This window comes from Manis javanica, chromosome 1 (assembly GCF_040802235.1).
Source record: "Manis javanica isolate MJ-LG chromosome 1, MJ_LKY, whole genome shotgun sequence".
Classification (NCBI taxonomy): Eukaryota; Metazoa; Chordata; class Mammalia; order Pholidota; family Manidae; genus Manis; species Manis javanica.
In genome coordinates, this window is record NC_133156.1 from 26,568,401 (window position 1) to 26,693,740 (window position 125,340).

Below are 125,340 nucleotides of genomic sequence, written 5' to 3' on the forward strand. Positions count from 1 at the left end.
CTGCCCAAGCTTTAATACATATGGATGGAGAGAAACAGTCATGTTTAGAAAGTCTGTTCATTATATTTTGACATTTCATATACCACAAATCACGAAGGATGCTTAGGGCAGGGGGGTGACCCCATTATATTTTTATAAGCCTCTTTCTTTTTCGGTGCTTTGTTGAGCTTTAACATTTGGCAAAGTTAGACAAATATTTTCTCTTTCCTTCTAACTCTGAAGTGCCAGATCTATCCCAGGATAGATAGGGCATTCCATAAAAAAGGAAAGAGACTAGAAATGGACTGGGTGGAGGAGGCTCCTGCTAAAGGACACGGATGTCCACAGAGGGGTGATCTGTAAGGTGGGCCATGGAATTAAGCAGGGCCACTGTCTCTAGCAGCCTCTGTCTAGTCTCTGCCGACACCAGTGCCCCTGAAAGCAGGCACACAGTTCGCGGCCCTCTCCTGCTTGATGCATGACTTGTGTGCTGGGGTTTCACCTTCCTTTGCCCCTTAGTGTCTTGGCTTTGGATCAAGATAGTAGGTAGACAGTGAGATGCAGCTGACAATCAGTTTGAGGCCTGGGCTTTCAGAGTATCCCCAATGTGGGGCAGGACAGGAATGAATGACCTGGAGCCTAACTCCTCCCTGAAGTACCTTCTCCTAGGGAAATTCCTCCCATTCCCTGTGGCACAATAGCTAATACCTATAGAGGCCAAAAAACGCAGGCCAAGACAAAATGAAGAGTGATGCAGGCAAAAATGCAGTTTGCAGACCAAAAAGGATTTGGCTTTGAATGATAAAGCTGTTTACATCCCTGTTTCAAGGTCAGTGAGTCACTGCCTTCCCTTCTGGCCTGTGTAGACCAGAAAGCTAAACTGTATACTAGCCTTGGATGATATAAGATAGAACCTGCAATTATTTTCTTAAAGAAGCATTGAGGGCTGGGAGCCAAGTAGACAGGAGTTGCATCAAAGGCCATCCCTTTCCATACCACATATGTGTCTAATGGAGGAAAAAAATAGAAGGACTTGAACAACTACCACCAGTTCAAGACTAGAAAGAATGTCAGTCTTGGAACTGCTATTAGCACTTTTCACTAGCACTATATTCCCTTTATTTAAGGGAGAAAACCCTCAGTTCTACAGTGGTGCATGAGTCTTTGTAGAGGCTATTAGCCCCTTAGCACTTTATTCACTTTATTTAAGCGGAAAAAATTTTTTTCACAAAAAAATTAGGTAAGACCTTCTCTCTATTTATTACTGGACTAAATTCAGAATGTCTGAAGTCTAGATGAATCAGACAACAAAGGCCTCCAGCCTCTACCAGGAATAAATACAGGTACTAACTAACTAATGTTCTGAGACATTCTGCCTCCCTCAAAGCAGAATCTGCAGATTTCAAGCTGGGCTCCTCGTATGAGGTGTCTGGAATCTCTCTGAGGCAAAGAAATCACTAGGCCGCTTGCCCAGCCTCTGCAGAGTCCTTGAACTTCTGCCACCATATTCAACTTATCAGCCCACTGGGAGCTGCCACATCTAGCTGACAGAATTCAACAGACAATAAAAACATCTCTTTAAGACACAAGAAATGTCATTGAAATCTTCTCTCAGACTATTCCAAATTTGGTATCCCGAATGAAAACAGATGTGAGGAGATGCATTACAGCAGTGAAAAGAAGAGTCTGAATTTTAGTCCTGTCACAAATATGCTGGGTGACCTTGAACAAATGACTAAGCTTTAGTTTATCTTAAATACACAAGGGGAAGAGTGACATAGGCCATCTCTAATTCCCTCCTCACTCTGTCGTATGTGCTTGAATTGGTGTCTAGGACCAAAAAACCTTAACGTCACTCTGATTCGTGGAACCTCCAGTGGATGTGCACATATGTATCTATATATATGTACACATACATGGACCCACGTAATTCTGGTTGCCTTTCTTCTTTGGAAAACTTGCAGATTTGTTTTTTCTTTTGCTCCACTTTATGAAAGATGAACAGTGGTGGGGAAAGAACATCAGTCATTATAAAGTCAAAGATACCATTATGAATTAGGAATGGAGCCCGCTCACGAAGACAATATCATTAATGTAGAAGGATTAGCAATAAAGTACATGTATTTCCTCATAGAAAATCAAACTAGATGGATCCTTTCAGTCAGTTTTTAGATGGCTCCAAGAAACCGAAGTATACTTTTTTTTTGGTCAGAACAATACTTCCTTAATTTCTTCTTCAGTTTGTGCACAAAGGCTATCATGCCTTCGGGGCTACCCATGCCACGCACTGTGGCAGGGGTAAAACTGATTAGGTGTCATGAATGGCTTACTGGATTTCAAATCCTTTACATGTACAGACCAGTATTTATGCACAGAAGGAGAACTGAACACTGGGGATTTTATCCACCTCCAAAACTGCAACCATTCCTAGGAGCCAAATTTAGATACCAACTTTGCTTAGATATCAATGAAGCAGACAGATAGTAATATCAATAATTTCTCATCTATTTGCAAAAGAATCTCTTTGTTTCAAGAGCAGCCAAAATAAATGGATCAACCAGCTCTGCCGCCCTCTGGTCCTTTCGAGCATTCAAGAGTCTATTCTCGGCTTAGGCTATTGGAAGTGACCAAGGACAGGCATGCATAGAAAGGAAAGGATGTGTGTGTGTATGTAAATTTAGTGTTAATTTTGTTTAAAGTCTAGAAAGATAAAAGTTCACTTGATTGAAACTATTTCTTCTTCTAAGTTGTCAGTAAATAAGGAATGTATCACTCTAAGAGGCTTATCAATATTTTTCACAGGCTATTTTTTTCATACTATAGAGAAAATAAATATGAAAGGAAATGGTTCCTTTCCTTCAAAGTATGCATGTTTATAAGCATTAAAAACAGATGGTGTTTTTTGAGGCCCCATGATATTAGACTGCAAAGTAGATTGGTGCCCCAGCTAAACTGGAACCATCACCAATAAGTTAGTCTTTTGTGAAAATCAGATTCCTTAGTTAATTGCCACACACTGAAATTGGAGGGAGCTGAGGCATCACCATGCCTGCCATAATGCCCCCTTAGTAGAAGCTGGCAAGCAGAGGGCTCATCTGTACCAGCTTTAGGACTCGGGTCGAGATCTGAGATTTGCAGCTATTCCCCAGTCTGACTGGAAGCCCAGCCCAGGGTCTATGAATACTACACTGGAAGGTATAGGATTTATTCAACAAACACCTTTTGTACATGGTACCCACCCTCTATCCCAACTCTGAGGAGGCAGGCAAGATCGGGCTTTGTCTGTGGGCTGTTTCTCAGACTGACTAGAAAGCTTGCTCTCTGAGTGCAGCGCTGTTAAGTGGAGTGGTAAGGAGTGTTGAGAAACGGTGAATGGACCTCCAGTCACTGACATAAGACATTTTTAATACGTGAACCAATCAGAGCAAAATTCTCTAAATAGGCAGGCAGGAAATAGGTTAAAATACAATTCAGCCTTTTTCCCTCCAATAAGCCCCCTCTCAGAAACCAACTCCAGAAATTTGAATTGAGAACCCTCTTATTTTCCCACAGCTCTCTGCAGGCAAACAGGCACTTCTCCTGACCAATGGAAGGAGGGAAGAAATTCGCCATGCTTTGAGAGAGCTGGCTGGCTTTTACTGTCTGTATGGGTGTAAACAGAAAAGCATGTTGGAAAGGCTTTGGGCTCATATCCCGAAATACCAATGGACAGGGAGCACTTCTTGGATAGGTTGAAATTATTGTAGAAATAAAGAACTTTAAAAAATTTTGAAATGCTTCCCTCCCCACCTCCATCCAATGTGAAGAGGGTGAATCCAGTGACATTTTTCTGACTGCCCCAACTGAAGATCTCAGACTATTAAGGACAAGGGTGCTCTGTACAAATTTCTCCCAGGCCTGAGTAATCCAGCTTTCTGAGGGCCCAGACTAGATGACACGTCTACCAAATGACTATCCCGCTGCTTCCTTAAGGATTTCTCAGGCTGTAAAGATAGCAAAGGCAGGGGATAGGTTCGCTCATACGTGGGTGCTATTTCATGCTGTTTGATGGAGCCATGCAGTTACTTAAAGCAGTAATTAAGGTGCTTTATCATTCTCTGGAACAGCAAAATGAGTTACAAAGTTGAAATTACTGTCCAATAATTTTTAGGATCATTAAGCCTTCTCCAGCTAGTACTCAGGTCATTACTTCTCCCTCTTCTGCTCTCCCCTCCTGCCTCCTCCCTGTCAGCATTTCCTCTGTTTCGTCAGTTCGTGCATCTCCTCTGGCAAGACCAAACCCCACCAGGAGCTGGGTGGGGTATGGGAGTAGGCTAGAACACAAGTTAGTGGCTCCCATCTCATTTGTTTTAAGGCTGCAATTTCCATCCCTCCTCTTGCCCATGCATTTTTTAATTTCTGCTCCAGAAAATTTCCTGGAACATTGGTCGAGAAGTCGAGAATGGCGAGGCAAAAATGCACCCTTCAGAGAGCCCAGTGATGAAAACCACATCCTACACGAGGCCATTCACCAGCTAGAGAGCAGGACCAGCGACCTGATGTGGGGATGGAAGACAGTTGCTGGCTGCATATGGATTCCAAGCATAATGACTCTCCCATCCCCACACTTGCCCTGTTCACAGTTCCCTGCAATGCCTTGTTCTTAGCCTGCCTTTGTACAGATTCAACTCTTTCCTTATGCAACTTCAGAAACCCAGGATCCTATTTAAACACACCTGCTTCTGAAGTGGGCACAGGTCAATGGGAAGTGGGTCCTTGTTCTGGCCTGCCTCAGGCTCACCATGGAAACACAGGGAAGCTTTGTCACCCATCCTGTCCTGCTCAGTCCCCTGTAGAAAGAGGGAGTTGAAGATTTTTCAAAGCCAAACTGCAGACACATTGATGCGTGAAAGAAAAATGGGCACACCATATGTTATAAAAGGTGTCACTGTTTCCCCATTTCACTGTCAAGCTTCAAGCACAATGCCAGGCCTTCTGGAAGGCAGGTACAGATAAGTTAACAAAGAGGAGATGTCTTAGCCCTTCAGATTACAATCTTAATTTTTTGGCCATGAACCTCAAGGTATTTCACAGCACTGATGGACTTGCCTCTAGCACTAGCTTCTCACCTGAGAATCCCATCAAACATCAGGACAACATTCCACTCTGGTATTTTAGCATGTATGTCCTGTGAAGGCTGTAACCCATTTCCCATGGCAGGGGTTTGAATTTTCTCTGCCAGAGCCTCTGTAAGAATCAAAGAGAAACACATCAGAGCAGAACATGTGGAAAAAAACCCAGAGAAGTAACTCCAACTCCAAATACCCTACCAGCCTATATCCCCCCACCACACAATTTAATCATAACAAGAAAACTTCCAGCAAGATATAAGAATGTTTTCCTGTTTGTCCCTGCTACTCCAGCTGCAGTCACAGGCAGAAAAAGTGGGACTGCTCCAGACTACTGGGAAGGTTCCCATAAATCCATACCATTAGCTAGCCTATACTAATAAAAAGAAAAAATATCACAGCAGGTGTAGCCAGAGTCGAGCCAGCTCTCTCCACACCCCTCTCCCCAACCTCCAAACAAAACCTCACCCTGGCAATGATGTTTTTGAAGCTGCTTCCACTCTCCTGTAGCTCCAACAAACACTCCTTATTATCAGAAAACACTGCTCCTGTCTTTCCCAACAGGGACATATTTATGCTTTGTATCAATGGAATCTCTTCCGAATGTTTATAGGATAACATTATGACAAATGTTCTTCACTCCACCTTCATCTGGCCCTGGAATTAATGAGAGTATTGCAGATTGAAACTTTTTTCTTGTTCCCAAGGTTAAAAATTAGTAACTTACAGAACAATTTTAGATTTTTCATAGGATAATAAAATAGAAATCATATTGCAAACCACTTCCAACCCTTGCCCCCCATCACCACATAGCCACTTCCTTCTTTGCCCCGAAAGATTAAAATCAGGGATAGTAAAGGCCTCTAGGATGGATAGATGTGTGATCAAATAAATCAGTGAAATGGTAATTGTATAATGCAGGTAGTTAATGTAGAAGCTGTCACTCTAAAATTCTTTCACCTTTTCCCATTTCCTGGGAGCTTCAGTATGCCCATCTGTAAAATAGGTGTACTGAATCAGTTAGGCTTGAAGGGTTTTCCCAGCTATGAAGTGCTTTTGCTGTGTTGTTAAAGCCTCTTCTCCAGCTGTCTTTTAGTTGCAGAAAAAAAAAAAAACAAGGACTTCCCCCCAGACTCTACATGGTTTTAAGGGGTCCCACTCCTCATCCTCTCAGCTCTCCTCTCTAAACCTATTTGTAGTTCTTCCTTAGTGCAGAGGAAAGGTCACTAGTTTGGAGTTAAAAGGCTGACATACGATCATAGGCACATGATCCTGAGGCAAGACCATTCTCTCTCTGAACCTTGGTTTCTTTTTGTATTGAGGGATACCACAGGTCCACTGTCTAGATAAAATGCATAATGAATGTTAATTCCACCCACATAAACTGTAAAACATTCTCATTATCTCAACCTCACTGAAATCCTTACCATTTCTGTTTGCCAGAAGAGGTCATCTAAAAGCTTCCCTACGAACAGAGGCCGGCTCCCAGCAAGCCAAATACAATGACACAGCTGCCAATCCAGGGAAGCCCCAAAGACTTCTTCTCCAGAGAACCACCTCATGCTTGCCTCAGTGTCTGCACGTGCACTGAAAGACCTCTCAGTTCTCATCCTGAATTCCCTTACCACCTCTTTCTCATTTGAGTACTAATAGAAGGCACTACAATCACTCCTCTTAGTTGTCACCACATGTGGATGGACTGACTAGTAACAGATGACGAATGATTGTTGACTATCACAGTATTGCTATTGAGCATCTACTGTCTGACATACACTTTATATACTTTAATTCCCACAATGGACAAATCTTTTTTCTCATTTTATAGGTGAGAAACAGACTCAGAAACAGTCTTTAATTTGTTAGCCCAACTCAAAGCCTTGCCAAAGATTGGACATGATTCCACAGATGACGGGAAGCTGAGTTTTGGCGGTATGACATGTATTTAACTCTTCAGCTTAACTGTTTTTAACCTTCAGTAAATTATTTCACTCTGTGACCTTAGTCACCCACATGTAAAAAGCTCTATCATCCCAAACTAAGTATAAAATCAAGTAAATAATATGGTAGTTTAGTCATTAAAAAGCAGTATATAGATGAGACATTTATTAGATCATGTTAATGTAAATGAATACCACACTGGGGTAAAAATATGGACCCTTTTGCCTAGGTACAGTCCAGTATACACTAAAAGTTAACTTCCTATAATCTGCTAAATGTCAAGGAATATTATCCTGTACTAGACTGGAAATCAAACCTTTTTGTTCAACAACTAAACAAGACATCCTTGGCCACCTACTTCTTGGAACCTGGTAATAAACAATCTAAATCCAGCAGCCCACTGTAAAAGGTTCAGAGCCTACTAATCCAGTTTTTGGTGCATGAAGGATTTGGAGTTGATATGGGGCCATTTTCTGGCTGTAGAATGTGTAAGAGTAAAATGAGTAAACAGGGTAGGGTGGGAATAGGTGGCACTAGGGGGAGAGTGTTTGTGATTCTGCATGAGATCATCATGTGCTAGGAATGGTGTGCATCTGGCCAGAATCAATGGTAAGGACTAGACCTTTTCTGAAAGTCTTCAGTCTAGGATCCCTGTAAAACATTCGTTCAACTAAGAACCTAGTACAAACAGTGCACAAGGAAGAGGAGCCAAAGATAAGCAGCATCCCTAACTACTGAACTGACCGTGTGGTAAGACGTGATATGGTTATGAATAACTAATTCAAGGGAAGGTGTGGTAACAGAACAGGCAAAGGCAAGAGTTCAGTCAAAGGAACAATCCACAGTATCTTGGAGAATGCAGTAATTGAGCTTAGACTCTAAAAAAGGTTATCCATAGCAGTCTAGTATTTGGATTCTAATTATGGTCTCACCCACCTTTCAAAGGGTTAAACACAGGTAACCACTTCCCCCAAGTAGGTGTTCAGGTAAAGAGAAACACCTCTTTATATACCCATTATGACTGACTATTAAACGTGGCAGCCTGATCAATGTTCCAGTAAAGGGCCTTCTAATGGTGCTTTACTACCACACCAGCTCTGGAAATGAAGTGGGAAAATGGAATTACAGGGAAGTACATGGATATACCCCTCCCCCATAAACATTATTTTGTAACTAGAAGCTGCTGCTTGTCTCCAAGTCTTTGGTTCCTGACTTGCAATCGTCTAGATAACTTGTTATATACAAACCAACCAGACCAGTTCATGGGACACAGCCTCTACTTACACTCCGTAGGGCCCACTTGGCCTCATCCAAGAAGCTTGGCCTTCCAGGCCCTGAACTACAGCAGTGATGGCAGGAATGTCTTTGTTACTGCTCTGCCTGCTAGGGCAGTTCCTTCTGTGTATAGTTCTAGATGCTGGTGAGCAAAGTGGCATGCTGAATGGACCCTATTTAGTGGCTTCAAGTGAGATTCAGGGGGTGTCCAGGTGACCGCTATGTAGATGCACTTAACAATTTTTCAAAACATCGCAGTCTGGAGAAAACAGCCTAGCCTTTCAAGGTTCAAGTTGGAAGTAGAGGAGGTCTCAAAAGTTAAGTGTCATAGCCAGGACTAGAATATGCTCTTTCCAGTTTTTTTATCATCTTTGTTTTTAACTTCCACCTACTACTTACTAAATCTACTATATGGCAAGGCAATGTACAATGACAACAGGGCATTAGGAAAAAACACAGCCTCTTTTCTTAAAGGAGGAACAATAGAAGTATTGAAATATTACTAATGTGGAAAGCAAGAAATATGTAATAGAGACAGTGGTGTGGGCAGACAGCATGGGGTGGACAGAAAATAAACCATGGATCATTTCAAGGTTTAAGGGCCATTTGAGCAGTAGTTCTTTGAAGATAGATGAGATTTTGACACATGTGGAAAGAGTATTCCAGCTGAGGGGAAAACATGAGTAAAAACATGGAGGTAAAAAACAAAGGGTATAATACAAGGTACAGTGATTATCCATTTGGCCAAAGCATAATGAATAGTCAGCATGTTTGGATAGATTTGGTATCTATTGTAACCTTAAAAGCGGAATAAGGGGGTCAGAAGTCAGGTATGGCAGTTCTCAAAGACCAACTGATAGGATTTTATTTTGTGAGCAGAGCAGCACATTTCATCTCCTTTCTAAGAGCTGGCACTTCCAGCCTAACTCAAATTTTCCTGTTTTTTGGGGGAACTTATCTTCTCCATGTCAGTATAGGAACTCCTAGAACTTCTGGTCTTCAAGGGCATTAATTCAGCCCAACAAGTATTAAGCAAGTAGCTTATGCTAGGGAGATACTAGAATAGGGATAATAAAAGTAAAGTCATGGTTCTACACTGAGCTTACTATTCTAGTGATTCTGAGGAAGTACTTCTAGTTTTATCTTTTGTCAAATATCAAGCCAATACTTGGTACAATGCAGGTATTTCTGAGAGAACTTGTGATCCAAATACTATTACCTTTTGTGGCTCTGAAGTATCAAATAGAGCTGACCTGCAAGTACTGCCTAGCATGCACTTTTCAATTCTCAGCTCTGCCTAAAAGGGACTTCTCCCAACCTTAGAGAACATCTCTCCATTCAAAGCATGAAATCGTACTGATAAAGTGAAAAAGGGAAAGGGGAGCAGAAGCCAAATATGAATAGGGAAAAGAGGCAAAATGTAACTGGTTTTTAATGAAGTCATTACTAGATGTAAAGAGAAGAGTTTCATTCAGAACAATTTACCTTTCTTAATTGTTTAGAATGTTCTGGAAAAGTGGTATTACTTATCCTAGTAAATCAGATTGCTCCAAATCTTTCTTAAAAAGTGGTAGTAACGTATCAAGTAGTTTACTAAACTCAATTTTTCCTTAGATCTCTACCTCATTTAAAGGTGTACCACGCTCAACATGCCATTTAGCCTGAATAATTGTAAGAGACTAAAAAACTGAATGTTCCTACAGCACATTTCAGGCATTCAAAACTATTTCACATTTTAATGGTTCAGTCTTCCAATATTTAATCCCACCGTATTTTTGACACTAGCAATAGTTAAAATGAGACGAATGAATTAAAACCCAAAGGGATGCATCTTGCTCCTTAAGTATATTGGACATAGATAAAATGCCTACCAAATGTGTTTCATGTATATATGTTACACAAACAACAGTGTAGCTTTCTCAAAGACAGCCCCACAGACACTTTCTACTTTCAAGACAAACACAGCAGTGACGTCAGCCAGACTCCCAATCAGTTTGAAAACCTGGACAGAACGTATCTTCAACTGTTGTAATTAGAATTGAAATGTACAAAGGGAACGACAAAGCAACCAAAACCAAACCCTTAGTACTTTTAAGCTCTGTGTGTCAGATTGCCAAAGGATGTCCATGTCTGTTTGAATCAACATCACAGGTGACCTGTTGGCTAAACTCTTTTATCTAAAACCAAGGCAAACTTCTGCAATGTAAGTAACCAAGTGTCATTTTGGGTTAAGAATGGTTGGTGCATGATTGTGAAGGACACTGACTGGTCACTACTTAAGTGTTCAAACATACTGAAGTGCTTCCAAATCACACATTATTTGGTCCTCTTTCCCACAACAGGCCATTTCCTGAAACCTCATTCTCAAAGTTGACTGGCCCAGGGAACCCATGGGAGACCAAATCTTGCTGCCCTAGCTGTGTGAACACATTGGAGCCATACTTGGAAACTGGCCCATGGAGAACTGAGGGTAACAGTACTATTAGTGATACCCAATTCATATAGCTAGGACAGTGTCAGATTGATTTAAAACATTCCAAATGAATTGTAACATCATATAAAGGCTCAAAGTCAACTACTGGGGAAAAGTGTATTTTAACTATGTAATTTATATTTCATAAATTTTCAATTTTTTTCACTTAAAATTCATCAGCAAAGATGAGCCAGTTTCTACCAATATAACCAGTGTACAATCTCCAGTCTTACCCTTTGCCAAAGCAAATGACTTCAGCTTAACAGGAAGTCACTCCAAAGGACCTGCCCTTCAGGTTTTCCACATTTTAACCATTTAGGTATTTGCACAAGACCTACCCCTTTGTCGTAAAAGATGCAGGATTTGATGTTTAGGCAAAAGAGCAAATCCCACATTAAATTCATTAAATGATTCTACATTCCTTCTTCCAAAAAGGTAGTTCAAAATGTGACATGAGACATGGGCTAAAAAATTTGAACAGCTCCAGATGTTACCTGAAACCTCACAATTTGTTTTATTACAGTTAACTATTCAAATTTTAACCCCAAAGAACAAAGTAGGGCACCATGTCATTCTTAGGTCACAGTGCCAGCAACTGACTGGGAGAGTCTGTTACAGGTCAGCAACTCCAAGTTACGGTTCTGTGATTCCAGTACTTTTGGGACAAAATGTGAAAAATATGCTGGACTGGGCAGTGTGAATTAGTTAAGCTACAAAGTGCTTGAGTACCCATGATGAAAGAGGTTCAAGATGATTCATACTTACTATATGACACCAGAAAAGTCACAAGCCCAGATAGTAACAACTGACAGCCAAAGCAGAAGAGATTTCTAAGTAGCCTGTGGACATCTTAAACAATTGGCCTGGAAAATTGGGTCAGAATTCTCACAAAGCTCCTCATTCTTTCCCAGAAGAAAACGTGTCTTTTGTATGGAAATTTCTTTGTATATATGTATAAACTTGGTAGGCCTTAATGCTGCATTTAAGGATTTGTCTGGCTACTACCTTAAGCAGCGTGTTAAGCAATCGCTTCCTTAATGTTAACATTTTTACTTCTTACTGAACTCTTAAACCTTGAACAACCAATTCCCTTTCAACCCTTACCCTTCTGTTTTCTGCATGAAGTCTTAGAAGTTATGGCAGTTACTTTTTGGCTTGTACAAAAAAAAATCTATTTCTGCAGTTCAAAGATGTACAATTTCAGTGATACTTGTATATAAAATATATTTATTGAACCATCCATATACACATACATGCTTATTCCAATGGAAAAAAATTAAAAGTTTTCTGAAATTTTTTCTGTGGTTAACTCATTTGTGACTATTTAACCAACTTTATATGTAAGAGAGCTTTGGAAGTCTTGCAATCACCCCAGAGGGAATACATATAACCTGGAAAAACATTTCATTTAAGACAAGGCTTTCTGTTGTTCATTCAGTAAGTATTTATTGATAGGTACTATGGGAGATACAAAGATGACTCAAGACACAGAACCTGCCCAGAAGGAGCTTACAATCTAACAGGGGAGACAGAACACATAACATGGAATACACGATCAGAGCTATGTTTCGGTAAGATGAATCTAATATTGTACATAAAGGAGGCTGGGGGTCTAAGAGGTAAAGGAGTCTGAGAGGCCACTGAAATTATCTAGGTGAGGAGGAAGATGTGAGAGACTGCTGAGGTAGAGCTGACAGGACTTACTGGAGACTGTATGTGGAGTAAGAAAAAAGCAGATGACTTGTGGCATGGGTGATGGTATGAACGGAGTAGGTTTGCATTAAGAAAACTAAAATTGACACATAAAATTCTTCTGCATAAAACAAAGTGCTTGGGATAATATACTGGGCACAATCAAAGAAAGGGCTAACTACCCAGACCAGGGACAGAAGTACCTCAAAACATCCAGTGACTTCCTTCTCTGCCCAGCCTTCAAATTTCCCACCCATCTCCTCACTATTAAATGTAATAGCACCTAAAATTTATTAAGTTCTATTTTTAAGCATGCCGTTATTCAACCTAATGAGTCATCCTTAAGGACTCTGACCTTCAAGTCACTGTGCTCCCTGGTGGAATACAGGGGATCAGTCCCATGGTCCTTGTCCTCTAGGAGCTTATGGTCTAATAGGTAGTAAAACAGATAACCTGTCATTCTAACTCTAGGCTGAAGGGGAAGGTTATGAGCTAGGAGAACGGTGTGCTGTAGAACACCTATTTTAAAAAACGAAGGTTGCAACAAACAGGAAGGACAACGTGGATGAGAAGTGGGAAGTAAATGAGAATGAATTTATTCCTCACTTCAAATTTTGGCCAGATCAAACCCAAAAAGGGGTTCCTTACTCTTGCTGCCAATCTTTTTTCTTAGGGGAAGAAAACAGCTCTTCAATTGGGTCTTGGAAAAATAACTTCAATGGCAAGAGAGAGGAGTGGGGAGAGGGAGTGAAGATGCAAGTCTACCTTCAAGGGAGAGAGAAGGCACTTGAAGCCATGGAATCAGCAATGCCTGGCTTATTAGAGGAACCTTAAATAGTTCAGCACAGCTGGAACATCACTTCCGTGAATAATGAAATTACTGCAAAGGAAGATTAGGACCCCGATACATACACGGTACTGCCAGGCACTCAACAGGATACATGCCTAAGACCAAATTGCCGCCCCTTAGGAGCTTACAGTTACAACAATACAAGGTGGAAAAAGCACCACAATGTACAGAATGCAAAATGCTGAAGGATTTAGGAGAAAATTACAGCTGAGTTTCAGCTATTAACACATTAGGATACCCAATAGCTTTCTGACAGCTAGTAGTAAACCCATCCCTGAGGGGAGCACAAGTTAATGTCCTTAGACAAAGGCCCTGGTAGAATTGGGCATGAAGACAGTTCTAAGATAATAGAGAAAACCTGGGTATGGAAACCGTGTTATAGAAGCAACTGGATAAGCATATAAACTGTGGCTCCTTCTCTTTTCTCCCCACATCTGGGACGTTTAACAGCTCTGGTTTCCTACAGCAAAGCTGGGGCAGATTGGTGATCCCTGGAAGGGCCCATTTATTTCGACAAGCCAATCTAGGACTCTGTACTAATCAAGTCTCTGAGCCATCTACCTTGAGAAATGAAGAGGTCGTACAAATCACCTTAGTCCTTTCCAGCTTTAACATTCCACAATTCAAAGAATTCTGGGAGTCTCTCCTGTTTCTTGTGGTAACAATCAGAATGGGAAGAACTTTAAGGAGATATTCTGGTATTTACCTTAAATGAATTTTTTCCAAATAAATCCTATCCCACCAACCAAGTTCCACATCTACCCCACTATTCTTCAAAATCTAACATCTACCTATATGTATTTGCTTTTTAACATGATGTGTTCTATACAATCTACTTAAGTGTGCACTGAATCTTTAAAGAACCAAGTCCTCTTCTTCTCCCATACTTCTTTATGCCAGGTTCTCTGTACAATTCTTCATTTTAAAGGACCAAATCAGTGGTCATACACTCTTCATAAAAACATTTAAGAATTTTTATCAAATCTGAAATCAAACAGATGACATGTAATAAAGCCTGAGGTTTTTGTAATCAAAGTGGTTAATTAGAGCAACAGTTGTAACTGTTTATATCCAGATTAAATGAGATATAATTGTCCCTCTAATCGCTATCAAAAATAAAGGCAAACTTCCCCTAAGTGGCTTTCTGAAAAATAAATACTTGCTTAAGTAATTCAATAGTTAGTATCTGGTAAACTTCCCTTACCTTGCTTTGTTAAAAAACTAAGACACATTGGATAGATGCAAGTCCCTTAGCAATCCATGATACTGGCTACACTTCAAAGTACTGAACACACATGGATTTGTCACAGACCAGGTCACATGGTTCATGGGAGTTGACCGTAGAAATGCTTTCCAATACTATTTTCCTCTCAAAGGGAAAGAAAAAAGCTACCAGGTTCAAGTGGAAACTGGAGGAGGGGAGATTGTCCAAGGCTCTCAAAACAAGTCATATAATGAAAAAGAGAACAACCTTGATTCTAAGCTAATACATAAGCATAATCAAAACCAAAACCAATTAAGGAATTTAAGCCACCTCTGATCAACTTTTATGATTATTATGGCCATTCTGAGAGACTGTTTCAGGAAAGCATTTTAAAGCAAAGCAGTCTAATTTCAGTATTATCTCGAGCTAGATACATATCCACTAAAAAGAATGTAACAAAGTTTTATCTTACATGTGCCATCATGTCTCCTTTAAGTCTAGTAAGAGTTCACAAGCCTGCCTATGGTCCCCAGAACCTGTTATCACAGTAAATACAATTCCCAAAGGTATTACCACCTCAAAACCAGAAACCCAATTATCTAGTACCACATGGCCCTTACTTGTCTAGCAAAGTTAACCTACAGCCTCACCCTAACACAAAACTTTTCTGTTTCTAACACATTCTTTAAGGTTTCTAGAACATGTGTAGAAGACTCCCTCTAAATGCCCATTGTCCATTGTTGATATAATAAGCAGCTAGCTAAAACCTGATTCAAATAAATGTTGAAATTGCTTCTTTTATAAGGTTGAAAATTGCTGAACCCAAAGTTCATCAATTACCTCATTTGTATGTGGTTCCTGCAGAGATTCTAAGTAGCACAAAAATAAAACTTTAATATAAAGGGTATCTTTAGATCAGCAGATTTGACAAATGTAACCATTTACTTAAAGGAAATAAGCCACTCAGCATAAACTATGGTCTACAAATTTAAACCTCATATAAAGATTATTTCCATTTAGATTCTAACAAACTGCTTTCTATAAAGTGCCACATTTTCCACTAAATCATTAAATTCTACAAGGGTTTTCAAGGAGATGAAAGAGTATCAAAGGATGGCAGTTAGAAGCACAACACAAAACCGCTATAAACTCACCTGCATTATGCTATAATAAAAACATTGTTATGTTCCATATCCAAATTTCAACTGTACATGTAGTATTACACAGATGAGAAAATAATCTAAGAACAAGTCATTATTACTGTTACCATGTATTCTGCAAATCAAAGCAAGCCACACAAAATCAGTGTTTACTTGTTGACCCTTAAGGAAATAGAGAACAGTAATGCTAACCTTGGTCTGAATGTTTTAGACTCCAGTCTCTCTATACTGCAGTAATTTGTTATGGTCATGTCCTAGTCCCTTAGTATGTCATTCAAAAGTCAACAGATAAGACATTAATCGTTCTAAAGAAAAAGCATGTTTTGGAGGCCAATCTGCTCCTGGCTACAATGGATCCTTGGAGGCCCTGTCATCTGTTTTATGCCATTTCTTCATCTATTACTTTGGGAAAAACAGCATCTATCAATCCACAGCATAGTTGTGAAAGCTGCTAAAACTAAAGTGCAATTCAACTAACACTGTGGTTATAACCTACTCTTCCAAGGCCAAATAATTATTTTTAGATTATCTACTTCCTGCTCCCCAGCAATTGCTCAAAGATTGAGAACACAAGAATACACAAGTCCAACTTCACCATAAAAGCAAACAAAAGTACTACTGTAAGGCCCAAGACCTTATTTAATTTCAACACAGGTGAAGACTAAACCCCAATGAGCCAATGTAATCCCACTTAGCTAATTTAATACACATGGGCGAAGGTTTTAAGTTCAGTAGAAAAGAACTGTACATTGGGCCATATTTACAGATAAAATTTTATTTTAAAACCTAAAAAAGATTGAATGTGATGAGCTGGGGCTGCCTATGGAAAATCTTGCCCTAACTTATTTTTCTACTTGTGAAAACATGTATCTCTAGGGTGTTTAGTTTATCAACAGTAATGTAAACTACGATAACAGGGTTCTTAATAGTGTTAATACTAAACCCTATTTACAAAGTCCAATGCTATTCAAAACTCCATAATCATCTCATTCTGATGACTTGAAATTACTGAGGCAACGTTTTGTTTTCGGAAAGTATGCAGTAGTTCCCTACAAGTTAAAAGCAGCACCTAATGCTACTGCGTCTCCAATTTTCTTTTTTAAAAAAACCGTACAATTGGTACAAATAAAGTGTCATTACTTCCAGTAGATGTTACTGTAATTCCTGGAAAAGATTTCCAGTTAATAATCAATCTGTTTGTTTATCTGAGGCTGTATTTCAAAGGAATGAGCCTTCACCTTCGTTGTCCTAACCCACTGCCCCACCTCCAATGCACTATAGGAACAGGGACTGTCCACATTCTCAATGGGGTCACTTCACTGTTACTTAACTTTGGCATAGCTGGACCCCACCCACTAAATGCCAGACTCAGCTACCACCCTCCCAAATCTCATACCTTCCCAAAGGTACTCTAGGATATAACAGCCCCAGATTGAGAACCACTATTATTTAGTTAGTGCCATTAAATCTCTGAGTACACAGAACGCCTATTTTGAAATGTGTATTCACTTGCGAAAAGTGACTTCTAAGTTACCCATGATTTATGATCTTACTGTAACTCAAACTTAAAAAACTCAAGCTAAGTTTCTTTCCATCACAAGCTTAATATAAGCTACAAAAGCACAAGCTGAATTTCTTCCCATTACCACTGGTCTGGGTCAAATGGTTACACCAAAGTTACTTAAACTGACCCAAAAATAGCTATGTGACTCAAGTTATTTAAGTTTCTTTTTGTGAAAGAGATGTTGCAAATTCTCAATTATCTGAGGTACTGGGGACCAACTAATAACATTAGACTTCATTTTAGTTTAAGACTTCAGCAAACCTAGTTTTCCAGTAACACCAAAACATTTCCTCTTCTTACTCATAGACTATACTCAAACAGTCCTAAAGATGAACACTGTTAAGAAAATAAGTTAAATTTGACCTCATCACCCTTCAATTAGTAATGACAAGTTATCATATCAAGGGTTGCTTCACAAATGTGTACACAAAACCTTCACCCACCCCACACAGCACTCAAAATACAACATACTATTTAAAACAAACATTAATCTGTATTGCCAGATTAATTTTCTTCCAGAAATTTTAATAAAAATTGGCCATTTCCAAGAAACACCCACTGCATGCCCATCAACAGAAGACAACTTTAACAAAATAGACAATTTACCATGGCTATGATTTAAAGAAAACAAAACTAGCAGACACTCAAGCACATCAGTGAAGTCCAATGTTAAAGTCACATTCCTTCTTATGTATGATTAGGCTTCTGAACAGATACTGAAAAACTACAAATGCTGAGCTATTTAGGTCAAAGGACCTCTTACAGAAGCATCTGTCTTCAAAGGCATTCCAGTTGAGATTCAATTTCAGTATACAAGGTGGAAGAGGGATTTCGTCCCAACATACTCTGAGCCTGGTAAAACAAACCTAGTTTTTTTATTATTTTTTCTTTAAACAATTGCCAAGACTGGAATCAAAGATAAATAGAAGGCACAACAGTTCTGCACTGGTTTTGTGTTATTCAGATTTGGGGTTTTGGTTTTTGGGGATTTTGTTGTTTTTTTCAGCAAATACAAATTAAACATGAAAGAAACTCTACTTCAAAAAAAAAACCTATTAAGTTCATTGCATTCTACACATTTAAAACCTATCTCACAATTTAAATTTCAATGGTAAAAACAATAGGTTTTAAGAGTTGCTTTGTGATCACATAACAAAAGAAAAATTCCACTAACACCATTTATTCAGTTTTTAACTACATCAGTGAGAATCAAAATTTGTCATTTTTTCCAATGGCAATCTCTCCATACCAGAAGTTTGTCATAACTCAAAGAAGAGACAATTTGGGTTTTTCCTGCCTCCAAGATATCAAATCCTGTACTTCACGTCAGTAATAAGCAAGACACATTCCTTTGGGAAAACGGCTGTTAAAAAAAATCCAGTCTGTATATGCAAAAGTAAAGCAAGGAAATTCAGTCTTTTTTTTTTCTTCTTTAAAAATTCATTTTTCCTAAAATATCATTCCACAAAATTGGAAGTGAAGGACTAAAAGGTCAGGAGAGGGAAGGGATAGGGAGGGAGCACACACCGTTAACACAAAAATTGTACAAACTGAAGCAGTTTATAATAGCAGTTTATATAAACCGCTGGAGCTAACGTTTGTACTGCTGCGTATAGATCAGTGAAGAGCAATTCACTGCTTTGGAGCAATTCCCCTTCCCACTCCAAATCCTGGTTTCTGCACCATGCCTCCACGGGGAGGGCCTCTCATTCCACCACCCAGCCCACCTCGTGGGCCTCCAGGTCCCCGCAGGCGGTTTTCTCGACGGTCCCCTTCCCGGGCAGCTCTGGTCTTCTTCTCTTCCACATTCAGGCGAACCTCACCTCTGAACATGATAGGCTGTAACAATTAAGGTGGACAGACTTAGACAAGGTGAGCAGACTATCACAGATAAAACAAAGCTATTATGAAGAACCAGCAGCTTACAAATCAGCTATTTTCTCACAGTTCAGTTTTTGTTTTGAACTCTCAACACATAATTTTCCCATTAACACATACACAGAAAGGAGGGGTTAGGTATGCAGGCTAGTTCAAGGAAGTTAATTTACACAGCACAAGCTCTCACTGCACTTACTAAAACAAATCTAACCTTCCCATTGAATTATGTAAATAGAATATAAAAAATGCCACCTTCTCCATGGATTTGGAGGCTTAGAATAAAACCCCGCCAGCACCTATTAAAGATTGTGCTGCACGTATTTATGCAAACTACATATATATCTTTCAAAAACATCATTAATTTCACCTAAATATAACATTTCAAAATTCTATTTGCTTTAAGAGGATTTTGGAAAATCTTAATATAACCTTAGTGAAGGAAAAAAACGATACACATCCACAACAGGTCTTGGGCCTTCTTTTTGCCCAATAGCACTGAAGGAGAAAACAAAACATTACTCAGGATTCCATGCTTATCACTGGCATTCACTGGCTTTCTATCTGAAATATTTTTTTAAGATGTATCATACTATGAAGTGTTCAATGTATTTCATTTATTATCTTATTCAGTCTTCACAATAACCCTTCTCAGGATTGTAAGGCCTATTTTAGAAACCAACAAACTAAGGGCCAAGTTGGTTAAGGAACTTACTGCATTGGGTTACAGTGCTAATGAGTGAAGAAAAGGAATGTACACGAAGGCATCCTGACTGGGAAGTAAAAGCTCTGAAGCACCACTCTACACTTTGATCACATGTCACACACCATGGTCATCAGTCTTGTTAAGAAGTTTCTGTACCCATAAAAAAATCACTGAAGGGAGTATGGTAGATTTCTACTAGCGCAGTGAAATCAGGGAAAGGCAAGCTACTTTTGAAGTGACCGAAGTATGAGTGATCTGAAAGTACATGAGGAAAACTGCACACAGAAAACACCACAAAATAAAATATACAACAGGCCTCTTTTGAGCTAATTCTGATGTATATTTTAAATTCTGATTAACAAGTTTATATTTATAAATGTTAAATTTAACATAATTATAGTTTTAAAAAAATAAACACACTATATCAATCACTTCACACACATACATCTGAAGCACTGTTCCAGCCAATGTTCTATATACAATGAGAAAAAGAAAACCATTATTAAAGTCTTAAAAATAAAGGGAAAGAGACTGAAACCGAAGGTGTTTTAAAAGGTAGTTATGAAAGACATGTCTGAGGAGTTACCACTAGGGTAGAAGGACTCTGAATGAAGGTAGCAGACATACAGCCCTTACTAAGGAAATGGTAAATGCGTAAATCATTTACGCATAAAGATGTTATGGCTTACCCACATGCATTAAGTAAATGAAAACAACCCTGTCTTGGACAATTAACAAGGAAGCCAGTTATCAGATCTAGCCTCGTTTGACCCACTGGGAATTTAGTCCCTATGAGGAAGTATGAATTCAAGACTGCACCAAAAAAGTTGACCATGGGATCCATTTATTGCTGAATGATGGATTTAAGCACAAATCCTCCTGGACATTTTTGGATTCAGTATTCTGTGATCTTAGCGAAGGAAGCCACTGTTCTCTTTTGTGTTTTGCAGATGCTTCAAAAAAATACTAGTCAAACAGACTGAAAGGCAATACACACTTGCAGAGTAAGGCTCATATAATGTTATGACCACAACATTACACTTCACAGTATACCCATTAATATCTGGGAGACCACCAGAGGTCCTGAAGAACCTATGGGAAATCATGATCTAGGTTTCTATTACAGAAAGTGTAGTTTTCATTTGCAAAGACTGAAAGTAGATTAATGGTTGCCAGGGGCTAAGAAGAGAAGATATGGGGAGGGACTGCTTCCGGTTAAGGGGCTGGCTTTTGATGAAAATGTTTTCTAACTGGGTAGGTGAGAGCTGCAAACACCACTTAATAGTACACTTTAAAATGGTTAAAGCAGGGCTTTAAAAACCCTACATCCATCTCAGTAAATTAACAATATTTGCACTCTTGTTCTACTACTACTACTATTACAGAAAGTAGTTTTACTAATCAAAGATGTGGGGGAAGGTGAGTTCCCTAAGAACTACACAGCAGTTAAGATTCCAATTCTACAAATCCCTCTATTATGAGAAAGTACTTGTATGAACACTGTTGGTAAGGGTGGTTCCAGATAGGATGACTTCAAACCCAACTTAGAGAAGGAGAAACTCCTCAGTTATACCCAGATAATTAAGACTGCTCTAAGCAAACTGGCTCTTAATTTATCTTAGCTAAAAGTAACATTGAATTTCATCTTCTACACCAGAAACTACCACCAAGAAAAGAAATTCACATAGATCTCAGTGCACTGTTAACTATTAGTTATTCAATTTTCATCACTTACTCAAATCCTAAGTTTTTTAGAGAGAAGTTTTTTTCCTGAACTCCCAGACAGGTCTTTTGATAATAATGATGAATGTGATAAACTATATTATACAAACATGTTAGAATAAATTGTACTTTATCAACAAGAAGACACAGTTATAAGGATGAACACACATTCTAAGAGTCAAAATGCACTGTTAGTTTAAAAAATAAATAAAAGTGAAAACCTGCTTACCCTGTTGCTAAGGACCTTCTGAACAGGCTCAGAATCATCAAACACAACAAAACCAAAATTGGGCAATTTCCCACCACTGTTAATGCGCAACTCCACTACATTCCCATAACCTGTAAGAGAAAGACAGATCCTCAAGTAATGTTCTTTTTAGAACATTTCCCTTAAATAATACATGCACACTGTCCAATATGACAGTCACTACTCACAAATGGCTACCAACCACTTGAAACGTGGCTCGTCTGTAGTAAGACATGCCTTATGTTGTGTGATATAGGCACTAGATTTCAAAGACTTAGTGCAAAAAATGAAAAATACCTCATGTATTTTTTTACTTTCTGAAATGATGTTTTAGAATTCTCCAGTTTCTTTTTACTTTTAAAAATGTAACTACTTGAAAACTTAAAATCAGATTTGTGCCAAGCAAAACAGAATGAATGGAAGAGCAATAGACTTATAGGTATTGAGAAGTGACTAGTGGTTACCATGGGGGAGGGGTTAGGGTAGGTGAAGGAGGAGGGTGAGGAGGATAAAGGGACACAAAAAATTCCCAAGCATAATACAAGCTGGTCATGAGGACAGTAGTAAACACAGAGAATACAATGATTCAAGAACATCTTTCTATGTTGACACATAGTAACCACACTAGTGGAGAGTGAGGATTAATATATGTAACTGCTGAACTGCTGTATTATACACTTGAAAACAATATAGATTGTATATCAACAATCCTTCAATAAAAAATAAAAATTGTTTAAACATTTGCGGCCCATCTATTTTTATTGCAAAGCACTGCCTTAGATGAATCTAGTGTTTAAATTCAGTAACCTACTTTGAAAAAAATCTTTAAGCTCTGATTTGTCCACCTCATGAGGCAGGTTGCCAATGAACAGCTGATGACTGTCAGGGTGTCTCACAATTCTGCGGGGTTCATCACCTTGCTCACCAGCCTCACGAACTTAAATTAAGAAGAAATAAAAACAGCAGTGAAAGACAGAAAGACACCTTTCAGTGACTATTCCATTCAGTAATTTTCAAGTCTAAATACAGGTAATTCTATCAACTCCACAAAATAAATTTAAGTACACAAGTATTAATGAAATCCCCCAAAATACGCTCTCACCTCAAAATCCCCCAAACTAGGGAAGTCACCCTTGAGCTCTTACTTGGTCTAGGTCCCCTCTGGGGAGGAATGTTTATTCGTTGTTCTCGTACTCTTTGATCCCTCTGAGGCCTCTGTGGTGGAATCTGAGATTCAGGCTTAGGTTCTGGACGAGGCTGAAAAATGTATGTTAACTTTTGTGTAACAAGCTCACCTTTTTCTTGAAGTTTCTTAGCTAATGTAAGGTTAAACTACAAAATGACATTTTCTCACACACATGCACAAAAATTAAAAACTACCTTGTACTCTTCTCCTCTGCCCTATGTACCAGTTTATATATTCTCTAAACCTCAGAAACCACATTATACAAAACACAAGTAAATATGCCTAATATACAAGCTTAATTAGAAACTCACCTGTGAAGCTGGTACTTTAACAACATGTGGTGGTATCCCGGTAACTGGAACAGCTCCACTGGGTGGAAGGTTCTTACTGGTCACAGATGCCCAAGAAAATGTCTGAGGTAACAACACCAACACTGATTGATTAAACCATTTACCAAAATAATATAAAAGCTACTAGCTCTTGATTTCTTGTACCTAATACATGAATCACATTTTCATAAGCACGGTAGAGTTTACAAGTTATCTTGAGGTGCCTTTTTTCTCCTTACCTACAATTTAGTACTAAATGTCCTTAGCATGACTCATCAAGTATCAGCAAATTATTATAAGTTTAGAGTCTAAGCTACTTTCACTCAATTTCAAGTTCATGCATCAAAGAATATTCTCTCCTCCAAAACCAGTTCATCCAGTGATTCCGCCAGTCTATGGTACAAACACTGACCCAACTACCTCATCTTTAGAATTATCTTGAACACCTTTTCAACCCACATCCAAATCACCATATTTTTATTTACCTCTTAATTATCTTCTCTCCATGTCCACTACAACCCTAACCCAAGATACCATAATCTCTCTCCAGAACTACTATAATAGCCACCCACTTGGTCATCCTTTGTCAATCTAGGCCTTCTTTTTTACCTGCAAGCTAAAGTCATTTCACCGTTTCTCTTTCCTACTTACGTAATAACAGCCAGAGAACCAAGAACCTTATCTGTTTTACCAACAGTTCCTGTACTTATAACAATGCCTAGCACATAGGCACTTGATAAATGAAATTAAAAGAACCCTGGCCCCATAAACACAGCACTAAAGCATATTCCTTCACAGAGCACCCAATGTAAAGATTCTTTGAGTTGTTATCATTATCCTAATGTGATTTAGGAGTAACTGAAAGTTCTCCAACTTTTGAAATCAGGTATTCCAATTAGAAAAGTAGTTGTAATTTCAGCAGTTTGTTTTTACTTCTACTATGAAGTTATGATCAGTTAGGTTTCATAGAAACAGGCAGGGTAAAGTCTATTGTGCCATGACATACTTTTAAAGACAGATTATTATCACCGTTGTAACTAGTATGTAATGATTTGTAATATGAAGGATGAAGTATTACACAGATGAGGGCTGTTGATATGGTGATAAAACAGCACTGGAAATTTCTGGTTGATAAGCTATTCAAATTTCCTTAAAGGTGAAAAAAGTTACTTTTGATTTTTAAAATAATATGCATCTTACTTATCTGAGTCAGGCTCAATATTTAAGAAATTTCTCTGATCAAATGAAAATGCATCTACAAAAGTCAATGTAACAACAGTAAAGGAGGAGGAGGATTTTTTAAAACAAGAAATAGAATAAAAATGAAGACATGTCACATACCCTCAATTCTTCCTGTACTGTCTGAGCTATGTCTGCAGGTGCTGGAGAAGAACTCTTCTGAGCGTCCTCAGGGGCAGCTTCTTCCAATACTGGCTCAGACTTTTCCTCTTGGATTTCACCTATGGGCTCTTGCTCTGGCTCTGGTTCAGGATCAGGCTCTGGTTCAGCTACAGGTTCCTCTAAATGTTCTTCCAAGTCATTGCTTTCACAGAAAAATTGAGAAGTATCAATCTGCCTCCACTGATTTGGCAAGAAATTCCCAAATATTTATTACCTATAGAGACCAGAACCCCAAAGGATTCCCTCCCTCCTAAAAGATCTAAGAATTATATATCTGAGTATCAAAACAAGACTTTTTACAAAAGTACTAAATGAGCAGATTTTAACTGCAGTGAGATTTGCCAAACTCTAATAAGCAAATCCATCAAAATTGATCAAACCATTATTTCTCAGAATCCCAAAACTATTACATTTCCCTATCACACATCACGAAACTCTTAACAGGTTGTAGAGAGAGGGCTAAGGGGGAATTCCTCAATATGTACAGTTTTGATTTTCTAAGATGAAAAATTCTACAGATCTGTTGTTACACAACTATGTGCATAGGTGACACTACTATACAGTATGCATAAAAATGGTTAAGAAGGTACATAAACTTTGTTTTGTATGGCTTTTAACTTCAAAAAAGTCTCTCATAATAAATAAAAACACAGGAAATTATAGAGAAAAAGACATTGGTTATGATTTAGAATAGCAGTTCTACAACTTCTACATAAATCACGGTAATGTTTGTTGAAGCTGCAGATGTTTTTCCCCTGAAATTCCAATTGGATAGGGTGACGAGCAACCCAGGTTAAGTAATGTGGTTAATCCATCATTACATCCTGAAAACATTTGAGAATATCCTTTAAGCATTGAATATTGACCATTAATATTAATTAGTATTAAGGGTGTCAAACCACAACAATTAAATATTAATTTTTATCCCTGTCAAACACATTTCTATTCTGGTTGCAGGAAAAGCCTAAGATATATATACCCACACATTTATGATCTGATTACACACATCTACTGCATATTAATCAATGAAATTCTGTTACTTAAAACAAGCCTGAATTTCTATCAATTTATGACTGATCTCTAAATAAGTTTTGATATACTTTATACTTCCCCCAAGGTACTTAATGCAATTCATTGATAGGTTAAATACTTGATAAGAAATCCCAAACCTAAGACCCTAAATAACCAGAGTAATCTTAGGACAGAGGTTACCACACTACCAGATTTCAAACTACACTACAAAGCTATAATAAAACAGTATGGTAGTAACACAAGAGAGCACAGATTAAGGGAACGAATAGAGAGCCCAGAAATAAACCCACACTTATATGGTCAATTAATCTATGACAAGAGGAGGCAAGGATGCACAATGGGAAAAGGACAATCTCTTCAGTAAAGGGCACTGTGAAAATGGACAGCTACATGCAAAAGAATGAAACTGGTCCACTTTCTTACACCATACACAAAAATAAACTCAAAATAAAATCAAGACTTAAATTTAAGACCTGAAATCAAACTCCTGGAAAAAAACATGAGGAGTAAGCTCTCTGACATTTATCTTAGTGATTATTTTTTTGTACCTGTCCTCTAAGGCAAAGATAATAAAGGCAAAAATAAACAGGTGGGACTACATCAAACTAAAAGGCTTCTGCTCACCAAAGGCAACCATCAACAAAACAAAATGGCAACCTACTAAATGGGATATAATGCAAATGATGTATCTGATAAGGGGTTAATATCCAAAATATATTTAAAAACTCAAAATTCATTATCAAAGAAGAAAAACCAAAAACCTAATTAAAAAATGAGCAGAGGGCCTGAACAGACATTTTTCCAAAGACATACAGATGGCCAATTGGCACATGAAAAGATGCTCAACATCACTCTCATCATTGGGGAAATGCAAATCAAAGCAACAAGGACATACCACCTCACACCAATCAAAATGGCCACTATTCAAAAGACAAGAAATAACAAGCATTGGCAAAGATGTGGAGAAAAGGGAGCCGTCATACACTGTTGGTGGGAAAGTTAACTGGTGTAACCACTATGGAATACACTCCGGTGGGTGGGTGGTTTCCTCAAAAATTTAAAAATAGAACTACCAGCCAGCTTGATCAGACACCCTGTCTTGCTGGTCGTTCTTTGTGTCCCTTGCTTGTTCATTTCTGCAGGCGTCTCCGGCTACACTCCACGTTAATCCCGCGGGTCGGGACAACTGGCGCCCAACGTGGGGCCCCCCGGGACTCCTGCTGAAACGTCTGCTCGGAAGCCCTGGCCAGGCATTCATTTGAGTCACCGCACGGGTATTGACCTGATGTCGACTCTGCATGGAGAAGGATCACTGCGGCTCACCCGTCCGTAACACAGATCCTTGAGAGGTGAGTAGACGAATTCCCCAAGCAAGATTCCAGACAACCTCTTGGGTGTTCAGCAGTCCATTTGATCTTATCACTTCCCTCCAGTTTGCTGCCGCGATTTATTCCTTGTTTTGTTCACTAGTTGTTCCTCTCTGAAAACCTTGTGTTTACTTTGGGCTAACGGTCGTTCACCTCGAAGGCATACCCGGGGGACTCCAACTCCAGAGTCCCTGCCCTAGAGGGTCCGAGCAGGCGGATTGTACCTGCCGACTGTCCTACGTAAACAAGGGCTCGTCTGAGCTGACGAGAGTGGCTCCAGTGTTTCAGGACATTGATGTAATTGCAGCTAAATTGGAGGAAAGGATTCAAATTTTTACAGTGCAAGGGTTGCGGCCATAGTGATGGGCAACTCTCTGAACTCCCATGAAGTCTTCCTTACTGGACTCAAGGAGTCCCTCAGGACACGAGGAATTAGGGTTAAAAGAAAAGACCTTAGGTATTTTTTTCCTTTATTCATGAGACTTGCCCCTGGTTTCCCCTCGAAGGCACTATCAATCATAAATGTTGGAAGAGTCTGGTGATCGTATAGAAAAACCAGCTAAAGCCCAGAAATACTGCCGCCTTAACCTTAAACACTTAAAAGACTTAAAAACAGCTGTTACCAATTATGGCCCCACAGCTCCTTTTACATTAGCCTTAATTGAAAGCCTGAGTGACCGGTGGTTGACTCCTAATGACTGGCTTTCCCTAGCTCGAGCCGCCTTGTCAGGAGGAGAGTATGTTTTATGGCGCACTGACTTTGTAGAAAATTGCTGTGAGATTGCGCAGCGCAATAGTGAAAGTAAAACTTCACGCGCATGGACAAGAGATAAACTGCTTGGGCGAAGCCCCTATGAAACAAATGAAGCCCAAGCAGCCTTCCCCCCAGGCCATTTAGCTCAAGTCCAAAACGCAGCCCTTAAAGCCTGGTGGCACCTCCCTCCTAAAGGCTCCGCTACTACCTCCCTAGCAAAAATCCCGCTCCCATCCCCCTTCCGAAACCTCCCGGCCAGCTTCCCCTTCTTTTAAAACACACCCTTCAGATCCTGTTACAAACCCCTCCCAGGACCCAAGCGAGCTCCCGCCCTTGCCAACAATTGAGCCTCTTTCTCCGTCCCCTCCCCTTGATAGTTCTGCCGATCCTGTTATTTCTCCCCCAAGTATTTACCCTATTCTCATCGACTTAAACCCTGATGAGCCCCTTAGTCCCGCTGATGAGGCCACGCTAGAGGAAGGGGCAGCGTGCCATAATAATTCTGACTGGCCATCAAAAAGCCCTGCTATTGTTCATGCGGCCCCGCCCATCCCTGCCACTACGTCCCGCCCTCCAACTATAAGCCCACCTGTAAGCCTGCCTCCCTTCCTCCCACCACCACCTTATCATTTCCCTGTCCTTGACCAAGTGTTCCCTGCCTCATCAACTCTCTCCCGCGAGCGTCTGCATATGACAAATGACCTCTCAGTCCTCAGGCACATGGTCAAAAACAGAAAAGAGCAAATTCAACTCCTGCAGGCCGTCCGTGATTTAGATCAAGAGCTCTCCAAATTGACTCACATAACTTACATCCCAAAACCTCCTCAGCAGCCCCAGGGAAGCCAAACAAGCTTGTGACTCAGATCAGGGCTCTAGTAGCGAAAAGTCACACAGTCCCTGGATTTATCAGACAGGCAGGGGCCTCTTGAGGAATGACAATAGCTCAGGCAGAAAAAACTAGGAAAACTAACTGAGAGCAATTCGATCCCTAAACTCTAAAAAGAAGTATCTTACCTTCTGCACACAAACCTGGCCCCAGTACAAACTCTGATTAGAGAGGCTTGGCCCCTGAAAGAAGTATGCAATATAATGTTATGCAGCTAAATATATTTTGCCACAAGGGAAGAGGATAGTCAAGAGTTCCATGAACTGCTACAATGTAGAGCTAGTTTTCTGAATTGTTTTAGTGAACATCTATTCTATTTATTAAGTTCATCACTGTCTTTGAGAATTGAGAAGTCTTAAACTAAACTCCCTGAGATAGAAGAAATTTATCTTCTGCAATACAGCCTGGCTTTAAATGACTGGAGCTAGAATTGTACTTGCATTTCATTTCCAGCCCCCTAGACACACATAGTCCCTATCAGTTCAGAGCCTCCATCGGCCCTGTTAGTCTGGGGCTGTCTAAACCTTAACCCAGTTATGTAAACTGCTTGCCTTTAGAGTGTATTCTTGAAAACTGAAGTACTTTTCATCAAATAAACTAAGAAGAAAGAAGACCATTGAGTATTAGAAACTCAAATCTTTATGTCAGTTTGTCTGTGTATATGTATTTGTATGAAGAGTGTTACTAACTGTAGTCATTATGTCTCGGTCTGTATGTTTGTGTGACTAAGTGTGTAAAAAAATATATATATTTTCCACCTCCGGAGGGTATTAATAAAATTGATTTAAAAACATGCGCTTGTGAAAATTGGGCATTCTAAAACTTCCAGAAAATCTAATTAAAAAATATTATGCATTAATGCTAATTTAAGCTTAACTGAAATGGACATGTCTTTATAGTTATTAGCTGCCAAAGTTTACTTAAAGTCATTTAAGTTGATGTTACCTGTTAAATATTCCAAGAAAATACTTAAAGAAAAGCTTGACTTTGATGTGTGGTGAAAGTTTTATAAGTAATTTAGCATAGTTGCTAAAAATAAGTAAACAAGTGTAGCAAATAAACCTTTTAATAATAATACTGTATTAATCTATAACAATGTATATATCTGCAAACAGCCTGAGAATTTTTGTGGTAACCAAAATTCTTAAAGTTTGCCAAGTTATTTAAGAAAATAAGATCTTAATATTAAAAAGACTAAGCTAAGTGTTGTTAACAACTATGTAACCTTCTGCATTCGCTTTTAAACTTTCTTATTATCATTCCAGTTAAATAATAAGTGTTATTTAATAACTATAATTCTATTTAGGCAAGTGCCTTAAAAACTTTTGACAGCTTCCCATAACCAAAATTTAAAAAGGTATTTTTACCTCTCGATTAACTCTGATATTTTCCAGAGGGCCCCTGGAACATATCAGTAGAATTTCTTCTCTTCATCAAGAAAATATTTGACTAATTTGGCTTATTTACCTGATATATATTTACCTGGAAAGCACTGTCAAAAGGAATAATACTAAACTTTATTATTGAATCTTTCATGTTACATAAACATCACTCTTACCCCTAAAGTGCTCGCTCCTGATGCCCAATTAAATCTAACTGTTAGTATTACTATAATTACTGATTGTGTATGTATTAATTGTACTCATGTGCCCTCTTATTATAATTCTTCAATCAATGTAAAATGGTCTTCTAGATATAGACTTCCAAATAGTTGGGTATTTTTGCGTAATAACAAAAGATATCAAGCCCTTTCTCCACACTATCGAGGTGTTTGTGATGTGGAATGCATTCTTCCTGCTCTAATAGACCACCTGGATATAAGCACAAGAGACTTCTCTGAGTTCTGCCATCTGACTGTGATGAAAACTTGAAACTTTGAGATCCTGTCGCTGTTGCAGTTGCAGCTGCATTCCTCCTGCCAGTTCCTGGACTTGTCATTAGAATGCAGAAAGAGATATCTAAGCTGGCCTGTGCATATAGCAAAACAACAAACTTGACTGCTTCTGTATTATCTGAACTCAACCAAAAGCTGAGAGAATTGCGAGCTGCAGTGCTTCAGAATCGTGCTGCTCTGGACTGTCTGATGTTAAAAGAGCATGTAAGATGTGATCAGTTTCCAAGAATGTGCTGTTTCAATTTCTCAAACTACTCAAAATCAATTAGATGATATCCCTCATATTGTCAATAAGTTTTTACAAATGCCTAAGCTATCTAACTAGTTTTTTAATTTCATTAGATATAACGAGTAATTGTAAGTCTGCCTTTGTTATGTATCTATATTCCTATTGTTAATGTGTATATGCAATTTAACTAGCAGTTTTTTAAAACCTATATATATATTCAAGTTATGTCTGTCTTTCGACATGTTCAGAGAACCCCTGAATAGTGTCTGGCACGCTGTAATACCTCTCTTAACCCTAAGCATTTTATGTCTTCTATTGCTGTTACTAGGGCCTTGTGTCCTTCGCAGCATGTGGAAACTCATCCAACAAGCCTTAAGAGACCTGCATTATTTGAAATTGCAGGCAGCCCCCCCACTTGTAAATCATAAGATCTAAAGTCAAGTATGGTAGCCAGTGACGGGTAAGATATGGTTGAATGGTAAATACCAACCTAAGACAGGGAGTGGTCGACAGAGGACTATACCCCCATGACGGGTAATTAAGAGGTTGTACCTGCAGAAATACAGGACAGACATAAGACCTCTGATAAAAATAACAGGGGCCGATCTAATACTGGGGCAAGCTCCTATTTATGTAGGCCGATCCAGTATTAGGGCAAGCTCCCCTGAAGATATCAGGCCGACTCCAAAAAGAGGCAAGCTCCTGAAAAACAGAGGCCAGGTACAAAACCTCTAAACCTAAGACAGGCACCGTCTACCCAGTAGATAAAAAGCTCCAAGTTCCTGTCCCAATCCCTCCTAAAAAGAATAGAAAAGGAGGAGATGCCGGAGACCAAAAGGGCCCACACCCACAAGATGGCGGATTTCCTGCTTCTTTTCCGGGTTTGCTATTCCCGCCAGTGCCCTCCGAGACCCAATCACCTTTGTACACACTCCTGCTAGCACCACCTGGTGTCCAATCATCTTCCGACCCTCCCCTTCCTTGCTGATCGGTATAAATTAAGCCTGCTGCAAATAAACTGCGCCAGCTTGATCAGAAAAAAAAAAAAAAAAAAAAAAAATAGAACTACCAAAGGATCCAGCAATTCCACTTGTAGGTATGTATTTGAAAAAAATGAAAACACTAACTCAAAAATACATATGCACCCCTATGTTCACCTCAGCATTATTTAAAAGCCAAGATAACTGAAGAAACTTAAATGACCATTAATAGATGAATGGATAAAGACGTAGTATATATACACAATGGAATATTGCTAGGCAATTAAAAAGTGAAATCTTGATTTAAGACATGGATGGACCTAGAAGGTATTACACTTAGTGAAATTAAGCCAGAGAAAGATAAATATTTTATGATTTCACTTGTATAAAAAATAAACCAACAAAACAGAAACAGACTCATAGATACAGAGAATAAACTGATCAATGCAAGTGGGAGGAAGGGTGAGGGAATGGGAAAAAACAGGTAAAGGGTATTAAAAGATACAATCACCCAGTTATGAAATAAGATATGGGGATGTAATGTAAAGCATAGGGAATATAGTCAAAACTTCTGCAACAACTCTGTATGGTGACTGATAACTATATTTCATAATGCATAAAAATACTGAGTAGCACTATGTTGTACACCTGACACTAATGCAGTGTTGTTTATCAGTTATTCTTCCATTTAAATTTACTAATTTCAAAATTTCAAAATGAAATCCCGAATCTATTTTTTACCCATTGCAACGAAAACACTGAACCAAACAGCAACTGATGGATACTACTTCAGTAGTCCTTACAATGCAATCTATATTTAAAGAGTTATGTACTTGTTAGCTCCCACACCAAAAACAAGACCTTTCCTTTAGAAAATGACCTTTATTTTGAGGTAACGTATGCCTGCCTTCCAACAAAGGAAAAACCTGAACTCAAATTCACATGCAGTTCTGCAGATGAGCAAAGTTTTCCTTACCTGACAGTCTGATCATAGAAGGTTCCAGAATCATCAGGTACAACCTCAGGTGTCTGCTGTCTTTCTTCAGGTTCCTCTACTTCTTCCTCAGATTCTAAATGAAAAAAGAAATTTAAATTTGTGGTTACTTAATTCAAATATACTCACTTTCAAACATCATGATCAGAAAGGCAATAAAGAAAAGCATACATATATAAAAGTAAAGACAACAGAGCAGTTTGGTAGAATCATGGCATAGCTCTAAGGACAGAAGTAAGGCTACTATAGTTAAAGAAATGGAATCTTAGATCATATTATCCATAATTCCACACAGACTCCTCAGTGCCCTACTCTATTAAATGGAAACAAGGCTGCCTGAAGTACTTACCTATAAAGTTGTTGTATTGTTACACAATAAATATAAAGTACGTAGACTTAGCCATATAAAACACTAAAATACCAATTACTGTTAGTGTTTGGAGACAATTCTTCATGGGTCTCTTGTGTTTCTGCACATCTTAAATTGAGGCAACGGCTACCCTTTATTTCAGATTATCTTTTAGTAACATTTATACAGCAAACAGTCCTGGGAAATAAAGTCTCCCTCCAGAGCAAAGGACAGGTGTGTTTACTACACATCATCAAAGGTTTGTTTCCTAAAACTTATGGCTCCACTCTTGTAATGCACCTCACTGCACTTCAGGTACCATCTGGACTTCTTCATGGTGTCCTGTGGAAACTGGCAAAAATGCTACCATTGTTGTTATGAGTAATAACCCATGTGCTTATGACTACGCATTCTGTATTCTACCAATATCCATTAGTAGCCTAAACTGTTACTACAGCAGCTCTGGATATTAAACCCTTTGTATGTCTTGACAATTAGAGAAGTTGTTATTAAAGAATAGAGTATAATGAAAACATTCAAGAAACGAACCCATTATTTTCTTCAGGTCAATCTGATGCCATCAAAAAAGGTTTAGCCACATAACTTACCCTCCTGAGGCTCAGTAACAAAGCCACCAAAGACTTCATCTTGGTATCTGAAGATATCATTGTGAACATAGAACTTATTCGCAACAGAGCCCTACAATGCCAACAGAAAGTGTTCATTTACCCAGTAGACTTTTTAAAAGCCAAATAAATCACCCTAACACCAGTGGTTCTCAACTGAGGGTAATACTCTCTTCTCAATCCTAAGGAGACACAGCAATGACTGGACACATTTCAGTTTTCATGTCGGGGAATACAGCTGGCAACTACTGAGCAGAGAGTACAGGGATGCTTTCAGCCTGTAATGCACAGGACGCCCCAACAAGAAATTACTCAGTCTAAAATGTTAATAGCACCAATGCTGAAAAATCCTGCTCTATAGTATGGCTACACCCAAATATATTGCTTGCTTAAATTATCACCAGATGGATTTCCAAAATTGGTAAAGCTCTATATAAGTAAAATGCCAGAGACCACACCTCAAATCATTTCCTGAACAGTAAGTAATTATTACCAATGGCAGCAGACATTTAAAATCACCTAAATCTGCATCCAAGAGTATCAATACAAGCACTCAAGCCAAAAAAATTTGCCTATACTAGGTATAAGACACAACTGAATATAAATCCAACCATGTCATTTCCTAGTTATTCAATTTCTAGAGATTCTTCCTCACCAGTAAAGAGTGTATTAAATGAGACACCTTATTAAGGTAATTTTAGATTCTTCCTTTAAAGGAAAATGGAACTGTAAGTAAACTTGTAATTGATTGGTAATCACATCCCACATGATTCTTTGCATATTTAGAAGTCCACCAATAGTTTTACACTGTCGATAATCTAAGCTTTACTCTAAAAACAGTGACTAAAATGGCTTCATGTAGTTTTTCAAATAATCAAGTTATTATTCAATAGGAAAATGAAAGGGGCTTTAGATTCACTACCCTAAACAAAATATTATCTCGAGTATTGCTAGAGAAAATCTTTAAGTCCATACTGAGTCACTTCCATATACTATGCAGATTGGCTTCCTGATTGTTCAATGTGGACCATCAGAAAGACAATACAAATTCAATTAATTATTCAACACAAACCTATGGTCCTTTGATAAGCATTAAAAAAGAACCAAGGCTCCTGAACATTTGAGGCTGGGGCTGAAATCAGGGACCGTGCAAGATGAGCCTGAGATAACTGTGCCACAAAGTTACAAAGTGCTAAACAAAGAAAGAAAACAGAAGCCAGATTGAAGGGTTCCAAACTTACCAGACCTGGGACATTCTAGACATCCATGTAAAATTTATTTAATGGATTTAACCCATTAACAAAGACTCTATCCATGATAACAGATAGGAGACAAAGTTCTTTACAGTAGGCCAACTATTAATAACAGAATTAGATAATCGCCATCTAACCATCAGAGTAGAAGGTGATTCTGACAAGAATCATCAGTGAATGTTAAAACTAGTGCACTAGTTTGATGAAGAACAGGGTATTTACACAGTCTCAAAGAATCACCCCCAGTTTAGTTCTGAGAAAAGTAAAAGTACTAAATTTAGAACTGCAAAAGCTGGTGACCATTACCTTAGTTAGGTGATTATGGTTAACATCACTAACAGGACTAGTACCGGGTGCCTCCCTAATATGAAGCACTTTTATGTATATAGCCTAAATCTAATCACAAGGAAACAGACAATTCAAAACTGAGATGTTCAACAAAGTAATTTGATAGTGCTATTTAAAAATGTCAATGCCATGAAAAACAAAAGATTAGGAATTATTGCAGATGAAAGGAGACTGAAAAGACACAACAGCTATACTCAATGTGTAATTCTGGATTGATTCTTGGACCAGGAAAATAAAATTTACTATAAAGGACAATATTAGTACAATTACCAAAATTGGACTGTAGATTACAAAATTATGGAGTGGTGACTGATAATTGTATTACATCGATACTTCTTATATTTGGTAACTGCACTATTGTTTTGGAATAGAATTCCTGATTCTTAGGAAATGCTCATTTAAGTATTTGAGTATAACTAGGCATGATGTCTCCAACTTATTTCCAAATTGTTTAGAATTAAGAATGACAGGTAAACAAAGAATTATAAACATATGGACAAGTGTTAACAGTGGCTCTAGGTAAGGAGTATGTGGGAATTACTGTATTATTATTCCAAATTTTCTGTAAGTTTGTATTTTCAAAATAAACAGTTTTTAAAGATACCCACAACCCTTCATTGTTTCTTTTTCATACCTCAGGAGCAAGGACAAATGTCTGCATGAATCTCCTCAAAGCCTGGTTGTTATTAGAGAGCAGCCCCATCACCTGGACCACCACACCATCATTCAGAGTGGCATGAGCATCAACATGGCGAATCTTAGTGTGACAATTGGTGAAGTTCTGTGACATCACTTTCCTATGAATTTCCTAAGGAATCAAAACAAGAGTTAATGCCTTAAAATTCATAATCTCCAACAACAAAAAAAACTTTCCCACACAATACAGGTAAAGAGAAATTTGCATGTTTAAATTACAAACTACATAGACCCTACTCCAATTTGGCTTAGTATAATATACTCCCAGAGACTACCTTGAGCCTTGTAAAATAACCGTCCTGAATTAACATACCTAAGGGAAATGTAACAAATGATCCCCATGCTAAAACCAATTACCTCATAACACACACACACACACAAAACCTATCATACAAAATGAGCAAATGTGACATAATCTTTTTGATGTTTGTCATATTAATCAAATAGTTACTGAGTACCTGTATTTCTAAAAAGAGGTTGAGAAATTTGATCTTTAAATATCAACTGATCTATTAAGCCATGTATCCATCTCAAAAATTTTCTTTTTATTCAAGTATCATACAATCTTATATTGGTTTCAAATGTACAACACAGTGGTGGTTTAACAGGTACCCGTATTATTAAACCCTCATTCCCTCTTATGAGGTTACTATCTATCAACATAGAAAGATCTGACAGAATCACAGACTATATTCTCCATGTTGTACTACTGTCCCCATGACCAACTTATATTATGGGTTATTTTCTAACTGCCTAACAGCCTACATAAAAAGCTTGATATTCTTACTTTCTGTCCATATACTGCGTCTGCTGGCTTTCCATTTGAATCCAGTCCCCCATGGACGTATGAAGAGTTCTTTCCATAAAATCTGTAAAATGAGAAGAAAATTCACTTGTCATTTTCACCTATCGTAAGACCAGGTATTTATTATTCATGTTTGGTACCTATCTGCCTCACTGGCAGATTCTTGGAGGCAGCAATGTGTTTTCTTCTTCATCTTTGTATGCAATCATAGCTCGATCCTTTACATGTCAGCCAACTTTACTGGATGAGAATAGATTTGGTCAGTGAGAATGGAACACTTATTTCACAAGTTACAAGTTTCAGGGTACGATGATCACAGCAGGAAGGATCTGGTACTTCATGCAGGAAGGCCACTTAATCCAGAAGTTCCTGTTTCTGAAGTAAGTCAAGAAAACAGGCAATTTTGATATAGATGAAAACATCTATACTTTCCATAGACTTAAAGAGTCTCTTGAATCCTTTTATGTCTGAGAATGCATTGTCAGGAGTTCCCACTAAAAACCCAGTAACTCACACAGGTAGGTTTTATAAATTTTTTCAAATTTTTGCTGATGCATTAAGTGCCTCAGAGTTATCCCATTTAATTCCCCAGAACTTACCCTCTATCACTTTGTGTTCATTACAACAAATAACTGATCAAACAGGCATGCGTGCGCACACGCACAGGCACACACACACACTCTGCCCCGTCCCCCACAATCCAGGGATAACGACTACTAGGATTTCTTGATAACTGCACTCCAGATACACAGTTCTTCACAAATGAGTTCACCCATATTCATTTACAATCCCAGTTTCACCTCCCCCACCCAAAAGGGGGCACATATGGGCCTGTAAGAATCCGAAGTCCACATTTCAACTTTTAAAGTTACTAAAAGGCTGCACTTCATCCAGTAATCAATTCCCTGCTGGCTAATCCACTTTTAATTATATCTAAGATGGTATACCTCAGAGACGATATGAAAAAAAAAGACAAGGTGTATGAATTAATAAATGGCAATGTTGACAAGAAACATTAATGAATTTAGTTTCTTTCAACTTCTGCTCCTTTTCAAATTCCAAATTTATCTAACTTCTAAATGCACAGTATAAAATCTTGACATCAAACACAACAAAAAGGAAAAAACAAACTGGAGACTTGGTCCATCACTTAGTAGTCATGTGAATACCAGCAAATTTTCAGCCCCTTAGCATTTTACCTGCAAAATGTTAACTCTCCTACAAAGCCTTACTGAAAGGATTTTGTGAATATCAAGAGTAAAAAGGTGAAAATGTTTTGGAAACTGTAAAGCTTTAAAAAAACACGAGATATTTTCCACTTTCAGAACAAGGGCTCAAAATGAATTTATATATTTTCTTTTGCACCAAATAACCACATGACAATATGTAAGCTGGTTAAAATATAAAGAAAAAAAATTGCTGTAGTCCAGCAAATACACATTTAGAATTTCTAGGACATTATCCTAACAAGTCCACATAAATAGTGGTAAGTTTCCTATAATGTAGCATTTCTGCTTGTAAGAGGAAATAACAGAAGCAACCTATATATTTCATCATTGGGAGATTAAAGAAAGGTATGCTACATCTCCATAAATTAAACACTTTGTAGACACTAAAATTAAAGTGATATATGTGGCTACCCTTATAAAGATGCACCCAGATTATTAAGTGTAAAAGTTAAATGACAGTATATTATAAATGTTTGCATATACACAAAAAAATTGTTAGTGTGGTTTTACTAGACACTTCCATGTTTACTTCATAATCTATTTTAATTTACAAGTATATATTATTGCCACTAAAAAGATATTCAATTTTTTAAAGGCACATCAACACCAAAGTATGTTACTACAGAACAGTCAATACATTCTTACTAAATAATCTAATGATGCATACAGAAACAAATAATTTGATTATACCTTTACATTTTCAGGTATTATTTTTCTGATAATGTGTAAATTTAAGTAGCTTATTCTAATTTTTAAATAACATTTCTATATTCTACTTAAAAATATTACATAATTTTAATCAGCCATCACTTATTGGTACTTACGGTGTATGATAGGTGAATCAAGGGTAAGCACCCACATACTGAAATACTTCTGATAATGCAAGGGAAAAAAATGTTTCACCTGTGTAGCATGTCTGGGGCCTGGTTCAGCAGTGTGTAATACTGTCTCACAAATTCCCGCCCGACCAGCAGGGGACTAGGCTTCTCCATAACCATTGCTTTGGTCGATTCAACCTGGGAAAAAATGTCAAATATAGTCAACCTAAAAGATCAAGTATTAAGGGGAGAAAGTGGAAAGGGAGAAGACTTAAATCGTTTAGCTAAAACCAACTAAAACCAACTCAAAGACAGGATCACTTGAACAATTCTTGGTTTTATAAAGAAATAAACATTGCAGATGTAAAGGGAACCATACAGACTAGGTGCGATTTTATCCATTCAAAATTTACTGCACCAGATTGAGTTACTAGAGAAAAAAAAATCACTGTAAGGAATTAATTTGTCTTTATTCCCAATATTCAGGTTTCTTAAAAAACTGAATAGAAGAATCTCAAAGATATGTATTTTCAACATGCATCCTTCCTAAGTTATTAAACCCACTGAGGAGTGTTCCAATTGCAAGATGAAAAACATTATGTATGACAATATTAGATTCAAGGGTAATAAATGAAAACAAATACAGCTTTCACATGCAGGCAGATACTATTATGTTTAGTCAAAGCAAATCAATTTTTAGTACCCTTGAAAGAAACCACAAAAACTACAAATTCTAAATATGCCTACTTTATGATGGGATCAAATGATCCAAAAATAAAATGAGCAAAAGTTAACAAAGAATGTTTTATTCAACAGAATCCCAATCACCTCAAAATTATCATTTAAAAGTCATAAATGATGATTTAAAGTCAATACCTTTGAATGCTAAGAAAGGCACGTGGTACACAGTACATTTTCAATCATCAGTTATTATCGGATAAAAATTTTTAAAAAAAGTATCTGGCATGAGATAATCCAATTTTCACATAGAAAACAAAATCATCAAACTTAAAACATAAAGGAAGCCAACAGACAAATTGAAAGATGCTCCACATAGCTAATCATCAGAGAAATGCAAATTAAAACGAGATACCACCTTACACCAGTACGGATCACCACCATCCAAAAGACAAACAACAACAAATGTTGGCGAGGTGGAGAAAGGGGAACCCTCCTACACTGCTGGTGGGAATGTAAATTAGTTCAAGTATTGTGGAAAGCAGTGTGGAGGTTCCTCATACAAAAAACTAAAAACAGAAATACCATTTTACCCAGGAATTCCACTCCTAGGAATTTACCCTAAGAATGCAGCAGCCCAGTTTGAAAAAGACATATGCACCCCTATGTTTACCACAGCACTATTTCCAATAGTCAAGACACGGAAGCAACCTAAGTGTCCATCAGTAGCTGAATGGATAAAGATGTGGTACATATACACAATGGGATATTATTCAGCTATAAGAAAACAAATCCTACCATTTGCAACAACATGGATGGAGCTAGACGGTATTATGCTCAGTGAAATAAGCCAGGCGGAAAAAGACAATGTATCAAATGATTTCACTCACCTGTGGAGTATAAGAACAAAGAAAAAAACTGAAGGAACAAAACGGCAGCGGACTCACAGAACCCAAGAATGGACTAACAGTTAGCAAAGGGAAAGGGACTGGGATGATTGATGGGGAGGGAGGGATAAGGGGAATAAGGGGCATTACAATTAGCAGACATAATTTACAGTGGGAAGGGGGGCAGGCAGAGAGCTATACAACACAGAGAAGACAAGTAGTGATTCTATAGCATCTTACTATGCTGATGGACAGTGACTGTAATGGGGTATGTGGTGGGGACTTGGTGACAGGGAGTCTAGTAAACATAATGTTCCTCATGTAAATGTAGATTAATGATGCCAATAAAAAATAAAAATTAAATAAACATAAAGGGAAACATATATATATATATATATATACACACAGATATACTGAGCATAAAAGACAAAGACAAATTTTATTTCAGGTTTCTTAAAGAATGGGCAGTATAGCAGGTCAATTCTTGACCAACCAATTTGTGGAGATATGTTTATCCTCATCTAGTACATTTCTGCATTACTCTTGAGTATTTGTCCCATTTACTACTTGTTTCACCAAAAAAAAATCTAAGAAATTATTTCAAGCCCTGTTCATTTTCCCCAAATTATTACCACCAAGTATATATTGAATGGCTCCTGGTCATCTTTACCCTTCTTTTGAGACTCCTAGATAATTCAAATTAAAAGACTAAAAAAAGCTCATTATTGGCTTGATTACACCACTATCATGAGTATTTTATTTCAGGTCATCACTACAAAACCAAGAAAGTTAAACTTCCATTCGCTGAATTGGTCTTCATCTTGTTTGTAGATTTTTCTTAACTGTTACTGCCGGGAGCCATGCTACTCAAGCTGTGTAGCAAAGCTCAGGCTGGAGGAAGACCCCCACAAAGCAGGGGCCTTCGCAGCTGGCTCCCCCTATCACCCACCTTGATTTTGTTATTTTCCATTATACTATTGGCCTTGCTTTTATTTGCATTGTTGCCAAGGGCTAAGCTAACCTTTGATAGGCAGTACAGAGGAGATGAGAACATAAATTTCCCAGAAGCTTTACAAGACAGTGCTCCTGAAGAATGGAACACACAGAGGCCAGATGGCGATCTTGGCATAGAATACTGAAACCTACAGTTAGTCAAACACTGACTACCCCATCTCCACGTAAGTGGGAATGCCCCCCCTTTGTTTTTCAATACTAGTGAAGTTAGTGATGAAGAGTTTTATAGGAAAATTAGAGAAATAGTTATAGGGAAATACTGAATGGAATAACCCTGTCTGACAATCAATCTTCTCATGTTTTCTTCCCTCTGCTACTTCTATAGTTTTTCTTCTTCCTTCCTAATTACAGCCCTTTATTAGAATTTGTACCTCATACGTGAAATTACCAAGTACCATAATTCTTCCAAGTGATAATAATACCTCAAGACAAGTGCTGGGCGTAGAAGTCATGGGGCATAAATCTGCAAATAAGTGAAAAGCTAACATTTTCAAAGAATATTGCTTCTCTCTCACTTTACATCTCCCTGTATGGCCCGGAAGATGGCTGGTTAGCCAGAGATGGATATGATTCCTCAAGGGAGGAACAACCTAAGACAGGCACAGTAGCAGGGGGGCCATCAGGTGAGAAAATGGGGGCCAACAGAGGTGAGGCTTAGAACCTCATCCCCCAGTTTTGAGAGAAATTGTCTACACCCGTGGATGTTTTGTTGCCCTCATCTAACTTGGATTAATACCTAGTCTATAGGCACAGACCTGATCATCTACATTTGCCTTCTTACAACACTAAATTATGCTTTCTATCTTTATCTTGCATCTACTTATAAATGAAAATTTATATTTGATCTGAGTGTTTATAGTTCATCATTCGCGATCAAAACAAATAGTTTCTATGATATGAATGCCCTTGCACTGTTCACCATGTAAGAATTTGTTTAGTCCCTACAATAGAGCTATAGAGACCTGCATATTATATATCAGGGAAATTTTGGTGTCCACCCAGAAGAAAAAGAAATATAGATAAGAAAGGGAAATTTATTTTGCTGCCTGCTGTGCCCTATGAAGAGGTGTATAGTGAAGATATGAGTTTATGATTTTAGACTGATTATAAATTTATTAAAGCCTCTGAGAATACTTTTGTGGGAAAAAATTCTAGCTAACTGTAGCAGTGAGTGACCTGTATTTCACCCCGAGCTGATAAGACTCCATAGTCACTGCTACACGCTGCACGCTTCTGCGCTCACATGCAATACTTAGAAAATGTGTTGCATAGAAACGAGAGACACAAGTTTAAGTCAAGGAACAGAAAAAAGATCACCTAACACTTGACTAACCATGTATAGATTAGAAAGAAATGGAAAGAAAAAAGCTGGCCTATACTTATTAATCAACAGAACAAATAAAAAATAATCATACCCTTGTGCAAAATGGTATAAATAAAGCTGTCATCGGCACTTTGTCGAGAGACCTCCTCCATATGCCAACTCCATCCTGCACCTTCGGGTATCCCACCCCTAGGCTGGAGCTGGACTCCTGCATGTTACAATTCTAAAGCTTGTCAAAGAACCTGTATCATTCATCAAGTTGCCAAATATTTTCTTAATTAGTTTAACAGTTATAATCAAATGTTTTGCAAACTAGGTTCTCAACATTTTTAAATTCCAAACAGATAGTAAGTACTTCAGTTGGGGTTGAAATTTTCAACTTCAGAAATATGCAGTGTAAGCCTTGTTGAAACCAAATTTTCAACACTCCCAACACTAAACTTACAAGTTTTACTCTCAGTCATCAGGGTTACCTCAAATATACTCTTGCTCTCAAGGCTTGTATTTATATCACAAGCACTAGATGGTCTCATTAAAGTAAAAGCTCTTAAACTATCTGGCTCTTAAACTATCTTCTTTAAGCTCTTCTAATAAATATCCCAATGACCTCAAGAGAAATGATAGCATTTAAAAATAATACTGTCAATAAATATTATTTCAATACAACTGGAGGGGAAAAAAAGCCATGATCAGACAAAACAAACATTTTGAAAGATGAATGCAAGTTTCTTCCTAAATGTTAAGTTTCTTAAGAGTAGAGACCATTTCTTACATGACTTTCTGGCCCCAAAACATTAATTGACACATAATAGGAATAAAAAGTTTTCTTTCATTCAACATTCACACAAAAGGAGGTTAGAATTTTATAAAAAGCAAAACGAATTTCTAATCATCCATTTGTCATTTGTTGGGTGGAATTATGTTATCCAGAATTTAGATTAAGATAGTACATGTAACACTGTTTCTTTAGCAATTAAGAAAATGCCAGAGATCTAAGGTGCTAGAAATTAAGTAGTTGCCCCAGGGGGAATTGACTATAAAGGACCACCGGGAAATTGGCTGGGGTGTGAGAAATGTATTTGGATGATGGTTACACACCACTTTAAAACTTCTCAAACTAAACCCTCAAATTCAGTAATTGTTTGTAAATTATGTTTTCAAAATTCTAACTTACAAATGCTTCCAGATTAAAAAGATCATGAAGACACCATAAAATGCATTAAAAAAATTAAGAATACTCAACCACCAGTAACAACAAAATATTTAACAAAATTCTTCAGTAATCTAAGACCATACACACTGAACTTTTGTGAATAACCCTAATTGCATCATCATTTTCAGTAAAAAAGAAAAAAGCAGAAAATATTGGTGATCTGTTAATCCTAATTAGAGATCATTATTTGGTGAATCACCTCTAAAATTTTCACCTTCATCTCTGGCCCGAACATAAAACACAAGCGTTAGAAATATGTAACTAACACACCTCCTGAGTCTTTAATCTCCCTCTGGTTATCAGAACTCTCGATTCTATCAATCCAAAATAAAGAAAACAAATTCACAAGCAGTCACCTCAGAAAAGCAGGTTTTGCCAATTACTACTGATCTACTGTGGCATTATAAGCTATGCATATCACTGAACACACATGCTAAAAGTTCTAAGATTCTCCCTCATTTATAAAACACTCCCAAAACACTGCGTCCTTTTAAAAGAGGTTTCACCAATTTGTATGACTATGGAGTCTAGCTGTTTCTAACGTAACAGCATGCCAATGGATACAATGTCAAATATACTATGAAGCATGTAACAAAATCAGAATAGGAAACTACAGTTGTCCTTTGAACAACATAATCTAAACTGGGTGGGTCCACTTAGAGGCAGATATTTTTTCTGGGAAATATTTTTTGGAGATACTGAACACCTTGAAAAAACTCAAACCCAATCACCTAGAAATACTGAAAAAATTTAGAAGTCAGGTATGTCCAATACTGCATTATGAATATGACACTCATACTGAATGCCATGAAAATTTTATAGCAAATTCATCAATTAGTGTGTAGGACAGGCAATTGTGAAACATCAATTACATTAGACTACCAGAAATTATACTGTTGCTTTGTTATCAATGCATGAATCATTGTATCTGTAAATAAGTATGAATTTCCTGTCCACATCATGCTTTCATTTTTGAAGGGTAATGTTAGTAATACATGTAACATACAGTGTTTTGTATCATTAAGACAATACTGATGCAGGTACGCACAATTCACCTTGTCAATAGACAACATCAACTTAAAGCATTAATACAGTATTCTCTTCCTTGTGGTTTTTAATAACATTTTCCTTTTTTCTAGTTTACTTTATTATAATACAGTATATAGTACATATACAAAATATGAGTTAATGGACTGTTATTTGTTAGGCTTCCAGCCAACAGTAGCTATTAGCAGTTAAGTTTTGGGGAAATCAAATATTATACATGGATTTTCAACTATTCAGGGTGTCAGTGAGCTCAAACCTCAGTTGTTTAAGGGTCAACTAATTCTATTGTTTCAATTATCAGTAACAGTCATTCCCCCCTCCCAATGCCAATGTGAAGAAGGAAGACTTCCTAAAAGATACGTGCCATTCTTTCAAGGCAAAGTTCATCAAACAAATATTCCAAGTATTCCTATTTAGAGATTACTCCCTTATTACACTGCTTTCAGATCAACAGGATCATAAACCTTTTGTAGCATATATTACAAAATCACTCAAAAATAATATTCCTAAGAACAATGTAAAAGCAAAATCACTATCTAGAAAGATCAGATACGAAACAAACAAGACCTGGGAATAAAAGGGGAGGGAGGAAATCATCCATTTTCACTAAAGGAAGCTTACCTTCCATGAATTTTACATCTAAGTTTATACAAGTCATAGAACTTTTGAAGTCAATATTCCCAACTGTACTCCATGAAAGGGACAGGAAAAATACATTTTAAAAATCATACTTTCCCTTAAATATTTTCTCAAGAAATAGTGAAAAGGTACTATGGTAGGGAAAGGACAGTTCTTAACCTCATTAAGTGAAGAAGAATTGGCCACTTAGAAATCCTTAAGAAAAACAATAAACACAATCTCCAGTTTATCAGTTCTAATTGAACCACCCAAACCTAAGGCAAGTAAAATATGACAAATGAAGTTCAAGACTGACTACTCTATTTTAAAATGAGTAGATGAGATCCAAAAGGAAGCCCCCAAATTTGCAAACACTGATTTTCAGTAGGAAAAAAATTCTCCAACACGTTCACTAATTGTGCACCTAGACAATTCAACCTTTGTGCTCCTGTTCTTTCATCTGCACAATTAAAACCATAACTGCAAGAATTTTCTAAAAATACTAAGAACCTAACTAAAGGTTAGTATTGTTACTGCTATTAATACCATAATTACTGACTGATGAAGAAAACTGTTCCTACATTCTACCCTTCTGTCACCCAGAAAACTAAAGTATTTTGCTAGCAAAACACAAATTATTTCCTTTGAGAAAAAGAATTTTTCTACAGAGTTCCTAGGACTATGAAAGGCCAAGTACTTAATGCAAAACTTTTACCTTTTTAAAGAAATTCTAGGTTGACTTTATGACTGCAGTGTTCCATCCATATGAATGCTACATAGAAAGACTTGCCTGTGTGCCCACTGAATGTCATCGCCCAGGCATACTGTAAAACCAAGTCAAGTGCACATTTTAATATTTTAACTTTTAAAGCATACATCAATGAGCTACAATAGATACATTTATGTTCCATTAAGCATAAAAATTCTGTTCCCTTTAAAAATAATGCATTTATGTCTTACTTTCTTGTTGCTAAATAACTTATTTTATTCTTATGCTTGGAAATTAAGTTTGCTGAATTGAAATAAACTTTTGAAACAATTTTTACTTATCAGTCATGTGGACTATTTCCCTTGAGAAAAGTTCCTAGAAATATCAAAATGTTTATTTGAGTTTATTCCAAACACTAACCTAAAAATTGAGCATACCCATCACTCCCGTTTCTTTTGGGAATGGGGGGAGTTTTAAATTACTGAACCATCTATACAAAAATTGTGTTTAAAAAACACAAAGTGTAAATATAACAAACAAGGTATAAGAATATAAACATAAGGTGTAAAGAGTATTCACTGTTGCACTGTTATGGAAAATTATATTATGTTCCATTTAATGTATATACCACATTATATACTGGAATACTATTTAGCTATTGAAAAGAATGAGATTCATAGATATCTGTGTTGTTGGAATGTTCTGGGATAAACATGCATTACTTTCAGAATAAAGACTAAGAAAAAAACAAAAGGTACCAATATCTATTAATTAGTGATATGCTACCTTACATATTTTAGCTCTTGCAATGATCTTTAAAATCCCATAAGATTTATAATTCCATAAATTAACTCCACTCTGCGATTTTAATTAGTGTAAATGAGGTACTTAAACAGATCTGAGGACCATGTAACATCTCTGCTAGCAGCAGGTGTGGAAGGTCCAATTTCAACTTTTTCCTGGTTCAAGAGAAGTTTTACCTGGTTATTTTCTCTGAACTCTCAGGGCTAAGGTCTAAGAGCTAATCAGAGTATTTTCTGATGGAGTTTCCCAATTTCAGAAGGGAATTCGCTTTTGGCTTGTAATACTAAAATTTTTCAAACAGATCACTTTGTGTTGGCTTTAGGATCCTGCAAAGCAAACAATGAAGGCATGATTAAGGTAGCTTATACCAAAGGAAAAAAAATGTTTGAGGCAACAGAATTGATTTGTCATCCACTGGGAATGTTAATTTTTATACTTATCTACTTTGAAAAGCATTAACACTGTCATGTCAATAAGAGCTACTCTAAAAAAACATAAACAATGGAAATGTTAATACATCACAGATTAACATAATCAATTATTTATTTTACAGGATTGACCCTGACCTATGAAATATTCCCTTAACTTTCAAAGTGTCCACTTGAATCCCAAATTTTTACATTGGCAACTGTAAACAAATTCCCCATCAGTAAATTTGCTAGTGTTAAAGGAGCTTCAAGTAACTGTGGGCATTTATGTTCCAACATCAGGGAAGCATGAAGACCAATCATAATCCACCTGAATTTTTAATAGTAGAGCTTTCTCTTTCTACCAAAAGCAAAATGGCAAAATACCATAATACCTCATAACCTTTAAGTGTCAGTCTTAAATCACAAAAAAATGCATCATACAGAAGATTAGAATCCAGAATATATACAGAACTCCTTTACAAATCACTGAATAACCCAAAAGAAAAACAGGCAAAGGAAAAGGAACAGGCAATACTTGGCAAAGTAAATGGGAAACAGAAAAAAGATAAACTAAATTAACCGTAAAATGCAAAATTAAAACCTATCACTTCTCACCGGACACTCCCCAAAGTATTAAAATACCAGTCTAAACCAAACACTGGCAAGGAAGTAGGGAAGAGAGAACCTGCAAACTGCTGAAGGGAGTTTCAACTGCTACAAACACAGTGGAGAACTATTTTGCAAGTACCTAATAAAATCAAAACTGTTGATGAATCTAGCAATCCTCTTCTAGATTTATATACAAGAAACACCCATTTGCACAAAACATAAACGGAGAATTTAACTGTTTTATAACTGCCACAGTATTTCTAAAACTTATAAGGAGTAACAACCTACAGGTCCATCAAAAAGGAAATAGATTAAGCTGTGGTTATTCACATCGTGAACCTCAAAGATAATCATACAGGTACTTGAAAAATTAAAAAGTGGTAGGTACTATTTATAATTTTACCAGGTTAACTGCAGTGAATTAGGGCTGTCCCTGGGAAACCAAGACAGTCACCCTATTTATAGCAATAATAAAGTCAACATGACACATCTCAAAAACAGTATTAAAATGAAAAAAGTCACTTGACACATACTGTAATAGCCTTTAAATGTTTCAGTATTTTCAGTATACACAAAATGCCAGATATTGTTCATAGATTAACATGTTTCACAGATACATTATAGTCAGACTATTTATAGTGTGATCATAAAAACTAGACGAATAGATATTTGGAACAGAGTTAAGAAATATACCCACACTAAATGGACAACTGATTTGCAACAATAGTCCAGACATCAGCAGAAAAGGATATTCTTTTCAACAAATGGTGTTGGAACAATTATATATCCACATACAGGGAAAAAAATAGAACCTCATTTCATGCCTCACACTGTATTAAAATTTAACTCAAAATGGTTTTCTGTAAAACCAAAAAACTACAAGAAACCTGCACCAGGTAGGGAAGTGGCATTAATACCAGTTGTAAGCCCTACTGCCAACAAAGGAAAAATAGTAAGAGATGTTCATCAACGAATTATGCTTTTAAATCACCAGACAAGGAAGGATCTCCTATAGTGGCCAAAAATAGCAACGCTAAAGATTTAGTAGAAGGTCAAGCTAAAAATATGAAGTAAATGGATGAATTTTAAGTTCTTACTGCTGTGTGTATGAATACCAGCTTTTTATAATAAATGCCACAAATCTACAAAAAATATATATATATAATAAATGAAATGAAATTAAAAAATTACAAAAGAAAAAAAATCTGCATCATCTTGGGTTAAGTGAAGATGAGATACAACACCAAAATCCTGATCTGTAAGAGACAGATAAATGTGACTCCATCAAATTTAAAACCTGCTCTGCCAGACCCTTTAGAGAATGAAAAGGCAAGCCAGACTGAGTGCATATTTGTAAAGCACAAATCTCACAGAAAACTTGTATCCAAAATATGTAAAACGGAATAACCCCATGAGCAAACAATCTGAAGGCACCTCACCAAAGAAATTATTTGAATGCCAAACAAATACATGAAAAACGCTAACCACCATTAGTAATTTCAAAAATACAAATTAAAACCAGTGAGGTACCACTACACACCTGTCGGAATGACTAAAATGTAAGAGGCTGACCATACTGTACTGGTTGGGATACTGAGGAAATGGAACCTTCAAATACTGCTAGTGCGAAGGTAAAGTGGAAAACATAGGCAATTTCTTAAGAGGCTTTAGTTGTAATTGCCGAAAACTGGAAACAAACCAAAAGTCCATCAACAGGTGAATAAACAAACTGTAGTGTATTTTAAAACACATATTGTAAGATACCAACTATATAAAATAAATAAAATGCACACAAATATTCAGGGAAAGCAGGTAAGGCATTCCTGGGAGAAGGAGATGTGGGGGAGTGGACAGGAAAGAATGCATGGGGGCAAGAGAAAACTTTTGGTGGCGATGGATACATTCACTATCTTTTCTGTGTTAATGGTTTATTGAGTATAAAGTGTCAAAAATTACCAGAACGTACATTTGAAATAAGTGCAATTTATTGTATGGCAATTACAGCTCAATAAAACCATTTGAAAAAAGATTTTTTTTTTAAGCCACTAATAAAACAGCCTGGGAAGACATAAGGTTTTCTCAGGGGAAAAGAGGAATGGGCACCTGTACAAGAAAAAAATAGACTTTTTAAAAATGTTAACAATTCTGAGTACAACGTATACAAGCGGTCTTTTAAATCTACCTGAATAATTTATCAAAATCACTAAGAATAAATAAAAGGCAAGGGTCTGTGTATACTAACATGTGTTTAATTAAATTGTCACAAATTTTTGTTGCAAGGTTATGTTATGTACTCAAACATTTGAAATTTGGGTTAGCTATTAAAGAAAAAAAATGTTTTCCCAGGCCAGAGAAACTTTAAACAGAAGCCAACATCAGTGCTCACAGCAAGAGCAATATCACCATCACTGGATCTGTTAATCTACTTTCCAAAATGTTCCTATTTGCTCCCTGTTACCCCTTCCTCCTCCCAAATTCTTCCTGATAGCTCTTGGAAATAATGGTTATTTCTAAGGCTGGGACAGGCAAAAAACACAAGACTAGCCTGAAGCATCTGATAAAGAAAGACAAATGCATAAGATAAAGGTGTGAGGGTGGGAGGGGGTGGGAAAGGGGGAACCTCAAAAGCACTCAAGAGCCAAAACTGCAACAATGTGAATAGTAAGTAAAAGAGCAAATATTAAGGTAGGGTAACTCTGGATTACAACCCAAAGAGTTAAAAGTGAGTCCACACTGATATAACTGATGAAATAAAAAGATCATGGTAAGAAAATAAAGTCTTAATAAAAAATGAATGAGGGAGAAGTGACAAATCTTTGTTAAGAATAATTTCAAGTAAGGCAGAAGGAATGAGGGAGTCATTATTAAAACACAATAAAAGCCATAGGCAAGATTCACTAATAAATGCTAAAATTAAGGGTAACTTGGGAAAAATAACAGTTGCTGATTCAAAGTGTCTCCCCCAAAAAACATCAATTACAGTGGTAGCTTTAACAGTCCACAAATTCAGACGCTTCTCCCTCTTAGTGACTAACTTCTAACGAAGAGAATATGCAAAGGAGAAAAATCCTAACCGGGTAGACACTACTTTAATCAAATGATCAAGATTAAATCCAACCATTATTATGTTCCCCAAATGCGGTAAGAAGGCCAAATCACCTCTGTGGTATTCTCCAAAATCTATAACCTTAGATCAAAAGTGTCAAGGTAATCAAAGATAAAGGAAAGACAGACAGTGGTCAGAGAATCAAGACTAATGAAACATGAGTACTAAATACAACATGGTATTTTAGAATAGATCCTGGAACAGAAAAAGGGCATTAGCGGAAAAACTAAGGAAATCCCAGTAAGGTCAATAATTTAGTTAACAGAATTTTGCTGATGTCAATTTCTTAGTTTTGATAAATATATCATGATTACATAAGATTTTAACTGAGAAGTTGAGTGAAGGTATCTGTATATGACAACTCTCCAGTAAATCTAAAACTACCTCAGAAACTTGTTTTCCTAAAAGAAAAAAAGTTCAAAGCAGTTGGAAAACTTAACAATTCACTAGCTTTTCTTGTTTTAACATCCCTTCCCCATTCCACTTAAAAGCTAGTCATCTGGGTTCATAAATAACCAACATTTGTTTTCTCATCAAAATGAAAAAATGCTTTATAGTTAATACGAATGCCTTATCTATGAAGTTCCTAGAAATATGAATTTCCCATCCTTTAGACCTCATAAAGCATAGGTGAATATACTCCAGAAAATGCTAAGAGCTTGAAGATCAGAGTCCAAAATACTGGCCTCTAAGAAGCCTGTAAGAGCAGGAAGATGTCACACTCACACCTTCCAGATTCTGAATCATTCAAAGTTTTTTCAATAATAGCTAGTACACATGCTAGATATACCACCTGCTTTACAAAATAGGTTAGACAACTATTTATATTTCAGAGCTTTAGTTCTCCTATAAAAATACATGAGAATACCTAAGATGTGTGAAAGCACTTTTAAAATTTATAAAGGGCTATACAAATACAATGATGCTGTTACCCGGCTAAGTTAACACCCAGAAAGGATGACATCCCTAAAAAGGAGAAGTGTGCCCCATCGAGCTTACTTTCTCTGAACTATCTTGAATATCTATTTTATTAAATACCTAAAATACAATACATAGGGCTAAGCAGCTAAACATTACAAGACAGGCTGGCCAGAGGACAGATGCGGAAATCTATAGTTAATGTTAACTGAAGACCTTATCTACAAAGGCCACAGTCAGTGAGCAAAATGTTTTAAATTACTTTCTGCTTTATAAAGCCCACTATTCATGTGCAGATTATTTCTACACCACATTATCCACCTTATAGCTCAGTTTTTCCAATCAAGGTCAGATAGGGTGTACTTCAGACAATACTTTAAAAAAAGAGAAACCTAATTTTTGAAATTTGAAAACACACCAGTTTGCTGCCAGTGTGATCACCGAAGTGAGATTACAGTTGCTGAATCTTAGCTGGAAGGACAGTATGGCACTGAAGGTTTTTCCCACTATTTGTTAACTTATTAGCCAGGAAAAAAATGTGTTTTCTTTAACCTCCCTACTTTGACAATTTTCTCCCCTTTTAAAATAAGTTTTGTCCAAGGCAGTTTTAAAAAGCACAATTTAATGAGTATCCAATATGTATCTGAGTTCTGAAATATTATTTTAAAAAAACAAACTGCAAAATGTTGAAGATCAAGTAATTTTATGAAACTGGTAAAAAAAAAAAAAGGAAAGAAATGGTTTAGGTCATAGTATCAGGCTTTGTATTAAATTCAACTTTCAACATTGCCTCATCCATTCTCCTCATGATACATAAATTCACAAACCTACAAAAATTTAAAATCTAACCCCTTTATTTTATGTGCAACTTCTAAAACAAGTTTTTAAAAATGTAAATTACAAGTTAACTGCTACAAAGTAGGTCACCAACAAACATTACGGAATCTGATGTTCCCTTAGCAGACTACCAGCTGAGAACAGCAAATTGAAAATGAGTTAAATAAAGAACAAAGAACTGCCTACTTTTCTACTAGTTAGAAGTACAAAAGCTTAGAGTGAAAGGGTTTAGCAACAAAAATAAAAACTCTGACTTGGCTGGGAAACAAGAAAGCACAGAAGTCTGTATTATCACAATTTGCTTCAATTCATTTGTTCTTGATAAAAGAATGCACAAGAGGATCAGCTGGGCAACCAATTTGTGAAATATCAGTTTTCCTATTCCTGTCCAACAACTGTTAACCAATGGCTGCAGATCAGAAACAGTATTTTGTTAAACAGCAGAAGGAGAAACTAACAAAATTATCCCTCAGTGAATAGATAAAGTAATTTCATTCTGATATCTTCTACATCAAGCAGTAATAAAATTAGCTGGAATCAAACAACGGTTTAAATGTAGGTCATTAGTGTTTTAACATTTGGTAACTTAAAATGCTAATTCAACAGCTCTGCCCCGTCTAAATGCAGGTAACTGGAATTGCTACATAGGCAAGTTCCAAGAAAAACAATGTTATACTCTAAAGCAATCTGTTATTCTTGGCAACATCAAAAAGGCAAGAATGTGTCGATAGGAAAGAAGTTGTCCATTCAACATTTCGATCCTTTTACCTACTATTACTTTCGGTTAAGAAACATGGAAAGCACAAGGTAAATGGAAACACTTGCAAAAGGTTCCTCATAGTTTCTAAACTTCTTACAATGCTGTATGTGCTCCGACCTCAAAAAAAATCCTTGAAAGTGCCCAAACAAAAGATGCGTCTTTAAAAAAAAAGTTGAAAGCCATTCCAATGAACTAGTCCCAAAACTTTTATTGTAGTTTTATCTCCAGTAGACATTTGTGATGTGATGATTTGGGCTGCAACACAAGAACATTTATTATTTCGTTAATGACTACACTGGCTTTTAAAAAGTCTAAAACACATACTTGTCTTTGGAGGTGTCTCCTATGTTGCATATGCACAGGAGCGTTAACAGAAAAAAAACAAATGAACTGAATGTAAACAGGCTTTTCCATCCACAAAAGATCCCAACTGCCACTAAGGGTGAAATATTTCCAACACATCTCAATCACCCGCAATTCACCTAGTAAGCTACAAATAAAGAGGTCAAAAGTAGACTGTAACTTGTAACTGAGCACCTTCCTATTACGATTTCTAATTTTAACCTACACACGATAGTGAAACGTGAAGTCATCGCTCCGCACCTCATTTTCTTCAACTACAAAACGAGGAAGTTAAACTATCTTTTGGAAGGTCTTTTTAAGTCCGCTCCGATTAAAAAAAAAAAGGTTCAAGGTCGAATATCAGAGCCTAACTTCCTGCTGGCGGGAATTTCCCATCCTCGTGCTATGAGTTTCATCTAAGGACACTTCGTGTCCATTTGCACTTATTCATTTTATCTATACCTTTCCCAGAAGTATTTTTAGTGCACCACATTCATCAACTACATGTATCAATACACGTAGAAAAGAAGCCCAAATCCTTTCTTTTCCTTTGTCATAATCCCACTCCTAACCCTCGTCTCTCTAGACGCCCGACTGGCTCAAGGACAAATGCCGCTGCCGTCTTCACGGCAGCTGGCCTTTGAAGGCTGACGCGGTCCCCAGGGACGAGCGCCCTAGGGGCAGAGGTGCTCTGGAGGCGCACAGGGCCTGCAGCAGAAAATAAAATGGGCTCGCGCACTCAAGTCAGACGGCCTGGGTTCACACAAATACCTGCCCCTTACCGTCTGCGTGCCTTTGACCATGTCGCTCCACCTCTGGGCCTCCGAGTCCACTGTAAAGCGAGGAAAATCACAGAACCTACCTCACCGAGTCGTTGGGGGTGCACATGAGAGGCCCACAAGTTGCTCAACACAGGCCTGGCACACAAGTGAAACCTCAGGAAAAAAACTAATCATCATTACTCGTTATCCATAGACCCGCGGCTCCCCGTTCACACCCTGGAAAACCAAGTGTCACTTCTGGTTCCCCTGCCCAAGAATTATTACCGCACTTTCGTGACGCCCTCTCCCCTAAATAAATGCCTTTGGCCCGGGCCAAGCCGGAACCCCATCCCAAGAGTGGATAAAGACCCGACTGGCGAGTGGAGGGGCTGGCGGGAAAGGCTGGCCGCGCAGGGCCCAGGCCCACAGATGGCCCTGTGCCCCGGGCGGCGGCCGCAGGTCGCTCCAACGCCGCGCGGCCGTTGGGCAAGGCACGCGCATGCGGCGGGCGCGGACACGGACACGCGCGTCGGCCGGTGGGAGCCGAGGGGGAGAGGGGGCGGGAGCTGGACGCTCCGCGCGCCCGTGCGCTCAGCGCGCGCGCCGGACCGTTAAGGTTTAGGGGTGGGGGGGCCGCCTGGCGCGGCCGCCGCTCGGACTGGTCCCTCTCACAACCGTCCAGCTCGTCTCCATCCCTTGAGGCGCCCAGCCCCGCCCACACCCCGGCGTACCTGAGCGGCTGAGCGGGAAGGGCACAAGCTTCGCTCCAGAGCACAGCACACACAAATTGCCCTTCACGCAGCTGCGTCCGCACACACGCGTGCTCGGTCGCCGGTCTATATAACAGCGATTCAGCCTAACTTGTTGCGGCCAGGTCGGGCGGCTGGTGACCAATCCCGACGGCGTCCTCCAGGCTCCTGGAGCAGCAATTGGGTACTGACTCAGGATGAAGGCGTGGCTCTTGATTGGCTTTGACTCTTACCTATGAGACTCTGAGGATCTCGTTTCCCTAGTAACGGATGGCACAGAGAGAGGCCAATTACCTAAAGGTACGGTGGGAAGGAGGGTGGGAAGTTCTTTGACCGATACCCACGGCTGCCAGTAAGTGCATGGGGCCGCACCCATTCGTTGAAACGTCTTCCCCTGGGCGGAGATCCGTCTGCCATGCAGGAGCGGTTGCTCCACAAGGTGGGGCCCGTGTACTTTGGGGAAGTAAACCCCAAGCAACTAGGAGGTGGGCACCAGGGAGACCAAGGGAGTTCCCAGCCAATCGCAACGCTAGAAGTTGCTGATTGACACTGGGGTTGGACTGCACCAAGGAGACTGAGCCCCAGGGCCGCCGGCCCTCTGGGGAGGTTCTGAGGCATTCCTATGCCGCGCTTCTATCTCATTTCTTTCTCTTGTTGGGTCCCGTCTCTGAGGTCCCTCTCCCGCCTTTTCCGCACATTTCGGCACCCGGGGAGCCAAGTGGTGAAGTTTCCCGTTCTTTTTTCTTCTTATAACAACTTTTTTTATTTACACGCGGCCGCCCAAGGGCACTTGCTGGCTCTCATCATTAGTCAGCACTATTGTTGGACAACCGTTAAGGGAAAGCCAAAACTAGCTCCCGGTGTCTACCTAAGATCTTGTGAAAACGTCATGCGTGAAAACTGCTGTGGAGTTTGAGAACACACATTTCTGCTCTGCTTTCCTTGGCAAATGCTGCTGCGGGTTGGCCCCATGGTGTTCACAGACGTGTTCCCTATTGTTGCCGAGGTGTCCATTGTAATTCTCCGATCAGCTTGGGCCTTAACGCAACACCCTATGCGTCACCATCATTGTCATTCAGTTTTCTAATTGCTGTGGGTGTGAGGAGTCCTCACCTTTAAAAGATAATTTGTCAAATTCCTATATGGACACCCCAAAGATTTCCTGAAACCCTTCGAAGCTAAGTGGCGCTACAGCCCGGTCCTGTCCACGTCTCTCGGTGTTTTGTTGGGCCCTCTGTTGGTCACCATGAGCATTTTATAGGGAAATACGTAGACATGCCTCGGTCCGTTCTCATTCCAGGCATGCGGCCCTGCGGTAGGGTCTCCCGTTAAGTTTTGCAGGGAAATTAGGTAATGAAGCACACGGGAGCTTCTCTTTTAGGGAAGGTGAGAAGGGGAGCCGACAGCAGCCTGGTGGGACCTGGGTGCGTCTCCCCTCGCCTGGCCCCAGGATGGCGACTCAGGCGTCCCCGGGAGCGTAATACGAGCATCCCTCTGCCCCCCCACCACCCCCTACCAATTCCAGCATCGGCCTCGCTCACTCAGCAAATATTGAGCTCCAGGAGCTGGGGTCAGAAATAATCAAGACGCTATCCCTGCTCGCCATCCATCACCCAGTCGACACAGATGCGGAAGCAGCCCTGGGCCAGGAAGTCCCAAAACCCGGGAACAGGGTTTTGGGGGCATAGTGCAACCTGGGGGGGAGCTCGGCCCAGAGAAGAGAAGCCGCTAAAGGTTTTCTGGAATAAGGAACCTACAGGATCTCTTTAGTCTTGCTGAGAAATTTGAAGTTTGTCTGGGAGGCATTGGAGAGACCCTGGAAGGTTTCTTAAAGGGTCTAAGAAGTTTGTATTTTACAAGAAGACTCTCCAAATTGAAATGCTAATGAAGCAGATTGTCAGTTTAAGCCAGGTGGCCTGTGATAATAGTCATGGCTATTCTTAGTCACATTTGGAGGAATTTTAAGTGATACACTTCTTTTCGTAAGGATATTAGCAGTGTTATTTTGTATTTCCCTCAAAACAATACCGTTTCTTAGTTGATAACCACATTTTTTTAGCGAAGAGGCTGCTTTTTTTAACAAAACATTGTAAGCTTTGTTAAAATAATTAAAAGCTGAACATGTAATTGCTCATCAATTGGCAAACTAAGTGGAGATATGCATATAATATAGAGTATTTTACAGCAATTTAAAAAAGAATAAGGTAGAATTAACAGATGTGGACAAAGTCTTCATTTAATTGAAATGTTAATTGTTAAAAACTCAAGTTCAACAAAATAACAGTGAATGCCGTTTATGTTAAAACCAAGAGTTTATGTTGAAACAAAGAACAAACTCCTGATTTCGGTATGCGAAAATAACTATGTAAGTGCATAGGAAGAGTTCTAAATTTAAAACAATAGTTATTCCCCATAAGGAATCCCCTAGGTTGGGAGTGATGAGGATAATGTATTATTTTGTACGGTGAGACTGCATTCATTTACTGTGTTGTATAAAGGGCGGTAAGAAGAAAGGAAGGAAGGGGAATGGATTACCACTGGTAAAGTGTGGACAGGAGCCCAGGTGGCTGTTGCTGTCTTCCACAGGGGCAGGCAGGTTGGCATCCTGTGATAGTTTTCTCACTCAGGTCTCAAAACTCTCATGTCCCAGATGCTGGATGCTTAGTAAATACTCACTGAGTAATTTACCACCAATGAATTGTCTAGAGCATCTGGTTTTCAAGGCAATGGAGGCAGGAGATTTTGATCCCAGAAGACATGAAAACACTCACTGGTCCAAACTCAATTAAGTGGACAGGAGACAAAGAGAACAGCGGAGCGAGGCTTTAATGACGGTCTTGCAAGATCCTGTGTCTGGTGGGCAAGCACACCTGTTGGTGCCAAGTAATTTATTCCCTAGTACAGGAGTCCCTCCCCTGGTTCCTCATTGGCTGAGTACTACATATTAGGCTGGAGGAAGGAAAAACAAGGACATGCAAACAGAACAGAGATGCCACAGGGGGAGAACAGACCAGACCCCAAGGTCCCTGCCTTATATGGAAAGGGAACAGCTCTTCCTGAATTCCATCCTTCTGATGTGCCAACTAAGACCCGGATGTAAGCCTCCTCCCTCTTGGAAGGAAAAAAAGTTTCTAGTTGTCTATTATGTCACCTTTAGCCAATCATACCTCTCCACGCCCCCTAGGATAGATTGCCCACTCCTCCCCCTCCTAACCCCTTATAAGCCCCCACCTCCCTGACCGGGTGTGACTTCCCCAGCCTGTAATACCCAGACGCGGAACATCACCCGGGAGTTGCACTCAAATAAACTACCTGGCCCTTTGTTGCCTCTCTTCGCCTGCTTATTTCGGCTAAAATTTTTCTTACACTACAGGGTTCACATTCTCTCCCGGAAGTAGCCTAAGCCAATTATATCCACATTGGGCCTTCTCTTATTTGTCTTAATTTCATTGGTAGGTTTAAAAAAAAACTCAAACAGGTATAGCCAGGCCCTTACCAATTCCCACCCCTGGTGGGAATAAATCACATTTAGGTTTTATGCTTTTTCTAACAGCCTTGTCACAACTGGGTGGAGGGGCTACTGGCATCTAGCAGATGGAGGTCAGAAATGCAGAAGAGAGCTGCCCGTGATGGATTATCTGTCCAAACGGTCAGCGGTCCCATGGATGAGAAAGCCCGGTCCAGTTCTCCTCCTCACCTAACAGAGAATCCCCAGCCTCCTGCTAGTCTTTCTCTCCACTGCCAAGCAAAATCTGCAGACCCCTCTAGAACACTACTACACCCCTCTCTTCCTAATTCTTCCATAGCTCTGAGAATCAGGGTGGGAAGAAACATGGGCAAGACTCCAGAAAATACAGTTTGATAGGGAGAATAGGATAGTGGTGGGAAATATTAGGTAAGGAATGATCCAAAGAATAGCATCTGGATCAGTGTTTCCCAAGCATTGCTAATAGTTTATGAAAAGTGATTAAAAATCTGTGTCTGCATATATCTTTAACTCTTAAACTTTCACCTGTGAACAAAGACCTAGTATAATAATTTTCATTACAGCCCTAACTTGTAGTAGAAAGAGAAAAGGAAACAACCCAAATGTGAAGCTATACGGGACGCTTAGATGCAATTCTACAGTACAGTGCACTCTTAACAGTGGACGGTCATCCAACCATAGAGAAAATGAGGCCCATCTCTGTGTGCAGTTATAGAGTGATTTCCAAGAGATACCCATAAATGAAGAAAGCAAAGTGCAAGATGATGGGAAGAGTAAAATAGAAGGAGGGATACCATGGGAAGATTATTTCTATTAAGATACACTGTATTACTGTAGTTATCTATTCACATTCCTGTACAGTTTTGCTGTACGTGCACAGATTATGTCTGGAAGGAATCACAAGAAACTGTTAATGACTGCCAACAGGAAGGTACACTTGGTCCAGGATAGGAGAAAGGCTTAGTTTTCATTCATTCAATGTATTCTTTTTATGACATGCACATATATTATTTTATTATTTTATAACATGTACATATATTATTTTTCAAAAGAAATTCAATATTAAGTATAAATTTTAATAGTGATATGAGATATTATAAGTATGGAACCTTTGATCTTTAAAACAAACAGGATGAAATACTATATTACCCTTTAGCTATGTGAGGGGTTTTGAAAATGAGGCATCAAAGTTTTGATTGGTCTCCCTCCCTGACTGCTAACCTTTTTCCTTTTGCTCCTTACCATATAAAAATCATGTAAAAGTCCAAAGATCCCCTTTACTGGCTTAGAAATGCATGCTTAATTGGATTTCTCCTTCCTTTGGTACTGACTGTAATCATATCACCTCCTCAAACTTTGTGGAGTGCTGACCATGAGACAGGCACCTTGCTAATGTTCTCTGTGAAAATTATCTTATTTAATGTTCACAACAACCATATTTCTGATATCTCAGAAACAGGTTCAGAGAGGTAAAGCCACTTATCCAAAGTCACACTGCTAGGGCTGAAAACTAGGACTCTCTTTTACCCACTTGTCAGTACTGTCCAGGGAAGGAAGATACAGCCCCAAGGTAGGGAAAAGGGTATGGCCTCCTCTGGACACCCTGAATGGCTTGGATTTTCTTTCATTCTCTCAGGCATGCTACCCAGTGAGGCTGCTAAGCAGCTACAGGTGATTTGAGAGTTCTGGAAGCCGTGGCAAATCCAGGTAAGTCTGCAACCAAAGGTCTTTGCAAAAGGCTCTTTGTCACACACTCTGGTACTATATGCATATCTAAGAGTCCCTATCTCCTGTGGTTTCAAAGAAGGACAAAACTTGAAGTCCAAATAACATAGTATATATCAAGTACCTACTGTGTGATAGCCATGGTGCTGTCACAGTTTTTCAATTACTCATCACAAAAACTCTGTGAAGTATTAACTCAATTTTACCAAAGTAGAGGCTATGGCTCGAAGGTTAAATGACTGACCCAAGGTCTTATAGTTTGGAAGTGACAGAACTAGTATTCAAAATTGGGTTAATATCAATCTAAACCCAAAACTCCTTAAGGAAGAAAGGAACACTAAAATCATCAAACCCTCAAATGGCCCATTTTAACAAATGGGAAAAACAAGGCAAAAGGAAGTTAAATACTTATTTATTCCTCAAATTGTGTAAAACAATTATTTGCTAATATCAAATGCTGGCAAACATGTGGAAAAATAGTTATTCTCATAAACTGCCCATAAACACCACAAATTAGTGTAGGCATTCTGAGGGAAGTCTGAAAGCATCTATTAAAATTTAAAAACACCCTATACCCCAGAAATTCCATTTTTTAATATCCACACTGAAGAAACACTCCCAAATATATACAAAGAGCAAAGATGTTCATTATAGCATTGTTTTAATATTGAAAAATAATCCAAACATCTACCAATAAGAAAATATCTAAATTTACCATAATATATCCAACTAGAGAATTTTATACAGCATTTTTGAAAATCGAGCTAGTTTATATATATATATGTGTGTGTATGTATTCATACATCTAAAAAATACATATTACATGTTTTTTTACCCATACATGTTTATATATTATAACATACATGTTATATATTATACCCATATAACATAATTCTCCAGAGCATGTAGTTAATTAAAAAGAGCACCTTGCAAATTATGTGCAGCATGTCAGCTATGTTTAAAAAGACATCAACAACTATATATGCATATATGTTTCTCAGTATTTGTAAAACCATAGAACAAGGTATGAAAGATGTACAACAGTCTGATGATAGTTACTACCTCTTAGGAAGATGATATAAGGGTTTGAAGAAGACTTTCACTTTATCGGTATTGTTTTTAAATTTTTTACATTAAATTTTTCATATATTATTAATTTTAAAGTAAGTTGTCATAACCCTGAGAGTGGCTACTGAGTGCTTATTATGTACCAAGCACTGAATGAATATTTTATGAGTGTTGTCTTACCTCTCACAATAGCAGTATGAGATAGGTCTAATTATTATCTTTATTTTACAGAGAAAGAAACTGAGGTTCAGAGAGTCTAATAGCCCAAAACAGCCAGGAATTGAACACAGGCTTGTCTAGATTATCTCATTAAACACAGCTTTGAATCCCTAAAGCCTAGAGTACTGTGGCAGAGAATAAGGGAACAAGAGGACAACATGGCGGAGGTCCTCTGAACTTTGTCTGCAGTGCTGGGAGGCACTAAGGAGTGCTGGGGACTGTGGTGGCCCAGAGAGTTCATGCCTTGTCTAAAGAGTCCTTGGCAGTTGGTTGTGTTGTTTACTGACATTGCTGTTTCTTCTCCTTTCAGGTGCCTGGCAGAATTATACTTTTCTGCTATCTTTAAAGTTAGGCATGATCACTTTGGCCAAAACAATGTGAGCAAGAAGTGACACATATCTCTTCCAGGCAAAGAAGTCTAAGGAGGTGGTGATTGCTTGCTGATGCCCTCTTCCCCATCCTCACTCCATATTGTGTTGTCCTATATATATGGGGACTCTCCCTCAACCTGGGTCCCTGAGCAAAAACAATTTGCACAAAGCCTCTCCTACCTGCCCAAACTGTGATGGGTATACAACATTAGTAAGAAATAAATCTTGTGGTTTTAAGCTGTTTAGATTTGGGGATTTTTGTTACTACAGCATTACCCAGCCTATCCTGCCAGTTACAGATACGCTTCCAGGTCTTCCATTTTTTCAGCACACATTCAAAATATGGGTCAACATGTAATATCTCTCATTGTTCTTGTTTTAAACATTTTATTAATGGTATAAACATTTTTTGCTCTCACTTTTTAAAATACAATAAAAATATTCTTTCTAAGAGGACTGTAATTCTTTTTTTAACTTTATTTGGAATTTTTCTAAGTGCTTAGTCTTGTAATAAAAAAGTAACTAATTTTACATGTCCATCTACAAACAGATTTGTTATTTTAGCTGTGATAAAATACACAGAGCATAAAATTTAACATTCTGACCATTTTTAAGTGTACAATTCAGTGGCCTTAAGTATAGTCACAATGTTGTGCAACCACTCTCAGTGTTCTTAAATGTTGTCAACTAATCAAAAAACATTTTGAACACATTAGGAGCTGAATTATAATATGTATGTAGGCCAGATTCAGCCAGTTTGAAACTCTGCCTGAAGCCATGCTGCCTCTCCCAGGCCTGCAGCCCAAGCTCCTTCAGCTCGGCAGCCCTTCTCTTTTGCCTGGGCTTTTCTGAGAGCCATTTCAGCTCAAAACCTTAGATCCTCAGATAAGGGTTTCTTGGTGGGAAAAGCAGTGAGGTAGCTAGCGCATACCTGTGTTATGTAACACAGAAAACAGATACTTGGTATTGAGAAAGCCCAGGCAGTAACTGCAAAGGTCTTTGCAAGCTTAACTCTAGCTTCTGCCACAGGGTCACTCTGGTAGGTGGAGTCCAGGAGGTAGGGTATATCAGGAAAAAGGTACAACCACTGCCTGCAAACCCACTACACATAACCACAGTCTGTACATTCCTATCCTCATAACAACACTGTTAGCCATTTCCCAGGCCCACTGGCTTAGTGATGAAATGACTTATTCAAGTTTACAAGGCTAGTAAGGAGACTGCTGGGCATCTGGAACTCAGAATTCCTGAACTCTGCTTTTTAAAAATATTTTTCCCTGTGATTCTTTACTTGATACATTTTCAAGAAAAGTAGAAAAAAGGAAATAAAAATTGGAATGGGTGAGGGTAGCTTAGGGAGAACAGAAGTTTCCACAGCCAGGATGTTTACCTGTCCCTTATCTACTTGCCCACTTGTGCAGGTACAATGAGATAATTGGCCTACTGCATAGGTGCATGCTTGTACATGTGTTGGCAATGAGCCATTATTGTCTGTATTGCTATAGAAAGACCTCTGCCCAGTGCTCTGCATGGAGGTAGAGTCAGTGGTGTATTGTGAATTGTGGACTTGCTGGATGCAGATGTGATTCCAGCCCTCAACCTGTCACCATGAGAATAAAGCTTGGTACAAGATTACTATGTAACAAAGAACATTACATTGTCATTATTTGGTCTCACCAAATACAGAGTGAACTTGCCTGGAGCTGAAAACCTCTGGTGCTACATTTTGGCATACTTGGCAGGATTCACTGCAGCCTGAAAAAAAAAATGAAATAAGTTTCCCTCATGGGAGGGGTGCTTCAGTGGGCTGCCCTTATGGGTTGGGAAATTCTGCAGGAACTGCTATGGAGGAGGAGATATTTGGGCATGTGGACCAATTGAGACAGGGACCATGGGTGTGGTCAGAGTAGGGTGACGGCCTCCAGAAAAAGCAAGGTAGGATATTTACAGACAGAGCAATGTAACTACATGCAAGGAAACCCCCTACCAAACTCTGTGTTAAACATTAAGCTCAAGAGTCATTCTTCAGTGAGATCAGTTAATATTCCCCAGATAAAGAAAAGTAGCACATGTTTTTATTATGCTAATCACTTGTAATCATGTGTAAGATTCACTTTAGTGTGCTAAATGGCCCAGGCCTATGTGCTGTCTTTCCTCCTTCAGATCTGATGAAGTGATTTGCAATCAGGCAATTAATAATGGCAAGCAAGTCCAGCCGTAAACAATATAGTAAAAGGCAGGAAGTATTTCATCTTAAAAATAAGATTGCATTTTAATACCTAGGAAGATAAGAAGTAAGATTTTTAACTTACTCTTTGGCAAACAGACAATACTTCAGCTCACCTTGGATGCTGGGCAGGCAGTCTTGTTTGATAAGCTCCCAGAACAAAACACTGGTATCTCAGGAAAAAATCAGAGCAGTAAATTTCTTGTGTTAAGTTAATCTTAAATATTCTGGGACCACTTAACAAGTCCACACCCCTAAGCCCTTTATCACATTCCCAACTGCCTATAAACCCCTAGACAATGAAAAACTACAGGTTCTCTGGTGTGAGCCAGGAGTTCTGTCCTCTCACTTTATTTCTAAATAAAAGCCTCTCCCTGTCTCTCCTACCTTGAGTGTTTCCTAAGTTTATTCTTTGACTCCACAAACAAGAACCCCAGCATCACAATGGGCATGTGGACCAAGGTGAATTTTTTCCTAGAGGAGTGGGCCCCTCCCCAGCTGAGAGGTGAAGGTGATGCCTGAGGCAGTGACAGCAGCCCTCCACAAGATTGGGAGATCCTTGGAGAAACAGAGCATCCATGAGATGGCAGAAGCCATGGGTTGGCTATTTCTCACAGTGTTAAAATAAGAGCTACAGATGAGAGGATGTACTCCTGTGAGAAACACAAGAAGTGGCAGCATGAGAACATGAGCTGTGAGGCTCTATGGAAAAGGTAAAGACCATGAAGGACAAGGACGAACTCCTGCAAGAAGCACAAGGCAGCATGAGAAAGCAAGCTGTGAGGTGCTGCGGAGGAGGTAAGAGGGATAGCATTTCTGCAAGGTGCTGTGGTGAAGGTAAAGAACGTAGTGTTTGAGCACTCTGCGGAGCAGCGAGAGAGCTTCTCTCAGCCCCAGAAGAGCATACACAGAGAGAGAATGAAAAGGGGGAGATGGTACTGGAGGTGCCAACTCCTCCTCTATTGAAATCCCACCCGGTTGTAGTCAAGAAAATAAAGATGCAGAAATAGTAGGTTCCTCCGGGAGAGGTGCAGCCACCTCAGATTGTGGACCACTCCATGTTCTGCTCCTATACACAGGTGGAACTGGTGGATTTAGGCTTCTGGTTTCAGCAGAAAACCTTGGAGTCTATATCAGCCTGGCTTCTGCACCTTTGAGATGTAGGGGTGGACAGTATCTTCCTGTCTGGATCAGACATGGGAAATCTGGCTTCCATGACAACTCATCCTTTCTTGAAGCAGCAACTGCAGAATGCACATCAGACCTCAGGCAATCATTCACTTCTTGAATGGTTTATGGCTGCCCTTCACACTGCATTGCCCAATCAGGGTGACTTACCATCTTCCCCTGCTAGGTGGCAGATGTATGCCAAGCTCCAACAGATGTTACAGGAATTGGGCATGAAAAATACCATTTATAACCCAGGAAATCATAGCTCAGATGAGGAGCAGTTTACCACAGATGAGGAATATGGTACTGCAGATGGCTCCCCTGTCCCCCATTGGGCCCTTAGTGGCCATCCTTGCCCCTCACTTAGGGTAGCCCATAAATGCAGTTACCCATACTGTGACAGATTTGGGGGAGGCTGAAGCAATGCGGGCAAAGAAGAGGGTACAGTTCACTACTGAGAGGAAGGGCTTAAAGGGCCATGTGAAGGTCACGAGGACCCAGATGTGAGTTGATTTAATAGGCCAGGGGCAGGCAGAGAGAAATTGAAGAGCAAGTCAAATAGAATCTTATTGGAGCTGTGGCAACAACTGAGACTGGAGCAGTGGTTTCAGCCACTGAGGATAAAGAAATGGAAGCTGGAAACAAAGACAGGAGTCAGCCTGTGTGTCTACAAGACTTCCTTCTGGAGAGTGAGCTGACCTCACCTGGACAGTTGCGAGAAGCCAGTTGGGTGATATGGTTTAACTGAGGGGAGGGTCGAGGCACCCACCTTGACGGACGAGGTGGGGACCAGAGGCCACATGTTGAAATATCAATTCATTTGTCCCCATGAATGTACAATGTGTCCTGGTTCTGGTATACACAGGAACCAAATGCTCACTGATTTACAGCAACCCTGAGCAGTTTCCCAGGACTTGTGCTATAATGGATGGATATGGGGATATGGCTATCAGAGTGAAACAAGCCTGAATCTCATTGGGAATAGGGTGTCCACTCCCAAAGGAGTATGCTGTGTCTATCTCTTTCATTCCTTAATATATTTTTGGGATAGATATCCTGCAGGGCCTTTGGTTATAGAGCACTTCAGGTGAGTTCAGACTGAGGATACATGTGCTGAAGGAATTTCTGAGGGAACATGCTAAGCACCTACCCATATCTTTGCCTGTCCTTGGCAGGTGACTAATACCAAGCAATACAAATTTCCTGGAGGGCATAAAGAAGTGAGAGAAACCCTCCAGGAACAGGAGAAGGTGGGTATTATAAAGCCCATCCATAGCCCTTTTAATTCCCTGGTGCGGCCAGTAAAAGGGCCAGATGGCTCCTGGCATTATGACCATGGATTACAGAAAACTGAATAAAGTCATACCTCCTCTGCATGCTGCTGCTGTCTCCTCTATTGCAGCCCTCATGGACCCCCTCAGATATGAACTAGGGACATATCATTATATTGTGGATCTTGCTAATGCCTTCTTCTCTATAGAAATAGCACAGGAAAGTCAGGAACAAATTGCCTTCATGTGGGGAAGATGTGCCTTCATGTGCCTTCATGTGCTTTCATGTGGGGTGATGGACTTACACAGTCCTTCCCTAGGGGTACCCCCACAGTCTCAGTATCCATCTCGGACTCATAGCCCAGGACTTGGCAGCATGGGAGAAACCACCAATGGTGCAGCTGTACAATTATATTGATGATTTCATGCTTACACCTAGACTACTGCAACATCTACAGGAGAAAGGATGGGCCATGAATAGCACCAAGGTCCAGGGACCTGGTTTCTCAGTTACATTCTTGGGGGTTGTCTGGCTGAGTAAGACCAAAGTTTTCCCAGAAGCAGTCATAGATAAAGTCCAGGCCTTTCCTACCCCTATAACTGTGGCACTATTGCAAGAGTTTTGGGTCTTTTAGGCTACTGGAGAGTGTTTATCCCACTCGGCACAAATTCTGAAGCCCTTATACAGTTTGGTATGAAAGGGCATTAGGTGGGACTGGGATGAAACATGTACATCTGCTTTTACCATTGCAAAACAGGTGGTCAAGGCCATGCAGGCCTTGAGTGTGATAGACCCATCAAAGCCCTGTGAGCTAGATGTCCATGTAACTGAAGACAGTTATGACTGAGGTCTCTGGCAACAGCTTGAATGAACTTGCCAACTTATTGGATTCTGGTCACAACTCTGGAAAAGAGCAGAGGTATAGTACACCTTAATAGAGAAACAATTGGTTGCCATGTACCACACCTTGCTGGCCATGGAGCCTACCACCAGAATGGCCCCAATAAAGGTAATAACCACCTATCCCATTGTGGGGTGGGTACAAGATTGGACCCAAAAGCCGTGGAGTGGTGTGGCATGGACATTTTCACTGGCCAGGTGGGCACCCTCCTACAAGTCCCTTGAGTGGAGAACTCCAATGTTTACTGGGGCCAGTGACATATACCAGTGAAAAGCAGGAAGAATTTGCTTTAGAGCCATTAGTAGCAGAGAATGCTTATCTGGAGGGAAAAGTCCCTATGCCCAAAGATGTATGGTACACAGATGGCTCCAGCCATGGGCAGCCCCCAAAATGGAGGGCCATAGCTTTCCATCCTAAGACTGAGACAATATGGATGGAAGATGGTGAGGGGAAGACAAGTCAATGGGCAGAGTTGTGGGCAGTATGACCCTTGATCACTCAGGAGCCCTCTCTACTAGCTGTTTGTACTGACAGCTGGGCTGTCTATTGAGGCTTGACTGTGTGGCTACCGACATGGTACCATGCCAGCTGGTTGGTCACTGACCCCTTTGGGGGCAAGAGTTGTGGCAAGACTTATTGGCCTCTGATCAGACTAAAACAGTTACAGTATGTCATGTGACTGGCCATTTGCCACTGGCATCCCCAGGAATTGATGAAACAGATGAATTGGCCCAGATACACTGGTTAGAAGGAAAGCCTGCCTCTGATGTGGCCCAGTGGTTACATCAGCGTTTGTTGCATTTTGGACAGAAGACAATTTGAGCTGTAGCCCATCGGTGGGACACGCCTTTGACCTTTGAAGAAGTCGGCAGAACCTGGCAGGAGTGCATTGTATGCTTTAAAAGGGACTTACACTGAATCCCACAGCATCTTGGGATGCTGTTACTCCAGAAATACAAAGGAGGCCTGCTTCCAGATCTTGCACCTTGTCAGGTGGCAGATAGACTGTATTGGTCCTCTGTCCATATCATAAGAGTATTGATATGTCATGACTGGTGTGGACATGCTACTGGACTTCTGGTTGCTTTTCCTGTGTGTTGCGCAGACCAGTCAACAAACAAAAGAAGCCTAGAGCATCTCTTTATGGCCTATCGCCAAGCACAGGTAATTGAAAGTGGTCAAGGTACCCACTTTACTGGACATGCACTACAAGAAGCAGGTGCAGCACTTAGGGATAAACTGGAAGGTTCATGTACCATATAACCCTACTGGGGCAGGCACAATAGAGAGATACAATGGTTTGTTACAATCTGGCCTAAAGTCAGACACCAGTAGTCTATGCGAATGGTGAGTCCACCAATGAACAATGCTACAAAGTTTGAATGAGAAGCCCCAGAAGGGGCATTGAGCCCATAGACATGCTGGCACACTTTGCTGCCTCCCCTCTACAACTGCAAGTACAAACCAAGGAGGAATCATTGAAGCTGGGGTTTGACCACCAGGATACTATCTTGCTGCCAGCACGAATCACAATAAACCCTGGACACTCCATTCAGTGGACATTTCAACAGATAGATCAGCGATGGCTGGCTCTCCTGGCACTTTGGGTGCAAGATCTGGAAGCAGGCCTCCTTTGTATTTCTGGAGTAACAGCAGAGTGGCCCCCCCTTCCTGCCATGGTGCTATCACAGGACCACTCTCTTGCATGCATCTTACCTGATGGACAAGATTTGCCTGTGTTGGTGTCATTAAAACATGTGTCTTATCACCTATAAGGTTAATCTCCTCTAATGTCTTCATGGATTGGGCACACACCCTAGCAAAAATGTCTGCTTGCTGGGTGAGCACAGAGCTCTCTATCAGTTCTGCTATTGGTCTCCTTTGGAAAGTGTGAGTCAAGATTTCAACTGAGTGGAACTGGTTTGAATACAGTTGGAAATGACTATGTGATGGCAATCATCTCCTCAGGCCTGAAGATGACTATTATTATTATAATTTTTGTTGTTATGTGTATGTTGTTGTAGCCTCTATTAGTGTTGTAGAATCTGGTTACAAGGTTCCAACTTCCTTGCACAGGGACCGTCATGGAAGATTGAGGGCACATAGACTGTGAGGTGAGAATCCTGGAAGGGTGGACTGTAGGGAGAATGGAAGTTCCATGGCCAGAATGCTCACCTGGCCATAATCTACTTGCCCACAGTGCATGTACAATGAGGTAATGGGCCTAATGCATAGGCACATGCTTACACATGTGTTGGCAATGACCATTATTGTCTGTGTTGCTATAGAAAGACCTATGCCGAGTACTCTGTACAGAAGAAGAGGTGGAGGCAAATTGTGAATTGTGGACTTGCTGGATACAGATGTGATTCTAGCACTCGAAGTGCCACCACAAGAATAAAGCTTGGTATAAGACCTTTTAGCCCCAATGTTACATTGTCATTATTTGGTCTCACCAATTCCAGAGTGAACTTGCCTGCAGCTGAAACCCTCTGGAGCTATAGTAGCACACATGGATCTGGAGATGTGAAAATGTAGTGGACACAATTTATTTGAAGGCAGTGTGGCTATATCAAAATTGAAAATAACAATTACACATCTAGGAATTTATTAAAGATTTAAGATTTACTTAAATTTTAAGGAAAGATGGTAGTATGTAAATTGACATTCCATCATCATTATTAGCATTTAAAAGACTGGAAGCAACCTATATGTCCATCAGTGAGGGTCTGTATCAAGAATGCATCAGGGACAAATAACAGGAAGTCTTAAAGCAGTAACTGAAATAAAAAGGGGCTTACACTTCTCACATAACAAGTCTGGAGGCAAGCTACAGGGGGCATAGTTTCACTGAGCACATAGAATTAGCATCTGTGTGCTTCTCTTGACATTTCTTTCATGGTTGCAAGATAGTGCACTTGCACTCTAGATACTACATCAGTATTCTAGGCAGGAAAGGAAAGGACTTGTATGTTTCTTTGGAGGAATACAAGAGGTTTCCCAGAGCCTCCTAGCTGACTTCTGTTTCTGACTCATTGGCCAGAGCCATATCATATGGGCATATGTGGCTGCAAGGGAGGATGGGAAAGCAAGTATTTAGGGGTCCAGCCTCTACAGTTGCAAGGGTAAAAAGATTGGGAATGAAAGTTGGATTAGCCAACCAATGGCTTCTGCAATAATTAAATAAATTATGATACAACTGAATAATGTAACACTACATAGTACTAAAAAAAATGAAGGGGATTGCTATGTATTAGTAAAGAATAATCTCTAGGAAATTTTGTGAAGTGAGCAAAGCAGGGTACAAAACTGTATATAATATATCTTTTGTTTTAAAAGGATTAAAGATGGCAGCATGAGAGGTGAGACAGAAGCCTCCTCCTAAAACCACATATAATATGAAAATACAATTGATACAACTAATCCTGAAAAAGCAACAGGAACGAAGCCTGTGCCAGACTGCATACACCTGGAGAAAAGAACAGAGCTCATGGAACAGGGCACCAAAGCTGCTCCCCTGCGACCACCAGCATTGCTCCAGGGGCTGAGCAGCTTCAGAGAGTAGAGCTTCTGGCCACCAGAGGGCGCCACATACAAATATGAAGCATCAAAGGAATCTTGTCCTAAGCAGAATTATAAATACACCAGGCAAAGAATCAAATGAAACTGAACTCATGAATCTTCCTGAGATTTCAAAATAAAATTCATAGACATGCTCACAGAGATACAGAAAAATATTCAAGAACTTAGGGATGAATTCTGGTCAGAGATCCAATCATTACAGAACTCAGTATCAGAAATGAAACATACAATGGAAGGTTAAAAAACAGACTAGATAGGGTGGAGGAGATGACAAATGAAATAGAAATTAGAGAAGAGGAATACAAAGAAGCTGAGGCACAGACAGAAAAAAGGATCTCTAAGAATGAAAGAATATTGAGAAAATTGTGTGATCAATATGAACAGAACAATATTCATATTATAGGAGTACCAGAAGAAGAAGACAGAGAAAGAGGGATAGAAAGTGTCTTTGAGGAGGTAATTGCTGAATTGCCCCCAATCTGGGAAAGGAGATAGTCTCTCACGCCATGGAGGTGCACAGATCTCCCAACACAAGGGACCCAAGGAAGACAACACCAAGAAATATAATTATTAAAATGGAAAAGATCAAGGATAAAGACAGACTATTAAAAGCAGCTTGAGAGAGAAATAAGATCACATACAAAGGAAAGCCCATCAGACTTTTCAGCAGACACCTTACAGGCCAGAAGGGAGTGGCATGATGTATTTAATGCAATGAAGCAGAAGGGCCTCGAACCAAGAATACTTAATCCGGCAAGATTATCTTTTAAATTTGAAGGAAGGATGAAACAATTTCCAGATAAACAATAGCTGAGAGAATTTTCCTCCCACAAACCACCGCTACAGTGTATTTTGGAGGGACCGCTATAGATGGAAGTTTTTCTAACGTTTAATAGCTGTCACCAAGGGTAATAAAACCACAATAAAGGAAGTAGAACAGTTAATTACTAAGCAAATGAAAAATTAAATCAACTACCCCCAAAGTCAGTCAAGCGATAGACAAAGAGTACAGAATATGATACCTAAAATATAAAGAATGGAGGAGGAAGAAATAGGAGCAGAAAAAAAAAAGAACCTTTAGATTGTGTTTGTAATAGCATACTAAGTGAGTTAAGTTAGACTCTTAGATAGTAAGGAAGTTAACCTTGAACCTTTGGTAACTATGAATCTAAAGCCTGCAATGGCAATAAGTACATACTTACCAATAATCACTCTAAATGTAAATGGACTGAATGCACCAATCAAAAGACATAGAGTCACTGAATGGATAAAAAAATGAGACCAGTCTATATGCTGCCTACAAGAGACTCACTTCAAATCCAAAGACATACAAAGACTGAAAGTGAAGGGATGGAAAAAGATATTTCATGCAACCAATAGGGAGAAAAACGCAGGAGTAGCAGTACTTGTATCAAACAAAACAAAGGATAAAACAAAGAAAGTCACAAGAAACAAATAAGAACATTACATAATGGTAAAGGGGTCAATCCAACAAGAAGATATAACCATTATAAATATCTGTGCACCCAACACAGGAGCAACTACATATGTGAAACAAATACTAACAGAATTAAAAAGGGAAATAGAATGCAATGCATTCATTCTAGGAGACTTCAACACTCCATTCACTCCAAAGGACAGATCAACCAAACAGAAAATAAGTAAGGAGACAGAGGCACTGAACAACACATTAGAACAGATGGACCTAACAGACATCTAAAGAACTCTACATACAAAAGCAGCAGGATACACATTCTTCTCAAGTGCACATGGAACATTTTCAAGAATGGATCATATACTAGGCCACAAAAAGATCTTCGGTAAATTCAAAAAGATTGAAATTTTACCAACCAGTATCTCAGACCACAAAGGTATAACACTAGAAATAAATTATGCAAAGAAAACAAAAAATCCCACAAACACATGGGGGCTTCATAACATGCTCCTAAATAACCAATGGGTCAATGACCAAATAAAAATAGAGATCAAGCAATATATGGAGACAAATGACAACAATAATTCAACACCACAAAATCTGTGGGATGCAGTCAAGGCTGTGCTAAGAGAAAACTACATTGCAATGCAGGCCTACCTCAGGAAAGAAGAACAATCCCATATGAACAATCTAAACTCACAATTAACAAAACTAGAAAAAGAAGAATAAATGAGGCCCAAAGTCAGTAGAAGGAGGCACATAATCTAATAATAAAGATTAGAGCAGAAATAAATAAAATCGAGAAGAATAAAACAATAGAAAGAATTAATGAAAGCAAGAGCTGGTTCAAGAAAATAAAAAGAATAGATAAAACCCTAGCCAGACTTATCAAAAAAAAAGACAGTCTACACACATAAACAGAATCATAAATGAGAAAGGAAAAGTCACTATAGACACCACAGAAATACAAAGAATTATGAGAGAATACTATGAAAAATTATATGTTAACAAACTGGATAACCTAGAAGTAATGGACAACTTTCTAGAAAAATACAACCTTCCAAGGCTGACCCAGAAAGAAACAGAAAATCTGAACAGGCCAATCACCAGCAACGAAATTGAACTGGTAATAAAAAAACTGCCTAAGAACAGAATCCTGGACCAGATGGCTTCACCGCTGAATTTTAGCAAACATTTAGTGAAGACCTAATACCCATCCTCCTTAAAGTTTTCCAAAAAGTAGAAGAGGAGAGAATACTTCCAAACTCATTCTATGAGGCCAGCATCACTCTAATACCAAAACCAGGCAAAGACACCACAAAAAAAGAAAATTACAGACCAATATCCCTGATGAACATAGATGCAAAAATACTCAACAAAATATTAGCAAACTGAATTAAAAAATATATCAAAAAGATAATCATCCAACATGATCAAGTAAGATTTATTCCTGGGATGCAAGGATGGTACAACATTAGAAAATCCATCAACATGATAATCACAATAGATGCTGAAAAGGCACTTGACAATGTTCAACATCCATTCATGACAAAAACTCTCAACAAAATGGGTATAGAGGGCAAGTACCTCAACATAATAAAGGCCATATATGAGAAACCCACAGCCAATATCACACTTAACAGCCAGAAACTGAAAGCCTTACCTTTAAAATTGGGAACAAGAGAGGGATGCCCACTCTCTCCACTTTTATTCAATATAGTTCTGGAGCTCCTTGCCACAGTAATTAGACAATGCAAAGAAATAAAGGGCATCCAGATTGGTAAGGAAGTTCAACTGTTACTGCAGATAACATGATATTGTATATAAAAAGCCCTAAAGAATCCACTCCAAAACTACTAGATATAATATCTGAATTCAGCAAAGTTGCAGGATATAAAATTAATACACAGAAATCTGTTGCATTCCTATACACTAACAATGAACTAGTAGAAAGAGAAATCAGGAAAACAATTCCATTCACAATTGCATGAAAAAGAATAAAATACCTAGGAATAAACCTAATCAAGGAAGTGAAAGCCCTATACTCTGAAAACTACAAGACACTCATTAAAGAAATTAAAGAAGATACCAATAAATGGAAACACATGCCATGCTCATGGATAGGAAGAATTAATATTGTCAAAACGGCCATCCTTCCTAAAGCAATCTATAGATTCAATGCAATTCCTATCAAAATACCTACAGCATTCTTCAATGAACTAGAGCAAATCTTTCTAAAATTCATATGGAACCACAAAAGACCTCAAATAGCCAAAGGAATCTCGAGAAAGAAGAATAAAGCTGGGAGGATTACACTTCCCAACTTCAAGCTCTACTACAAAACCACAGTAATCAAGACAATTTGGTACTTGCACAAGCACAGAATAATAGACCAATGGAACAGACTAGAGAACCCAGATATAAACCAAAGCATATATGGTCAATTAATATATGATAAAGGAGCTATGGACATACAATGGGGAAATAACAGCCTCTTCAACAGCTTGTGTTGGCAAAACTAGACAGCTACATGTAAGAGAATGAAACTGGATTATTGTCTAACCCATACACAAAAGTAAACTCGAAATGGATCAAAGACCTGAATGTAAGTCATGAAACCATAAAACTCTTAGAAGAAAACATAGGCAAAAATCTCCTGAATATAAACATGAGCAACTTCTTCCTGAATGCACCTCCTCGAGCGAGGGAAACAAAAGCAAAATAAACACATGGGACTACATCAAGCTAAAAAGCTTCTGTACAGCAAAGGATGCTATCAGCAGAACAAAAAGGCATCCTACAGTGTGAGAGAATATATTTATAAATGACATATCCGAGAAGGGGTTAACATCCAGAATATATAAAGAATTCACACACCTCAATACCCAAAAAGCAAATAAGTTGAATAAAAAATGGGCAAAGGATATGAAGAGACAATTCTCTAAAGAAATTCAGATGGACAACAGACACATGAAAAGATGCTCCACATTACTAATCATCAGGGAAATGGAAATTAAAATCACAATGAGATATCACCTCAGACCAGTTAGGATGGCCAGCATCGAAAAGGCTAAGAACAACAAATGCTGGTGAGGATGTGGAGAAAGGGGAACCCTCCTACACTGCTGGTGGGAATGTAAGCTAGTTCAACCATTGTGGAAAGCAATACGGAGGGGGGTTCCTCAAAAAACTACAAGTAGAAATACCATTTGACCCAGGAATTCCACTCCTAGGAATTTACCCTAAGAATGAAGGAGCCCAGTTTGAAAAAGACATATGCACCCCTATGTTTATCACAGCACTATTTACAATAGTCAAGATATCGAAGCAACCTAAGTGTCCATCAGTAGATGAATGGATAAAGAAGTGGTACATATACACAATGGAATACTATTCAGCCATAAGAAAGAAACAAATCCTATCATTTGTAACAACATGGATGGAGCTGGAGGATATTATGCTCAGTGAAATAAGCGAGGCAGAGAAAGACAAGTGCCAAATGATTTCCCTCATTTGTGGAGTATAACAACGAAGCAAAACTGAAGTAACAAAACAGCAGCAGACTCACAGACTCCAAGAAGGGACTAGTGGTTACTAAAAGGGATGGGGGAGGGAGGATGGGTGGGGAGGGAGGGAGAAGTGGATTGAGGGGTATTATGTTTAGTCCACATGGTGTTGGGGGTCATGGGATGACAGTGTAGCACAGAGAGAGCAAATAGTGAATTCTTACTACACTGATGGACAGTGACTGCAGTGGGGTATGGGTGGGGACTTGATAATATGAGTAAATGTAGTAACCACATTGTTTTTCATTGAAACCTTCATAAGAGTGTATATCAATAATACCTTAATAAAAAAAATATATATCTTTTGTTTAAAAGGTGGGATCAGAGGTGAGGCTTAGAACCTCACCCCTCCTTGTTTTGAGAGAAATCTTCTGCATCTGTGGATGTTTTTGTTGCCCTTGTCTAGCTTGGATTAATACTTAGTCTATAGGCACAGGCCTGATCATCTACATTTGCCCTCTTACAGCACTAAATTATGTTTTCTACCTTTATCTTGCATCTACCTACCACTTCAGCATTTTATTTAAAATAATAATAATAATAATAAGGGAGAAATGTGGGATTCACATATAAATCAAGTATAAAAATCAAACGAATAATCATATCTGACTTGATTGTTTATAGTCCATGATGCGTGATCAAAACCGAAAGTTTCTGTGATATGTCTGCCCTTGCACTGTTCACCATGTAAGAACTTATTCACTATGTAAGAACTTGTTTACCATGTAAGAACTTGTTCGTTATGCTTCAGAAGATTGGAGACTGTTGAGAATTAGGCTTGGGGTTGATTAATGATTGTGCATTGAGTCCCCTATACAGAGTTTTATTGCTGTTAACAACCATTTGATCAATAAATATGAGAGATGCCCTCTCAAAAAAAAAAAAAGGTGGGATCAGCATAGAGGGAAACTTACTTTTCCCTGTATATCTTTTAGTGCTATTCGAAATTTTAAAAGCAAGCACATTGAAATTTTGTCTGTAATCCTGCACCCATCCAAGATAACTTCTAGTAACATTTGCTGTAGTGAATTTCAGACTTATTTTATGTAAATGAATGGACTTTACATATTCATTTACATATAGGAATTATAAACCTGTACCTTTTCCTCTCCTGATAGGTTGTCATTTGTCTTCTTTAATGAGTTTCCATAATGCTGCCTGTCATTAAATTGTGTTCTCTCTGCTTTACCTCCCTCCCTTTATCTTCTCTGAACTATTAGCTCTTCCTCTACCTTCCTTTACCCCCTTCCTCCATCATCTTCGGTGATCTTGATTTTACCCAGCCAGAGTGCACAATTGTCTACCATCCAAATTCTGGTCTGTGTGGCTCTGTTATGAACTCTCCCAAATTCATATGTTGATGGCTTACCCCAATATAATTGTATTTGGAGATATGGCTTATGAGGGGGTGATAAAGGTTATGTGAGTGCTACCAAAATATTGAGCCCTCTCTTCATTGGACCTAAGGAAATGCCTGGCAGGTGGGGAGGCACTGAAGGGTTAAGGAGTGAGGATTTTGCCAGTAGGGGAAGTCCCAGTACCAGGGAGGCCCGGAGAAGTTCTAACAATTAGAATAAGATTTCTAATATTTTTCGATGCCTGCCATGTACCAAGCAATGTGCTAAGGAGTTTGCATACATTATGTTTATTCCTCCCAGCAATACTGCAGAGTAGGTTTCACTGAGGGTATCCTATGCTCTGATTTGCCTGGAACAGTCATGGAGTATGCCTGTTGCCCTGGCAAAAGTATTAATGGCATCCCCTTTCACTCTCAAAAGGTTTGGAAAAAAATTGAAAATCCATGTTACTATCCCCATTTTGTAAGTGAGGATACTGAAGCTTAGCGAGGTGAAGTAGTCTGCCCAAAGTTACATAGCTGGCAGATGATGGGGCTACAATTCAAACTCTGGTCTATATGGCTTTGCTATGGACTGAAATATGTTCTCCCCAAATTTATATGTTGATGCTCTAATCTTCAATGTGACTGTTTTGATATGGTCTGTGAGGAGGTGATAAAGATTAGATTATAAGAGTGGGTTTCTAATCCAATAAGGCCGGTGTCCTTACAAGTGGAGGAAGAGACCAGAGATAGTGTTCTCTACCATGTGATGACACAGCAAGCAGGTGGTTACCTGCAAGCCAGAGAAAGCTCGCACTGGAAACCAAACCAGCCAGCACCTTGATCTTGGACTTCCCAGCTTTCAGAATTGTGAGAAATAAATTTCTGTTGTTTAAACCACCCGGCCTGTGATATTGTGTTCATAGCAGCCTGAGCCAACCTAGTCAGGCTCTAGTACCCATCCCCCTTCCACTCACCATGCTGGAGGTGGGCATCCTCACCCAGGCCCAATTTGAGTCCGTGACTGGTCTGGGCCTAGACTTATTCCTTTCATTCTGTGTTCTTTGAACTTAGTTAGGCCAGGGGTAGATCCACTGTCCTCTTCCCTAAACTGAAGTAGGCAGCTTATTGTCACTCCTGTATCAGTTCCAATCAGGAGACAGAAGCATCAATATAATTTGAACAAGGAGAGTTTAAAGGCTATGATGGGACTATAGCAATTAGGGATTGGCTACTAAGAAGTAAAGAGAATGCTGAAGAGTATAGGAATAGCAGCTACAAGGAGAAGCCACTGTCCACAGGGCCAAGACAATAAGGCAGAGAATCCAAGGAGGACTCCCTCCACACCCCCAGAGTCTGAGATTCAGGCCTTGTGGCCGCTAAATGGCAGAGAAGTGTCTATGGTGCTGTGCTGGTGGGACTTGGTAGAAATCTACTCTCTAGGATAGAAAATCACTCCTAAGGATTCTGGAAAAGCTATTAACAGAGAGTCATCTCTCTGGGGACTCTGCTATGAAAGCTCATAAGGGGGGGTTATGCTAGGAGAAGCTGCTCGCTGCCGGTCCCTGCATACAGTAGGAGCCTGGTTCTGGGGAAGCTCTCCTCAGAAGCTGGGTATGGGGCACCCACACCTACTGCAAGGGCCTGGCGAGCGAGCACACTGAAACTAGGGAGGAAAACCTTTTCCCTTCCAGCGTCTCTTCAGAATCTTCACTAACAAAAGCTGAACATCCTGCCAGCCAGCAAAAAGGAAAAAAAAATCGCAAGAGTCCAGATCCATTTTCATAGAGCAGACAAAAGGATGAACTAAAGGCAAAAGACAATAAATCAATAACCAGCACACTTTCTCTAAAAGGTTTCACGTATTGAGACTACAGTTTTCCTCAACCAGTGGTTCCTCAAGCCAGGAAAGGGACCAAAAGAACGCCTTAAAATTAAGGGCCGTCTCTGGAGTGAGGCATAGAAATCCGAGTTTTTGTAAAACTCTCCACGCAGCTCTGTTGATGGGAGGTGTGGTGCTGTGTGTGTCTGTATGTCCCAAGTTCGGAGTCTCGGCACGCCTGCTTCTCTGAGTGTCCTAGAGCATGTCTCCAGCTGCCTGGACCACGGCTGTGGGGCTCACATGTCTCTCTTTGTCTGCCTCTCAGTCTGAGGATCTCTGCCTCTCAAGCAATGCATGCTCACTCTTGTCTTCCAACTTTTGTACTTGTTTTCCTCTGCCTCCCTCCTTCCCAAATAGCCCATCTTCCTTCATCAGAGGACATGTAGCCCTCCCCCTTAACTCTCAGTACCACCTTCTCCCAAATCCTCCTCTCTTCAAGAACCGCCCCCTACCCCCACTCCTCTATAGAGGTCTTCTCCGCCTCAGGACCCGGCACCTTTACGCTGCCTTATCATCACCTACTGGGCCATGTCTTTTCCACTACTGCACCTTGTTGAGCAAAGTGCTGGCTCGCGGTTGGGATTCAAGAAGTACTGACTGAATGAATCAGTGACAATATCACTTTAGGGAAGGCGGGTCTGTCCTGTTCACCGCGTGGTCCTTGTATTCCCTGCCCTCGATGCAAGCCTGACACAGGGCAGGCGCTCTAGATATGGCCAACCGGCCAAGGAGGCTCACGCAGCGGCGGTCTCACTGCCTCGCTCACACGTGGCTGGCGTCCAGGGGACCTGCGCACAGCAGGAAGACGAGCGGCCAAGGCCTATCTGGTGGCTCGCGGACCAGGGAAACGGGGGGCGGGGCCTAACGGCCTGAGGGGCGGGGCCTGGCCTGCGGGGCGGTTCCTCCCGCGCGCACGCCCGGAAGCACAGCCGCGCCAGCGCTCGGAGCAGCGAGAGGCGTCGCCGCCGCCGCCCAGTTCTTTTCCTCCGGTCATGCCGGTAAGTGGCTGCGCCGTCCCCGCTCTGCCCAGACCCGCGGCCTCGGCGCCTGGGTTGCACCGCCGCTTGGACAGATGTTCCGCAAGGGATCAGACCGCGGCCGCAGTTATTTCCCCCTTTCCCACCCAGCCTTCAGCTTCCGCGACATCCCTAGAAAATCGGATCCGAGAGGGGTTTTATGTAGGAGCCAGGCTGCAGAACATTGGAGCGATTACAGCCCAATCCTTTACTGAATAGACGGGAAACAGACGCGGAGAACTGCAGAGTCACCGGCGATCTCACAGGGTTGCTTTCACCCCGCGCCTTCCACCTGGATGCCCCTGTCCGCCCAGCTGGCCCGAAAGAAGGGGTGGGGTGACTATTTGCTCAGGGACAGGGGAGGTTTTCCTGGAACTGTGGTTTTCTTTTCGCTGCCCACTCTGGCCCGATTTTCAGATCGGACTGGGTACACCGAGTGGAGACAGCGCTTTTACCTTTCCTACTGGTCACTTTCTGAGCCTGAATGCAGGAGTCTAGAGAAGTTCAGGGACTTGCCCCAAACCACCAGTTGCTCAGTGGCAGACTTTGGAGAGAAATGAGCAGGTCTTAGCCTACCTGTGCAGCTCAGTCAGTCTTGTCGCATATACACGGCTGCTCACAGTCTTATTTATAGGTAAGAAATTACAGCTTTGTGCAGATCAAGGCCGAGTTGGGAGTTGGGCCGGGAAAGGATTAATCTTATCTCCACTTCTGCTCCTGGCCCAACCACACTGGTAGTACCTGACTAAAGTAGTCATAACAGCTTGGGAGGGAGCTCTGACCAGCTGCCTCCTAGAGATCCTGGTTGGAGTCATACGGTGTTTAACAGTTTCCCCCAAGTGTTCTTAGTTTATGGTTCTGATCCAGGTGGGCTCCGGAGATGCCCTGTGTCTTTGCCCTGTGTCTTAGCAGCCTAGCTTTGGGGAGCTGACAGGTAAACCAGAGGTTTCCTTGGGCCAAGCCACAAACATCTCAGGTGTCATTTCCTGAGGTGCCAGGTGTCTTGAAATAAATCCTCAAACACGAAACAAAGGACAAAGGACCTGACAGAATCAGCCCTCCCGTTTGAGCAAATCTGCCTGTGACTGTGTTAGAGGACAACATTAATCACCCTGGGACTGGCATAGTGGAGGCCACGAGGTTTTTGCTGGGGGTGGCAGTGAGGGAAAGGATCACTCTATTCTATGTTCACTTCGAGGGATTTTGACAAACAAAAGACCCTCCAGAACAGATGAGAAGAATGAAGAGGGCACTTGGCACCCTATTGTGAGATTTCTAGCCAAGTGAAGGAGGGTATCGGTCAAAGCTATAAGGGGAAGCATGTGTCACCTTAGAGGCTTCTCAGACAAACACTTGGAATCTCTGAAACCTCTTTGAAAGATGCATGCCTCTCCTTGCCAACTGGGTGGCCTTGAGCAAGTTGCTTTACCTCTCTGGGCCTTGATTTCCTCATCTGTAAAATGGGAATAAAACTATGACATCATAGGACAATTGTTAGTATTAACTGGAGAAAATGCCAATGAACTGTAGTACAACCACTGACTTAGCTAGTCCCCAGGAAATGGTAGCGTTTGTGTAGAACTAGCGTTAAGTAGGGTAGCACTATTGGCAGGCAGGTGTTAGCCTCATTTTAACAAGGACCACAGTGGGTAAGCATTTAGGCTTTGGAGACCATCCAATCTAGGTGCTGCTATTTCACAAGCTGTCACCCTGAGTGAGGGACCTAACCTCTGCAGAAGGGATAATAATAATGCCTACCTCCTGGGACTGTTGTGATGACTAAACAAGATAGTGCATGTGCAATGTTTAGAACAATGCCTGGCATATAGTAGGCTTCCTGATACTAGTATTAGTAACCTCTCAGTCATCAGGGTGTTTGAAGACTGTCCTGGATATCTGAGAAAGATTTCCTTCTCTGGTGAGGGGCTGGATGATATGATCCCACCTCATTCCCACCCTTCCATTTCTGAGATTCTGTTAAAGAATCACACAGGCTCCTGGACTTTTTCATGTACTTTAAAAGACCTGCTTTATAGGTGACAGAGCAGAGGTGCAGAGGGGCCAGGGTTGGGGTGGCAAAGACAAGCCTTCAGTGATGGGGCTTGTTTGGGGACTCTGTGAAGAATGGATTACTCTGTCCATTAAGTAGATTCCCCACCACCTCCAAATCCAGTTTTGCAACTCAGAGGAGGAGGAGAGTACTGGACTGTAATGTTTGCCCCCAGAAGCTGCCTCCTGGCACCTGACCCCTGTGCTGTGGAGGATGACAGGAGCCCCACTGTCCATAGTCAGCAGCAGAGTGCTTCACATAGTCGTTGACTGTAGGTCCTTGGGCAGCGAAAACTTGTGACTCTGTTCAAGGTGCTCCCACTCTCAGGGCTTCTGCCAAGGGTCAGGGTTGGGGAGTGGGCTTGGCATGGCAGGTAGCTCTGCTGTTTGCTGGTCCAGACCCAGAAAGACATCCCTGGAGCCAGGGAGCCTGGGTTCACATCCCAGCCTCAGCACACACTTGCCACATGTCAGGCTGTGTGCAGCTTGGTTAATCCCTGGGAAGTTCTGTTTCCTCCTGAGTGAAACAGGGTGACTAGCTCCCTTTCTAAGCTGGGTGAATTTTTACTTATAAACAGCACTTGGCACATAGTGGGTGTCCAATAGGTTTAGGTCTTTTATTGGTCTTGAAAACCCTTTAAAACTTTGGGTGGGTAGACAGGTGCAAACCACTGATAAACCTTAATTATCTGGTGGTTATTCTAGAGCAGGAGTCAGCAAACTTTTTCTTAAAGGGCCAGATAATAAATACCAGGCTTCAGGAACCCTATACTCAACCTCACCATTCTAATGTGACAGTAAACATGAGCTTAGCTGTGCTCCAGTAAAACTTTATAAAACCAGGTCACAGGAAGGCTGTAGTTTGCCAGTTTGTGTTCTAGAGCAGCACCTCACAATCTGTAATGTGGGCAAGAATAAACTGCTGGTCTTGTTAAAATGAGGGTTCTGATTCAGGAGGCCTGGGTGGGACCTAAGATACTGCCTTTATGGCAAGTTCCCGAGGGACGCCAGCGCTTTAAAGGCCAGATTTTGGAATACTCACTACAAATCCTTATTTCCAGAATTTGTTGTGGTTGTTGTTGAAAAGACACTAGCTGAAGGAAAATTAGAGGTGTTTAACTAGAAAAGAAAAACTAACCATTTTCTTTAAGGCAGGTTTTGCAAATGTGGCCTCAATAAAATAGTGGTCTCCTGGTCACGTCACGGTGGTTAAATAATTCAGCACTGTAAAACCAAGCTCTTAACTCTTGGTCTCAGTTTCCCTTGTATGACATGATGACAGTCCAGACTCAAAGATGTTTTGAGACCTGGGAAGAGCTTGAAAATCCGCTGAGAACAGTCGTTTTCAGATGTGTGGTCTTGCCTCTCCTGTTGGATTAAAAATGGAGAGTCCCAGGGCCCACCCCAGAGTCACAGAGCCCACCGAGGCAGCTGACTGCACCGCTGCATGGTCAGAAAGTCCCCTTGTCTTACGGGCACTGACGTTGAGAAGACAAAGTTCACTAATACCCCTTTGGAGGAGATAAGGGGACTTGGGCCTCTAGGGTCAGGGATTCCTGCCTGACGTCTTCCAGCAAGATACATTGCTATGCCCAGAATTCCAATTGAGGTAATAGATTTGAAATATTTTGACATGTTCCATGAAAAGTATAGCCATTGATTTTTGAAGGGAAAGAAAAGAGGGAAGTGGAACAATCTAGTAATAATAATAATCTAATAGGTAACTTCTTACCCAGTGGAACCTACCACTAGGCTCCAATCTCCTTTTTCAATGTACTAGCTGAATCTTTGATTCCTGAGTAACTACCCCAAACTTAGTGGTTTAACAACATTTATTAACTCATAGTTTCTGAGAGTGAGGAATCTGGAAGCAGCTTAGCTGGGTGTTTTTGGCTGGGCTTCTCTCATGAAGTTGCAGTGAAGATGTTGCCAAGGCTGTAGTCCTCCAGGGGGGCTCCTCACATGGCTGTTGGCTGGATTCAGTTCGTGACTATATGCACCTCTCACAGGGTTGCTTGAGGCTCCTTAAGATGTGGTAGCTGGCTTCCTCCAGAATGGATGATTCCAGAGAGAGCAATGCAGAAGCCACATGTCTTTTCTGACCTAGCCTCAGAAGTCACATTACATCACTTCAGCCATATTCTGCTGGACACACAGACCAACCCTGAAACACTGTGGAATGGGGCTACTCAAGGGCATACATTCCAGAAAGTGGAGATCATTGGGGCCATCTTGCATGCTGGTTGCCATGCTTGAAATCCTATGCTCATGCATTCACCAACCTGGAGAGAGACTCTCATCCCCATTTTGCAGATGTAGAAACTAAGGCACAGAGGAGTTAAGTAGCTTACTCATGGTCATTCAGCTAGTAAGTGCCAGAGCTGGGATCTGAAGCTGGGTCTCACTTCAGAGATTTTCAAAGAAAGGAACTGTTGGTGTAAGTAGTCTTTGTTTGAAAGCAAAGGAAGGACTCAGAGGTCTTCAGCCAGCTGTGTCAATCATCTGTTCACTCAGCAAAATATATTAAGCACCTCCTCTGTGCCAGACATTTTTCCAAGTAGTGGGGATGCAGCAGTTAACTGAACAAAGCCCCTGTCTTCTGGGAGCTAGCCTTTAGGTCCCTGGTTTGTAAGATATTCTGGAGACTCCAGGGAGCCCAGGCAAATCCTCTGCTTTCTCCAACTTGGGCGCTGCCTCTGACTGGCACTTGGATGATAGCAGCAGTCTTTGTATATCAGAATCACCAGGGAAGATTACTAGCTGTAATAGACGCCCCAGCCCAGACTTGCTGATCAGAACCTGTAGTTTTTGCAAGTTCCCAGGTGATTCTAATGCAGAAGGTGATCTTCTGATGTATAAATAAGATGAGCATTGCTCAGAGTACAGGGGGCCCACCGACGTCAGAGTGATCAGTGGTTCCAAGACAGCCTCATAGCTCAATAGTTAGGATTTAAAGGTGAAACTAGAAACTAACATTTTAAACTAGCTTGCCACGTGACTCTACTCATTGTGTGCCAGACACTGCTAAAGGATTTACAAGGATTATCTCATTTCATACAACAACCCGTGAGATATAGAAATCATTAGTCACTCCACTTTACAGGTTAAGAGAGTGGGGCCTGGAAACAGGCTGCAGTGAGTCTGCGCTGTCTGTCTGCCCTCTGTTTTGGCACCGGCATAGGCCAGCATGCTGGTGAGTCTGGTGAGAATTTTGGGTTGCTCTGCAGGATTTGGCTCACAGTCCCCTTTGTTTGTTTCAGAAGCACGAGTTCTCCGTGGACATGACCTGTGAAGGCTGCTCTAATGCAGTCAGTCGGGTCCTCAACAAGCTGGGAGGTGAGTGAGTGGCCCTCGGTTGAGGGTGGAGTAGGGGAGACCCATTCATTGTGTCATGTTCAAATGCATGCAGACATGGAGCAGGAGAAACTGAGTTTAAGCTGATAATAACAGTAAAAATAAAAGGTATTGAATATACCAAGCACTCTGCTTAGTGGCATCTGTGGATCTATCATTTAATCCTCACCATAATCATTTAGGTAGCTTCTTTGACTATCTCCACTATAAGCAGGTGGAAACAGAAGTTCAGAGAGGTTAAGTAACTCAACTGGGACCACACAGCAAGTAAGTGACAGAGCTGGGATTTGAAGTCTAGCTCCCTAGAGCCCTGGCAGTACCAGTTTAAAGTGCTGATCTTCTGGGTGATAATTTGTTATATGACACATTTGCATGTCATTTTCTATTAAGATTTAAAAAACTACATTAAAAAAAATAAAGAAATTAGTCATGTGCAAAACTTCTAAAGCACCTTTTTGGAATATATTTAGAAACCTTATCCAGCCCCCTCAATTATCAGCTGGGGAAACAGGCACAGAGGTTGGCTGGCATCTGGCCCTGGAGCTCCATGAATTAATGACTGAGATGTGATAAGAGTTCTAGTAGTGCTGGGGCAGTCAGTCCTCTAAGATTTTCATTTTTAAAACCCTAGATAATACCAACACCCAGTTTTCAGAAGTCTTCCATGTGGATGTGATTTCCTTAGCGCTTAAAGCATTCCTCTGAGCCATGGTTTCCATCTGTGGGGTGGGGATGTTGGCACTGATGCCCAGGCGGGGAAGCAGCTTGCTCAGAGCCCCACAAGGAGTTAGTGGCTGGTTTCTAGTCCTATAAACCATAGTTTTGATTTGAAGGAATCGGAAACAGTGGAAAGAACGTAGCTGCTGTCCCGTGGTGTGGCTGCCTTCTCCCTCAGGCCTGAGTTTCCCGTCGCTGTTGTATGGGAGTCAGTCCATATCAGCTTTCTCTATGGGACTTTAGGAATGACACTGGGCTTGGAAGCCCCTTCTGTCCCAAGTGGCACGTGGTGGATGAAGTGAGGGTGACCTGGGCTGGGCCCCAGGAATCACTCTTAAAACTGCAGGACCCTGGGCTGCAAGGAACACAGTTTGAAATCTACTGGGTTAGATGATCCAAGCTTCTGCCAGCTCTGTGATACCACAAAAATATTTATTCCAAAGATGAGGAAGACATCTGAACCAAAAGACAAAAATTCAGAACACAGCGAGGACGTACTTTAGTTTTTTCTCCCCAGGTATCCAACGGACACAAATTCAGACATGACTAAACCCTGTGCCATGTGCTTTCTAAGGTCCTTTGATCCTTGGGGTTCTGCCTTTGAACCTGGGCAGGTTTTTCCCCACCTTTCACTACTGTCCACACTTGGGTAGCCTCTTGAGATGGGGCAGAAGGATTTTCTGAGTTGGTTGAGGACTTAGGTGAGGGATGGTGAGCATGAGGAATCACAGACTAATGGCATACTTGAATTGGCACAGTCCTTGAGGAACACTTTTGCAATACCTATTAACATTTGAAATCTGCCATTCTGTTGCCCCACAATTTCCTTTCTTTGAATTCGCCATATAGAAATACTTTGAAAGCTTTATGAGATGTGTTCAGGTATGTTTGCTGTAAGTCTGAGTGTGTTGTGATAATAGTGAGATGTTGGTAGCAGCCTCAGTGTCCTTCAGCAGGGGGACCGAGTGGGTGTATGCAACATCTACACTGTGGAATAGAGTGTAGCTGCTAAAAGGAAGAATGATGTCTGTGTGTGCTAAGATGGCAAGATGTCCTGGACATTGGGAAGTGAAATATAGCAAGACCTGTTTATAGAGCATCATGCCATTTTGGGGAGTTACTTTTAATTTGTCTACCTGGGAAAAAGACTGGATTAGATGCCATACAGTTCACAGTGATTCCTAGAGGTAGGAGGTAGTATAGTGCCCTCCACTTTCTAATTTTTCTAATTTTATTCAGAAATGTTAGGCCTTTTTTTTTTTAATAGTGTGTATTACTACTTTTGAAATAAAAAAAAAATAAGTTAAAAGAAGCCCTAGTCTAGAGTAGCGATCAGCAAACTACAGCCATTGGCCAAATCCAGCCCAGAGCCTAGTTTTGTAAAGCTGAGAGTGGTTTTTAATTTTTGAAGGGTTGCAAAAGCAAACACGTAGAGAAGATATGCAGCTGAGTTCATGCAGCACACAATGCCTAAAACGTCTATTCTCTGGCTGATCTCTGGTCTGAGGGAAAGTGGAAGGTGGTTATGAATAAGAATTTCAGAGCCTGAACTCTTTCTCTCTGACTGGGAGGGTCTCTGCCTCCATCCCCCACACCGTTTCCTCTTCCTGCAGGAGTTGAGTTTGACATTGACCTGCCTAATAAGAAGGTTTGCATCAACTCTGAGCACAGCGTGGACACTCTGCTGGAGATTCTGGGGAAAACAGGAAAGGCTGTTTCCTACATTGGCCCCAAGCAGTGAGGGCCTGGGCCCCTGGCCTCAGGACAGACCAAAGGGGCCAGGTAGGTGACACCCCAGCACTGAAACAAAATATTTCATTATCTAATGCAAATCACAAGTTCAGGAAATCCTTACAACCCACTGTGAATACACAGAGCGCCATGATGTCTCCCAGGGTCCCTTTTATGACTTGGGGGGTGCATTTCATGATTGGCAGGGTTTAAGTTTAGAGTGTATGACCCTGAGCAGTGTGTCTTGTGCTTTGATGAACTGATGTGTCCATCAGAGACGACACCTGTACCCTAGGCCTCCTGTTCCTGTGCACTGACCAATTAAGCTAATTCAGTTTGGCCTGCCTCCCAACTTGGACCTGCTGTCAGCTTCCTGAACATGCCCTCTGCCCAGACTGGTGCAAAACAATCACATGTCTAAGCTGGGTTTTATATAATCCAGAGAGGTAGATAAGTGGCACCATGCCAGCTGGTCACTATGAAACCAGGGCAGACCTTCCTCATTGATCCAACACCCTGCCCTCAGTGCCCAGCCACAGCCTCAGAATCCTTCACAGCACAGCTTCCTAGCTGTCACTGCCCCTGTGGTGCATTTGACTCATGAAGTACAGTGATTGCCACATCCCTGATGTGGGTCAGTGCTGTCACCGTTAATTGAGGAAAAGGAGGCCTGGAGAGGGAAAATGACTTGACAAGATGTCACACAGGTGAGTGGCAGAGGGAGGATGGGAATCAGGCCTCCTGGATCAGAGTTCTGTAATGGCTGGGGACATTGTCCCTGCGGCAGGGCCCACAGAATATCCCTAGTCAGAGGCTAGTAATGACTAGCCAGTGGCCCGTGAGCATCATCTGCGAGTACAGCCTCCTTAAAGGGGCCATTGGAATCTGAGCTTTGGCAGTGTCCTATGTTTACAGTGACATTGCGTGCAGATCCCAAGATTTCAGATGCGTCTGTTCTCCTCATCCCCTTGCTGTCCATGGATACAACCCACTTTCAGGAATGAGCCCAGGATGACTAATCAGAATTCTGCGATTCTAATTCCAGCTCTGTTCTCAATTCATACTGTGACTTTGGCCACTTTTCCTTAAGTCCCTGAGGTTTAGGCCTCTCATCTGTAAATGGGCTATAGCCTCCACTCTCCTTTCCTGCCTTGTGCAAGCTGCTGTTCCTCTGAATAGGAAGGGTTTCCCTTCAAGGGAGGGTGACACTTCCACCTCACCTCATGCTGCGGATCAGCGTTTACCACATGGTTCCTGCATCCCTGGGGTGTTCGGGTAGGGTGATCTGGGGGACTCTGGGCCCCTCTGTCTACTCCAAGTATTGCTGTCTCATATTGGACCTCCCTGTAGGATTGTGTTTCATACAAGTTCTGTGACAGGAGGGGATGGAGGGAGGGAAGCGGAAAAACTTTCTGAGCAGGAGAGCCCCAGTATAGACACCTGAGTTGGAAACTCCTGGCTTGGAATTTTACTTAACTAAAAAGTAGTATCTGCCAGTACATGTGGAGCTCAATGTGTTTTTCTCATAGTAGGTTTTTTTTTTTTTGAGGTGAAGTGCAAATAACATACAGTTAACCATTTTTAAGTGTGCCATTAAGTGGCATTTATCACCCCAGAAAAAAACCCTGTTTACCCACTTCTTCCAGCCCCTGGCCACCACTAATCTGCCTTCTGCCTCTCTGGATTTGCCTATTTTGGATATTTCATATAAAAGCAATCATATGATCTGTGACTTTTTGCATCTGGCTTCTTTCACTTTGCATAACGTTTTCAAGATGCATCCAAGCAGTATCATGTATCAGCCCTTCAGTCCTTTCTATGACTAATTCTCATAGTAGTTTTTATTTATTTATTTTAGCTTTTTTGTTATAGGAATTTTCAAACTTACGAGTAGTAAAACGAATCCCCATGTATCCATCACCCAGATCCAGCAATGATCAAATCATAGCCATCATTGTTTCATCTCTGCCCCCACCTGCAATACTATTTGGAGGCAAATTCTAGAACCATATAGTTCATCTGCACACAGGCTGGTGACTGTGCTTGGCATGGAAAGCTGTGCTCCTGCAGATTCAGATGCACGCGCTGGGTAATCACCAGTCAAGCAAACTACCCCATGTGCCGGACAGAATCTGTTTCAGTCTGTTTTAAAAGGCTCCCAGGGACCTTTTTAATGCCAGGTTTGGGAATCAGAAATAGAGTGCTTACTGGTTCTGAGGTCACCTCCGTCATCTGGACTTTGGCAGATTTGTTGGCTCAGGGTTTTGTTCATTGCCTTCCCAGTGTAAATTGAAATAGGACAGGATGACCTGTCCCAGCAGCCCAGAAGAGGGCCTTGATAATGATTGGTTTAACAAGGTGAATGGGATCCAGCCAACCCCAGTATAACGGACTTGGTGGGAGCAGTGTTCAGGGCTGGACGAGGGTTCTGGTCCTGCTCCGGCCTCTGGGTTTCCCACCTCACACGCCTATGACTGCCTCTTCAGGAACCTTTCCTGCTTTTGCAATACCTCCATTGCACAGCAGATGGCACCTTTGCTCCACCTAACGTCTCATCTCTTCCAGGATGCTGATCCTCTCCTGCCTTCAGGACAGACCTGGGGCCTGGCAGTCCTGCTCAGCCATGGGAGTTCCGGAAGAGACCCTCACTTGCCCTGCTCCTTCCTAACTTCCCAGCAATAAAGCTGAGCTGTTTTTGCTGAAAATGTTGTTTCTTGCCTGGTCTTGATGTCATTTGCTCACATTTCAGCTGTTGCTCTGAAGAAGATAGTTGCAATGCTTACCTGGGTTGGGGTTCTAAATGCTCCTCTCTAAGCCTCACTTTTTCTTTTCTATAAAGTGAAGGTGTTGGGCCAGATTGGTGATCCCTTTTCTTTAAACTCCTTTCTTAGACTCCTTATTTTGAAAGACTTTTGTCTACCAACTAACTCAATTGCATATAAGGAATATCAAATCTTATGGCAGCTGGATTAGTGGAGTGGGTAGAGGCTGTGGAGACAGACTGCCTGGGATGGAGTCCAAGCTTCTGCACCCCCAAGCTAGGCCACTTAACCTCTTTGTGTCCACAGGCATAAAATAATAAGAGCATCTACTGCAAATGGTGGCTCTGGGTATTAACTGAGGGGACAAATACAGCTCAATCAGGCAGTATATTCTCTATGCACTCAGTTTTAGGTATTCTATTAACCAAAGATCTGTAGAAATGGCAACCAGAATTCCAGGCAGCCTTACAGAGTTGATTCAGTTATGTCAAAACAATGGGAATGTTTCAGTATGTGCAGCTTTATTTTTCAAAAATAGTTCTATAAACCAGCAGTTCTCAAATATTTTTGTCTTAAGACCCTTTTATTGGGATCCCAAAGAGCTTTTGGTTATGTGGGTTATGCCACATTGGAAATTAAAATCGGAATTTTTGAAATGATAGCAAAAGCACACAACCCATTAGCCATCAGGACTGGATGAGGTCAGTACACATCACTTAGATTCTAGAATACTTGACTGTATGATTTTAAGAGAAAAAGTCTGTGTGGAGACAGTTTTTTCTCTGTGCAAGTCCTGAAAGGGTCTTGGGGACCACACTGAGAATCACCACTTTAACCATTTATGGGGCACTGGCAGGGGACCAGCGCTGCTGGACACTGGGATGTGACCTGGCTCTGCATTTGGCCAGCTGTGACCTTGGACCAGCCACCTAATCTCTCCAGAGGCAGTTTCCTTATCTGCACAGTACTAAATGCCTGCACCTAAGGGAGCTTGGTAGCCAGAGATGAGACTTTTGTGTGCTAGCAGAGTTTTGGTCTCATTATGAAATATGTCTCAGTCATTTCTGCCTCTGTGGCCCCTTGGGGGCACAGGGACTCTGCCCAGCCATCATGGTATCTGGGTTTCTTGGCCACCAGTTGGTGGTGTCCTTTGCATTTGGCCATCTGAGGAGACGTTTAATACTGTTTCTATAGGCCCTGGAAGTATGATCTTGAGTTTTTCCATTTTTGCAGGTTCCCAGGGGACCTGCTTTCTGCTGGCTGGCCCATCAGTAGCGCCCCAGGGTTGAGACTCTGATGCCACTTGAAGCGAGTGGCCCTTGGAGAAGGTTCATTCCTTTGGCTCCTCTCCACACCCAACCCCCAGCCCTGCCACTGGACCCAGGTTTCAAGCTGAAGCCCTGGATTTTGTTCTTACAGGTCTCAGAGGAGCTGGGGAAGCTCCACCCACCAGCTGGCTGTCCATGGAGCAAATGAGATCACACTGCAGAGCACAGGCTTCTGCAGGGGTGGGGGTGGGGAGCAGTTGTGTCCACATATTACTTAGGTGCTTCCTCTGGCCTTGCCAGCCTTTCCCAGGCCTCACTGCAGCCAGACGGCTCCTGTCTCCCCCAGGTGTCTGGGTTTTGTTCATGTGGCCTTGTAAATGGAATGATCTCCACCGCCACACACACACACCCTCCGCCTCTTCTCCATGTGCAAATTCCTTTCTCTCCCTCTCATACCACAGCCTCCATGAAACCTCCCCACAACTGGAAGTGATTTGGTTCTCCGTTTGGCCTTCACGGCATTTATCCCACCAGCTTCAGTGCTGTGGCAAAGTTTTTTTATCCATGTGCCTTTCCTGTATTCGACGATCAGGCCAAGCATCTATTCCCTCGGTGCACAGATCAGGCGCTGAGGGACTATTTGAGGGATGGGTAATGGCCATGATTTGGGGGGCATCATTATGTGTCACATCTGTGTGTGAATCTCATTCCTTCCTTTCTGGTCCCTGTGACAGGGCCAGGATGGGCACTGATGCTGGGGTAGATGCTCAGCAGGTGTTTTTTTTTTTGTATATATATATATATATATATATATATATATATATATATATATATATGTGTGTGTGTGTGTATATGTATATATGTGAAATACAGTTGATATATAATATTATATTGGTTTCATGTATACAACATAGTGATTTGACAGTTATACACATTATTACATGCTCAGCCCAACTAGTGTAGTTACTGTCAACCTAGAAAGATGCTACAGAACTATTGACTATATTTTCTATGGTGTACTCTCACCCAGGTGTTTGTTGTGTTAATCTTGCAGAGGAGGAGATTGCCTGGCTTAATCCTGGTTTACTATAAAATCCTTTCATGTTTTTGTCAAGATCTCTGGTTGTGAATACAGCAATGCTGAAGCCACCCCGAGCCACCCAGTAACCGTCTTTGTTTCCGGGACCAAGGGGGTAAAGCTCCCACCAACTTTGCTTCTGTCAACCTACACTTCTCTGGCCAACCAGAGCTGTGGCTTGTCCAGTGCTGACATCATCATGGCTGGAGAGAAAGCACTCCGCCCCTCAGGGTGCTGGAGGTGGACCCTGCAGTCCGGACTTGAACGCGGCTCCATGCCCATGGTGGCGTGGGCCACAGGGGGAGCCCAGCCCCTCCACATGCTGAGGGGGTGAGCAAGTCATCTTCTCAGAATACAAGCTTTGCCTCCTGCTAAATACAAGCTTTTGACTTCTGCTTTTTAAAAATGGCTTGATTGAGGTGGTGTTTCATTCAATAGACTGCACACAGTTTAAATGGATGATTTTTTTAAGATACACCCACATCCTCATTTACTCCTGCAACCATCACTACAATCAGGATGGTGATGACATAACCTCAGAGAGCTTCCCGAGGCTTCTGGGTGATCCCTCCCCCAAAGCTGTTCATCTGCTCTCTGTCTTTATCAATCAGTTTGCATTTTGAGGACTTCTATATAAATTCAACCACATGGCTTGTATCCATTTTTTCTGCCTCTTCTCACTCAACATGATTATTCTGAAATCCACCCATGTTAACGTGGGCATCAGTAGTTCACTTCTTATCACTGAGCAGTAGGTGTCCCATGGTGTGGCTGTATTACAAGCCATGAATGATCATTCATTCACTTATGGATGGACAGCTGAGCTGTTCCCAGTTTTTTAAGCTGCCCTCTGCTTCTCCAGAATGCCACGGGGCACAAGGGAGAGTCTTGGTGGGCTGGACCCAAGCCAAGGCGACTCAGAGCATCACTTTATCCACTGGGCTTCCTCCTCCAGCCCCGGACATGAAGCATCCTCTGGACTTCAGCATGCCAGAACTCAGGCCCCTCCCCCACCGCTTAGGAACTGCATGGCCTTCAGAAAGTGCTGGTTCTTTCGTGCAACTCAGTCTCCTCACCTGTAAAATAGGGACCCCATGCGACTGTAGTGAGACAAGGTCCTCACAGGCCTAATGCTGAATATGGCATCCCACAGTAAAGCTTTTGTTTGAGCAAAGTTTCACAAGTATACAGTTATTCACAGTTTCACAATTTAAAAACTGAAATTTGGAAAACTTCAAATCTAGATCCTTTCAAGTTTGGCAGACTATTTAAAGTAAAAACGGAGCGTCAGCTATCGTGTGGGTGAGCAGTTGTTTTCCTGAGTGCCGTGGCATTCTCCTTTTAATTAGTGCCGGTCTCCTAGAAAAGCCATGTCTGTAATTTCTGGGGCGTGTCCATCAGAGCTGCTTTTAGATTTCCATGTCTTTATGGGCTGTGGCCACTTCCGTGGACAAGGCAAGTTTCCTAATCTGCTTCCTGAGAGAGGGAGGGTCTGCAAATCCCATGACTGCCAGCTGGAGCCTTGAAATAAAACATCAAAGCCTCTGGAAATAAGGATGCCATCTCCCCTTGGTCTGCTTATCAAGGGCTCCTGGCACCCCAATCCTTTTGGGTCAGTAGGTCCCCAGGCAGCTCGAAGCAGCTGTGTCTTGGATAAGAGTTCAGGCTCTGTAGGCAAACAGATGGGTTCAGCCCCAGCCCGGCTGCTTACCAGCTCTGTGAACTTGCGCGAGTTGCTTGACTGCCCAGGATGTCAGTTTTCTCATCTACATAATAAGAGTGATAATAGCCATATCTTCTTTCAGAAGGAAGTGACACCGAGGCACTCAGCTTGGCTACTGTTACCATCATCGCAGGATCTTAGCGAAGGACACCTAGTCTGCATCCAGCCCCGTGCCCACATCCCCTCCCTGTGACGGGCCGCCCCGAGCCTCCGCCTTTGTGCCCCGCCTGAGAGGGGGCGCCACACGCAGCCTGCTCTGGGCAGCTCTGTGGGGGAGAGTTCCGGGGTTGGCCCCTTCTCATCTCCTGGGCATTTCTCACCACTGGGGCTGGGTTTGTGCTGACACTTGGGGCATCAGCCTGGCTATTCCCCAGGGCGATTCCTCAAGGCAGAGCATGTTTCCCTTGCCCATCTCTTCTACCTTTCCCTGGCCTACCCCACAAAGAATATCCCAAATTCCCTCCCTCAGCCCTTCCTTAGGGACAGAGCTGGAGTTATCAGACCACCAGTCATGAGCCTTTGGTGATGCCCTTCTCATAATGGAAACCAAGAGAACACGGGAAGGGCCAAGCAGTTCTGGGCACCCGCTGGTCCTACACCAGCTCCCACCGCTCCTGACAGCACGCGAAGAGCTGAACTGAGTGCAGAGCACACGGGACCATCAAACGGGAAGCTGGGCAGGATACCCACTCTCTCCTCAACTGGTTCACAAGTAATGCCCATAAGCACCCAGAAGGTGCTCGGTGAGTGCTGGTACTCTATTTTCTTTTTTTGAGAATGGTGTCCTTAAGTCCTACCATTCTATAAAAGGACTGGACCCGCCTGGCCAGGCCGCAGCTGGCCTCAGATGTGGCCCCCATTCTGCTCGGTCACTGCCCCTCCCAAGGTCCAGTTTGGGAAAGGCCCTCCCTGAGGTGGCTGTTTGTGGGCTTCTAACTCCTTCTTGGGTCTAAACCGAAGCTGTGGCTCCCCCCATGTTCCTAGTAATTAGAGAGGCCAGAAAAGCCAGGGAGCCTGTATGGAGGCTAGAGGGAGAGGCCGAAGACTAAGGCCGGAGGAGCGCCCTGGAGTCTCAAAGCTTCAGATGCCCCTCCAGGGCCGGGAGCTGTTCCCGGAGACCATCGCCTCGAGCCTCTGCCTCTCCTCACACCGAATACTTCCAGAGATGGCAGGTGCTTTGAAGAATTCTCGAATGTCAGAATCGGACGGGGCATTAGAAAGAGAAAGTCCTACTGCCTCATTTGTTGGTGTCATTGTATTATTAATAGAAATACTTATGATACAGAATGACTTTCAAAAGTTAAAATAATCTTATTTTTATACTAGCCCCTACCTCCATAATCTCCATATGACAAAGAAAATCCTCTTACTTTTTGGTGTATACCCTTCCAGATCCTTTTTAGACTTATGTAAATATATGTGAGTAAACATAAAAAGTGATAAACTGTAGCATGTCAAAATTCAGGCTCCAGAGTCAGACCAGAGAGGCTTGGATCCTAGCTCCACATCTCACTGGCAAGACATTTAAACCACCTAGGCCACTGTTTCCCCATCAGTAAATTAGAGGTCATTGCATTTATATCATTGGATGTTTCTGAGAATTGAACACAGTAACCTACTAAATCATTTCACACAGTGGCTGCTGTGTAGTAAGCACTCAATAAGTATTAACCATTTTATTAGTATTGATGTTTTGCAAGCTGATTCACTAAGCAGTTCATGGACACATTTCATCTTAAACATATTTGTTATTTACGGCTGCTTCTGCACTACAATGGCTAAGCTGAGTAGTTGCAGCAGAAACCATAAGGCATACAAAGCCTAAAATGTTCACTATCTTGCTCTTTACAGAAAAATTTTGTCACTCCATGGTCTAGATCAGTGACTTTAAAATATGTTCTATCAAACCTAAGGCTCCATGCAGGAATCTCAGGGGAAAGAGAGGAGGAGGTAGTAGGGTCCCAGGGCCCCAGCACCTTTCTATCAAGACTGATTCTCTTATTCGTTTAAGTTAACTAGCCCTTTTATCAGACACTTAAGGAAGAACCATAGCAATTTTTTCCAATCTCTCTCAGAGGGTAGAAGCAAAAGGAATATTTCCTACCTCACCTTATGAGGCTAGCATCACCCTAGTACCAAAACCAGAGAGGCATTACAACAATAGAAGACTGTGAACCAGTAACTCTTGTGAACACATATGCAAAAATCCTAAATAAAATATTAGCAAATCAAATCCAACAGTGTATAAAAAGAATTATATACCAATGACCAAGTGGGATTTATTCTGGGTATACAAAGCTAGTTCAACATTAGAAAATCAATTAATATAATCCATCATATCAGCAGGCTAAAATAGAAAAGTCATGTGATCATATCCTTAGATGCAGAAAAAAACGTTTGACAGAATCCAACACGCATTCATGATAATATCTCTCAGTAAACTAGGGATAGAGGAGAACACCCTCACTTGATAAATAATATCTACAAAAACCCTACAGCTAGTATTACACGTAACAGTGAGAAACTTGAAGCTTTCCCACTAAGATCAGGTAAGCATAAGGCTGTCCCCTCTCACCACTGCTTTTCAACATCTTACTGGAAGTCCTTGCTAATGAACTAAGGGAAGAAAAGGAAATAAAAGGTGTACAGCTGGGAAGGAAGAAATAAAACTGTCTGCAGATGATGTGATTGTCTATGCAGAAAGTGCAAAAGAATCAGGGTTTGGAGAGCTTCCAGGTTTGTGACATGTCCACGTACCAGGATGGTAACGCACCCCAACTCCACAGGGACAGAGCTCCTGCCTCTGGGACTCTCCCAGACCTTGCCTATGTTTCTTTTTAGTTGGCTGTTCACGTGTACCCTTCATCATTTCCTTTAACAAATGGGTAAACATAAGTGTTCCTTGAGTTCTGTGAAAAATCAAATCCAAAGGAGAGGAGATCATAGGAATCTTCAATTTGTAGAGTCAAACAGAAGTTGTGGCTAAGCTGGGGATCTACTACTTGTGACTGACGTCCTGGCAGGGCATGTCTCGTTGGACTGATTTCTTAACCTGGGATCTGATGCTTTCTCCAGGTAATGTCATAGCTGAGTTAAATTGTAGGACACCTAGATGGCGTTGTGGGATTCTTCGTGTGGGAAAAAACCCCACACATCTGATGACTAGAGTGTCAGAAGCATTCTGAGTGAAAGTAAAGGAAAAAGACAAAGAAAGAGAACTGTAGGTTTTTTCTAATACAGCTACATGTGGCAAAATAATAAGATTTGTCAAAGCCAGCAGGTAGATACAAAGATACTAATTTTATTATCCTCTGTACTTTCTTTGTATGCTTGAAATAGTTCATAAATTAAAAGAAAAAAGACTTGATATATAAACATGGAAAATATTGTTAACATTTCAAAGGATATACAATGAAAATATCCCACTGTTTCCCAGCCTTTTGGCTGAGATCAAGTATAGTATCTGTTCTTATCAGTTTAATATCTGGTATGTCCTCATTCCAAGGACACTATATTAAATGGATTTTTGGAGCAGGGAGATGGAATAAGAGCTTGCTCCAACCTCCACTCACCGACTTGTACTGCAGTATCTTCTGTAACCGTGCACCCCTTTCGGATTTAAAAAAAAAAGAAAGAAAAATATCCTGTTCATTTCAGATTCATGGTCTTCCTCCTTAGAGACACTGATTATTACCAATTTCATATGCATCTTTTAGGAATAGTCTGCAAATGTAAACTTTACTACAAAAGCTGCCCCACTCAGAAGAATCATTAAACATCCTTATGCACATGGATGTCTGATTCATACATGTGGGAAGCAGGCCTGCAAACTGAGTGGTGACCCTTTATTTTGGATGTTCACAGGAAACCACTCTTTATTTTCTCTGTCAATGGTCACAAACCCATGTTGTGTCTTTTCCAGTTGGTGATTATGTGGGCCTCTCGTGTTTAATTCAGGTCAGCTTTTCTGGAGAATGACTATGGATCTCTTTGAAATATCTTCCCCAGGATCCCTAGAATGAAATTTTCATATATCAAACAAACTATTGTTAGGGCAGGCCATCCCAAACACATCCTCAAAATGTAGTGAATATTAGTCTGGCCATTTTCTTACATGGTCCCCAAATAGGCAGGAAGTCACAAACTTCAGTTTATTATGTGGGTAAATCCCCTACTTACTCTTTTAGGGAACAAAAAAGAGAGAAAACTTACAAAGTGAGAGCATATTTAGGACTGTTCTGTATCCTGCCTTTTTTCTCTGACTTATCAATCTATCCTGATATGGTTTCATGCTTCATATCAATCCACATAATCTTGCTCTTTTATTTATAGTGTAAATACTGGTTCAATTTCATTTATGAACATGCTGGGGGCTAAAATTAGTAACAATCTATGTTTTCAAAAATAAAGTCTTAATTTCTGTTAAGTAAGGTGATCAACTCATCCCTTTGCTTGGGATTTTCTCGATTTTATCACTTAACGTCTTGGGTCCCAGGAAACCTCTCAGTTATGGGAGTAACTGATAACTGGAATATTTGGTCACTATATTTAAGTAAGGTATGAACACTAGACAAGTTTGATTGGGAGTTGGCACATCATAACAACATGAGTTATGATCTTCATTTTTGCCCTAAAATGAAATAATTAATCAAATATTGTTCTGATAAAATAAAGATTTTTGTAGGACTTCTCTTATTGCTAGGAATTGCCTCATGTTTTTAGGTAGCTGCATAATATTCCATTGTGTGGCTTTACCATAATGTTATTAAACCTTTCCCTGTTGATGGACATTTAATTTTTTTCCAGTGTTTTGCTGGAATAAATAAGTATGCCATCAATGTTCTTATTTATCTGTTCTAAAAACTGGTAAATTCCGTTTAATAATTTGTTTTGAAAATAAGGTTTTCCTGCTAAAGACGAAACTCAAAAAGTCACAGGATTAAAGACTCTTTCACTCTGGGCCTTCTGTGAGTCTCTTTTTCTTCAGGTGACTGACTGGGCTAAGAATGAGTTTAAAACAGTTTGGCAGCCACAGTCTGGGAAGGAAGCCCAGGCCAAAGGGTGGCTTCCCGGGGTTCAGGAGGCAGAAAAACAGCCCGGTGCTGTGGTTCCCAGTGCGGAGGGGGTGTTTATTGAGGCAGTGGGAGCTGAGCTGGCCAGACTCTGAGGGGTCCAGTGTTGGCTGGGAGTAGCACTGAGAGACTCGAGCCTTTCAGCTGTGTTCTAAAAGGAGCAGGGAGAGGAAGGAAAGACAAGCCCAGACACACACTGGGTGGCTGCCGGCTGGCCGGGGCGCTTGGTACAACAAGCCAGATGCCAGGCCATGGGGCCCAGCCAGCTCTTCACCACCAGGAACCCACCCCACACTGGGCAGGTTTAGGTCAGTTCCGCAGTTGCTTCTCCGGACTATTAGGAATGGGTTTTTACAGAGTATGGGATAATGCAGTACTTTTCCAGGGACATGTGCTGCCTGGGCCAGAAAGGGGATTGTCTAGCCATGTTATATGTGTGATGCATGTGTATTAATGCATCGTTTATCCATCAAAGGGGCTGCAGCATCACGCCCCAAACTGTTCTGTGCAGAGTATTGTTAGTGAAACACAAAGTCCAAGAGTCAAAAAAGTTTGGGAAGTTCCAGGTCAGTCAAAATCAAGTAAAATTCTTTATTATGACAATTATCACAGATCAATATGCTAATACAGTGCTTTGTTAACTTTCAAAAAGGATATAAAGTGTGCGTTGTTTCCAAAACTTTGAGTCCTTGGAATCCCCTCCCCACAGCGCCTAATAGCATCTTTGCTGATTCTAGTCCTTAGGACAAGGCAGAAGTCAACAGGCCTGCCCTTACACAGCCACGAGTCTAGGACAGAGTGAGCTGTGGAACCTGGCCAATGAGACACACCGTGGACACTGCCATGTCCTACACACATTCATGATGGGCATCTTTCATGATACCAAATAATTGACTTCTATGAGCATGAGAGATTCTCCTGGAATTCTGAGTCAGGAGCAGCCCTGTGGGGTCCAAGCAGTTGAATGAACATGGCAGAGGAGCCGGTCTTTCTACAGCTGCTTCACTGCCCCTCACTTCTCTTAGTCCCAGAGATTGGGCATGACACCTAACTAACTGCAGTGACCTCTAAGGTCCTCTGTGCATGAGGCCTGGTGCACACAGGCCCAACTGGCATCCCATGGTGTGACTCTGTGCTTACGACTCCATCTTTACTGATGCGTTCTTTTCGGTTAAAATGCAAAGCCATCTGAGAAGAACCATTGCCAAGGTCCTAGGCAGCCTCTCTGCCCTGAGAGTTGTGTGGAAAGAGCCAAGTCTGGTGTTGGTGGAAAATGGACTGCCCTGTGCTAGTGGCTGCATTTGCAAATCTTTGGGTAAGGCTGGTACATTGTATCCAGGGTCTCTTCCTTTGGAAAGAACCGTAAAATGAAATGCTAAGGAGTGTGGGAGAAACTGAGTCTTAGCTCATTCTGCCACTAATTTGCTGATTGATATTATAAAATCTTTTCCTCTTTCTGAACCTCACATTCTTCCTCTGTAAAATGAGGTGGTGGGACTGTCTCACTTATTTTTTTTTTCTGACGTTCTGATCAGAGGAAGACTTCTGTCAAACAAAGGTCTGAAGTGTCATTCCATGTAAAACGGATTAAAGTGGTCCCTAACCAAAATGTTCCTAAGGTAGTGTTACATCATTATAACATGATTTATAAATTCATGACGGGCATCTTTCATGGTACAGAAAATCACGAAAAATCAGGATGTTTACTGTGAAAATCAGGATGGAAGTGTTTTAGGAGGAGGGAGTAGTTATGACTGGGTCAGGGTACACCAAGGGCTTGTGGGTGGCTGTAGAATTCTATTTCTTGACCTGAGTAGAAGTTACAAATGCTCTTTTTCTTAGAATATTACAGTAAACTACAAAAATATTACTAATATGTTACAAAATTGATCACTGAGAACACAAATGCGTCAATTAGGTTTAGCTGTAAAATGCAGAAACTCCAAAATAAAAGTGGCTTAAACAAGATAGAAGTTTATGTTTCTTTCATGTAAATGATGTCTGGGGGTGAACAGTCCAGGACACTCTATGTAGTTGAATAAGAACTCGATGACCATCAGGGACCCAAGGCTCCTTCTTTGTCCACCACCTTCAACACAAAACTTCCAATTCAAAGTCCTGACTGAGCTCCATCTACATTAAAGCCAGAAAAAGTAGGTAGGAGAAGAAGGGCACACCCCTCACTTTAAGGAACCCACCATAAGTAGCACCCACAACCTTTATTTATATACCATTGATCAAAAACTTAATGCCATGGACGTACCTAACTGAGGGTTGTCTTTAATTTGGGCGGCCATGGACCACCCAACTGTAGTTCCCACAACACAGGAAAAAGGGAAGCGTAGATTTAGGAGACAACGAGCAGAATCTGTCACACCTATTAATGGATTTTGGTTTCTCATGTTTTGAAATTTAATGGGTGATCACTTTTGGTGTCTTTGATGCTTATCAGTCACAACTTTAAATATAGTTTGAGGTATACAAAATGAGAGGAATATTAATAGTTAGTGGAACTGTGGAAGCACTCACAAAATGTGAGTGAACTAGAAACCCCCTAAGAGCTTTTCCAATGTTGACATTCTAGAATTCTGTGGAAGCCCTGGCCCCTCCCATGAGCTTCCTGAGACCTTCCTCTCTGGGGACCATCAGAGGGCTTCTCTAACTTTAGGACTGAGAACTGTGCTCATTGTTTCTTCTGAGTCAGCAGAGCCCCAGCCAAACATCTTGAAAAGCACTCTGTCACTCAGCAGCCTGCCCTCTCGGATAGGAGTTCCCCAGAGGAGGTGTAGTTTACTGAGGCTTTGCAAATTCAGTGTTTCAAAGCAGCTGCTGCTGCTTAGCAGGGAAGAGCTCAGCCATTCCTTTCAGAGATCTCTAGCAGAAGGGACTATTTTTGGTTCAACTCTTACTTTGCAGAGGAGGAAGCATGGGTCCAGAGAGGTGGAGAGATGAACTTGAAGTCACTAGGAACTTAGAAGGCAGCTGGGCCATGTACTGACTCGTCCAGATGCCTTCTGTTACTGTTAATCATAATGGCTTAAATGTAATGTACACTTCCTGTGTGTCAGGCTCTGGGTTAAGGACATCACACACGTTATCTCATTTAACCCTCACAACCCTGAGAGATTAGTACAGTTTTTTTCTTCTCTGATGGTCTTACAGGTGAGGAACCTGTGGCCCCATGAGCCTAAGGCCTCCCTGTTCCTTGGGGTGGATCAGAGCTGGAGCCCAGGCAGGGCAGCCCCGGGGCCTGCCCTTTAACCTCTGTGCAAGAACTCTTTTCCTGCTGGGCTCCTGGTGTGAGGAGGCCGACTTTACGAGAGCAAGAGTATTCATTCACCTCTTGGAGAGTGCATTCCTTCAGACCACCTTTTGCTCCGGTGCTATGTTCCTTCACCAGCCTCTTAATGTCTAGTTCAGCAGCTCGGCACAGGGCCTAACATACCCTGAGGCGTGGACACAAAGCCGGCAAGGGTTCTGAGCCCAGACGTCAGAATCACCTCTCCCGCAGGCGGGCCTCAGCGGGTCTTCCTCTCTGGCAGCTTTCTGTGCTCTGTATGCAGTGGCATCTCAGTGGCACAGCCCTTCTGCGTGCTGTGGCTCTCTTTCCCCTGGCAGAGGAGCTGTGGCCTTGGCTGGCTTTGCTGGCCACGGGAAGCTCTCAGGATGAGCAGCGCTGTGGAGTCTCTGTGGAGAATTTCGCGCTTTCACTCACCTCCGGCTTGTCAGGTTCCCCCTGTCCTCCAGCACAGGAGGCTTTTAATCTGTTCCAAAGGATGAGGTAACGGGGCCAAGGACTGTGTATCTCAGAGAAGGTTCTAGAAGGGCCCAGGGCCAGAAGGTATTGTTTTTGTCCTTCCAACAGCATTTCTGAGAGGAAAGTCAGTGGGGATGGGGATGCTGGGCAGCCTGTTGAGAGGACAGAGGGGTTGGAACAGTGAAAGGGAATCAACATAGCTGACCGGCTTCTGTGAAGAGCGTAACCCTGGAAAATCCCAGAGCCTCATTCGCCCAGTCTGTGCAGGAGCCACAGCTGAAGAAGACAAAGTTCCACCCCCACGAGTCACTCAAAGCTCTGCAATCTTTACTTTTATATCCTAACAGCATTACAAAGGATCTAATGAATAATCCTTAGAAAATTCCATTCTTGTTCCCATCAAGTTCTTCATCTCTTTACTCCTACTGTGCAACTGCTAGGAAACTACTCAGCCACACACTCAGGACTTGGGGATTTTTGTCTTTTCCTTCCTTTCTTATTTTTTTTCATTATTTTTCCTAATTTTTCTCATAAAAAATTATTTTGTTGGAACTTTTCATTTTGAGATGATTGTAGATTCACAAGAAACTGGAAATGTAGTAGCACTTAAGGCCCCATGTACGCTTTACTCACTTTTCCCCATGGTTACACCAAACCTTAATTCTTTCCTATTAAATTTTAATAGAGTTGTTGCAAGGATTAGATGAGCTATGAGATTATTACTGTCATCACAATTTTACATAAGAAATTGAGTACCAGAGAAATTAAATACTTTGCTCAAAATCCCCAGCAATGGGTGCAGAATCAGGACCCAGACTCTGATTTACTGACTCCAATTTTGTGCATGCTCACATTAATTCTTATTCTGCTTCCCTTTCTGTCCCTCTCCAGGAGAGAGGACAAGTCCTGAAGGGGCCCCATCCCTGACAGTTGCCAAAAGTTGGAGGAGCCTCCCTTTCATAGCTTGGCTGCAGAGTCATCAAGTCTGTTTGTGACCCAGACAGCAGCCCCAGACACTGCTTCGGCTCTTCCCCAAACTTTCTGCTCCCCTAAGGCTGCTCTTTGCCCCTTCCTATGACTTTCTTCCTCTCTCCCTCGCCTGCTTTGATGTTTCTTTGAAGCCGAGGTGGTACTCCCCTGCCCTGTGTAAGGGATACCATCACCTTTCTCTTAAAGGTATAACTGTCACTCACCTTGTCTCACAGACACGAGAAAAAGTTATATGCCTGCTGAGTAAACACAAGACCTCAGAGCCATAAATTAAATTTCTTCTGTTAAAAGGGACAGAAAACCCAAACCAGGAGAAGCAAAAAGGGGATTGATTGGCTACTGTAAACAAAAAGTCCGGGAGTAGGGCTATATATCACATAGGCATTGCAGTCTGCTGTGTGTCACAAAAAACTGGATTCCAAAAACTTTCATCTCACTTTGCAAAGCAATCTGGCCATCGTGCAGCACGATGTGGAGCACGGGCAGCCACTGGTACTGCTGCAGTCCCTTCTGCCAGCCTTCCCTGTGGCTTTCATTCTCCTGCTGCTCCTCTTCTGGCCTCCTATCTGCAGCCCAAGAAGAAAAAGGGATAAGGTCAAAGCCTTCCTCCTTTCACAAGCTCCCCCAGAAGCCCCAGGGAATGACTTCTGCTGCAAGTCATTGGCCAGCGCCATGTCACATGGCCTCCCTGCACTGCAAGGGAATCCAGGAAGCTGAATAGTTCGGGCTGGACAAAGAGCTCCCTGAGCTAAACTAAGGGTCTGCTGCTTAGGCAGAAGAGCAGACAAACAGCAGTGGCTGCACCAAGCTGGTTTAGGGGCTTAGACCAATGTCCCAGGACCAGTCATGTGCTCTCTCTCTTTTTCTATGTCCTTCTTTCCCTGTCTTACTTTCTGTCTCTGTCTCTTGTTCTGTCTGTCTGTCTCTCCCTTTCTAGGTCTGTCTTAGCACACTGCTCTCTTTCACCTTGGCATCATGCTCATGCAGGCTTCTGCCTGTGATCTCAGGGAGCTGCTGTCACTCTGGAGATCTTACATCCACTCCAAGTCCAGCCCAGAAGGAAAAGGCCAGATCCTTAGTTGGAGGCTTGCTTTCCACCTCATGTTCCTGCCTGAAAGTACTCACTGTGGCCATGGGGATGGGCTTAGCCTAGTCTCATGCTCTTTTTCTAAGCTGGGCTAAGAATCTAGGAGAGGGTATTGCCTGCAAGGAAAATCAAGGCATGTTTCCCACAGAAGGGGAAGTGGATGCTGGTGGCTCAAAATTAAACTAAACAATTATAAACAAATATCTACTGCTGAATTTTAGACATCACCACGTTCATAGGTTCTTAAATCACTGAAGGTGTGTGGGAACGTCTCTAAATATTTGATTAGAATTGTATGTTTTAGATCAGTGGTTTTCGAAGTAGTCTGTAGTCCTTTTGGGTTCCTTTAAGCATCCATAAGGCCTCAACTATTTTCATAATACTATTAAGTTGTTATTTGCCTTTTTTGACTCTTTTTCTCTCACAGGGTCCAGTGGAATTTTCCAGAGGTTACATGACATTTGCGTATATGATATGTGATGTTGTCATTGCTCTGACAAGTAATGGGATGTGGTTGTATAATCATGTGTTTTCAAAAGATCTTAGTTTTTATTTCTAATATAGAAGATATTAATAGATATAATCCACTAAATAAAAGTTCTTTGGGACTGCAATAATTTTTTTTATTATGGTATCATTAATATATAATCACATGAGCAACACTGTGGTTACTAGACTCCTCCCACCATCAAGTCCCTACCACATACCCCATGTCCATCAGCGTAGCAAGATGCCACAGAGTCACCTTCCCTGTGCTCCCCCCACCACATTATGTGTGCTAATCATAATGGGGCCACAATAATTTTTAAGAAAATAAAGGGTCCTTCCAAATAGCCAAAGCCATCCTGAGAAAGAAGAACAAAGCTGGGCGGAATATGGTCCCTGACTTCAAGCTATACTACAAAGCTACAGTACTCAAAACAACATGGTACAGGCACAAGAATAGACCCATAGATCAATGGAGTAGAATAGAGAGCCCAGATATAAACCTACACATCTATTGTCAATTAATTTATGGTAAAGGAGCCATGAATATACAATGAGGAAAAGACAGCCTCTTCAACAACTGGTTTTAGGAAAACTGGACAGGTACATGCAAGAGAGTGAAACTGGATTATTGTCTAACTCCATACACAAAAGTAAACTCAAAATGGATCAAAGGCTTAAATGTAAGACATGAAACCATAAAATTCTTAGGAGAAAACAAAGGCAAAATCCTCTTGAATATAAGCATGAGAATTTTTTTTCCTGAACACATCTCCTTGGTCAAAGGAAACAAAATAAAAACTGAACAAGTGGAACTACATCAAATTAAAAAGCTTCTGTACAGCAAAGGACAACATCAGGAGAACAAAAGGCACCCTATAGTACGGGAGAATTTGTAAATGACTCCTCTGATAAGGGGCTAACATCCAAAAATATATAAAGAACTCATATACCTCAACACCAAAAAAACCAAATATCCCAATTTAAAGATGGGTGGAGGACCTAAACAGACATTTTTCCAAAGAAGAGATGCAGATGGCAAACAGGCACCTGAAAAGATGCTCTACATCTCTAAGCATCAGGGGAATGTGAATCAAAATCACAATGAGATATCACCTCACACCAGTCCGAATGGCCACTATTCAAAAGGCAAGGAATAACAATTGTTGGCGAGGATGTAGAGAGATGAGAACCCTTGTACACTGTTGGTGGGAATCTAAACTGGTAAACTGCTGTGGAAAGCAGTATGGAGATTCCTCAAAAAACTAAAAACAGAAATACCATTTGACCCAGTAATTACACTTCTAGGAATTTACCCAAAGAAAATAAAATCCCTGATTTGAAAAGATATATGCACCCCTATGTTTATTGCTGCTTTATTTGCAATAGCCAAGATAAGGAAGCAACCAAAGTGTCCATCAATAGACAAATGGGTAAAGAAGATGTGGTACATATATGCAATGGAATATTATTCAGTCATAAAAAAGAAAGAAATCCTGCCATTTGCGATAACATGGATGAAACTAGAAGGTATTATGCTAAGTGAAATGAGCCAGGCAGAGAGAGACAAATATCATATTTGTGGTATCTAAAAACAAAATAAAACAAAATAAACAATACAGCAGTAAACTCAGAGATACTGAGAAGTGACTAGTGGCTATCATGGGGAGGGGATGGGTGGGTGGATGAGGAGGTTGAGGGGAATAAAGGGGCACAGTAATTCTCAATCATAATATAAGTTGGTCATGGGGATGATAGTCCAGCATGGAGAATGTAGCCAATCATTCTGCAATATCTTCCTAGGTTGACAGATAGTAACCACGCTAGTTGGGGTGAGGATTTAATAATGTGGGTAACTGTTAAACCCTGTGTTGTATACTTGAAACCAATATAAGATTGCATATCAACTATACTTCGATAAAAAGAAAAGAAAGGGGTCCTGAGACCAAAAGTCTGAGAACAACTGTGAAGGAAAGTGCCACCCCATGCCACCCCATGGCACTTGGGCATACTCTGGAGTGTCATACTCTGCTACCCTTCAGCTATTTTAGATACTAGGTTTAAGGAACACTAGATACACTTATAAATGTTACATAACAAATTTGAACATATTTGAGGCCATGATCAGGTCAGCTTTGCCAGTAAGTCAAGTTCACCTGTTACAGAAAATCAAAAGTAGCAATATCTTAAACAATATAGAAATTTGTTTTGCTCTCAAATAAGCAAATGAAGGCAAGTTATCAAGGGCTGGGATTGTGGCTCCATGACAATAAGAGACCTAGATTCATTCTATTTGTTGTGCGGTTGCTTTCAACATAGGGTTTAAACCTCATGTTCCAGAATGACTACTTAAACTCCGCCTACCTCAATTGCATTCTCTCAGCAAGACATTTTCCAGAAATTGCATATGACACTACAGCTTATATTCTTTTGGCCAGAACTTAATTATATAGCCAAACTTATTGGCAAAGGAATTTGGGAAATTCAGTTTTAAAAATTCTGTTTGTCACACACACAGTTAAAAATCAGAGTTTTTATTCCTGAGAAAGAAAAGTAATAAAATACCAGGGGTCAACTATTAGGTTAACTTTTTTTGTGTAGACCTTGGAATAAAACTTCTCCTTTATAATTTTATTGCAAAATATCCTAGGTTTCAAAGTGAACTGTTTAATAGTTGTGACCATTTACAATTACATATCTAGGAATTGATATTTTCTCATTATCATGCAATAAAAATTAATGTTCAGTAAACTGGCTACTGAGACTGATTCAAGCCTGCCATTGTCACCCAAACCCTGGTTTCAATTTCAGATTCTTGTGATCATCAATGTCTGTTCTGCTCACTGACTATTGCTGAGGAGGAAAACTTCCTCTGCTCCTCAAGGTTCTTTTAGCTGCTCTAAGAATCAAATTGATATGAGACAGATTAACAGAAGAAGATCAGATTTAATCGAGAGTATGAGGCCTACAGACAGTCAGGCAATGGGACTTATATGCCCTCCAGAGCCTAGAAGGGCAGAGGGGTCTGGGAATTCAAAGGGAAGGAAAACAATTCACAGAAGATAAAAGAGTAAATTTTGGGTAAGCTAATGTTGGCTGGGCCTCACAGAAACAGTGGGACATAGAGAGGAATTTTAACAGACTTTTCTCGGTTCTTCCCTGTCTACCACACCCAGGTCATATTATAATATAGTTATCTAAGGTGATAGCTGCCTTCTGGAGCAGGTCTGCTACCTACATTTTTTTATGGAAGGTCAAAGTTCTTTCTGAGTCTTTGGGTCTTGATTGTTCTCAGCTCTGCATAATCTGCCTGCCAAAGTTGCATCTCTTGGGGTTGCCTGCCCTCAGCCCCTACACTGATTTTAAAACATATATAAAACAATGTGTTTAAAATCATAAAATAAATGTATGTTGATAAAGCATTACTTTTATTTATGTTTAAAATAATGGGACTCAGTGTATAATTTCATTTGGAATTGAGGTTTTATTATTAAAATTTGATAGCAATGATCTTCTGAAGGCCCCAGGCCAATAGCTGAGTTTTATTTTGTCTGGTTACCACTGTGTTCCTTAGCTCTTTGAATTTGAATGTCTCTAGACAGGCCAGGTGCTCCTTGGTTCACTATAAGCTCCGCCCCACCATCTTGTGTTAAACTGGGCTTCTTCACCAAATCTTAACATCTGCCTGGTTCCTAGAGGCACCAGAAATTTCTACCAGATTATAGAGAAGGAAAGGATTTGCCTAAAGTCCAGCAAGTATTTGTTGAACTTTGGAAAACCAAGAAAGTGAGTGAAAGAATAATCACTGAAGTGTGAGTCAAGCACTATGTTGATAAATCACTACTTTTATTTATGCTTAAAATGATGGGATTCAGTGTATACTTTTATTTGGAATTGAGGTTTTATTATTTGAAATTGAGGTTGTATAGTCATGATAGATGTGGAGGGCTGATGTTGAGAGTCTTGGAGATGAGTTGAGAACTTCGGCCTTGGCCACGTAGGATATGGGAAACCCCTAGATGCTGAAGTTTCAATGGTTTAAAATTGGGAGATCCTCTTTAAACCCAAGGGTAAAATAATCTGTTCTGGAGAAGAGATGAGAGAAGGTTAAAACAAGGCACATAGGTTGGCCTACGGTTAGTATTAATGGAGAGAAGGTTTGGGTGTGTCTTACCAAGGGAATCTGGGAAAGTCTTCAAGAAAACCAATAGGTCAGAGCCGTCCTGGCATCTCCGCTGTTTTCTATAGTCACTAGTATTCCAAAGAACACTCATAAACAAGAATTTGATGGGCTTCTTAAGAGTTCCAAGCAAAGCTGCTTGAGCATTCAACCCAGAGAAAGACTCAGGGGCCACACATGGAATGACCAGGGCCAAGGTTGGTTTGCTGGGTTCTATGGGGAGGCAGGAAGCAGGGGTCACAGATGATCAACAAGAAGGTCACATTCCAGAAGGTCCGGACAAGCCACCAAGTTGCTTTCCGGGCCTAGCGAACTGGACTGAGTGGACAAAGGTAGTGAGTTCAGTGGTGTTCAGTGAGACATTTCTATGTGCCAGGCATTGTGTTAAGCGTGTTATATGAAGTATATCCTTGAATCTTAACTGTTATATGGGGATAGAGACCATTATCCCTATTCTACAGAGGACGAAACTGAGATAGAGAGTTAAAACAATTCTTTGGCTTGATTCCTACTGATGGGGTTAGTTAAAAAATATAACTGGCTATCTTCAAGTTCTCTCTCCTCAGAGGGAATGGGAAAGTATGGCTGTTTATCCTCACACTTGCAGTGAAGTAGGAAAGGCAGTGGACTGGTCCATCTTGTCTCAGCATCCATTGATCCCCTTCTCTACAGCACCCAAGTTTTCCCCTGGAAGACCGCTCTTGTGGCTTGCAGCACCTGTTTGGGGTGGGAATTTTCTGTCCCCTGCTTTGGGATCAGAATGTCCCATCCCTCAGTCTGGCCAACCAGACACTGCATACCCTGGTCACAGGGACACAACAGCTGTTCTCTCAACTGTTCTGAAATGCAGGTGGCCTGGGGAGGAAGTCCGGACTTTGAGTAGGCAGGGGGCCTAGGAGAACACTGCTTCATATTCCTTCCAAAATGTACCACTAGGCCAGTGTCTACCTTCCAGAATAGTAAACATTCTCTTGGAAATGGCAGATTACAGCTACACATAAGCTCTGTGAAGGCAGGGGCTATGTCCAGGTGCATTCCAGCACCAAGCAGTCAATAGTAGGTGTTTAATAAATGGTTGTCGACTGGCTGAATGTGTTGTTGGACACATTGATTATTTACTGAATCACAGCTTGATGTAATTGGAGGGATCCTATTAGTCTGATTTCTCCCATTTTATAGGAGAAGAAACTTAAGCAAGGAAACTTCCAGTGAGCCCAGAACTGAGTGAGAACTAGATTCCAGGCCTCTTGTCCCCCAGTCCTGGTGAACCTGGACATCTGTTTCTTTACCTGGTTATCACTTCACTACACTGTCCCTCCATAGATACCTTGCACCACACACAACCTTGCAAGGATCTTTAACTTGGTCTTGTCCTTGGTCCTCCTCCCGAAGGCTGATTACAGGAGGGAGGGGGATGTTGGTTGGTAACATCTGTGTGCCGAGCTGATACCAGACGTGGAGTCAACCTGAACCTGGCCAGGACCCTTCAGGTGGCTCTAGGAAGATGGAATTGGTGCATAATTCCAAGAAAAGTTTCAAGGTCCCTCCAGTTTCTGCCCTAACCCTCAAGGTTACTTGCCAATAATATATAGCCCATCCCTCAGCCCGATCAGGTAATGCAGATTTGGGAAAGGTCCCCTGCCTTCTCATTGGGCTGCCCTTCCAATAATAAAGCTTTCTCTGCTTCAGACCCAGTGACTCAGAGATTGGCTTACTGTGCATCAACATGCAAACACTGGGCTCACTTTTTAATAGCAGAGCTTCTCAAGGTGGGTGCTTACTTTTGTTCTGAAGACATGAACTTACACTGAATCCACAGGATACATAAATTATTCCTTTTTTAAGCCTTTTCCAAGCCTTCTGATCACATCTAGCAGAAAGCGTTGATGTGGAACTGTTAGATTTGCTAATACTTGCTGATTTTTCTTTTAGCAAGGGAGACAACTTTAAACTCAGAGACTTCACAAATAACAGAATAATTAATTTAATGTAATGTAACATCTTTATCTTAATGTTTTATGGAAATTTTCAAGTATACTTCAAAGCAAAGAGAATGATAGTATTTAACCTCCCAATCACCCATCACCTACCTTTGATTACTACCAACACTCTACAAGCTTGTTTTACCCATCTACCCACATCACATACCTTTTTTCAGGAGTATTTAGAAACAAATCTCAGGTTTTATCATGATACCCATAAACATGTTAGTGTGTAGAGCCAACAGAAAAAATACTTTCTTTTCAATCTAGCCACAATTTCTCAATGAATACAACTAAAAGTAACTCCTTAATATCACCCCATATCAGCTGGTGTTCAAATTTTCCAGATTATCTCAAAAACAGTTATATTTGGTTGATTTGAACCAAGATACAGAGAAATCAACACCCTATATTTTGTTTTTATGTCTCATTTAATCTATTGGGGCTACTCTCCCTCTACATCCCCACCCCACACCTTCTTTCATACCATTTATTTATTGAAAAAAAAACATGTTATTTGTTCTGCAGGATTTCCTACACTTTGTATCTGGCTGGTTGGATTCTTGTAGTTTTTTTATTATTTATTTTGGTATCATTAATATACAATCACATGAGCAATATTGTGATAACTAGATTCCCCCCATTATCAAGTCCCCACCACATACCCCATTACAGTCACTGTCCATCAGTGTAGTAAGATGCTATAGAGTCACTACTTGTCTTCTCTGTGCTATAGTGACTTCCCCGTGGGACCCCTCCCCCCACATTATGTGAGCTAATCGTAATGCCCCTTTTCCCCCCTTATCCCTCCCTTCCCACCCATCCTCCCCAGTCCCTTTCCCTTTGCCAACTGTGACTTTATTCTTGGGTTCTGTGAGTCTGCTGCTGTTTTGTTCCTTCAGTTTTTGCTTTGTTCTTATGCTCCACAGATGAGTGAAATCATTTGGTACTTGTCTTTCCCCGCCTGGCTTATTTCACAGAGCATAATACCCTCTAGCTCCATCCATGTTGTTGTAAATGGTAGGATTTGTTTTCTTCTTATGTCTGAATAATATTCTACTGTGTATCTGTACCACTTCTTTATCCATTCATCTACTGATGGACACTTAGGTTGCTTCCATTTCTTGGCTATTGTAAATGGTGTTGCGATAAACATAGGGGTGCATATGTCTTTTTCAAACTGGGCTGCTGCATTCTTAGGGTAAATTCCTAGGAGTGGAATTCCTGGGTAAAATGATATTTCTATTTTTAGTTTTTTGTATGAGGAACCTCCATACTGATTTCCACAATGCCTGAACTAGTTTACATTCCCACCAGTAGTGTCAGAAGGTTCCCCTTTCTCCACATCCTTGCCAGCATTTGTTGTTCCCATTCTTTTCTATGTTGGCGATCCTAACTGGTGTGAGGTGATATCTCATTGGGGTTTTAATTTGCATTTCCCTGATGATTAGGGATGTGGAGCATCTTTTCATGTACCTGTTGGCCATCTGAATTTCTTCTTTGGAGAATTGTCTGTTCATATCCTCTGCCCATTTTTTAATAGGGTTATTTGCTTTTTGTGTGTTGAGGCATGTGAGTTCTTTATATATTTTGGATGTTAACCCCTTGTCAGATATGTCATTTACAAATACATTCTCCCATACTGTAGGATGCCTTTTTGTTCTGCTAATGGTGTCCTTTGCTGTACAGAAGCTTTTTAGCATGATGTAGTCCCATGTGTTCATTTTTTATTTTGTTTCCCTTGCCCAAGGAGATGCATTCAGGAAAAAGTTGCTCATGTTTATGTTCAAGAGATTTTTGCCTATGTTTTCTTCCAAGAGTTTTATGGTTTCATGACTTACATTCATGTCTTTGATCCACTTTGAGTTTATATTTGTGTATGGGGTTAGACAGTAATTCAGTTTTGTTCTCTTGCATGTAGCTGTCCAGTTTTGCCAACACCAGTTGTTGAAGAGGCTGTCATTTCTCCACTGTATGTCCATAGCTCCTTTATCATATATTAATTGACTATATATGCTTTGGTTTATATCTGGGCTCTCTAGTCTGTTCCATTGGTCTTTGGGTCTGTTCCTGTGCAAGCACCAAATTGTCTTGATTACTGTGGCTTTGTAGTAGAGTTTGAAGTCAGGGAGCGTAATCCCCCAGTGATATTCTTCCTTCTCAGGATTGCTTTGGCTATTTGGAGTCTTTTGTGGTTCCATATGAATTTTAGAACTATTTGCTCTAGTTCGTTGAAGAATGCTGCTGGTATTTTGATAGGGATTGCATTGAATCTGTAGATTGCTTTAGGCAGGATGGCTATTTTGACAATATTAATTGTTCCTATCTATGAGCACAGCATGTGTTTCCATTTATTGGTATGTTCTTTAATTTCTCTCATGAGTGTCTTGTAGTTTTCGGAGTATAGGTCTTTCACTTCCTTCATTAGGTTTATTCCTAGCTATTTTATTCTTTTTGGTACAATTGTGAATGGAATTGTTTTCCTGATTTCTCTTTCTGCTAGTTCATTGTTAGTGTATAGGAATGCAACAGATTTCTGTGTATTGATTTTGTATCCTGCAACTTAGCTGAATTCAGATATTAGATCTGGTAGTTTTGGAGTGGATTCTTTAGGGTTTTTATGTACAATATCATGTCATCTGCAAACAGGGACAGTTTAACTTCTTCCTTGCCAATCTGAATGCCTTTTATTTCTTTGTGTTGTCTGATTGCTGTGGCTAGGACCTCCAGAACTATGTTGAGTAAAAGTGGGGAGGGAAAGTGGGTATCCTTGTCTTGTACCCAATATTAAAGGAAAAGCTTTCAGCTTCTCACTGTTAAGTATAATGTTGGCTGTGGGTTTGTCATAAATGGCCTTTATTATGTTGAGGTAGTTGCCCTCTAAACCCATTCTGTTGAGAGTTTTTATCATGAGTGGATGTTGAATTTTGTCGAACACTTTTTCAACATCTATGGAGATCACGTGATTTTTGTCCTTCTTTTTGTTGATGTGGTGGATGATGTTGATGGATTTTCAAATGTTGTACCATCCTTGCAAACCCGGAATAAATTCTACTTGATCATGATGGATGATTTTTTTGATGTATTTTTGAATTCGGTTTCTAATATTTTGTTGAGTATTTTTGCATCTATGTTCATCAGGGATATTGGTCTGTAATTTCCTTCTTTTGTGGTGTCTTTGCCTGGTTTTGGTATTACAGTGATGCTGGCCTTGTAGAATGAGTTTGGCAGTAGTCCCTCCTCTTCTACTTTTTGGAAAACTTTAAGAAGGATGGGTATTAGGTCCTCACTAAATGTTTGATAAAATTCAGCAGTGAAACCCTCTGGTTCAGAAGTTTTGTTCTTAGGTAATTTTTTGATTACCAGTTCAATTTCCTTGCTGGTAATTGGTCTGTTCAGATTTTCTGTTTCTTCCTGGGTCAGCCATGGAAGATTGTATTTTTCTAGAAAGTTGTCCATTTCTTCTAGGTTATCCAGTTTGTTAGCATAGAATTTTTCATAGTATTCTCTCATAATACTTTGTGTGTGTCTGTAGTGATTTTTCCTTTATGATTTCTGATTCTGTTTGTGTGTGTAGACTCTCTTTTTTTCTTGATAAGTCTGGCTAGGGGTTTATCTATTTTGTTTATTTTCTCAAAGAACCTGCTCCTGCTTTCATTGATTCTTTCTATTGTTTTATTCTTCTTGATTTTATTTTTTTCTGCTCTAGTCTTTATTATGTCCCTCCTTCTACTGACTTTTGGCATCATTTGTTCTTCTTTTTCTATTGTTAGTTGTGAGTTTAGATTGTTTGTATGGGATTGTTCTTCTTTCCTGAGGTAGGCCTGTATTGTAATGTACTTCCCTCTTGGCACAGCCTTTGCTGCATCCCACAGATTTTGCATTGTTGAATTATTGCTGTTATTTGTCTCCATATATTGCTTGATCTCTGTTTTTATTTGGTCATTGATCCATTGACTATTTAGGAGCATGTTATTGAGCCTCCATGTGTTGGTGGGCTTTTACATTTTCTTTGTGTAATTTATTTCTAGCTTCATACCTTTGTGATCTGAGAAGCTGCTTGGTAGAATTTCAATCTTTTTAAATTTACTGAGGCTCTTTTTGTGGCCTACTATATGATCTATTCTTGAAAATGTTCCATGTGCACTTGAGAAGAATGTGTATTCTGTTGCTTTTGGATAGAGTGTTCTGTAGATGTCTGTTTTGTCCATCTGCTCTAATGTGTTGTTCAGTACCTCTGTCTCCTTACTTATTTTCTGCCTGGTTGATCTGTCCTTTGAATTGAGTGGAGTGTTGACGTCTCCTAAAATGGATGCATTGCATTCTATTTCACCCTTTAATTCTGTTAGTATCTCTTTCACATATGTAGGTGATCCTGTGTTGGGTGCATAGATACTTATAATAGTTATATCTTCTTGTTGAACTGACCCCTTTATCATTATGTAATGTCTTTCTTTATCTCTTCTGACTTTCTTTGTTTTATCCTCTGTTTTGTTTGATACAAGTACTGCTACTTCTGCTTTTTTCTCCCTATTAATTGCATGAAATATCTTTTTCCATCCCTTCACTTTCAGCCTTTGTATGTCTTTGGGTTTGAAGTGTGTCTCTTGTAGGCAGCATATAGATGGGTCTTGTATTTTTATCCATTCAGTGACTCTATGTTTTTTGATTGGTGCATTCAGACCATTTACATTTAGGTTGATTATCGATAGGTATGTACTTATTGCCATTGCAGTTGTTAGATTCGTGGTTACCAAAGGTTCACGGGTAATCCCCTTACTATCTAACAGTCTTATTTAACTCAGTATGCTATAACAAACACAACCTAAAGGTTCTTTTTTTCCCCCTCCTCTTTCTTCCTCCTCCATTCTTTATATTTTAGGTATCATATTCTGTACTCTTTGTCTATCCTTTGATTGACTTAGGGGTAGTTAATTAGAATTTGTATCTGCTTAGTAATTAATTGCTCTACTTTCTTTACTATGGTTTCATTTCCCCTGGTGACAGCTATTAAACCTTAGGTATACTTCCATCTATAGGAGTCCCTCCAAAATGCACTGTAGAGGTGCATTTGCTCCCAGCTTTTGCTCATCTGAAAATTGTTTAATCTCTTCTTGAAATTTAAATGATAATCTTGCCAAGTAGAGTATTCTTGGTTCAAGGCCCTTCTGCTTCATGGCATTAAATACAACATGCCACTCCCTTTTGGCCTGTAAGGTTTCTGCTGAGAAGTCTGATGATAGCCTGATGGGTTTTCCTTTGTATGTGATCTTTTTTCTCTCTCTGGCTGCTTTTAGTAGTCTGTCCTTATCCTTGATATTTGCCATTTTAATTATTATATGTCTTGGTGTTGTCTTCCTTTGGTCCCTTGTGTTGGGAGATCTGTGCACCTCCATGGCCTGAGAGACTAGCTCCTTTCCCAGACTGGGAAAGTTTTCAGCAATTACCTCTTCAAAGACATTCTCGATCCCTTATTCTGTCTCTTCTTCTTCTGCTACCCCAATAATGTGAATATTGTTCCATTTAGATTGGCCAAACAGTTCTCTCAATAGTCTTTCATTTCTAGAGATCCTTTTTTCTTTCTGTGCCTCAGCTTCTTTGTATTCCTTTTCTCTAATTTCTATTCCATTTACTGTCTTCTCTACTACATCTAATGTGCTTTTAAATCCCTCCATTGTATGTTTCATTTCAGATTTGGAGTTTCTTAATGATTGACTCTCTGTCCTATATTTTTCCCTGAGTTCTTGAATATTTTTCTGTACCTCCATCAGCATGTTTACAATTTTTATTTTGAACTCTCTTTCAGGAAGATTGTTGAGTTCGGTTTCATTTGGCCCTTTTTCTGGTGTTTGTGAGATTTTTGACATTTAATATTTGTATGTGGTGCCCTCTAGGGCCCATAATCTCTAGTCTCTGGAGCTTCTCAGTCCCTGGAGTGATGTTAGGGGTTGCAGAGGAGTGGCACTGGTGCCTGGGGTGAGGAAAGAGCTGTTTCCTGCTTCCCAGCTGCAGTGCCTGTCAGAACCAGTAAGCTGAGCACACAGGTGTAAGCCTCTGTGCTTTGTGTCTGTAGCTGCCATAGACAGGGCCTCCCTCTGACTGGCCTGATGCCAGGGCAGTGACTGCCATTTTGCGAGCTGGCACCGGCAGGTCAGGAGGAAGGTGCAGCAGGCTGTGTATCACAATAGGGGGCCTCAGAGCTGAGTAGCCAGCCAGGGGGATGGAGTGCCTGGGCTCCTCAAAGTTCCCAACATGCTGGGCAGAGTGTACCCAGACAACCTTGTCCACCTGTCCCTACTCCACGCAGCAAGCTCTGTGCAAACCCTGCCCTTTCAGCAGCCCTCTCACTGCTAGGAAGTCTCCCAGACTGCCCACCTTTCCTTTGTTCCAGAGCAGCTCGATGTGGATCTCTGTCCTCCTCAAACAGCTGGAATCTCATTTTCTCCAATTATTCTGCCTGTCTTAGCTTTCCAACCCCACTAATCTCCAGAGCACCATGCAATGTGGGTTTGTGCTTCCAAAGCAGATCTCCAGGGCTGGGTATTCAACAGTCCCAGGCCTCCACCTCCACCCTTCTCCTTTTCTCATCCTCCCACCAGTGAGCTGGGGTGGGGGAAGGGCTTGGGTCCCACTGGATCAAGGCTTTGGTACATTCCCCTGTTTCATGAGTTCTGCTCTGTTCTCCAGGTATATGCAGTCTGGTGCAGCCCTCTTTCTTGTTGCTCTTTTAGGATTAGTTGTATTAACTATATTTTGGTTTTATATGTGGTTTTGGAAGGAGGCCTCTGTCTCACCTCTCACGCTGCCACCTTGAGTCATCTCCAGATTCTTATGCTAAAGATGAGTCTTCAGGTCTTACTAGATTTAAAGGCACTAGTGGCCCTGTTTCCAGTGGTAAAGGGGATACTTGCAGTCCATGGCAAGGGGTGGTAAAACAGCTACTCAAACTATTAGCCACAGTGTCCTATAACAAAGTACCTATAGAAGGCAAGGCTCTGAGTGACTATTTGCTGTCACAGAGCATCTTAGTGAAAATAAGGAGTATAATCCGGGGAGTGGTTTCTTCTAAGGCTGCTGGAGATAGCAGGGAAAGAAAATTATGAGTGCAGGGCATTAAATTCCCAGCTCAGATAATTACAGGCTTTTCATTTAACTGTTAATTTAAAAATTTCATGTCTTAGGCTGTCAGTGTTGGTTGCCAATGATATCAACATGATTTATTTGCTTTATCATATACATAATTTATCTTATTGTTTTAAGATACTAATATTAATACTAAGCCTATTAAATGTGCTTTTTTCCTTAGTATTTCTCTCATTAAGGATGAATGGCCAATATGCTGTTGAACTTATTTGAAATAATGATTCTAAGGATAGTTATGTCACTAACTTGATATATATAGTTAGGGTCATTTGCTTCTGTCCTTTTTTATTTTTAGAATTTACTTTCTCTTTGATATAATTTAGTATTTTTAATTTTGGAAAACATTTAATAGCAACAAAGTTCGGACTATATAGCAAGATAGATTCAGATAACTAGCTTTTATCAGCAACCTTTTCCTTCACTTCCCCTAAGATAACCATTCTATTAACTTTCAGTTTTTCTTTGAAAAGATAAGTAAATTCCTATATCAATTCTTATTTCTATCTCTTGCCCTATAAACATTTTTTGCACCTTGTTTTTCTCTGTTGCTTGTTTTTCACCAGCTATGTCCTGAAGATCACTTTATAGCATTATATAGGAAGTCTTCCTCATTCCTTCTTGCATTGAGTTAGAGTTTAACAGCATAACTTTATTAGCACTGTGTCAATCACTTTCTATTTATGATGAGTATATCAGGTTTCTGGCAGGAAATAGATGGCACTTTCAAAGTGGGTAACCTGAGAATTTAATCAGAGGACTATGTTTGCTGATTTGGGCCCCATGTACGTAAACCACAGAGATGGTGCAGACCCTCAGGGCCAGCCAGTGCAGGGGGCCTGGGGGGCCAGGGGAGAAGAGAAGTGGTTCCTAGACCCAGAGCGGGGCTGGGTGGCAGCTAGGCCCTTGGGCTGAGGGACACAGTCAGGGTACTGGGATCTCCAGGGCAGGAGCTGGGAAATAAATACTCCAGCCATTCTCTTCTACCTCTCTCTTCCCAGCCTCCTACCGTGCCCCACTGACCAACTGCAGAGGGAAACAGGGACTACGAGAGCCCACAGAGGCAGTCTTCAGGTGGACCCCTCTGCCCTGGAGCTGGACACATCAGGTGGTCCTCTGTCACTTACCAGTGATGTAAACCTTCCTTTAAATTAAATGTGTTCAGGTTTTAAAGACTAAGTCGAAGTGAAGTAAAGCACACAGTAGGCGTCATGAGGCTACAGCAGGAGCAGTGAAGGTGGTGCCAGCTGACAGAAGGCCGAGGCCTGCCCAGGACCATGCTGCCTCCTTGCACTCTAGGTAACGCAGTGCCCTTGTATTCCTCTCCCTCTGGCCCCTCCCTGACTGCCTTTCTTCTGGATCTTTGAGAGTTGCTGAAAAGCATTACGAAAATGATATTTTTAACTGGAAGGAGCAAGAGAGGCCCTGGGAGGCTACTGGGTGAAGGGGTTTGAGAGCCTCTGAAATGCATCCTGTTCTCCTGGGTATTCCACTGCAGTGCTCCACACACCCCAGCCCACCCCCTTGGCCACCCTCTGGGGAGCATAGGGCCTCCTTTCTTATTCCTTGGCCAGCTGAGCAGCAGGAGGAAGCTAGACATTGCCTGTCAGTGGAGCTGGAAGTCTGGGTTGGAAACTGGAGAAGGACCTTGAGGGGTAGAGAGCTCCTCACTGGGCCTGGCTCACTAGGCAGCCATAGCTGAGGGCTAAGTGATGACCCCAGAGAAATGTCCACTTCTTTTCAGGGACTGGGGAGGCAGAAAGCTGAGCCATAGAGGGAAGGAGGGGTGAAAGAGACAGTTCTGAGAGGAGGTATACCTCCTGCTTTCTCTTGCCTCCATCTTTATATATCATCTCATGCACTCAAATGACTGACTGAGCCCCTCCTCTGGGCTAGGCACTGCGCAAATGCTGGGGACCCAAGGGACACAAGGTATGGTTTCTCCTATTATGAAAATCCCAGCACAGTTGGGAGGACACATGAGTAAACAGTTACAGAGCCCATAGAGGAGACGCCTAACCCAGCCTCTGGGAGTGAAAGGTGCTTTCTAAAGGGAGTGCTGTCTGGGGGAGAACTGAAGGATGGAAGGAATGAGCAACTAAGGCCCCTGGCAGAAAGAACAGCACCTGCAAAGGCAGCTGGAGGTTCAAGAGGTCCCGGTCTGACAGAGCAATTGCAAGTAGTGCTTTGGGGTGAGGCGCAGGGGTTCTGGGGGGGTGAGGTGCAGGGGTGGGCAGGCGCCAGGCTCTGCAGGCAGCTGCCTTAGGAGTTTGAAGAGTAGGCTGCTCCAGGAAGGGAGTGTTTAGGCATAGGAGTAACATTATCAGATTTTTGTTTGAGAGACTCTTCAGAGCCCCGTAGATACAGACCTCAACTCGGTCCCCACATTCTATCCTTACTGTCATTCCATGGACTCCTGCAATAGCAAATTCTCCTCCCTGAATCCCCCAGCTACTGTCCCTCTGCTCTAGGTGAATCCATCTCCCTCCCTTCCTTTCTTCCTTTTTCTTCTCTCTCTTATTCTTTTTTAATTTAACAGTTTTATTGCTACATAGTTCACATACCATATGTTACTGGGCTGAATTGTGTCCCCCAAATTCATAAGTCAAAGTTCTAACCCCCAGTACCTCAGAATGTGCTCTTATTTGGAGATAAGTATTTGAAGAGGGAATTCAGTTAGATGAGGTCCTTACGGAGGGCCCTAACCCGGTCTGATGGTGCCTTTATAAGAAGAGCAAAGCAGGGTGCAGACACACAGAGAGGGAAGACCCATGAAGACAGGGGAGAAGGTGGCTATTCACAAGCCAAGGAGAGAGGTCTCTGAAGAAACCCACCCTGCTGATACCTTGATCTTGGATGTCTAGTTTCCAGAATTTTGAGACAATAAGTATCTTTTGCTTAAGCCTCCCAGTCTGGTATTTTAAGGTGGCCCTAGTAAACTAGTATACCACACAATCTGCCCATTTAAGGTGGAGGGTTCAATGGTTTTTGGTGTGTCCGCAGAGTTGTACAACCATCGCCACAGTCACTTTTGGAATAGTTTTATCACCTCCAGAAGAAACCCTTCCTCATGAGCAGTAAGTCCTCAGTCCCCCTAGAGCCCTCCCCTGACCACAGCCTTAGTCAACCATTGAGCTTCTTTCTGTCTTTGTAGATTTGCCTTTTCTGGACATTTCGTATAAATGGTATCATGTAGTATATGGTCTTTTGTGACTGCTTCTTTCACTTATCCCACTGTCTTCAACATTTGGCAGCTAGTCTCTGTAGTGTCTTCTAGCTATGTGTACATGTGCCTTTTCTCATCTCTGGTCACCCATGAGCACAGTTCACATCTTGAGTCATGTGTCTATTACCACAGCACATGCATGGCATGTGGTATATTCAGTTTTCTGTGAAATCATTTTTAATGTGAATAAGGGGGGACAAAAGCACATCAAAGAAATGTGTAGTTTTTAGAAAGATTACATTGTATGACCTAGTAGTTAAACACAAAATCACATTCCAGTTAACCCTAACATTCATTAGTGTAAATTTATTTAAAATAATTGTGACATTATTCCTTTAACCTTCTAATATTTGTACCAAGATTCATTTTTTAAGAAATTATGGCAAAACCAACAAAATCAATATGGTGACTGCCTGATAATGGAAAAACTATTACTGACAAACAAATGTAGGCATTGTGTGAGACACAAGGGCTATACTGGTAACCACAATAGACAAGGCCCCTATTCATGTGGCACGTAGATTCTTGGGAGAGGGAGATAGAGAATAAGCCCATAAATAAACATAAAAGATAATTTTATCTTGTGACAAGTGCTATGAAGAAAATATCCCAAGGTTTGTGATAGAGTGACTGGAATTAGGGAGGTCGGTAATGAATTTGTTTGTGATTAGCTGACTGGTGAAGGAGTCTCTCAAGAACTAGCTGAGTTGAGATCATGTGGATGGGAGTAGTTTGTTTGTGAAGACTTTGGGTTAGAGAATTCCTGGCAGCAGAATTGCAAGTGCCCGGACCCTAAGGTTGGAGAACAAGGATCATGCTTAGAAGAGATAACACCAGTAGGTAAAGAGTGTGGAGCCAGGGAGAGACTAGTTTGAGTTGAAGCCTCATACCTGGGGCCACATTCTATAGGGCTTTAAGTGTTAAGAAAAAGAATTTGAATTTTATACTAATGAACTAGGAAGAAGCATTAAGGGTGAACCAATTTGAATTAAGTTTGGCTACACAGAATAGAAAACCTGAAAATAATACTGGCTTAAACAAGATAGAAATGATCTCAGGTAAAATTCCAGAGTTGATATGGCAGCTCTTTGGTCATTAGGCACCAGGCTCTTAGCTAATGACTTCCATCCTTAAGGCCACTTTGTAGTCCAATATGGCTGCTGGTGCTCCAGCCATTATGCCCGAAATCCATGCAGCAGGAAGAAAGAGGGAAGGAAGGGCAAAAGATATGGACTTCCACATACTAATCAAAGTACTGCTGAAAATAAAAACTCTGTTCTTTACAGTCCCTTTTCATCCATTCCAGGGAGGAGTGTCTTCCAGATAAAATAACTTCACCACCTTGGGAAGGAGAAGGGGTGAAGAGGGCTAGTTAAATCTGCTCTGCCTGCCAAGAGCGAGCATCTGAGAGATCTGAGGAGGTGAGTCTGTGTCAAGAGCCTGACAAGGACCTGAGACACAAGACATTCGGATCTAGCTACAAGCAGAGCATCCTCTAGCATGTACATGGCCTTGGCCAATTTGTGTGTGTGCGGTGGGGGGAATGGGGCCCCTAGTTATAGAACAATTTGATTTAAAGAAAAAGAGAGATGGACTTTCCAGCTGAGTCAGATTCCTGAAAGAATCCTCAGAAGCTCCATACATCTCATTGGCTAGAAAACACATGTTGCGGGACAGGGTTCTGGGATGGTTTTAAACAGGGCAGGAACATGAAGTGAATTGT

The 125,340-nt window shown here is 40.8% G+C and overlaps 2 protein-coding genes, 1 long non-coding RNA gene and 1 other non-coding gene across 8 annotated transcripts; 3 read left to right on the plus strand and 1 right to left on the minus strand.

Annotated features, from left to right (window-relative positions):
• Positions 1-11,980: 11,980 nt before the first annotated feature.
• On the minus strand, positions 11,981-55,881 carry G3BP1 (G3BP stress granule assembly factor 1). 5 transcript variants are annotated; one of them, XM_073230388.1, is made up of 15 exons: positions 55,738-55,841; positions 47,440-47,589; positions 46,466-46,574; positions 40,446-40,537; positions 39,055-39,167; positions 36,905-36,986; positions 36,056-36,229; positions 33,803-33,893; positions 32,828-32,921; positions 24,650-24,851; positions 23,291-23,392; positions 22,939-23,050; positions 22,605-22,730; positions 21,776-21,885; positions 11,981-19,082 (listed from the first exon to the last, which is right to left on the minus strand). In XM_073230388.1, exons 4-15 carry the CDS (start codon positions 40,458-40,460, stop codon positions 18,876-18,878), a joined length of 1,428 nt encoding a protein of 475 aa, XP_073086489.1. In that variant the 5' UTR covers positions 40,461-40,537; positions 46,466-46,574; positions 47,440-47,589; positions 55,738-55,841; the 3' UTR covers positions 11,981-18,875. The 5 variants fall into 5 exon arrangements, with proteins under 5 accessions (XP_073086489.1, XP_073086493.1, XP_073086492.1 ...); XM_073230392.1 differs by lacking the exons at positions 40,446-40,537; positions 47,440-47,589 and having other exon boundaries at positions 55,738-55,840; XM_073230391.1 differs by lacking the exons at positions 40,446-40,537; positions 55,738-55,841.
• Positions 55,882-55,916: 35 nt separating this feature from the next.
• LOC140848143 (uncharacterized) lies at positions 55,917-63,038 on the plus strand. Its single transcript, XR_012128688.1, has 3 exons — positions 55,917-56,055; positions 60,879-60,949; positions 62,565-63,038. It is a non-coding gene; the product is annotated as an uncharacterized lncRNA (long non-coding RNA).
• Positions 63,039-80,802: 17,764 nt separating this feature from the next.
• On the plus strand, positions 80,803-91,571 carry ATOX1 (antioxidant 1 copper chaperone). The gene is made up of 4 exons (XM_017670625.3): positions 80,803-80,997; positions 86,325-86,400; positions 88,749-88,917; positions 91,432-91,571. The coding sequence occupies exons 1-3, from the start codon at positions 80,992-80,994 to the stop codon at positions 88,874-88,876; spliced, it is 210 nt and encodes a 69-aa protein (XP_017526114.1). The 5' UTR covers positions 80,803-80,991; the 3' UTR covers positions 88,877-88,917; positions 91,432-91,571.
• A 7,550-nt stretch (positions 91,572-99,121) lies between these two features.
• Positions 99,122-99,309, plus strand: LOC118971929 (U2 spliceosomal RNA). The gene has a single exon (XR_005060673.1). It is a non-coding gene; the product is annotated as a U2 spliceosomal RNA (small nuclear RNA).
• The last annotated feature ends 26,031 nt before the right edge of the window (positions 99,310-125,340 follow it).

What these genes read in the sequence shown, in the direction of transcription:
- G3BP1 (XM_073230386.1), bottom strand. Translation starts at nt 55,048, where the DNA reads ATGGTCAAAGGCACGCAGACG. An exon ending in TGTTACTGAGCCTCAGGAGG is followed by an intron (nt 32,922 to 33,802) that starts GTAAGTTATGTG and finishes TTTTTCATTTAG; the next exon opens with AATCTGAGGAAGAAGTAGAG. An exon ending in TTAAAGTACCAGCTTCACAG is followed by an intron (nt 23,051 to 23,290) that starts GTGAGTTTCTAA and finishes TACATTTTTCAG; the next exon opens with CCTCGTCCAGAACCTAAGCC.
- ATOX1 (XM_017670625.3), top strand. An exon ending in GGTCCTCAACAAGCTGGGAG is followed by an intron (nt 86,401 to 88,748) that starts GTGAGTGAGTGG and finishes CTCTTCCTGCAG; the next exon opens with GAGTTGAGTTTGACATTGAC.